The sequence below is a fragment of the Rhinoderma darwinii genome, chromosome 7 (assembly GCF_050947455.1).
Source record: "Rhinoderma darwinii isolate aRhiDar2 chromosome 7, aRhiDar2.hap1, whole genome shotgun sequence".
NCBI lineage: Eukaryota > Metazoa > Chordata > Amphibia > Anura > Rhinodermatidae > Rhinoderma > Rhinoderma darwinii.
In genome coordinates this window covers 102,819,898-102,964,076 of record NC_134693.1, presented here as the reverse complement: position 1 = coordinate 102,964,076, position 144,179 = coordinate 102,819,898, and the positions used below count along the sequence as shown (strand labels likewise).

Sequence of the window (144,179 nt, the reverse complement as noted above, 5' to 3'; positions counted from 1 at the left end):
AAAAGTAAAACACAAACACACAAATGAATAAAAACGTTTTTATTAAAGCACTAACATCTTTAACATATAAAAAAATTATTTGCGATGACACTGTTCCTTTAATCACCCACACACTAAATGTTTAATTTTAAAAAGAAAAACATGTTTTTCTGGCAACACATTCCCTTTAAGCACACATTTGAGGGCCTCCCACTTCACCGCCGGAGCAGTTGCATCCCGAGCATGATCCTCCCGAAAATTATCCACTGTTTTTTTCAGCTCTATCAAACACAAAGAATCCTTCAATAATGACTCATTTAGGCGCCAAGTAAATTCTCTGCGACGCTGCGGTGAAAAGCGCATTGCACAAGACACCGGAGCGTGGCCAGAGAGAAGCACACTGCCTATAGAAGTATCCACCACAAAGGACAATAGACTATGGTGAACCATAATATAATCTATCCTGCTATAAGAGTTATGGGCAAAGGAATAGAAGGTGAAATCTCTAGCATCCGGATGAGTCAAACGCCACGCGTCACAAAGTCTCATATCTCTGAGCCTCTTCCTCAATTTATTCAGCTTGTTATACGCCAGGGAAGTCCGCCCAGAGGACGTATCAATCAAAGGGTTAATGGCCAAATTAAAATCCCCGCATAGGATAGGCGTGCCCGACGAGAAAGAGCCCAACTCGTCTAGCATCTTCAGGAAAAAAGGGACTGGTTAGTGTTAGGGGCATAAATATTGGCTACCGTGACTGTGCAATCTCCTACCTCACATTTCAGAAAAATAAACCGTGCCTCAGAGTCCAGATATGTATCCACCACCCTACGCTGAAAGGATTTATGCAAGAATATAGACACCCCTCTAGTCTTACCATTCGAGTTACTGCAATGATAACCTACAGGATAATATTTGTTTTTAATTATCGGATCATGATCCTTCTGAAAATGGGTTTCTTGTACACAAAGTACCTGGGTCCTCCGCTTGTGTGAAGCATACAAGATCTGAGACCTCTTCTCCGTAACATTAAATCCGTTCTTGTTCAGGGAGGAGATGGTAAAATCAGCCATTATCCATGAACGCAAGGAGATCCACGATTCCACCAATCACCAGATACATTAGATTCACAGCCAACGCCGCCGTGCTCACCATCCTCACAATGAAATAGATTATATTCCAAACACTCCATGTGTACATTGCATTTCTAGAAACCAGCATACATAGCATAAAAGGAAAAAAGAAAATACAGAAAAATCAAACAAATGCCAAGTAAAACATCCTGACAATATAAACCTACTATATGGTGCTACTAAGCACCTGTATCACTGGATAAGACCGGTCTAATCTCAGCGATAGTCCTATGTGGGGGACACGGAAGACTACCTTCAAACAAAACAACTCTACCTAAAACAGGAAGTACTTATCTCGGCCTACACTCCTCAGCCTATATTATCACCTTCTTCTGAATAAGTAATATACAAATTACATTTAGGGACAGACCTACCGTATGCGGACTCAAAAATTATGGGGAACACAAGTGCCTATCAAAAGCCCACTACGGTCCTCACTGTCCACTCTAGAAACCCCCCCCCCCCCCCAACATTGCACATAACAGTATCCCTACACAATCCCCACGTGTAACGACAAAGTATTATAGTACAGACTCACGGGACTGAAAAACTAGAGGAGCCCCGTCCGGACAAGTACCTGCAAACAACTTCAACGCTCCCGATACCCTGACGGGGAGGTTCTCTGTCTCCACCGCGGTCTCTGCGGCAATGGCGATCCGGATCTCTCCCTCCTTCCATCTCTGGGCCTCCCAAGGGGTGTTGCACTCGACCCCGGCAAACTGTCATCCTGGAAAGTCTCCCAGTCCGGCAAAGAAATGGCAGGCAAATCCAGAGCCCTCAAGAATCCTGGGAGGTCAGCATGTGTAGACAGTGAGACAGTCTGGTCCTCCGCTCGCACATGTAGGGCAAAGGGAAATCCCAATCTGTACGGTATCCCCAGTTGTTGTAAAACGGACAGCAGAGGGCGCATCAACGCACGCTGCCGCAGTGTACGTCTCGCTAAATCTCGAAACAAAAGTAGTTTGGCACCATCAAAGTCGATATCGTTCTTCAGTCACGCCTTCTGTATAATCTTCTCCTTTAAGCTATAATAATGAATACGACAGATGACGTCGTGTGGTCTAGCAGAATCAGCGCTCTTCGGCCGTAAAGCCCTGTGTGCTCTATCGATCTCAATATACGTTTCCACTGGGCGATTAAGCAAGGTGTTAAAAGATACCTGTCAACGTCGGAATTAAATCAGCCGTTCTCATCGCTTCCGGCAAACCTCTCAGGCGTATGTTGCTCCGTCTGTTCCTGTTTTCCAGGTCATCCAGCTGCCCTTGCAGTTGGCGCTGCTGTAAGGCAGACACACTCTGTGCATCTTTAAGCTGTTGGATAGATGCAGACACAGAGTGCTTCCATGATTCCAGGTCTCCCACCTTAGCCCTCAGGGCAGATACTTCCGTTTGCACCACGTGCAGATCGCGACGCCGAGCTACTTTGAAATCAGCCGCCAATACTTCCATATCCCTTTTGGAAGGGAGAAGCGGCAGCAATGGCTGTAGCTCCGGATGACCACGGAGCGTCTGAACCGCCAGTTCCGGCGGCGGGAAGTCTCCCATCAGGCTCCCTCTGCCCGGAGATAATGGGGAGGGCATTCCACCCATAGCCCCTCTACATCTCTGCGGACGACACATTTCTGGAGGCATCACCCCATGTTCTGATGAGGACTCTTCTCCCTCCACCTCACCTGACTCTCCATAAATCTGATCAGGCATCTGCCTAAATAGCATCCCCGGCACTGTGACCGGATCGACTGCTCCCAGGCACACATCAGGCTCTGTTCCAGGTGTATGGGCTGCCTCTGTACACCTCACCTCTATTTCGTCCTTCTCAACTTCCTCTGCAGCACTCCGCTCCCGGCCGCCGCCATCTTGGATCTGCCACAAAGAGTCAGCCGAAACAGGTAAGAGACCTCCCTGCCTCTCCCGTCCCTCAATCCTCTCCCGAACGGAAGGGCAACGTGCTGCAGTCTCTTCGGTCTCCGGGGACCGCAGCCTCACTTCTCTCCCTTCAAGCCGGTCAGGGCTGCGCTCTGCCGACAGAGCAGGCGCCTCCAGCAATGGCGGCATCGCGGCCCCCTCCGACCCCGATTCACCGGCTCCCAGCGGCGTGAAGAAGTTGGAAATCGGGGTATTTGAACCCCCGTGTGATGGTGCACCCCTCAGGGTCTTTTTAGCTCGGGTTTTCCCCATTACACGCCCAGTCTGTCCCTTGTAAGCGGAGGCCTAAGGAGAGCTCTCCCTAGTCACGTCCGCTCTCCAGCTCATCCAGCCACGCCCCGATTATATTGCTTTTTGATTGGAAATGGTTTCGAATACAGATTGTTACTTATATACGCTATTGTCACTGTATGTTTTTCCCCACCTGTCTTCCCTCTTTGTTTTTTGTTTTTGTATGACTGTATAACAGCGTATGTAATTTGCAATGTAAGCTTCATGTAAAGATTGTAACTTCATTTCTTTGCACTTTGGGCTAATGTGCCCCTGTTTATATAATGTTATGATTTGTATTTCAAATAAAAACAGATTTGATTAAAAAAAAACAAAAAAAAACATCCAACGGTTTTGATTAAAGGAGATTTAGCAATACTGTCGTAAAGTAAATAATTTTATGTGGTGGTAAAAAATGTATCATAATGGCGCACGTGCATTAAATAATTTGTCACAACTGGTTAGCTTTGTTAGATGGTTTTCTCTTCCTTATTGTCATGATGCGGGGTGTGGACCCACTGGGGGGATGGCAGCTGGCCAAACAGGTAAAGTACAGAGAGGATACCTGAGACAACGTAGACAGTAGCAAGGCAGACACGTCACAGCACAATACGGCAACAGCTTAGCACAGCACTAGAACAGGATAGCACGGAAACAGGATACACTGGAAGACACTAGGAGAACATTAGCATGACAAACTTCGGGAAACAAACAATGCCCTTGCAAAGGAAGAAGAGCGCAGAGCCCTTTTTATAGCCCAGAGCATCCTGGGCTAGATTGCAGACTTCCTGCAATATGCGCGCACTGGCCATTTAAGACCAGGCACGTGCGGGCGCGCACGCCCTCCAGAGACAGTCTCTGTATCCGGAAGTGAGTGCCGTCACCTCACAGGAGGACGATGCTGCACACAAGTCAGATGTCCATGGCCACGGACGTCGAGGGTTTAAGTCAGAACGACGGGCCGTAGCCATATACGTTACAGTATCCCCCCTCTTACGCCCCCTCTTCTTGGGACCAGAGCGGGAGAGAAACTTCCTCATGAGGACAGGAGCATCGATGTTCTTCTCTGGCTCCACAGACCTATCTTCTGGGCCGAACCCCCTCCAATCCACTAAATAAAATGTCCTTCCTCCCACCTTCTTGGTGGCCAGAATCTCCCTTACTTCAAAAGTCCCATATGAGCCGCCAGGGACTATTGCGGAACTAGGAGTCCTGGAGTAGCGGTTTAGGACCACGGGTTTCAGCAAAGATACATGGAAGGAGTTAGGAATCTTGAGGGTATAAGGCAGCCGCAGCTTGTAAGATACCGGGTTGATCTGTAGCAGGATTTCGAAGGGTCCGAGGAACCTAGGGGCAAATTTGCATGATGGTCCCTGGAAGAAACTGCGGAGGTGCCCGTCGTCTTGTATCTGCCTCTCTCTTCATGCGGTCCACCGACAGCAGGATAGAAGATCGGGTTTGTTATATCTGTAGAAATCCCTGAAGGTCGAGTCAGCTGCAGGCACCTGGGACATAGTAGAGACAGGAAGAGGTATACAAGGATGTTGGCCATAGACGATGAAGAACAGACTGGAAGTGGTAGACTCACTAGAGTGGTTATTATAAGAGAACTCTGCACACGGGAGCAGCTGCACCCAGTCATCATGCCGCCTGGAAACAAAGTGACGCAGATAGTTCTCTATGATCTGGTTAACCCTCTCGACTTGCCCATTGGACTGCGGATGATAGGCCGAAGCGAAGTCCAATTTTACACCGAGGACCGCAGAGTGCTCCCCAAAACTTCGAGGTGAACTGGACCCCTCGTTCCGAGAAAATATGTAGGGGCAAGCCATGCAGACGGAAGATGTGTTGAATGAAGAGGTCAGCCAATCGCTAAGCAGACGGCAGACCGGTCAAGGGAACGAAATGAGCCATCTTAAAAAATCGATCCACCACCACCCAGATCACACTGCAACCTGCAGAAGGAGGAAGGTCCGTGACAAAGTCCATTGCCGCCAGGGAGCAATGGGCACAGGCAGTGGTTGGAGCAGGCCAGCAGGTCTGGACTGAGCAACTTTATTTGCTGCGCATACCGTGCATGAGGAGACAAAGTCCATAACGTCTTTGGGTAGCGTGGGCCACCAGAACTGACGGGCGATATCTTGGGTCTTACGAGCACCCGAGTGCCCTGCCAGCTTAGAACTGTGACCCCAGCGAACAATTCTACCTCTGTCTGCCAGACGCACAAAAGTCCTTCCCGGAGGAATGTCTCTAACTTGCAGGGGGTTCACAGAGAAAATGCAGGACGGATCAATAATATTCTGTGGGGATTCCACAGTGTCCTCAGTTACAAAAGACCTAGACAAGGCGTCAGCCCCCACATTCTTGTCGGCAGTGGAGTTCGAACAGGAACCGAGCAAAGAACAACGACCACCTGGCTTGACGAGGATTCAACCGCTGGGCCATCTGTAGGTAGGTCAAGTTATGATCCGTGAAGACCAGGATAGGATGAACTGCGCCCTCCAGTAGATGTCTCCACTCCTGCAGAGCCAGCTTGATTGCCAGTAACTCCCGATCCCCAATCGAGTAGTTGCGCTTTCCGGAAGAAAATAGCTTGGACTAGTAGCCACATACCACAGCCTTACCTTTCGAACCTCTTTGGAACAACAGTGCACCAGCACCAACAGAGGAAGTGTCCACCTCTAACGAAAACTGTAGGGATACATCAGGGTGGTGCAGAATAGATGCTGACGTGAAGGCTTTCTTTAAGGATTCAAATGCGGCTTCCACACTTTGGCATTCATACCCTTTTTAGTGAGGGTGGAGATAGGAGCAGTCAAAGATGAGAAGTTGGGGATGAACAGCCGGTAGAAGTTGGCGAATCCCAGGAAGCGTTGTATGGCCCTTAAGCCTTGGGGGTGTGGCCACTCCAGAACAGCCTTTACCTTCTGAGGGTCCATCTTGAGGCCCTGATCGGAGAGGATATTGCCCAGGAAGGATGGAGACTTCTTCTCAAACACACACTTCTCTAGCTTGGCATAAAGACGATTCTCCCTTAGATGAAGCAACACCTAGTGGACACAACACAAACATAAAAAGAGATCACGTAAATTGTAATTGACAAATTCTTGAAACACTGCAGGGGTGTTACACAGGCCGAAGGGCATAACTAGATATTCGTAGTGCCCATCACGAGTATTAAAAGCAGTCTTCCACTCGTCACCTCGACGAATCCGGATCAGATTGTAGACTCCTGCAGGTCCAGTTTAGAAAAAAAATGTTGCCACCCATATGCGGTCAAACAGTTCAGAAATCAAAGGCAGAGGGTACCTGTTCTTCACCGTGATCTGATTCAGGCCTCGGTACTCAATGCAAGGTCGTAGCAATCCATCTTTCTTTTTGATAAAGAAGAACCCCGCTTCGGCCGGGGATGAGGATTTACAAATGAAGCCCCTCTCCAGATTCTCCTTAATGTAGGCCGACATAGACTGGGTCTCTGGCAAGGAGAGAGAGTACACTCTACCGCGAGGAGGAGACGACTCAGGAACCAGGTCGATCGGATAATCATAAGCCCGGTGTGGCGGCAAGGTCTCAGCCTCCTTTTTATTGAAGACATCGGAGAACATGGAGAAACAAGAAGGTAACCCTGCCAATGTCTGAAGCGGAGAAGGCTGTAGTGACTGGATATGACCCAGACAGCGGTCAAGACACTTCAGACCCCACTGAAGAACCACTCCAGAGTTCCAATCCAGGACAGGGGCGTGCAGAATGAGCCAAGGCAAACCCAGCAGCCTGGGGTTGATGTCCTTGGACAGGACAAACAGGGAGATGAGCTCAGCATGAAGAGCTCCCACTTGGAGTCTCAACGGCTTGGTCACAGACACAACTGGTTCAGGCAATGGCAGTCCATCCACCGAGGCAACGATCAATGGCCTTTATAGCTGGACAGTAGGCAACCGAAGAAGATCCACAAGGTCTTGGCAGATGAAGTTGGCTGCAGAGCCAGAGTCCAGGTAGGCAGAGACCGGATGGGACCTCTCGCCAGCAATGATGGTTATGGGAATGAATAGTTTAGAAGAGAGTTCTCGATTAAATGCAGTGACGCCCAGGGTGGTCTTTCCAACGAAACCTAGGCGCTGCGGACACAGACGCACGACATGGCCAGCGAGGCCGCAATATAAACAGAGTCCAGAGGTGCGCCTGCATTGTTTCTCCTGGACCGATAATTTTAGCCGGTCCACTTGCATCGGAACCTCAGGCAAAGCAATAGAAGCAGGCAAGAGGGGTTGCTGGAAGTTGGGCGCCAGTCTAGGAAGCAGTCTCCCCTGACGAACTTCATGAGATCTCTCCTTCAGCCTTATGTCTACCCGAGTGGCAAGCAGAATCAGGTCGTCCAAGGCAGGTGGCAGATCTCGAGCAGCCAGTTCGTCCTTGATCTCGGACGACAGACCATGCCAAAAGGATGCCACAAAGGCCTCATTGTTCCAGGATAGCTCTCCTGCCAGGGTCCGGAACTGGATGGTATATTCGCCCGCGGAGGTGTCCTCTTGGCGAAGGTTGAAGATAGCAGTGGCTGCAGACGAGACTCGCCCTGGCTCCTCAAAAACAGTCTGGAATAACCGCACAAACCCCTAGAAGTCTTGGGTCTCGGGTCCTTGACGTTCCCAGATAGGGTTCGCCCACGCCAGGGCCTTGCCGGCAAGTAGGGACATGGTGAATGCGATCTTGGTTCCGTCCAATGGAAATGCTAAGGCGTGCAGGGTAAAATGAATAAAGCATTGGTTCAGAAACCCCCGACACGTACTGGCATCTCCATAGAATCGAGAGGGCAATGGCAGTGAGAACCGAGGGTCCGGGCCGGAACTGCCAGGAGGGTCGACCTGAGGAGTTTGCATAGAGGCAGGAAGAGAAGCAACTAGCGTCCCTAGCTGCTGTGCCATAGAGTCCACTGTCACTGTTGATCTGGTCTAGCTGGGAGATCCAGCAGGTCCGCCTGCATGGCTTGGGAAGGTGACATGCCTTTGAATTGACCAGCGGAGTCCATGGCCAGAACGTACTGTCACGATGCGGGGTGTGGACCCACTAGGCCGTACCGGGTAGCGGGATGGCAGCTGGCCAAACAGGTAAAGTACAGAGTCAATAGTTCAGAGAGGATACCAGAGGCAACGTAGACAGTAGCAAGGCAGACACGTCTGGGACCAGGCGGTGGGTAGACGTCAGGTGTGGTGCAGCAGAACAGGCATGGAACACAGCACAATACGGCAACAGTTCAGCACTGGAGCAGGATAGCATGGAAACAGGAACAGGGTACACTGGGAGACCATTAGCATGACAAACTTTGGGAAACAAGCAATGCTCTGGCAAGGAACAAGAGGGCAGAGCCCCTTTTATAGCCCAGAGAATCCTGGGCTAGATTGCAGACTTCCTGCAATATACGCGCACTGGCCCATTAAGACCGTGCGCGCGCCCTCCGGAAACAGTCTCAGTATCCGGAAGTGAGTGCGGTGCCTCACAGGAGGATGACACTGCACACAAGTCAGATGTCCATGGCCACGGCTGTCGAGGGGTTAGTCAGAACGACGGGCCATGGCCATAGACGTTACACTTATGCCACCTCATAGGTGGCATACCAATACTTTGTTAATAAATCTGGCTCATTTAACTACTCTTCTTAACCGGGCTGCATTTCTAGATGTTTCAACACTGTCAGGGAAGGTGATAAAAGTGACTTAAAGACATAATAAATTTGGCACACATGTATTCCACTTTTCTGAGGTATTGTACTAGTATTTCTGATAGTGGAGCATCATTTCTTTATTGTGTAGTAACTATCGCATATAAACAATATGCAAAAGATCAGCAGCACTACCAATGTAGTTGTAAGAGAGCTGACGGGACTTGCAAAAGGTCTTGCTGCTGTTCATATGCAAAATAAGAGAGGAAAACCGCAGCACTCCAAGTAGAAAAGAAAAAGATTAGTCCTTTATTAACCAAAAACTTGTTTCAATCCTTCCTGGGGTCTTTATCAAGCAAGAATATAGTGCATAGTATTTATAATCAGCAAACAATGACGTCACTTCCCAAAGCAATTGTACAATAACCATAAACAATTCAAAATTAAGGGGACAGGGGAGCAGGAGCAGAGAGATACAGATACACTGCTCATAGAAGTCTATGAAGACGGGAGGGAAGCAGGAGGGAGCCGGAGCAGAGAGATAGACACAGACGCCCCTGCCTAAAGAAGTCCATGGAGAGGAGAGGTGGAGCAGTAGTAGGGGCAGAGGGAGAGACAGATGCCTCTGCCTATCGAAGTCTTTGGAGAGGAGAGGGGGAGCAGGAGCAGAGAGAGACACAGACGATGCTACTGATTTTTTTGATCTCATCCACTTTCCGGCAACAGTTTTTTTCCACCAGCAAATCCGGACAACAAAATCCACAAGAAATCTGCTAGGTGTGAGGAAAGCCTTAAAGAGAACCTTTTACTAGCCCATACATGAGCAGCTGAGTGCACCATGTTATAGGCACAGCTGCGCAGACCCTGGGGCACTTTGAAATACCTGTCTAGCCTCCTCAGTTTCACTCTCTCCTCCTCTCTCCAGCTCTTGTCAAACTGTGATGACAAGACTGTGTGATCTTGCAACAAAGATCACACAGCACAAGCCGCTCTGACACTGTCCGTAGCTGATTGGGCAGTGTTAGAGTGCTAAGTATGACGCCCCCCTGCCCTTTCCATGAAAAGAAACGCCCCACTGACAGTACAGGAACCAAATATAACGGCACCGATATCTCAAAAATGGGGGAGGCTAGACAAGTAGTTTAAAGTGCCCCAGAATCTGTGCAGCAGTGCCTATAACATGGTGCACTCAGCTGCATATGTATGGGCTAGTGAAAGGTTCTCTTTAACCTCTTCACGCGCTGCGCCGCAACTGTATGTCCTGCAGAGGGCTTGCTTCCCGCATCAGGACATACAGTTGCGGAGTAGTTCCCGGCGCACAATGTCCTAATTGACAGTGTCCTGGAACCGGGAGGTCAGCTGTCCCCGACAGCTGACACTCCAGCCTTGCCGGTCAGTGGACCATCGCCGCTGATTTCGGCAATTAACCCCATAAATGCGGCGACAGATTGCGTTCGCCGCATTTAAGTGGTTTGAAGCACATCGGCAGCCCCCACGAATCTGCACTCCAAAAGCAAAATGGCGCTCCCTCCCTTCTGAGCCCTGCAGCGTGCCCAAACAGCAGTTTGCGTCCACATATATGGCATCGCCATACCCAGGAGAACCCGTTTAACGTTTTATGAGGTATTTGTCTTCAGTGGCACAAACTGGGCACAACATATTATGCACTAATATAATGGTGGTTTCTCTTGGCTCAAATACCCACAAAATCTCTCTTAGACCGGAGCAGGCAAAACTAAATTGGGTATGATCCAACAAATACCCTAAATAACATATATAAAGTACAGTGAAGTTTACCGCTCAGACGGCACTGGTAACAGTCCAATATCATTCAGTATGGGCTCTCTCCCAGAAAAATGCAGTGGACAGTCCGCAATCCAATGAGGGTGTGGATGGTAATTCTTATGGTAATTAGTTCCACCGAGCTCCTTATCGTCTCTCTCCACATTCAAAGAACTCCTGGTAGGAAAAGGATCTTATGTCTCTAATAGATGGAAAAGGGAAGACACATAGTGCAACACCCTCTGAAAAAAGATTGCTCCACGCCAAATTTAATCCATACTCACAGAAGTAACAAGAAATAAAAGCATCAAGGTAAGTAAAAATCTTTAAAATTTCTAAGCGGCACGCCAAACACTCTCGGCCCAGAGGAAGCCGGAAGGGCGAAACCCAGGGTCGGGCGAGAGTGTTTGGCGTGCCGCTTAGAAATTTTAAAGATTTTTACTTACCTTGATGCTTTTATTTCTTGTTACTTCTGTGAGTATGGATTAAATTTGGCGTGGAGCAATCTTTTTTCAGAGGGTGTTGCACTATGTGTCTTCCCTTTTCCATCTATTAGAGACATAAGATCCTTTTCCTACCAGGAGTTCTTTGAATGTGGAGAGAGACGATAAGGAGCTCGGTGGAACTACAAGGATAAGAATTACCATCCACACACTCTAAAATGGCATATCAGTGGAAAATTGCAATATTCACACCATCCGCTGCGCATTAACCCCTTTGCGCACTATGACTTAATAGCACGTCATGGTGCGGGGGTTGATTTATGGAGCGGGCTCACGTGCTGAGCCCGCTCCATAAACTGCGGGTGTCGGCAGTGTATTACAGCTGACACCCAGGACTAACGGACAGGAACAGCGATCGTGCGGTTACAGTAGCCTGTAAAAGTAACAATATACTGCAATACATTAGTATTGCAAGCACAGTAGAAGGAAGTCGGCACCACTCTCAATCTTCACAGCATGGAACAGGCAGATAGATGCAAGTGGAGTCAGGGTTTCCTCATTTAACCGGTTAAGGACTAGGCTGTTTTACAGCTAAATGACCAGAGCAAATTTCACAATTTTGCTATGCGCTTCTTTAGATGACTATAACTCAGCAGGTGAATAAAGTTCATCTTTGAATTTTACACTCTTTTTAAAGGACAGATAGGGCTTTGTTTTAGTGGCATTTGTCAGTATATATCATATTTTTTTTTTTCTCTAAAGTGGGCAAAATTGGAAAAAAATGCAAGAATTTAACAATTGCGTCGGTTTATGCTAGCATTTTTCACACACGGTATGGACCACGGCCAAAATTCATCTCCTTTCACGTTCTTCCACTTCTCCCGTGCATGGGGATACCAAATATGTGTGCCTTATTCGCTGTGCGGGCATGTGCCAGGGCTTGGCATAAAAGGAGGCTTTTTGGCCTTTTCGGTCCAGGAATTTTGCATTTGATTTTATAGCCGTATACTGTTTTCTGGGGGGCCTAATGCTGCTGAAACATTAGAAACACCCCATAAATTACTTCATTCACACAAGTAGACCCCACAAGGTTTCCTTCAAGGGGTTTATCATATTTTTAGCAAGTCCAGTTTTCTTCTGAAAGTTTCTTGAATAAGATGGAACAAAATAAAATCAGCACTTTTTTAGCAAATGCGTCAGTTTAGGCTAGTATTTTTCACACACGATATAGACCACGGCCAAAATTAATCTCCTTTCACGTTCTTCCACTTCTCCCGTGCATGGGGATACCAAATATGTGTGCCTTATTCGCTGTGCGGGCATGTGCCAGGGCTTGGCATAAAAGGAGGCTTTTTGGCCTTTTCGGTCCAGGAATTTTGCATTTGATTTTAGAGCCGCATACTGTTTTCTGGGGGGCCTAATGCTGCTGAAAGATTAGAAACACCCCATAAATGACTTCATTCACACAAGTAGACCCCACAAGGTTTCCTTCAAGGGGTTTATCATATTTTTAGCAAGTCCAGTTTTCTTCTGAAAGTTTCTTGAATAAGATGGAACAAAATAAAATCAGCACTTTTTTAGCAAATGCGTCAGTTTAGGCTAGTATTTTTCACACACGATATAGACCACGGCCAAAATTCATCTCCTTTCACGTTCTTCCACTTCTCCCGTGCATGGGGATACCAAATATGTGTGCCTTATTCGCTGTGCGGGCATGTGCCAGGGCTTGGCATAAAAGGAGGCTTTTTGGCCTTTTCAGTCCAGGAATTTTGCATTTGATTTTAGAGCCGCATACTGTTTTCTGGGGGGCCTAATGCTGCTGAAACATTAGAAACACCCCATAAATGACTTCATTCACACAAGTAGACCCCACAAGGTTTCCTTCAAGGGGTTTATCATATTTTTAGCAAGTCCAGTTTTCTTCTGAAAGTTTCTTGAATAAGATGGAACAAAATAAAATCAGCACTTTTTTAGCAAATGCGTCAGTTTAGGCTAGTATTTTTCACACACGATATAGACCACGGCCAAAATTCATCTCCTTTCACGTTCTTCCACTTCTCCCGTGCATGGGGATACCAAATATGTGTGCCTTATTCGCTGTGCGGGCATGTGCCAGGGCTTGGCATAAAAGGAGGCTTTTTGGCCTTTTCGGTCCAGGAATTTTGCATTTGATTTTAGAGCCGCATACTGTTTTCTGGGGGGCCTAATGCTGCTGAAACATTAGAAACACCCCATAAATGACTTCATTCACACAAGTAGACCCCACAAGGTTTCCTTCAAGGGGTTTATCATATTTTTAGCAAGTCCAGTTTTCTTCTGAAAGTTTCTTGAATAAGATGGAACAAAATAAAATCAGCACTTTTTTAGCAAATGCGTCAGTTTAGGCTAGTATTTTTCACACACGGTATAGACCACGGCCAAAATTCATCTCCTTTCACGTTCTTCCACTTCTCCCGTGCATGGGGATACCAAATATGTGTGCCTTATTCGCTGTGCGGGCATGTGCCAGGGCTTGGCATAAAAGGAGGCTTTTTGGCCTTTTCGGTCCAGGAATTTTGCATTTGATTTTAGAGCCGCATACTGTTTTCTGGGGGGCCTAATGCTGCTGAAACATTAGAAACACCCCATAAATGACTTCATTCACACAAGTAGACCCCACAAGGTTTCCTTCAAGGGGTTTATCATATTTTTAGCAAGTCCAGTTTTCTTCTGAAAGTTTCTTGAATAAGATGGAACAAAATAAAATCAGCACTTTTTTAGCAAATGTGTCAGTTTAGGCTAGTATTTTTCACACACGGTATAGACCACGGCCAAAATTCATCTCCTTTCACGTTCTTCCACTACTCCCGTGCATGGGGATACCAAATATGTGTGCCTTATTCACTGTGCGGGCATGTGCCAGGGCTTGGCATAAAAGGAGTCTTTTTGGTCCAGGAATTCTGCATTTGATTTTATAGCAGCATACTGTTTTCTGGGGGGCCTAATGCTGCTGAAACATTAGAATCACCCCATAAATTACTTCATTCACACAAGTAGACCCCACAAGGTTTCCTTCAAGGGGTTTATCATATTTTTAGACAGTCCAGTTTTCTTCTGAAAGTTTCTTGAATAAGATGGATCAAAATAAAATTAGCAATTTTTTAGCAAATGCGTCAGTTTATACCAGCATTTTTCACACACGGTATAGACCACGGTCAAAATTAATCTCCGTTCACATTCTGCCACTTCTCCCGTGCACGGGGATACCAAATATGTGGCCTTATTTATCACATAGAGATGTAGGAGGGCGGAGGATAGAAGAAGATTATTTCACAAATCGCTTTTTTTCAAAGCTGGTTTTACAAAACTCAACAGAGTTTCTATAACACTTCCAAAATATCTGCTCTTGAAGCAGAAATCTCAAAATATTCATCTAGGGGTATAATGGGAATTTATTTTTTGGGGTTTTCTAAAATAAGAAATTGCAGGTTAATGCAAATGGAGCTCTCCAGCAGATGAACTTTAGAAAACATCAAACATGACATCCACCCCCCACCCATTCCCTCCCTCACCCTTGGAGTAAAATCAGGGGAAAAATAAAAACGTAATGTAGGGCAAATATATTTTCAACAAATTAACTAAAATCTAATAATTCAGAACAGTGTGGTATTTTTTAAAACATGGCTCAATGCACAGGCCTGGTTGTGAGGGACATGAGGGACAGAAATATCGGGAATCTTTGCGGTGCCCGTCTTTTCTGCAGACGCGGCACTTTTTCTGGGGGTTGCTTCTGGTTGCTGTTGGGGGAATCCGACTGATGAAGTGTTTTTCAGTCAGTCGCGTGACATCCTCAGACTGGGGGCATTCTCGGGTGTCCTGAACATCAAAAATGAGGCCTTCAATAATTTTTTCCTGGAAATCCAGGTATGTGTCTCTGCCTCTGTTTTTTTTATAGAGCACAAATGAGTTGTGGATGGCCACCTGTAACAAATAAATGGCCACCTTTTTGTACCAGGTTTTAGTTTTGCGTTTTACTAAATAGGGCTGTAAAACCTGGTCGCTTAAATCCACCCCCCCCATGTACTTGTTATATTCGGACACGCTCACTGGTTTGTGCTTGTCCGATGTTGCCCCTCTTTCCCTCACTGCCACTGTTCCTGCGGTATGAATCGTGCTTAGCACATACACATTTTTGCGATCCCTGAACTTGACCGCCAGCAATTCTTCAGATGCATAAGCACAGGAGTCCCCCTTTACCATGCGCTTCCCCACTAATTGCTGTGGAAAACCAATTCGGTTTTTGCGCATGGTACCACATGCCCCAGTCCTTGCAGCATGCAAATGCCTAAACAGGGGCACACTGGAATAAAAATTATCACAGTACAGGTGGTACCCCTTGTGAAGCAGAGGCTGCATTATCTCCCACACGATCTTACTGCTGGTGGAAAGATCAGGGGGGCATCCAGGAACATTTATTGTGCGGTCCCGCCCTTCATAAATCCTGAAGGCGGTGGTATATCCTGACCCGCTTTCACACAATTTGTAGAGCTTAACGCCATATCTTGCCCTTTTGGAAGGTAGATATTGGCGAAAGCTAAGTCTGCCATGAAAGTTGAGGAGGGATTCGTCCACACTTACATTCTGCTCAGGGGTGTAGAGTTGCAGAAAAATTATTCAGGGAATTTATTAGCGGTCTTATTTTGAACAACCGATCCCGGTTTGCATCGGTACTTGGGGGGGCCTGTGCGTTGTCATTGAAGTGGAGGAACCTCATTATTGTCTCATAACGAGACCTGGGCATTACTGCAGAATATACTGGGGTGGCTTGGGCGGGTCTTGTTGACCAGTAAGACCTAATGGAGGGCTTTTTGACAATACCCATATTTAGGGTGAGCCCCAAAAAATTTTTTAATTCCTGCAAATTGGTGGGCGTCCAATCTCTGGCATGGGTGGATGAAGGTTTCTGCCTTATATATTGCGTGGCATATAAATTTGTTTCGTGGACAATCTGATTTAGGATGTCGTCCGTTATAAATAAATGGAAGTAATCCATTTGGACAAAATTTGTATTGTCCACGGTTATGCCAGGAGTGGCCGTAAATCCGTGGATTCTAGGCCCAAAAGATGGGGCAGGTGCCCATACAAGAGCCTGGACTGGAGGGACCAGGCTGTCCCGTGCTACAGCGCTACTTGGCCCTGCGCTTTCATGTTCTGCAGTTTCGACTGCATCAGGGACAACGTCCCCTGAAGATGAACCTGAAGTGACGCTGTCATCGTCACTACCTAAAACAGGTTCCATCTCGGACGCCATCTCTGATGCGGTCTCCGACTCAGACCACAGCATGGCGTATGCCTCCACGGCGCTAAACAACTTCCTCGCCATAACGTAACTAACACTAACACTAACTAAACAAATTTTTTATTTATTTTTTTTTTTTATAAAACACACAAACTAACTGCTATATATATCTACACTACCGCTAACAAAAAAATAAACCGCTATTGCTATATATATTATATATATGTGGATATATATATAATTGTATACTCCCTACCTGCCTATTCTAATAGAATAAAAGAAAGAAAGGTAGATAGATAGAAAAAAAGATAGATGGATAGATAGATTGTATAGATAGATAGAAATCTATCTATACAGAGAATGTTTTAGAGTGTAACTGTATTTTTTTGTAACTGTAACTGTAATCTTCTGGCAGCAATTCTCCCGAGTCTCTTCTTCTCCTCAAACTGAAACAATGTTTGAGGAGAAGAAAAGAGGCAGGAGATTTACTGCCAGAAAAGTCAAAATAAAACAAATGTGGTCGCTGTGATAGGTTTTCACAGCGACCACATGATCAGGGACCATCAGATTGGTCCCTGATACTCTGCCCAGTGCCCAGAGCTGTTGGTAACAGCGTGGGCACAGGGCTGTGTGCACGCGATCGCGTGCACACTGTTTTATAAGCAGGAATGCATGTGATCGCTGTGATTGGTTGTCACAGCGACCACATGTTCAGGGACCATCAGATTGGTCCCTGATACTCTGCCCAGTGCCCAGAGCTGTTGGTAACAGCGAGGGCACAGGGCTGTGTGCACGCGATCGCGTGCACACTGTTTTCTATGCAGAAATGCATGTGATCGCTGTGATTGGTTGTCACAGCGATCACATGTTCAGGGGTCAAAAGATTGACCCCTGACATTCTGCCCAGTGCCCATGGCTGTTAGCAACAGCCAGGGCATAGAGCTGTGTGCACGCGATCGCGCGTGCACAGTCTCTGAAGTGCGGCCGTATATATACTATACGCCGGACTTTAGAGACCCTGACCGCTGGCCGTATATTTACGGCCAGCGGTCGGGAACCTGTTAAGCAAACTTCGGGCGGTGCTCAGCATAAAAACAGACAGTCTTGTAGTATAATATAGATGAAAGAAATGAAAATGCGGCACTCACCCGTTTGCAAATCTTTTTAACTTTATTGTGTCACCTTGGCGAGGATAAAAGCATTACAGGGAGGACAACTAGCTGTCCTCCCTGTAATGCTTTTATCCTCGCCAAGGTGACACAATAAAGTTAAAAAGATTTGCAAACGGGTGAGTGCCGCATTTTCATTTCTTTCATCTATATTACATTAGTATTGCAGTATATTGTACCCGCGATCCAATGATCGCTGGTTCAAGTCCCCTAAGGGGACTAATAAAATGTGTAGGAGAAATAAAGTTATTAGTAGTAAGAAAGAAAAAAGTTTAAAGTTAAAAAAAAAACAAAAAAAAAAACTTTTCCCATTTTTCTTCTAAAAAAATGTAAATGTAAATGTAAAAAAAAGAAACAAAATTGGTATCGATAAGTCCGTAAAAGGCTGAACTATTACAATATACCATTATTTAACTTGCACGGTGAACACTGTAAAAAAACTTAAATAATTTAAACCACCAAAATCGCTGTAGTTTTCATTTTTACCGCACAGCGAAAGCTGTAAAAACGAAAACCCCAAAAAATGGAATAATTTTTTCCTATATTACTATATTTTCCTATTTTTTTTCAGTTTCCCAGTACTTTTTATGGCACTTTAAATGGTATCAATAGAGACTACAATTCCTCCCACAAAAAATAAGCCCGCACACCACTCTGATGGAAAAATAAAAAAGTTATGGCTCTTGGAAGGCGGGGAGTGAAAAACGAAAAGAAAGCAAAAAAATGTATTAGTCCTGAAAGGGTTAATTCTTTTCTAATGGGAAAAAAAAACACGTATGACCACATGTGGGGTATTTCTGTACTCGGGAGAATTTACTTTCCAAAAATTGGTTGTTTATTTCTCCTTTATCCCTTGTGAAAATGAGAAAACTCAACATTTTAGCGGGAAAAAATTGTGATAATAAATTTTCACTGCCTAATTCCACTAAATTCTGCAAAAAACCTGTGTGGTCAAAATGCTAACTATACCCCTAGATAAATTCCTTGATAGGTGTAGTTTCCAAAATGGGGTCACTTTGAGGGTTTCCCCTGTTTTGCTCCCTCCAGGGTGTTGCAAACACGACATGGAACCGAAAATCAATCCAGCAAAATCCGTGCTCCAAAATCCAAATGGCGCTCCTTCCCTTCTGAGCCCTGCTGTGGGTCCAATCAGCAGTTTATTACCACATATGGGATATTGCCGTAATCGGGAGACATTACTTTACAAATGTTGGGGTGCATTTTCCTTATTATTTCTTGAAAATATTACAAATTTCTATGTTTTTTTCAGAAAAAAAAGGAGATTCATTTTTACAGACTAATTCTAATAAATTTAGCGAAAAACCTGTGTGGTCAAAATGCTAACTATGCACCTAGATAAATTCCTTGAGGGGTGTAGTTTCCAAAATGGGGTAACTTTTGGGGTGTTTCCACTGTTTTGGCACCACAAGACCTCTTCAAACCTGACAAGGTGCCTAAAATATATTCTAAAAAAAGGAGGCCCAAAATCCACTGGGTGCTCCTTTGCTTCTGAGGCCGGTGTTTCAGTCCATTATCACACTAGAGCCACATGTGGGATATTTCTAAAAACTTGAGAACCTGGGCAATAAATACTGAGTTGCATTTCTCTGGTAAAACCTTCTGTGTTACAAAAAATAATTATTTTTTTTTATTAGAAATGAATTTCGGTAAAAAAAATACAATTTGTAAATTTCACCTCTACTTTGCTTCAATTCCTGTGAAACGCCTGAAGGGTTAAAACACTTTGTGAATGCTGATCCGAATACCTTGAGGGGTGCAGTTTAACAAAATGGGGTGACTTCTGGGAATTTTCTAATATGCAAGGCTTTCAAAGCCACCTCAGAACTGAACTGGTCCCTGAAAAAATGGCCTTTTGAAATTCTTTAAAATATGAGAAATTGCTGCTAAAGTTCTAAGCCTTGTAACATCCTAGAAAAATAAAAAGGACGTTCAAAAACGATGCAAACAAAAAATATATGGGAAATGTGAACTAGTAACTATTTTGTGTGGTATTACTATCTGTTTTACAAGCAGACACGTTTAAATTTAGAAAACTGCAAATTTTTTATTTTTTTTTCTAAATTGTGGTGTTTCAGAAATAAATATTAAAATTAGCGACAATTTTTTCATTAACATAAAGTACAACATGTCACGAGAAATCAATCTCAGAATCGCTTGGATAGGTAAAAGCATTCCAACATTATTACCACATAAAGTAACACATGTGAGATTTGAAAAAAATAATAAAAATAAAATAAAAATCGGTTGTGTCCTGAAGGGGTTAAGGTAACTGTTCAGTTCTGAAGTAGCTTTGAGGGGCCTATGTATTAGAAACCCCCATAAAACACCCCATTTTAAAAACTAGACCCCTCAAAGTATTCAAAATAGCATTTAGAAAGTTGTTTTTTTTAACCCTTTAGGCATTTCACAGTGTAAGGGAATTGGGTAGCGGGAAAGTCGTCTCCTGGGGTAGATGGGCACTCGGTATCAAACACGCCAGTAAATTTCAGTCCGCACAGCAAAGATGTGGTACTACTGGCCTCAACTAGTTTTATTTACAGGTTGTACATGAATAAAAAGAAAACAAACAAAAAGAAAACTCTATGCCTGTCCGGCACTAACTATACAGTCAGGTATCCTAACTAACACAGTGCAGGCCTAATGCCTGGCACCATAAACCATGCAGACCATACAACCTGTTATGACTGCAGTCAGTTTTCTCTCACAAGCTCCTCTCCCAAGGCTGAGAGAGAGTGTGACTGAACTGCAGCCTTTTTAAAGAGCTATCACACCTGACCCCTAATTAATAGCTAGACAGCCCAAGACCAGGACTGTGAGGATGGAGTGGGGACCCACCCATCTCTCCCCACTCCAACAACCAGGCCATTTCCAGGTTTTAGATAAAACCTATCGCAGAGGGAGAACCACATTCTCTGTTGATTTTTTCCTGGTTGTTTTCAGATAGCAGAAGACAGAAATCTTGGGGAAATATAGACCCCATCCACAACCTGTCCACATGGTCTGTCACAACAGGAATTAACGCAAAGTGGAGGTGAAATTTGCAAATTTCATTTTCTTGCTGAATTTCAATTTTATTCCATTTTTTTCTGTAACACAGAAGGTTTTACCAGAGAAACACTACTAAATATGTATTGTCCAGGTGTAAAGGATCTGCCAGGCATTACGTCTGGGTATACTCCCAGGATTAATCAGTCGACACCTGAGGCCAGACCTCTGAGACTGACACCTGCTCCCACCAATCAGGGTGGCAGGCTCAGGAGTGGGAGAGCCTATCGCGGCCTGGTCAGTCAGAGTTAGCTCCGCCCCCTGTCCATTTATACCTGCCGTTTTCTCTTCCTCCTTGCTTGTTATTCTTCTTGGATTCCTGGCCCCACTGCTGCCTTGCTCCAGCCTGCTTCTTCCGTGCTTCTGCCTTGCTTCAGTTCCGTTTATCCTGCGTTGCTCTGCCCCTGGCTTGCTTCTGCTCCGTGCTCCCATTTGTATACTCCACTACTTCCGGATCCTGACTGGCTCATTCACCGCTCCGTTTCCTCGCGGCGTTCCGTGGGCTACTGTATTCCCTTGCGTGTTCCCTGTTTGTACTCCCTTGCACTTAGACAGCGTAGGGACCGCCGCCAAGTTGTACCCCGTCGCCTAGGGCGGGTCGTTGCAAGTAGGCAGGGACAGGGCGGTGGGTAGATTAGGGCTCACTTGTTCCCTTCACCTCCTTCCTGCCATTACATAATAACAAGCCCTTACCTAGTCTACCATTTCTTCTACGCTGACGCTATCATGGACCCCCTTGAGACCCTGACCCAGCAGATGCAGGGCCTCTCCCTACAGGTCCAGGCCCTGGCTCAGAGGGTCAATCAGTCTGACGCTGCCTTTGTAGTACCCCTCACCTCACCTTTAGAACCCAACCTCAAGTTACCTGACCGGTTCTCAGGGGACCGTAAGACGTTTCTCTCCTTCCGGGAGAGTTGCAGACTGTATTTCCGCCTAAAACCCCACTCCTCAGGTTCCGAGAACCAGCGGGTGGGTATCATTATATCCCGACTCCAGGAACGGCCCCAAGAGTGGGCCTTCTCCTTGGCTCCTGACGCCCCTGAACTTTCAACCGTTGATCGGTTTTTCTCTGCCCTCGGTCTCATTTACGACGAGACTGACAGGACTGCCTTAGCCGAGAGTCAGCTGGTGACCTTACGTCAGGGTAGGAGACCTGTTGAGGAATACTGTTCTGATTTTAGAAAGTGGCGTCACTTCTTGGAGGGGGCCAGACACCAGGTAACGGTCCTTACTGACCACAAGAATCTGGTTTTCCTAGAATCTGCCCGGAGGCTTAATCCTAGACAAGCTCGTTGGGCACTATTCTTTACCAGATTTAATTTCTTGGTTACCTATAGGGCTGGGTCCAAAAATATTAAGGCTGATGCACTGTCACGTAGTTTCATGGCTAATCCTCCTTCTGAGAAGGATCCTGCTTGTATTTTACCCCCTGGTATAATTGTTTCTGCCACTGATTCTGACTTAGCCTCTGACATCGCGGCTGATCAAGGTTCAGCTCCCGGGAACCTCCCTGGGGACAAACTGTTTGTCCCCCTGCAATACCGGCTAAGGGTACTCAGGGAAAACCATGACTCCGCTCTATCTGGTCATCCTGGCATCTTGGGTACCAAACTCCTCATTACCAGAAACTATTGGTGGCCTGGGTTGCCTAAAGACGTTAGGGCATACGTCGCCGCTTGTGAGGTCTGTGCTAGGTCCAAGACCCCTAGGTCCCGACCTGCGGGCTTACTACGTTCCTTGCCCATTCCCCAGAGACCTTGGACCCATATCTCCATGGATTTTATCACCGATTTGCCTCCATCTCAGGGCAAGTCGGTGGTGTGGGTGGTAGTAGACCGCTTCAGCAAGATGTGCCACTTTGTGCCCCTTAAGAAACTACCTAACGCCAAGACGTTAGCTTCTTTGTTTGTGAAACACATTCTGCGTCTCCATGGGGTCCCTGTCAATGTTGTTTCGGACAGAGGGGTACAATTTGTTTCCTTATTTTGGAGAGCTTTTTGTAAAAAGTTGGAGATCGATCTATCCTTCTCCTCCGCCTTCCATCCCGAAACTAATGGCCAAACGGAAAGGACTAACCAATCCCTGGAACAATATTTAAGGTGTTTCATTTCTGACTGTCAATTTGATTGGGTCTCATTCCTTCCCCTCGCCGAATTTTCCCTGAATAACCGGGTCAGTAACTCGTCAGGGGTCTCCCCGTTTTTCTGTAATTTCGGGTTTAATCCTAGGTTCTCCTCCGTTTCCCCTGGTTGTTCCAATAATCCCGAGGTAGAGGACGTTCATCGGGAACTGTGCACAGTCTGGGCCCAGGTTCAGAAGAACCTAGAGGCGTCCCAGAGCGTACAAAAGATTCAGGCTGATTGTAGACGTTCTGCTAACCCCCGGTTTGTCGTCGGGGATCTGGTGTGGTTGTCGTCGAGGAACTTGCGCCTTAAGGTCCCGTCCAGGAAGTTTGCTCCCCGATTTATTGGACCTTATAAGGTCATTGAAGTCCTCAACCCTGTATCCTTCTGTCTGGAGCTGCCCCCATCCTTTCGCATACACGACGTCTTCCATGCCTCCCTCCTGAAATGCTGCTCCCCGTCCTGGTACCCCTCGAGGAAACCTCCTGTTCCCGTTCTCACCCCTGAGGGGGTGGAATTCGAGGTGGCCAAGATTGTGGACAGTAGGATGATCCAGGGCTCCCTCCAGTACCTGGTCCATTGGAGAGGATACGGGCCGGAGGAGAGGACTTGGGTACCTGCTCGAGATGTTCACGCTGGGGTATTGATCAGGAGGTTCCACCTTCTCTTCCCCACTAAACCGGGTCCTCTTAGTAAGGGTCCGGTGGCCCCTCATAAAAGGGGGAGTACTGTAGAGGATCTGCCAGGCACTACGTCTGGGTATACTCCCAGGATTAATCAGTCGACACCTGAGGCCAGACCTCTGAGACTGACACCTGCTCCCACCAATCAGGGTGGCAGGCTCAGGAGTGGGAGAGCCTATCGCGGCCTGGTCAGTCAGAGTTAGCTCCGCCCCCTGTCCATTTATACCTGCCGTTTTCTCTTCCTCCTTGCTTGTTATTCTTCTTGGATTCCTGGCCCCACTGCTGCCTTGCTCCAGCCTGCTTCTTCCGTGCTTCTGCCTTGCTTCAGTTCCGTTTATCCTGCGTTGCTCTGCCCCTGGCTTGCTTCTGCTCCGTGCTCCCGTTTGTATACTCCACTACTTCCTGATCCTGACTGGCTCATTCACCGCTCCATTTCCTCGCGGCGTTCCGTGGGCTACTGTATTCCCTTGCGTGTTCCCTGTTTGTACTCCCTTGCACTTAGACAGCGTAGGGACCGCCGCCAAGTTGTACCCCGTCGCCTAGGGCGGGTCGTTGCAAGTAGGCAGGGACAGGGCGGTGGGTAGATTAGGGCTCACTTGTTCCCTTCACCTCCTTCCTGCCATTACACCAGGTTCTGCAGTTTTTAGAAATGTCCAACGTGTCTCTAGTGCGCTCGTGGACTAAAACACTAACCCAGAAGCAAAGAAGCACCTAGTGCATTTTGGGGGCCTCTTTTTTATTAGAATATATTTTAAGCAACGGAAACCCTCCAGAAGTGACCCCATTCTGGAAACTACACTCCTCAAGGAATTGATTTATGGTTGTTGTTACCATTTTGACCGCACAGTTTTTTCACAGCACGTATTTGGATTGGGCTGTGAAATTAAAAAAATTAAATTTTTTCCAATAAGATGTCATTTTTTATCAAAATTTCTTATTTTCACAGGGAACAAAATACCCCATTTTGTTGCCCAATTTGTCCTGAGTGCGGCAAACCCCATTTGTGGTGATAAACTGCCGTTTGGGCCCATGGGAGGGCTCAGAGGGAAAGGAGCGCTATGTGTTTGTTGGAGTCCAGATTTTGCTGGATTGGTTTTCGGGTGCCATGTCGCATTTGCAGAGCCCCAGAGGTATCAAAGCAATGGAAACCCACCAGAAGTGACCCCATTTTGGAAACTACACCCCTCAAGTAATTGATTTATGTTTGTTGTTACCATTTTGACCGCACAGTTTTTTCACAGCACGTATTTGGATTGGGCTGTGAAATTAAAAAAATGACATTTTTTCCAATAAGATATAATTTTTTATCAAAATTTCTTATTTTCACAGGGAACAAAATACCCAATTTTGTTGCCCAATTTGTCCTAAGTGCGGCAATACCCCATTTGTGGTGATAAACTGCCGTTTGGGCCCATGGGAGGACTCAGAAGGAAAGGACCACCATTTGGCCTACTGGAGCTTTTCTGGTGCTAAGTCCTGTATTCAGAAGCCCCTGAGGTACCAGTACAGTTGAAACCCCTGAGAAGTGACCCCATTTTAAAAACTACACCCCTTAAGACATTCATCTAGAGGTGTAGTGAGCCTTTTGACCCCACAGGTATTGTGTAAAAGGTAATGCGCAGCAGATGGTGCAGTGTGAGATTTGCCATTTTCTATATATCTATGCCATTTCAGTGTCCAATATATTGTGCCCAGCATGCGCCACCGGAGATATACACCCCATAAACTGTAATGTGGGTTCTTCTGGGTACGGCAATACCCTACATGTGGCCGTTATCAGCTGCCTGGGCACATAGCAGGGCTCAGAAGGGAAAGATGAGGGCGATAAGCTGTGCGGAGTGCGTCAGGGTAGATTAAAAATCTAAGGGATGTATGATACATTTTAAAACACTCTATCATACAGAGCCCTTATTTTTCGGGACACGTGTCACATTGATATATTGTGTCCACCCTTATCCCCCTCTTATAGCAGACTTTGCACCTCTTTTAACTTGTTCCCTTCTTCTGGAAAGTGTTGCCCTGGTACGATGCGTGTGTGTAATGGCCGGAAGGAGGTGAAGGGAAAGTGAGCCCTAATCTACCCACCGCCCTGTCCCTGCCTACTTGCAACGACCCGCCCTAGGCGACGAGGTACAACTGGGCGGCGGTCCCTACGCTGTCTAAGTGCACAGGGAAACAAACAGGGAACATGCAAGGGAAGGGGCAGTAGCCACGGAACGCCACGAGGAAACGGAGCGGCGAACGGACAGTCAGGACCAGGACGAAGTGAGTATACCCAAGCGGGCAAGGAGACAGAAGCAAGCCAGGGGCAAAGCAGGTCAAGCAGAACTGCAGCAAGACAGAAGCACGGCAGAAGCAGGCTGGAGCAAGCAGCAGTGGGGCCAGGAATCCAAAAGAATTACAAGCACTGAGGGAGAGAACAGGGCAGGTAATAAAGGACAGGGGGCGGAGCTAACTCCGACAGACCAGGCCGCGATAGGCTCTCCCACTCCTGAGCCTGCCACCCTGGTTGGTGGGAGATGGTGTCAGTCGAACAGGTCTGGCCTCAGGTGTGGATTGATTAATCCCAGGAGTATACCTAGATGAAGTACCTGGCAGATCCCTAACAGTACTCCCCCTTTTATGAGGGGCCACCGGACCCTTACTAAGGGGACCCGGTTTAGTGGGGAAGAGAAGGTGGAACCTCCTGATCAATACCCCAGCGTGAACATCACGGGCAGGTACCCAAGTCCTCTCCTCCGGCCCGTATCCTCTCCAATGGACCAGGTACTGGAGGGAGCCCTGGACCATCCTACTGTCCATAATCTTGGCCACCTCGAATTCCACCCCCTCAGGGGTGAGAACGGGAACAGGAGGTATCCTCGAGGGGGACCAGGACGGGGAGCAGCGTTTAAGGAGGGAGGCATGGAAGACGTCATGTATGCGAAATGATGGGGGGAGCTCCAGACGGAAGGATACAGGGTTGAGGACTTCAATGATCTTATAAGGTCCAATAAATCGGGGAGCAAACTTCCTGGACGGGACCTTAAGGTGCAAGTTCCTGGACGACAACCAGACCAAATCCCCGACGACAAACCGGGGGTTAGCAGAACGTCTACTATCCGCCTGAATCTTTTGTGCGCTCTGGGACGCCTCTAGGTTCTTCTGAACCTGGGCCCAGACAGTGCACAGTTCCCGATGAACATCCTCTACCTCAGGATTATTGGAACAACCAGGGGAGACGGAGGAGAATCTTGGGTTAAACCCGAAATTACAGAAAAACGGGGAGACCCCTGACGAGTTACTGACCCGGTTATTCAAGGAAAATTCAGCAAGGGGAAGGAATGAGACCCAATCGAATTGACAGTCAGAGATGAAACATCTTAAATATTGTTCCAGGGATTGGTTGGTCCTTTCCGTTTGGCCATTAGTTTCGGGATGGAAGGCGGAGGAGAAGGACAGATCAATCTCCAACTTTTTACAAAAAGCTCTCCAAAATAAGGAAACAAATTGTACCCCTCTGTCAGAAACGATATTGACTGGGGCCCCATGGAGACGCAGGATGTGTTTCACAAACAAAGAAGCTAACGTCTTGGCGTTAGGTAGCTTCTTAAGGGGCACAAAGTGGCACATCTTGCTGAAGCGGTCGACTACCACCCACACCACCGACTTGCCCTGAGATGGAGGCAAATCGGTGATAAAATCCATGGAGATATGGGTCCAAGGTCTCTGGGGAATGGGCAAGGAACGTAGTAGGCCCGCAGGTCGGGACCTAGGGGTTTTGGACCTAGCGCAAACCTCACAAGCGGCGACGTAAGCTCTAACGTCTTTAGGCAACCCAGGCCACCAATAGTTTCTGGTAATGAGGTGTTTGGTGCCCAAGATGCCAGGATGACCAGATAGAGCGGAGTCATGGTTTTCCCTGAGTACCCTCAGCCGGTATTGCAGGGGAACAAACAGTTTGTCCCCAGGGACGTTCCCGGGAGCTGCACCCTGATCAGCCGCGATATCAGAAGCTAAATCAGAATCCGTGGCAGAGACGATTATACCAGGGGGTTAAGTACAAGCAGGATCCTTCTCAGAAGGAGGATTGGCCATGAAACTACGTGACAGAGCATCAGCCTTAATATTCTTGGACCCAGCCCTATAGGTAACCAAGAAATTAAATCTGGTAAAGAATAGTGCCCACCGAGCTTGTCTAGGATTAAGCCTCCGGGCCGATTCTAGGAAAACCAGATTCTTGTGATCCGTAAGGACCGTTACCTGGTGTCTGGCCCCCTCCAGGAAGTGCCGCCACTCCTCAAAAGCCCATTTAATGGCTAGAAGTTCGCGGTTGCCAATATCATAGTTACTCTCCGTGGGCGAAAACTTCCTAGAGAAGTAAGCACAGGGGCGGAGATGGGTGAGGGAGCTGGTACCCTGGGACAAGACGGCCCCCACTCCCACCTCGGATGCGTCAACCTCCACAATAAATGGCTCCTCTTGGTTGGGCTGAATCAGCACGGGGGCCGAGATAAAGCACTTCTTGAGGGTCTCAAAGGCCAGGACGGCCTCAGGGGGCCAATGGAGGACATCCGCACCCTTGCGGGTAAGGTCCGTAAGAGGCTTAGCGACGACCGAGAAGTTGGCAATAAATCTCCTGTAATAGTTGGCGAACCCTAAAAAACACTGTAACGCCTTAAGGGAGGCAGGTTGGACCCATTCCGCCACAGCCTGAACCTTGGCAGGGTCCATGCGGAATTCATGAGGAGTGAGGATTTGCCCTAAAAATGGTATCTCCTGTACCCCAAAGACACATTTTTCAGTCTTAGCAAACAGATTATTCTCCCGAAGGACCTGGAGCACCTTCCTGACATGCTCCACGTGGGAGGACCAGTCCTTGGAAAACACCAGTATGTCATCAAGGTACACAACAAGAAAATTACCCAGGTACTCTCTCAGGATTTCATTAATAAAATTCTGGAAGACAGCAGGGGCATTACACAACCCAAAGGGCATGACCAGGTATTCGAAATGACCCTCGGGTGTGTTGAACGCAGTTTTCCACTCATCCCCCTCTTTGATGCGGATAAGGTTATATGCCCCCCGTAGATCGAACTTAGAAAACCATTGGGCTCCCTGAACCTGATTAAAAAGATCCGGAATCAAAGGAAGTGGGTACTGGTTCCTTACGGTGACCTTATTCAGGTTACGATAATCAATGCACGGCCTAAGACCACCATCCTTCTTCCCCACGAAGAAGAAGCCAGCACCTACAGGAGAAGTCGAGGGGCGAATGAAACCCTTGGCCAGGCATTCTTGGATATACACCCTCATGGCTTCACGTTCAGGACATGAAAGATTAAATATCCTACCCTTAGGAAGCTTGGCACCGGGCATCAAATCGATAGCGCAATCGAAATCTCTATGGGGGGGCAACACCTCGGAGGCCTCCTTAGAAAACACATCGGCGAAGTCCTGAACAAACTCAGGAAGCGTGTTTACCTCCTCCCGGGGAGAAATAGAGTTAACAGAAAGACAAGACATAAGACATTCATTACCCCATTTGGTGAGGTCCCCAGTATTCCAATCAAACGTGGGATTATGCAACTGCAACCAGGGAAGGCCTAAAACCAGATCAGACGATAATCCCTGCATCACCAGTACAGAGCACTGCTCCAAATGCATGGAGCCAACAAGGAGTTCAAAAACAGGAGTATGCTGAGTAAAATAACCATTAGCAAGAGGAGTTGAGTCGATTCCTACTACAGGGATAGGATAAGGTAAATCAATACAAGGCATCTTTAGAGACATAGCAAATTCCGCAGACATGATATTAGCAGATGACCCTGAATCCACGAAAGCACTGCCCGTGGCAGACCGACCACCAAACGAGACCTGAAAGGGAAGCAAAATTTTATTGCGTTTCACATTAACGGGAAATACCTGTGCGCCCAAGTGACCTCCCCGATGATCACTTAGGCGCGGAAGTTTTCCGGCTTCTTATTCTTGCGCCTGGGACAGGTGTTCAGTAGATGCTTGTCGTCCCCACAGTAGAAGCAGAGACCATTCATTCTGCGAAACTCCCTACGTTGTCGAGGGGACATGGAGGCCCCGAGTTGCATAGGTACCTCCGAGTCCTCCGTGGAGGGGCGAGGAGACGGGACCTCGGGGGGGATCGCAGAAAAGTCAGAGGGGAGCACACTGAAGCGTTCTAGCTGACGTTCCCTGAGACGTCGGTCAAGTCGTACTGCTAGGGCCATAACCTGGTCAAGGGAGTCAGACGAGGGGTAGTTAACCAGCAGATCCTTCAGGGCGTCAGATAATCCTAACCTAAACTGGCACCTTAGGGCCGGATCGTTCCACTGAGAAGCTACGCACCACTTCCTAAAATCAGAACAGTATTCCTCAACCGGTCTCCTACCCTGACGTAAGGTCACCAGCTGACTCTCGGCTAAGGCAGTCCTGTCAGTCTCGTCGTAAATGAGGCCGAGGGCAGAGAAAAAGCGATCAACAGAGGAAAGTTCAGGGGCGTCAGGAGCCAAGGAGAAGGCCCACTCTTGGGGCCCTTCCTGGAGTCGGGATATGATGATACCCACCCGCTGGTTCTCGGAACCTGAGGAGTGGGGCTTTAGGCGGAAATACAGTCTGCAACTCTCCCGGAAGGAGAGAAACGTCTTACGGTCTCCTGAGAACCGGTCAGGTAACTTGAGGTCGGGTTCTAGAGGTGAGGTGAGGGGTACTACTAAAGCAGCGTCACCCTGATTGACCCTTTGGGCCAGGGCCTGGACCTGTAGGGAGAGGCCCTGCATCTGCTGGGCCAGGGTCTCAAGGGGGTCCATGATAGCGTCAGCGTAGGAGAAATGGTAGACTAGGTAAGGGCTTGTAATTATGTAATGGCCGGAAGGAGGTGAAGGGAAAGTGAGCCCTAATCTACCCACCGCCCTGTCCCTGCCTACTTGCAACGACCCGCCCTAGGCGACGAGGTACAACTGGGCGGCGGTCCCTACGCTGTCTAAGTGCACAGGGAAACAAACAGGGAACATGCAAGGGAAGGGGCAGTAGCCACGGAACGCCACGAGGAAACGGAGCGGCGAACGGACAGTCAGGACCAGGACGAAGTGAGTACACCCAAGCGGGCAAGGAGACAGAAGCAAGCCAGGGGCAAAGCAGGTCAAGCAGAACTGCAGCAAGACAGAAGCACGGCAGAAGCAGGCTGGAGCAAGCAGCAGTGGGGCCAGGAATCCAAAAGAATTACAAGCACTGAGGGAGAGAACAGGGCAGGTAATAAAGGACAGGGGGCGGAGCTAACTCCGACAGACCAGGCCGCGATAGGCTCTCCCACTCCTGAGCCTGCCACCCTGGTTGGTGGGAGATGGTGTCAGTCGAACAGGTCTGGCCTCAGGTGTGGATTGATTAATCCCAGGAGTATACCTAGATGAAGTACCTGGCAGATCCCTAACAGTGTGGCCCCGCTTCCAGAAGTACTGGGTGCCCCCCCTTCTTGGTTCCTAAAGATTAGGCTCTTGATAATGATGTGCACGGCCAGCTTCTTATACCACACCGCATGGCGCTGTAGGGCTTCAGTTCTTGATCTGACAAGTCCACCCCTCCCATGTACCTATTGTAGTCCAGGATGCAGTCTGGTTTGGGGGTCTCTGTACTGGTACCTCGTACATGTATATGGGTATTGGTGTGGGCATGTATTGTTGTCAATACAAGGACATCTCTCTTGTCCTTGTACTTGACACACAATATATTGCTGCTAGATTGTGCCCAGCTCTCACCCCTTCTGAGTGTTTGCCCAAGCAGAGTCTTAGGGAGGCCTCTCAGATTTCTTCTAGCAGTGCCGCATGCCGCAGGACTTCTGGAAGCGAGGCAGTTGAAGAGTGGGTCATAACGCCTTTATTTTTCCGTTGATATAGTACTATGAGGGCTTGATTTTTGCGGGACAAGTTGTAGTTTTTGAGTAGCACCATTTATTTTGCCGTATAATGTACTAGGAAACAGGAAAAAAATTATTTGTGGGGTAGAAAATTAAAAAACAAGCGATTCCGCCATGGTTTTTTGCGCACCATTTTTACGGAATTCACTGTACAATTAAAACAATATGTTAATTTCATTCTATGGGTCAATACGATTACGCCGATACCAAATATGTGTAGGTTTTTCTATATTTTACTACTTTTATAAGTAAAAACCTAAGTGTAAAAAAGAAAATTTATTTTGTTTCGCCAAATTCCGAGAGCCGTAACGTCTTTATTTTTCCGTCGATTAAGTGGTATAAGGGCTTATTTTTTGCAGCATAAGCTGTAGTTTTTAATAATACCATTTTGGTGTAAATGTGACGTTTCATCACTTTTTATTTCATCTTTTGTGGGAGATTAGGTGAACAAAAAATAGAGATTCTTGCGTTTACAATTTATTTTTTTTACGGCGTTCACCGTGCGGGTTAAATAATGATATATTGTGATAGTTCAGACTTTTACGGACGCGGAGATACCAATTATGTTTATTTATTAAATTTTTTACTATGCTCTAGGGGGAAGATGGGAAAAGGGGGGTTTTTTGAACTTTTAATATTTTTTTACACAAAATAAAAAACCTTATTTAACAAATGTTTATTAGGACTTCAACCAGCAATCGTTAGATCGCTTGCATGATATACTGCAATACTAATGTATTGCAGTATATCGTGATTCTGACAGTCTCCTATGAAGCCCTGCCGGAGGCAGAGCTTCATAGGAGTACCAAGATGGCGGACCTGGGGACTTCGTCAGACCCCCAGGCAGCCGTGTGAACCAACGGCTGCCCCCGATCTCGCCGCGGGGGGGCCGTTGAGACATTACAGGGGGTCGCCCCCCTGTTTTTCGTAATTTAAATGCTGCGATCTCTATCAAACGTGGCATTTAACGGGTTAAACAAGCGGGATCGCGCTAAAGCGCGATCCCGCTTGTAACCCGGAAGTGTCGGCTGTAACACACAGCCGACACACTCGCTCTATGGAGCGGACTCAGCCCGTGAGCCCGCTCCATATTCCCCCACCCGGCGTGCACCGTATATATACGGCGGATGTCGGGAAGGGGTTAAAATGTACCAAGGACTCATCAATATAAATACACTTCTCCGGCGTGTATGCTTGGGAAAACCGGGCACTGAAACGGTCTAATAGGGGTCTCCGTTTATACAAACGGTCAAAACTGGGGTCATCTCAAGGTGGGCACTGCTCATTATCAGTATAATGTAAGAAGTGAAGTATTGCCTAATTTATTTTTTTTAGGTTCCAGTTCAGTTCTGAAGTAGCTTTGAGGAACCTATATATTAGACACCCCTATGAAACACCCCATTTTAGAAACTAGACCACTCAAAGTATTCATTTAGAAAGTTTATTAACCCTTTAGGTGTTTCACCGGAATTTAGAGCAAAGTAGAGGTGAAATTGACATATTTATTTTTTTTGTCAGAAAAAGTTTTATCAGAGAAATGCAACTCAATACTTATTACCCAGATTCTGCTGATTTGAGAAATATCCCACATGTGGCCCTAGTGCGGTAATGGACTGAAGCACCGGCCTCCGAAGCAAAGGCGCACCTAGTGGATTTTGAGGCCTCCTTTTTATTAGGCACCATGTCCGGTTTGAAGGGGTCTTGTGGTGCCAAAACAGTGGAAACCCCCCAAAAGTGACCCTATTTTGGAAACTAGACCCCTTGAGGAATCCATTGTAGTTTTCTTGGGGTGCATGCGACTTTTTGATCAGTTCTTATTCTGTTTTTAAGTGGCGCGGTGACTAAAAAACAGCAATTCTACTATTGTTTTTTTATAGTATTTTTTTTTTACAGCGTTCACCGTGCGCTATAAATGACATATTCACTTTATTCTGCGGGGCGATACGATTACAGCGATACCAGATGTTTATAGTTTTTTTTATGTCTTATGGCGTTTGCACAATAAAATACTTATTGTATCAAATAATTTTATTTTTGTGTTACCTTATTCTAAGAGCCAGAACTTTTTTATTTTTCCATCAATAAAGCCGTGCGAGGACTTATTTTTTGCGTAACGACCTGTAGTTTCCATCAGTACCATTTTTAGGTACATGCGACTTTTTGATCTCTTTTTATTCCACTTTTTGGGAGGTGAAGTGACAAAAAGATTTTGATTGTGGTACGGTTTATTATTATTTTCTTTTACGGCCTTCACCGTGCGGGATAAATAACGAAATAATTTTGTAGTTCAGGCCGTTATGGACGAGGCGATACCAATTATGTATAATTTATTTGTTTATCTATTTTTATTAATAATAAAGGACTGATAAGGGGGCTTTTTACTTTTATAACTTTTATTTTCTTATTTTTACACAACTTTTTTTTACTTTATTACTTTGTCCCACTAGGGGACTTGAGGGCAGGAGGCCCTGATCGCTATTCTATTACACTGAACTACATGCACAGCGCAGTGTATTAGAGCTGTCAGCTACTCACTGACAGCAAGCATAGTGGGTCCTGACTTTGTCAGGACCCACTAGGCTTCCGTTGATGGCATAGCCAGACGCTATTGCTATGCGTTCAGTTGCCATAGCCACCATCGCCGGCCGCTATTGTGTAGCGGGCTGTCGCTGGTGGTTTAACCCCTGAAAAGCTGCGATCGCTATTGAACGCGGCTTTTAAGGAGTTAATCAGCGGGGACACAGCGGTCGGTCTCCGCTGTAGGATCTGCGGCAGCTGCTGTACGAGACAGCAGCTGTCACAGCTTCTGTATGTTTCGGGAAGACGGCCGAAATGGCCGTTACTCCAGTGATATACTATTAGGTCATGGAGTGCGAATGATACAGCTACTATGACCTAATAATACGTCCAGGAGCGGGAAGGGGTTAAAGACCAGGCCAATTTGAATTTTTTCATTTTTGTTTTTTCCTTCCCGCCTTCAAAAAGCCATAACTTTTCTATTTCTTCGTCGACATAGCCATATGAGGTCTTGTTTTTTGTGGGACAAGTTGTAGTTTTTCATGGCACCATTTATTGTACTGCATAATGTACTGGGAATCTTAAAAATAATTATTTGTGGGGTGAAATGGGCAAAAAACAGCGATTACACCATTTTTTGGAGGGGTTTTGTTTTTACTGCGTCCATAAGGTGGTAAAAACGACATATTCACCTTATTCTACAGGTCGATACGATTACGGCGATACCAAATTTATGTTTTGTTTTATGTTTTACCACTTTTAAAAAAATACAACTTTTTGCTAAAAAAAATAAACGTTTTCTGTCGCCATGTTCTGGGAGCCATAACTTTTTTATTTTTCCATCAATTTTGCGGGGCGAGCTGTAGTTTTCACCGATACCATTTTGGGGTACATGCGACTTTTTGATCACTTTTTATTCCTTTTTTTCGGAGAGCTAAGGTGACCAAAAAACAGCAATTTGCATGTTTTATATATTTGGTTTTTTTTACGTCGTTCACCGAGCGCATTAAATAACGCTATATTGTGATAATTCTGACTTTTACGGACGCGCCGATACCAGTTATGTTAACTTTTATTTTATTTTTTAACATTGCTTTAGGGAAAAATGGGAAAAGTTTTTTTTTTTAACTTTTAATATTTTTTTGAACATTATAAAAATCTTTATTTAACAGTTTTTTGCTTTTTTTTTATTCCCCCTAGAGGACTTGAAGCAGCGATCGTTGGATCGCTTGCATGATATATTGCAATACTAATGATTCTGACAGTCTCCTTTGAAGCCCAAGAGTACAAAGATGGCAGACCTGGGGGGCCTTTATTAGGGCAGTACGTGACATGTCGTTAAGGGGTTAAGCAGAAAAAGGTTTTGCATTTTTCTTCTAGTTGTGATTTACGCTGCGGAAATGCAGCAATTGCACAGCAAAAAACGCAAGATTTGCCATTTGTTGCAGATTTTTACTTTCCCGTTGAACTCAATTGGTAAAATCTGCAACCATTCCACGGAATAAATTGACATCCTGCGGATTAATAGACATCTGCACCACAGGTCTATTTCTGCACGGAAATTTTCTGCAGCGTGTTAAATCTCATCTATTTTGTGTAATACACCCGTAAATCTTGCAGCAAATACGCTGTGTGTGAACACACCCTTAGACATTGTTTTGAATGCCTTTTGTTGGTTTATCACAACATGCACACTTGTAATTGTTTTCTACACATTGATAATATATTACTTCTATATCTCTATGAATTATTGATGAATTATTGTATCATTCTTTTGGGGAGGGACTTGATTGCTGACTGATTATAAATACTATGCCCTCTGTACTTGCTTGATAAAGACCCCAGGAAGGGTTGAGACATGTTCCTTGGTGAATCCTCTTTATTTTTCTACTTGGGAGTGCTGCGGTTTATCCATTCTTTGTCGCACATGAACAGCAGCAAGTCCTGCGGCAGCCACTTGTCACATCTGGAGGATCTGTGGCGCTTTCCTCAGGTAAGACAAGATGCTTATGCGTAGAAAGTGAATGTGGTCGGAGGCGGAGGAAGGAAGAGGGAATTTTCGGGCAGAAGTATAAGGAAATAGAGAAATGTCGCAGAGGTGATAAGAATTACTACACGGAGAGGAGACAGGGCGGAGGTGAGGCGCTGTGTACAGTGCAGTGAGCAGCCTCGTACACAGGGGAGGTGCTCGGAAGGAGGAGGAGGGTGTAGTCGGGCAGTAGGAGGGCTGAGCCCGGACAGTTCTCGCACACAGCGGAATAAGGAAGCGCCGACAACCCGGGGTCCCCCGCCAAGGACCGGACCCCGTTCATCTGGAGTGTCCGCTCGAAAGTGCAGGTAAGACGACGAAGTTGAGAAAAGTTCAGAAGTGACACCGGGGAGTGGAGGGAACCTGAGGAGATCCAGAGTGACACTGAGAGGACGGGAAAGTACAAGAAACCTAGTCACATACTGGAGACTTGTGACGGGCGGGAAGAGAACAGGTAGAAGTGAGAGCAGGAGGGGGAGGAGGGCTGGAAGCCGGGGAGTAGGGGACGGAGAGTCTCACAAGAGAGATGGGGAAGGTGTACAGTGCATTGTAGGAGGTGAGGGGTAGAGGAGGTGAAGAAGAGGTAAGGAAAGAAAGTAACAAAGTGGATGGCAAAGGGGGAGACGGGGATGAGGAGAGTGAAGGGGCAGGAGGAGCGAGGTGAGGAATGGTAAGAGGGTATGTAAGGTGGGTCAGAAGGACAGGAGGGTAGTAGGTGAACCAGTGGCAGGGAAAAGTTAAGGAAAGAAGTGGATATTTAGCGAAGGGGCAGGAGGAGAGTAGAGAGTGAAGAAGGGGCAGGAGGAGAGTAGAGAGTGAAGAAGGGGCAGGAGGAGAGTAGAGAGTGAAGAAGGGGCAGGAGGAGGGAGCAGTGAAGGTGATGAATACAGGGCAGACACAGACAGTTGAGGGCCCCTGTGCAAGGACAGTATATAAGGGCCCCCTGATCTCCAATATCTCATCATAGATCCCCCTTAAAAGGTAACTAAACGTTCAACAAACTTCTGACATGTCACAGTGACATGTCAGAAGTTTTGATTGGTGGGGGTCTGATCACAGAGACCCTCACCAATCGCTAAAACGAAGCTGCAGAAGCACTTGTGTAAGCGCAGAGCCGCTTTGTTTCTGTTCGACTTTTTACGGAAATCGATGTAGCGGAGTACGGGCTCAACAGAAAGTCTATGAGCCCGTACTCCGATACATCGGATTTTCAGAAAAAGCCGAACAGAAACAAAGCGGCTAAGCGAGTGCTTCTGCCCCTTCATTTTAGCGGTTGGTGGGGTCTCAGTGCTCGGACCCCCACCAATCAAAACTTCTGATATGTTACTATGACATGTCAGAAGTTTTTTGAACGTTTAGTTACCCTTTAATTCTTCCTAACAACCTATCGGTAATCGTTAGCCATACAATCAATTAGCTCAGGCGTTTTTATTCAATCTAATAGACAGGGGAAGGCTGTTTTTAGTTGACAGTGGGCCCTCTAACCTACTGAGCCCCTGTGTCGCTGTACAGACTGCAGCAATGGTATGTCCGCCACTGGATGAGTGGTAAGAGGAGGGTATGTTAGTAGTGGAGGCCAGGAGAGATAGAGACAGCGAGAGGGTAGGTAGAAAAAAGGTGAGAGGGTAGGTAAAGAAGGGTCAGAAGGATAGGGAGAGGTTAGGTAAAGAAAGGTGAGAGCGACAGGGCTGATGAGTAAGGAACAATCAGTAAGTGGTGAAGGAGATTGTGTGTTGGTTGGATATGTAAAGAGGTAGAGAAGGGGTAAGTGACAGGGCAGGTAGACCAGGACAGGGAAGAAAATAGGTATTACATTGTGCAGGGTGTTTGGTTTGACAGAACTCCCTCGGGCCTTTCCTTGATTTCTGTCCTGGTCACAGTTCTAGCAGAGTATGACCTCTATGTGTGAAGTTTCTCCAAGAAAGTGACTTGTCTTCCTGGATCTGGATTCTGTCTGCTAAAGATGTACACAGCCACATTTTTTCCACTCCAAGCATATATAGTAAAGTAAACCTAATGAGAAGTTGGTAGGAGATCAGGTGTTAGACCAGAATAGATCCCATGTACAGGAGTCCTTCCTAAGTGATGTTTCCTGGACAGGTGTCTTCATGACGATTCTTTGTTAGAAAGCGATTACAAGTCCAATCTCGTATCCTTAAATGTCCTGTGACTTCTAGATCTGTGCTAATGTCAAGTGTTGCTTCTTCTTCTTGCTTCCTGTGTTGTAATAGTCATCTGAAGACGGTAAATTCTGCAACATAACACAATGAACCTCAAGTCTGAGGAATAAATGTCTCATATTCACGTAACTTTCTTTACTTTTCTTTTAGTTACACTTTTTCATGTTGCTTATGTGACAGTTCCAATGATATAATCTTCGTTTGCTTGTATCTTAGAAGGTCCATGTTGTGTAATGGAAAGCTCTATATAATGACACTTGTGTTCCTTGTTCTTCCTGTTTTTAAGCCTTTTTCATTCCAAACAAGGTTTCCATTGTTTTAATTAATTCCTGGCTTTTGTATGTTTGATATTGGTTACGAGAGTCAGGACCTGGAATGCCTAATAATGAGTATTTCCTAGAGCCCATATGAACCTTGCAGAATGATGTGCAGCAATTATGTAAAACTGGATGGTTCTGCTACAAGATGTGTTAAGGCGGGGGTATCATGACAATATACGGTGCACAATTATCACACCAAACCATATTGTAGTGCGATGTCTCACGTTAGTTTTGATCTGGCGCATAGGGCACATTGTATGGTTTCGATGGTCTGTGCATTGCCCGGGGGCCCCCGGATCGCAAAAAAATGAGAACATTTAATTTTAAGGGCCGCATTTGCGGTCTGGGCTCATTAAACTCAAGCACTAGTGTGTATGGTCTGTGATTTGCGGACGGCCCGCGGATGACACTCTTGTTGCCGTCCGTGCCGTATCACTCACCGTGCACACAGCTACCATCGTGTGTATGAGACCTACGAGCTCGTGCATGTGTGTGGCTGCTTTACACATCCATGTTTTACTGATCTGTAATACCGTGCCCATAGAAATTTCTATGAGCCCATACTCTACCTCTGTGTGCCGCTGATTCTATGCGGACTACATCAGAATTCACAAGACAAAAATCTTTGCATTCTCCATTGCGTGGTGTGTAAGGTTATGTTCGGACGTGGCGGGACTAATTCACTAAGCCACTAATTTGCAGTGTGTGATTTTACAGTACAATGCATGTGGATTGGGGTTTTAAAGCCTCGTCCACATGTAGCGGAAAAAAAATCAGTGTGAAAATCTGCAGCATGCCCATTTTGTTGCGGACTCTCACCCTTTGCAATGCCAAGGGTAAAATCTGCATGTGACACTTGCGGCTTTGCATTTGCGGAAAAATGCACGGCAGTTTTTTTTCCGCCACGCCTGGAATTAGTCTTATGGAGGTATTCACCATACAGCGGCACACAGAGTGCCTACATGTCCATAATACAGACCTGTACTAGCAATATGTACAGGACAATGATTTGGACATGACCCCTTAGACGCTCTTTTTGTATGAGAACTGTCCGGCTCACCACCCTCCGAATGATTTTTTTTTTTTTTATGCGCATTGACATTGTCATCCAGTGGATGCAGCATTTAAAGGCTATGTACACTTCTGAAAACGTGTTGTATTTTTATTTTTTTTATAAAAATGTCTATCAGTGTGTTTGGTGCAACTTTGTAAGTACATTTTATAAAAAAAATATTTTTACTTTTTGAGATACAGCAGCTTTGTATCCTGTATGCAGAGCAGCTGTATCTAGCGCTTATATCAGTGTCTCTGACACGCATGATCGAGCTGTTATCAATCACATCTGAGGGTAAAATCACTCAGTTTTGATGCCGTTTTTTGGTGCAATTTATTTTAACCGAAGCCAGAAGTTGATCTAAAGGAAAGAAAAGGTGTATAGCAAAGACTGATCCATCTCCATTCTTTGGTGTCCACTCCTTTTGTTTGGCTCAAAAAACAGATCCAAAAAATGCATCAAAACTCTGTGGTCCTGGCCTAAGTTCATAACTTAGATGTGATGGATAACAGGTGGATCCTGCATGTCAGTGACACGCAGGACCCGCTGACACTTAGGCCTGATTTACACGAGCGTGTGCGTTTTGCGCATGCAAAAAATGCAGCGTTTTGCGTGCGCAAAAGGCACTTAACAGCTGCGTGTGTCATCAGTGTATGATGCGCGGCTGCGTGATTTTCGCGCAGCCGCCATCATTATGACACTCCGTTTGGATGTTTGTAAACAGAAAAGCACGTGGTGCTTTTCTGTTTACATTCAGTTTGACAGCTGATGCGCGACTCATGCAGTTCGCACAGAAGTGCTTCCGTGCGACGTGCGTGATGCGCGAAAAACGCTGAAATATAGAACCTGTCGTGAGTTTTACGCACTCACGCTGCGCAAAACCCACGGACTGTCTGCACTGCCCCATAGAGTAATATATGTGCGTACGACACGCGTGAAAAGCACGCGCGTATATTACGCTCGTGTAAATGATGCCTTAACCTGTCAGTGCCGCTGACCTGATGGATTCAGGTCTCAGCTCACACAACATCTGCTCTGTATACAGGATACAAAGTAGCTGTATCTCAAAAAGTTAAAATTATTTTTAAATGTGATTACAAAGTTGTACCACACTGATTGAAAACGTTTTATTTTTTTAAATAAAAATGTCTAAGGTTTACAAAGCCTTTAAATGATCCGCGTCTTCTCTTATACTGTTTCTAGTTTGTATATTCTGTATTTTATGATATAAAGTTATTACCTTGTACAAATAGAGCACATGAGATGACGTTTTTTTGTCTACGTTCTAAAGCCTAGTGTTTTTCTGATGGATCTCCCCTTCGGAACGAGCATTCTGCGTGGATAAAACTGGGAATACGTATCTTCTCTCTGTGGATGTGATGAATAATAAATAAACCCTGCACTCTGTTTATTAGAGAATTATAGCAGGTCTGGTCTCGCGAAAGTCATAAATTCATGGCACACTTTCTTTGACGTCAGGTGTCATTAATGTTGGGTACCAAAATATCCAGTGTAGTTTTCCCCCGGGATGGTACAGAAACGCCAGAGGAACGCTAATGCCAGAACTGGTGCCATGCTTTCCTATGGGAGCAGTTCTGGCATTAGTTGCATCCATTTTAACGCAGGATGTCTACCCTCGCTGGACAGAAAAACGTTGCATGCAGTGGTTTCCTGCCCGGCTTTGGACGCCGGACCAGAAGCACAAAATGTCATCAGTATGTGAACCCAGCCCAAGTCCTGTAGTTCAAGTTTTGTTCTACTTTTGTTGTTTTGTTTTTGTAATAAATACCGTTATTGTGTAACCCTGGAAATTGAACAAGGAAGTAATGATGCAAAGTGTGCTGGATTCATGCTAAAATGTACATAATTTAGTGCGGTGGACTTGTGTCCGTCTATCTGGGCCTCACAGATTGTAATATTAAATAAGGCAATGTAAGACTGAGTAATGGCAAGAAAGGCACATGCTGAACTTTTCAGGTTTAGGGTATGTGCACACGATGAGAGGCTTTTACGTCTGAAATGACAGACTGTTTTCAGGAGAAAACAGCTGCCTCGTTTCAGACGTAAAAGCTCCTCCTCGCATTCTGCGAGGCGTCTGTGACGCTCGTAAATCTTGAGCTGCTCTTCATTGACTTCAATGAAGAACGGCTCAAATTACGTTGCAAAGAAGTGTCCTGCACTTCTTTGCCGAGGCAGTCAATTTACGCGTCGTCGTTTGACAGCTGTCAAACGACGACGCGTAAATGACAGGTCCTCTGCACAGTACGTCGGCAAACCCATTCAAATGAATGGGCAGATGTTTGCCGACCTATTGTAGCCCTATTTTCAGACGTAAAACGAGGCATAATACGCCTCGTTTACGTCTGAAAATAGGTTGTGTGAACCCAGCCTTAGGGTATGTTCACACGTGCACGTCCGTTACGGCCGAAATTACGGGGCTGTTTTCAGGAGAAAACAGCCCCGTCATTTCAGCCGTAACGGCATGTGCAGGCGCTTGAACACCGCGTCCATTACGGACGTAAATGGCGCTGCTTTTCATTGGAGTCAATGAATAACGGCTCCAATTACGCCCCGCCCCAAGAAGTGACAGGCCACTTCTTTGACGCGGGCGTCTATTTACGCGCCGTCTTTTGACAGCGGCGCGTACTTATATGCCTCGTGTGAACAGACAAACGTCAGCCCATTGCTTTCAATGGCCAGATGTTTGTCAACGCATTCAAGCCGTAATTTTGGACGTAATTCTGGGGTTAATACGCCTGATTTACGTCCGTAATTAGTGTGTGTGAACATACCCTTAGGATCTTCTAGCTCTTCATGAACCTGAGATCAGAAAAGCATTCTTTGGGATTCATTTTTTTTGAGTCATAAAGACGTTTGTGAATTGTGGGGGGAAAAATGCAGTTGCAACGATAATTGTTCCTTATGGGAGAGAACGCGACCTTGCAGGTGAGGTTACAACTGTGATTTTGATGTGTAGCTCTAGCCTAAAGTTTAGATCTAGTCTGATAATTCATAAATGAGTTGTCACTTGTGGGCACTAAATTCCTGCCACTGTCAGCACTATGACTGAGAAAGCTCATGTGCCACAATTGATGCATGCATAGAAAGCATCTACGGCTGGGGGACGTGAGGAGGACGTTCAGTATCGGTCAGCAATGGCTGTTCTGCATATTAGAAACCAGGCAGAACATCCTGTATGTGGATCTTACCCAAGGGACTTTGGATCAACTCTCACTGAGGCCTGCACCCGGTACTTTTATTATCTTTTTCTCTGGTGCTGTGATATTCTTCCTTTTTTGTTCTGCATATTGACACTTGGTAATAAGCAATGCATATTTTCCACTAGACTCGGAATGGAGATAATTTTACATTTCCTTCAAATTGCGTTGACTTGTGCTAAGAAGTCCTGATTTTACCCAATATGTTTACATCAGGGAGGGGGTAATGAAATTCTCCATGGCCTGGCTGAAGCCTATAGGGCAATGCACACATCCGTTTTTTTTTTCACTGATCACGTTGTCCGATACGTTTTTTTTATAGAGCACTTTACCCATTGACGTCTATAGGATTCATAAAAAAAAAACAGACGCACGGATGGTTATCCATTTTTAACTGATCAATTTCTAGGCAATGGCTGGAAATCCCCTTCTCTGCATCATGCTACCGGCCTTCCAGACCTAAATAGTTCATTGCACAGTGTTCCTTTCTATTCAAAGCCAGTGTCTGTCATGATGAGCTATAAAAAGAAAAAGAAAATTGCTCCTGTACAGTCATATGACCTTTCTATGGGTGTTTCAGTGGGCTGGGATACCATTGTGACCAAAATAACACCATCCATTTTTTTCACTGATCCGTGAATAATGGATGCAAAACGGATGCACGATGCAAAGCGGACGTTAAAAAAAGACAGACACTCGGATCCTTTTTTCTCAGATGAAAAACTGAAACAGACATGTGCATGAGCCCTAAGGCTAGGGCTACACCCTAGTGACACTCAAGCATACCCCCCAATCGTCCCAGATTCCGGGCGGTGTCCTGGGCAGCCGGCGGTATGTCCAGCTGTCAACTGTATCTGCGTCCTCAGGACGCAGATACAGTTTAACCCAATGCTGAATCAAGGAACTGTCAGCTCCCTGCTTCAGCATTAGTTCAGGGCAGATAGAGCTCCACCGCTCGCCGAAGACTCCCCAGGCACAGTGCTTCTTTAAGCGCTGTGCCCGGGGAAACCCTTGAAGTCACTGTCCATATATGGACAGTGACGTCAGTGACTCCTCTGGGGCGGAATCCCCGTTGCCGACGATCTGGCAGGGGATTCCGCTCCAGGAGTAGCCCCTGACTTCGTCCACCCTAAAGGAAGTCCCAATGGCTCTATCTAGGGGGAGGTTAGCAGGCATTATACTGTATGGGGGCATCTAAAGCGGCATACTATATCAGGGTATTTTAATGTATTGGGCAGCTATATGGGCGTTATGCTGTATAGGATCAGCTGTTGGGCATTATACTGCATAGTGGCATCTGTGTGGGCAGTATTCTGCATGGGAGAATCTGTGTGGGCTTTATACTGTATGGGGGCATCTGGGGGCATTATACTGTGTGGTGGCAGCTATTTGGCATTCTACTGTGTGGGAGGCACTATGGGAGCATGATACTGTATGGGCTGAACCAGGTGTGTGTGTGCGGGAATTGGGTGGGATTAGAGGCATTGCTTAAAAGGAAAAAATTGCTACGCGCGCCACATCGTTTGTCCCTCTTTGTGATACTTGGAAGTTGGGAGGTATGCTTATGTGACCGCTGCAGTTTACAAGAGTGCACTGACTTGCATACAATTTAATGGAGTCAATTTACTAAGCTGAAGGCATCAGAATTCTGGCTCTGTTTGAGCCAAAAAACTAGCGTACATGTTTTGTGCCAGATTTATGTGTTCACCTTTTGGGCCTCACTAAAACCGTTTTAAAAGTGTCTTTTAAAGGGGGTATGTCATAAAATTAACCAAAGTGTGTCAAAAGTTTGGCACAAAATATTGGTGTTAAACGAGGTAGCTTAAAGGGGTTGTTCACTTTTGAAAAATAATCAAGCAATATCTATTAAATATTTATTCAAGTATTTATTAAATATACTTACCACCGCCTCAAAGCTGCAGATGTCTTCTAATTCCGTCTAGTATCACGTGACTCTCGTTCCGTCTTCTTCAATCTTGACTTCCAGATAAGCTCCTCTTACGGTCTTCTTCCCCTTGCGCCGACACATGCTCAGAAACCTACAATTTTTTGTGCATGCGCATTGAAAGCAATTTCATTGGGCATGCACATTAACAGTAAGTTCATTGCGCCTGTGCCCGAGACATCCTAAGCCTCCTTGATACCCACCCCCGTTCTTTCTTAGATTGTCTCAACGCAAGCACTATTTTATTTTCATTCATGTTTTCCCTCTTTACCCGCGTACTTTGCAGGGTGCGCGGGCACTGAGGGAGAACATGAATGAAGATAAAATAGTGCTTGCGTTGAGACGTAATCTAACGGGACGAGTATTGAGGAGGCTTAGGATGTCTCAGACACAGGCGCAATGTACAGACTTTTAATGCGACTTGCGCAAAATATTGTAAACAAACCAAAATACAGCCACCAGATGATTTAACCTCTTAGTGACCAGCCTATTTTAGGCCCTAATGACCAAGCTATTTTTGTCATTTTTCTATAGTCTCATTCAAAGAGCTATAACTTTTTTATTTTTCCATTGACATCGCTGTATGAGGAATTGTTTTTTGCGGGATTAGTTGTACTTTTTAATGGCACCATTTTTGGGTACATATCGTTTTTTTTAATCTTTTTTGGGGGGAAATATAAATAAACCCTGAAATTGTGACATTGTTCTATGCGTTTTAAATTCACGCCGTTCACAAATAACATGTTACCTTTATTCTATGGGTCGATACGTTTAAGACGATACCACATATGTAGAGTTTTTTTTATGTTTTACGACATTTGCACAATAAAAACACCTTGTGAACTAAAATTAATTGTTTTTGCATCGTCTCTTTCCAAGAGCCGTAATTTTTTTATTTTTCTGTCAATATAGTTATATGAGGGCTTATTTTTTGCGGGACAAGACTTAGTTTTTATTGGTACTGTTTTGGGGTACGTGGGACTTATTGATTAACTTTTATGATGACTTTTTTGGGGGGCAATGGAAAAAAAAAGCAATTTTGTCATTTGTTTTTTTTTGTGTATATTTTTTTACGGTGTTCACCTTGCCCTTTAATTGACATATTATCTTTATTCGGTCATTACGGGAGATATTCGCGGAGATACCATATATGTGTACTTTTATTTATTTTATACACTTTTACTATCTAAAACCACTTTTTATGGGGAAAAATGGTTTTACTTATTTTTTTACTGTCATTTTTATTTCACATTACTTACTTTTTTAGCCTTCGCTATGCGATGTTTAGATCGCTGCTATAATGCTTTTGTATACTTAGTCAAACGGTGGCCCGCAAATCTACAGTCGACTTCGCTATTGATTCTGTCCGAAACAACTGTTGTGGACGGAAAATATGCAGCAGAATACAGTAGCAGCAAGTGGGTGAGATTTAACAAATCTCATCCACATGCTGCGTAAAATCTATGACCATTAATTGACCTGCGGTGCATATATTTCGTACCGCAGTATGTCCCTTCCACCATCCCTTGGTTGAACTTGATGGACATATATGTCTTTTTTTCAACCGTACTAACTATGTAACTGTCAATTCCTGCTGCAGAAAGTGGACTGAATGGCTGTGTTTTTCAGAGATTTCACCATCTCCCAGTGTTGAGAAAAACGCATTAAAATTTTCTGCAGTAAAATACACAGGAAATCCTGCTAGTTTCTGCTGAATTGCTGCAGAAATTTAGTTGCGGGTGGACAAGCCCTTACATGTACAATTTGCTGCAGATGTTACCCTTTGTAGTATATTCTGAATTCCGCACAGACTTTGTACACTATGGTGGAAATTTATGAAGACTGGCGTTTCATACGCGTGTGTGATATAAAGTCCTTATGTCGGCAGTATTTCCCGGACTGAACACACTGCAGGGACCAAAACGCTCGTGTGAATCCGGCCTAAGGGCTTATTCAGACAAACAAGTGTAAACTCGGACGTGAAAAATCGGCAGTTTTTCACTTCCGAGTCGCACCCGTCCGGGACCCTTTTTCACGGATCCCTCATAGACTTGAGTCCTATTTTTTTCATGGGCCCCTCACACAGTCCGTTAAAACAACGGCCGTGTGGACAGCCCTATTGTAATACATGCAGCCGTGTGACGGCCGTTAAAAAAACCAAAACATGTCCGTCACGCGGACGATATTTACGTTCATCTGTATTAGCAATAATTAAGATGCAATCACCTTTTAATAAATGTGTCGTATCCTTTGGGTGGCCGTTGCTCCATCTATTCCCGTCATTAGCCATAAAAAAAACAAAAAAAACACACTCACCTCACTTTTCCTCCTCCCATTAGGGTCCCCTCAGCCTGCCGCACAGCTCATACAAGGTCCATACAAAATCTAATTCCACGTGTATTGTACTGCATTGTATTGTTAAGGATTTTTGATGAAAAATACACACCAAAAATCTGCGGCAACTCCGACATGTCTGAACTCTCTTTTTAGGCCCCCTGCACACACTCCAGGTTTTTGTGCTAGCTGCTGAAACAATCCCATTCAATCAACTGTTCTTGAGTCGCAGAAATTTCTGCAGCGTGTACAGGGGGCCTTAGACTAGGTTCCCACGGGTCGGATACTTTAAGTAATAACTGTGCAGTGTATCCGACCTGGAACCTGCAGCAGATTGTGGTTTGGTTCATCGGCCGGAATTTCTGCTGCGGAAAGCAGCGCTGGAGAAAAAAAAAACAACGTTCATACTTACCCCTCCCCCTCTCCTGCGCATAGTCCAGCCTCCTAAGTTGATGTTGCAGGCCATGTGACGCTGCAGCCTGTGATTGGCTGCAGCGGTGACATGGGATGAAACGTTATACCAAGAGGCCGGCCTGCAGCAAGAAGGAGAGCGTTCTGGGTAAGTATGATTATTTTTATTTTTCCTGAGTTGCGAATTTTGCGGCGAAATCACTGATTCCGTCGCAAAGTTGCAACACTTGGCTTTCTGTTGCGGGTTTTACATCCCCATTAAATTCAATGAGGAAAACTCGCAACAGAAAATCAGCGAAAACCATCCATAAATTCACAAACTGCGGAATAAACAGGTCCGTTTATTAACGTTTACGCAGTTTTTTCCTCTGCAGCGTGGGCATGAGATTTTCAAAATCTCATCCCCTTTGCTGCTACTGTAAATGCTGCGGAATTTCCTTATAAATGCATTTCCACAACCATAAATAAGGGGGGGGGGGGAATCTAATGCTGAAAACTGCAAAGGGAGTTGCTCTAGTATACAATTTGCTGTAGGAATAGGATATGTCCATAGATCTCTGCAGGCGTCACTTGCTAGCTATGTACATAGATCCCTGCAGGTGTGATCTGATGGATATGTATATAGATCTCTATTATTTTGACCATACGCATTAGATGTATAATTGCCTGGATGTAAAACGCAGCGAAAATCGCAGCAACAATTTGCCTGCAAAAAAAAAAACAACCGTGTGCACACGAACGTATTTTTGTCCTCCCGTAAATACGGGTCCTTGGTCACACGTATTCGACCCGTATTGCACCAGTATTTACGGACCCGTGCCCATAAATACGGGTCCGTTGTCACCAGTATTCCACCCGTATTTACGGGCACGTTTTCGCTGCAAAATTGCACTGCAGTAATCGGCAGCCCTTCCCTCTATCAGTGCAGAATAGAGAGAAGGGACAGCCCTTTCCGCAGAAAAAGTAAAAGAAAATCATACTTACCCGGCCGTTGTCTTGGTGACGCGTCCCTCTCTTGACATCCAGTCCGACCTCCCTGGATGACGCGGCAGTCCATGTGACCGCTTCAGCCTGTGATTGTGAAAGTATGAACGGCTTTTTTTTCTTTTACAGGTTGATGTATATTGTGATCGGGAGTCACTGTCCTGGGTCCTGAAACAGTTACTGCCGATCGTTTAACTCTTTCAGCTCCCTGGACAGTGACTATTTACTGATGTCGCCTAGCAACGCTCCCGTAATTTACCGGTGCACACACGTAGTCACCCGTAATTACGGGAGCCCCATAGACTTCTATGGTCCTGCCCGTGCAGTAATTACGGCCTGAAATAGGACATGTTCTATATTTTTCAACGGCACGGGCACCTTCCCGTAAGCATACGTGGAGGTACCCGTGGCCAATAGAAGTCCATGGGCCCGTAAAAACGTGCTGTAATTACGGGCGTTTTTACGTTCGTGTGCATGAGGCCTTAGGCTATGTTCACACTGCAGATTTTGCTTGGGGGGTCTCGCCACAAAATCCACCGCAGAATTATTTTGGCCACTTGCTAAAAAAATCAGCTAGTAGTAAAAAGAAGTGTCTGCCTTCTATTGAAATGAATGCCGCATAAATTCCTCCGTGTGAACATAGCCTCAGGGTACGTCCATTCACAGCGTAAACACTTATGAATTTCTGTGCGGAAACAAATCTCATCCACACGATGCGGGAAAAACCCGCAGCAAACGTGCAGAATTCTCAATCTGCAGCATGTCAATTTCTGTCACGAAACTGCTGCGTAATTTCCGCACAGACAATCCAGGAGGGAATTTGTAAAGTGTTTGTAACCTTAACCCGACCTATGACGAAAATGGTATTTCAAACTTTCACTCTGTGTAAACACAGGACTGATCAGCTGTCAGCGCGGACTTGTCAGGCATCGAGGAACCAATCACGACCCAGCCCCACGATCGCTATGATTGGTCAGTTACTGACCAATCATAGTACTAAATGTAGTGGGGCAGGAGGAAAAGCCGGTGTTCGGCTCTGATCTCCTCAGTCCTGTCAGTGGTGTTGAGGAGATCAGAGCTGCGCTGCTTGATCCTCCTGTCATCACTTAAAAGTTAAAAAAGCAGAGAAATTTAACCCCTACACTCCCTCCCCTTTGTCCCTGTCACCCCACCATTCCCTTATCCACCTCTGTTTCATTTTTATTTTTTTTTCGTTTTTGTTTTATAAAAAAATCAAAAATAATTATCGTTTAGGTAGTGCCGGGTGTAGGGCGTTACTTAGCATACTTTTATTTCATTTTTGTGTTATATATAAAAAAAATGTTTTAATAATGGTTTAGTGTTATAGGTAGTGTTAGGGATTGGGTGTTAATTAGCGTTAGATAGGCGTTAATAAGGTACGCAGTTTATAGTTTGTCGTTACACATTATGTAGTATGTGTTTAAAATTATATTTATGTGTGTGTGTGTGTGTGTGTGTGTGTGTGTGTGTATGTGTGTATATATATATATATAATTTTAAACACATACTACATAATGTGTAACGACAAACTATAAACTGTGTAACTTATTAACGCTCCAAATGTGCGCGCCCTGCAAAGATTGTATCTACAGTGATAATGGCACTGAGGTATAACGTGAATTCATGTTATTCCTCAGTGCCATTATCACTGTAGATTCAATCTTTGCGAGCACTAAGGGATAACATGAAGGAAAATAAAATAGTGCTTACATTGAGACGTAATCTAAGAAAGAACGGGGCGGGTATTGAGGAGGCTTTAGACCAATAGGATGCCTCGAACACAAGCGCAATGTACAGACTTTTTTTAATGTGGCTTGCACAATGAAATTGCTTTCATTGCGCATGCGCAATATATTGCAAGCAATCCACAATATAAACAATACAGCGTTAAGCTGATTTAACCCCTTAATGACCGGGCCATTTTGCACGTTAATGACCAAGGATTATTTTTTGTTTTTCCACGGTCGCATTCCAAGAGTCGTAACACTTTTTTTATTCCGTCGACATAGTCGTATAAGGGCTTGTTTTTTGCGGGACGAGTTGTATTTTGTAATTGCACCATTTTTAGATGCTTATAATATATTGATTAACTTTTATTAACTTTATTGAAAGAGAGAATTGAAAATAAGCAGCTATTCCAGCATTAATTTTCACGTTATAAATTTACGCCGTTTACTATGCAGCGTAAATAACATGTTCACTTTATTCTATGGGTCGGCACGATTACGGGGATACTAAATGTGTAAAGGTTTTATATGTTTTTTCTACGTTTGCACAATAAAAACCCTTTTAGAAAAAAATTACTTGTTTTTGCATCGCCGCGTTCCAAGAGCCGTCATTTTTTTATTTTTCCGTCGATGTGGCCGTACGTGGGCTTGATTTTTGCGGGACAATGTGTAGTTTTCATTAGTACTATTTTGGGGTACATAGGACTTATAGATGAACTTTTATTTTATTTTTTATGGGGGGAATGGGAGAAAAGAGAGAATTTTGCCGTTGTTTTTTGCGTTTTCTTTGGACGCCGTTCATCCGGCGGTTTAATTAATGTGTTCATTTTATTGGTCAAGTTGTTACGATCGCGGGGATACCATATATGTGTATGTGTGATTTGTTTTGACCGTTTTATTAAATAAAACCACTTTTTGGGGCAAAAAAGTAGTTTTATTTGACTTTGACTGTGTAATTTTTTTTATTTTTTTTTTCACAAACTTTATTTAACGGTTTTACTTTTTTTTTTTTTAGTCCCACCAGGGGACTTCACTATGCGATGTGCAGATCGCATATATAATGCTTTGGTATACTTCGTATACCAAAGCCTTATTGCCTGTCAGTGTAAAACTGACAGGCAACCTGTTAGGTCATGCCTCTGGCATCGCCTAACAGGCAGATGCTGAAGACAGACCTGGGGGTCTTTGTTAGACCCCCGGCTGTCATGGAAACCCGACGGCGACCCGCGATTTGTTTGCGGGGGCGCCGATCGGGAGACAGAGGGAGTTCCCCCTTCTGTCAAACACATTAAATGCCGCTGTCACTGTTGACAGCGGCATTTAATGGGTTAAACTGCCGGAATCGGCGCGTGCTTCGATTCCGGCAGTTGCAGCAGGAGCCAGGCTGAGTATAACAGCCGTGCTCCTGCCGCTGATCGCGTGGGTAAACTGTCAGTACCCGCGCGATCACAGGACGGATATATCCGTCCTCCTGCGCGAACTAGCAGCTGCTGAGGACGGATATATCCGTCCTTCGGCGTTAAGGGGTTAAATATATAAAATTGTTTCAACGATAGTCAGGGGACATTAAAATCATAAGGCAGCAGCAGTGCAATGATTTGTTAAAAAAAAAAAAAGTAGTGGAAAACCCCTTTAAGTTCCTCCACACCTAACCTGTCTAACCATGTCTTTATGGACCTTGCTTTGTGCACTGGGGCATAGTCATGCTGGAACAGAAAAGGGCCTTCTCCAAAGATGGAAGCAAACAATTGTCTAAATATTCTTTGTATGCTGAAGCATTAACATTACCCTTAACTGGAAATAAGGGGCCTAGGCGAAAACCCCAAAATACAGCCCCAGACTTTCCTCCACCAAATTTTACAGTAGGCAGTAGGGATGTCACGATACCAGAATTTGGACTTCGATACCGATGCTTCGTTTAGTATTGCGATTTCGATACTTTTGGCAACAGTAATAAAAAAAAATTCTTCCGTTTTCTGAGGTGAGGCGCGACGTGTGATGAATTTTGAATGCGCCTCACATTAATAGTAATTAACCCCATCATGTTTCTCAGTCATAATGGGTTAATGTGCGAGGTACATGATGGGGTTAATTACTATTAATGTGAGGAACATGGAGGTTAAATTCATCGCACCTCGCGCCTCACATTAATAAGTGAATGAAAGCAGTTTTTATTTTATTTTTTTACAGCGCACACATCATAAATGATGCAAAAAAATTGTTGTGCGCGCCATTACTGAATGTGTGAATATTTTATGTATTGACTTATTTTAATGTTTATTGTAAAAAAGGTGAATGTGTATTTTTTTTTAATTTTAACAATACTTTGTTTTTACTTTATTTTTAAACTTTAATGTACTGACATATATCAGATATGTGCCAGTACATTAGCCTGTGGACGGATAGCACACAGGCAGTTGTTAGGACATACTTGGGTATGTCCTAACAACATGAAATATGGTAAGACAGCCTTGGGTCCGTCAATAGACCCTGGGCTGTCTGCCCATATATGGTATGGCCCTCGATCGCGTCACAGGAATTCCCTGTGACGCATCCCCCCAGCTCATTTTCTCCTGAATGCTGCAGTCAGCTGTGATCGCAGCATTCAGGGGAATAACGGCGGAGATGAGAGGTTTCTCTGATCTCCGCCGTTATAGAGCGGGGCTGCGGTTGTGTAATACAGCCATTGCCCCGCTCATGACAGGAAGTGCGCGCGCGGTCAGGATGAGGAGATGCGGCCGGCGCTGCACTAATGAGCGGCAGTTCAGGCACTGAGGACAGAACATGGGGGTGTTTTCTAGTGCGCCCGCCATGTTCTGTCTCCAGTGCCGCCGCTCATTAGTGCAGCGCTGGCCGCATCGCATCATCCTGACCCCGCGAACTTATGACTCAGGAGCGGGGCTGTGGCTGAATTACACAGCCGCAGCCGCGCTCCCATACATTCATGTATTACTATACTGAGCTGTGCGGCTGCGCAGCTCAGTATCGAAATACAGGAAATAGCGGTATCGAACCGTTTAGGGATGCACAGTATTGAAACCGTATCGAAGTTTCGATGCACCGTGCATCCCTAGTAGTCAGTGTGCATTCCAGTAGATCGCTTTTGAAATGTGATTCATCACTCTAGAACAGGGGTCTCAAACTCAGCCGGGTAAGTGGGCCACATATAGAAATAATGGGAAGTTGACGGGCCGCATTACTTTAAAATTTGATACAATACTAAATTATTGTTGATCAATTAGTTATTTTAACTACTATAACACTATAATAATAATACTACATTACTATAACAATACATTACTATAATACTACATTACTATAATACCGCTAGGTTTAAAATTTGAGCAAATTCTCCATGTGCATATTTCAACAATCCAGTTTAAGTGTCGCTAAATGCAGTCCGGCGGCTCAGTTGGTAGCGTTTGGCAGACACACGTCAAGATTGGGCACAGTGACCTCTGCAGATGCGGCCACAGTGCCCTCTGCCGATGCGGCCACAGTGCACTCTGCAGATGCGGCCACAGTGCCCTCTGCAGATGCGGCCACAGTGCCCTCTGCAGATGCGGCCACAGTGCCCTCTGCAGATAATGCCACACACAACCCAATATGTAGACAGCGATGTCAGGGGCTTCCCCAGAGTCCCGTAGCAGAGCCTATACTAGCGCTCTGCCCGGGACTCCGGCTCTGGGGAAGTCCCAGACATCGCTGTCCATATGAGGACAGGGATGTCAGGGGATTCCACAGAGTGCCGGAGCAGAGCCTGTACCAGCGGCTGTGTCCCGCGGGCCGCAGATGACTGCCCCAGGGACCGCATGCGGCCCGCGGGCCACGTGCTTGAGACCCCTGCTCTAGAGAATATATTTCCACTGCTCCAGAGTCAAGTGGTTAGTGCTTTACATCAATCACTCCAGTCCCTTCCGCTCTACATTTGCAGAATACATGTAACACAAAAGTGATACAAAGGAATCTGCATGCTTTCCGCTGACAATGGATGCAATGGGATATTTAAAAAAGCAAAAACCAAACTCGGCGGATTTTAAAGTCTGCAGCATTTTCATTATTGAACATGGATTCTGTGTGGATCCGTATGCCAATCTACTCCAGAAAGTAGAGTCTCCGCTGTGGATTTCTGCTGCGGATTATTGTCAAAATCCATGGGGGACTCGCCTACTAAAAATCCTCACCGTGTGACTATATCCGTACAATGAAAGTCCTATGGATGCAATCCGCAATCTAACGAATAAAAACTGCTACTCTCATCACATTCAGACATGAGTGGCCCTGCGACCAGGCCGAGTCCCCCGCACCAAGTCTATAGAAATTTACTTTAGTAACTGAGGCCTATGTCATAAAATACACGGGCCCCTGTTACTATAGTAATAACACAATACTTACCCTCCTTCCCGTGTGCAGCGGAAGTCCTGACACCTTCTCGCGTCATGACGCTTTGCGCCGCGCATGACATCACAATGGTGTGAGGACATCCGCTGCACCGAAGAGCTGGGTAAGTGTAACATCGTTACTGCCTGCTGGGATGCTGTATCTAAGCCTGTCTTGTGTAAGCTTAGATACAGGGTCTAACAGACCGCATCACAAATGGGCTTCGATACAGGGCCCATGTGTGATATGGTCTGTTGGACCATGTATCTAAGCTTACCACAAGGCAGGCCTAGATACAGGACCCCAGCAGGCAGTAAACTTATACAGTATAAGATTAATGTCTGCTGGGGTCCTGTATCTAAGCCTGCCTTGTGGTAGGCTTAGATACATGGTCTAACAAGCAGTATCATGCATGGGCCCTGTATCCAAGCCTACCACGTGTGTTACTAATGGTTTTGTTTTTTTTACGGGTTCGGTTGTTGGACTACGTCGGATTTGAGGACTACTTTTAATGACGGCTTTTTTTATTTTCAATAAAATGGTTAATGAGGGTTGTGTGTTTTTTTTATTTCAATAATTGTATTTTTCATAACCAGCCAGATACAACATAGCAGCAGCAGGCTAGCATTACCAGGATGGGAAGGGTCACTGTTTTTGCGCAGTCTAATAACAGCCTGTGGCCGCCCCAGTACCCGACCTACACTACAGATGGCCGAGTACTGGATCGTACCCAGCTCTTCCCGGTACCCCTGGTGGTGGTGGGTACCGGGGTAATAATGGGGGATAGTGTTAGCCTTTTCACCGGCTAAAACTAAGCCTCGCCTTAGTAATGGACATTGTCAATCAGCCAGCAGCTATTAAGGTGGTAGCAATAAAGTTGAAAAAAATACAAAGACGTAAAAAGTATTTTATTGAAATAAAATAAAAAACACTGCCTCATTAACCATTTTATTGAGAATAAAACAGCCATAATCGAAGAAGTCCTTGAATCCGACGTAGTCCAACAACCCAACCTGTAAATAACACAAATACAACAAAAAAATTAGTAACTCACAAAAAAAGCAAAACCATTATTATCCTTACCTTTTCCTGGGTCCAGCACTGGAGCCGCAATGTCAGCGAGCTTGACCCTATAGCTAATACGATCATGTATGATACGGTCTGTTGAGACAAGGTGGGTATGTTTGACTACCTACAGCGGACTGCATGGCACTGTCTACAAGGGGGATGTATGGCAGGGGGACTGTGTGTGGAACCATACAGAGGGGTTGTGACACTATATACAGGCGGCATTGTGTGGGGAACTCTCTACAGGTGTCTTTGATTAGAGCCCCGAGACATAACTTTGCCTGTGGCCCCAGAAATGCCAAATTTGCCCCTGAGGGTTAGTACAAGGATACTTCCTGCTGGGACTCTGTGTCTAAGGCTACATTCACACGAGTGTGACCGATTTACGTGCGTAAAAAAAGTAGCGTAAATCTGGTCGTGTGTGTTGCGTTTTGCATTAGTGTGCTTCGCGTGTGAAATGTGTTTTTCATGCTCCCGCAAGCACTTTTTTTTTTTTTTCAGTGTAATTGATGCGTGAAACACGGACAGCACACAGATGTCGTCCATGGTTTTCACGCACCCATTGACTTCAATTGGCGGCTAGGTTCGTGAAATACACAAATATAGGACATGCAGTGAGTTTCACGCAACGGACACTCGATGTGTGAAAACACACGCATGTGTGAATAGCCCCATTGAAATCGATGGGTCCGTGTGCTGTGCGTTGTTTCCATGCACAGCACACGAACAAGAATCTTGCTAGTCTTAATGAGCCCTAAGTCGATCATGTGTGATACTGTCTGCTGGGGCCATGTATCTAAGCGTATCATCTGTGCAATTCTATCCAGTGGTGTAGCTATAGGGGCCTTAGTCTTATAGATATTCTATCTCCGATATGTATGTAAAAATATATTTCTTTTTCGGGGGGTAAATATGTCTCGCGGCTTGTGCCCCTGATCTTTTAAGACCCTAGCAATGCCCCTGGCTGAGACGCGTCCCTGGTGCAGCTGAAAACGCAAAACTACTGTTTACCTGCAAAGTAGTGCGGCCATTAACCCCTTCCCGCCAAATCACGTACAGTTATGTCGTCAACGCTAATGTGTTAGCGCCTTCTAACGGAACTGTATGGGACGGTGATGGAGCGGGCTCAGAGACTGAGTCCGTGCTATGACCGCTGTAACGGTCAGGACCGGAGCTAGGCTCGGATACTGCCGATTAACCCCATAGATGGAGCGATCAAGCGATCGCTGCATCTAGCTGGTTTGTAGCCTCTCGGCATCCCGTCGCTGGGATGCCGATGCTTGCAACGGCAACCGGAGGACTAACAATGGCCTCTGGTATGCCAAGCACGAAAGTCTTTTAGGCCCCGCCCGGAGGCATGGCCTAAAAGGCTTACTATACGGGTCAAGAAGATGGAGCAGGCTCAGAAGCTGAGCCTGCGCTAGCATCTGTGGATGTAAGCTGTTCGTTACAGCTGACATACTGATGTAACGGCCAGGACCGGAGCTAGCCTCCGATCCGGCCGATTAACCCCTACAAAAGCGATCGCTTCATCTAGGTGGTTAGATTGCAGTCAATGGTTGCTAGGACAACGATAGACACTCGCGTTGTTGCCGATGGTTGCTATGGCAAGCGGAGGCCTAACAATGTCCTCCTGGTCTGCCTAGTACCGAAGCCTATTAGGCTTGCTATCAGGGAATAACTGACCACTCTAATACACTGCACTATGTAGTGTATTAGAATAGCGATCAGCGCTTCATGCCTTCAAGTCCCACAAAAAAAAAGTTAAAAGAAAGTTAATAAAAATGTTACATTTTTTTACGTAAGTTAAAAAAAAAAACACTGCCTTTTTCCCATAATAAGCCTTTTATTATAGAAAAAAACGGAAAACATTAAAGCACACATATTTGGTATCGCCGCGTCCGTAACGACACAAACTATGATATTCTGTTATTTCCCAGCACGGTGAACACAGTAAAATAAAACAATTCCAGAATCGCTGTTTCTTTGGTCACCACCTCTCCCAAAACAGAATAAAAAGTGATCAAAATGTTGAATGTACCCTAAAATTGTACCAATAAAAACTACAACCAGTCCCACAAAAAACAAGCCCTCCCACAGCTTTTTTGACGGAAAAATAAAAAACGTATGGCTCTCAGAATATGGTGATACAAAAAAATAAATTGATTTTTTTTAATTGATTTTATTTTTTTCTTTTAATGTGCAAACGCTGTAAAATATAAAAAAAACTATATACATATCGTATCGACCCGCAGAATAAAGTGAATAATTTATAGCGCATGGTGAACGGCGTAAAAAAAAGAATAAAAATGTCAGAATTGATGGTTTTTGGTCACTTCGCTTGCCAAAAAACGGCTGCTATTGACGGTCCCGTCACACACGGGCTGCACACGGATGGCTTCCGTGTGCAGCCCGTTGTTTCCTGGACCAAATTCAATGAGAAGGCCGAGACTGTTCCGTTAAAAACGGGTAGGACCTGCCCTACTTTTGACGGAACGGTCACACGGCTCTCTTAAAACAACGGACGTGTTCATGGCCCCATTGAAATTAATGGGTTCAGGGTGCTATCCGTGACAAAAACGGATAGCACCCTGAAGGAAAAAACTGAAGTGGGCATGGGGCATAAAAGCCAAATGGCGCCCCTTCTATTTTCAGCTCTGCCATGTGCCCACACAGCAGTTTAGGGACACACCTGGGGTATTGCCGTACTCGAGAGAAATTGAGTAACAAATTAGGTTTGTGATTTTTCTCCTACTACCGCTCGTGAAAATAAAAAATTGGGAGCTAAATCGACATATTTTTGAAATTTTTTTTTTTTTCATTTTCACTGCCTAATTCTAATAAAATGTATGAAACACCTGTGGGGTCAAAATGCTCACTACACCCCTAGATGAATGCCCTGAGAGGTGTAGTTTCCAAAATGGAGTCACTTCTCAGGGGTTTCTACTGTACTGGTACCTCAGGGGCTCTGCAAAAGCGACATGGCGCCTAAAAGCCAATCAAGCAAAGTCTGCATGCCAAGTAGCACTCCTGCCATTCTGCCGTGTGTCCAAACAGCAGTTTATGACCACATATGAGGTATTACCGTACTAGGGAGAAATGGATTAACAAATGTTGGGGTGCTTTTTCTCCTTTACTCCTTAGAAAAAAACACAGCATTTTCAAATTTTTACAAGGAAAACGTAGATTTTCATTCTCACAGGCTAATTCCAACATATTCAGCAAAAAACCTGTGGGGCCAAAATGCTATAACCCTAGAAAAATTCCTTGAGGCGTGTAGTTTCCAAAATGTGGTCACTTTTGGGGGGGGGGGGGGTTTCCACTGTTTTGGCACCACAAGACCTCTTCAAACCACTCAGAATTGCTTGGAGGTGAAAGCATTCCAAAGTTATTACCACATAAAGTGTCCGATTTGAAAAAAATGGGGCTGGTCCTGAAGGCCAAAATGAGCTTGGTCCTGAAGGGGTTAAGGATTTGTTCATTAATGGCCGCATGATTTTGCAGGTAAACAGCAGTTTTGCACCCAAAGTCACGCAGTCATTGACAATCAATTTGAAAATTGCGCCGAACAACATTTCGGCACAGTTTTCAGCTGCACCACGCCTTTATCTAAGCCGTCCAGCTGCCCCTATGTGAGACCATACCCTGAAGAAAATAAATTTACAGGTAAGCTCTACCCAAATATGTCTCCACTTTATGCTGCCCTGTTTAAGGGCAGAAGTGTACTGACACCGGTCCAATGCGCTATTAGCACAAAAACATATTGTGCCATTTGGCAAATAGCTAAGCAAAGAATACAGCAGACGCTGCATTCATAAGGGAAGCGCTCCTCCGCACCCCTCACCAGTGAGTGACATGCTGCCGTGTATCTGCTTGTATACACAGCAGCCATCAATCACCGCTGAGAGGCAGCATAGTATGACAGATCTGCTTAAGATAGTAACTAGTTTCAAAACACTTGATATGTCATAGAGACATATCAGGGATTTGATCGGTGAGATTCCGGGTGCTGAGATTCACACTGTCGCTGAAACCTAGGTGCAGAAGTGCTCAGCTGAGCATCCTGCACCTTTTGGCTCTGATCAGCGCGCCTTGTCCAGCTAAAGACGGCTCACGTAGATTACATAGTCCGTACGGTTGAAAAAAGTCCATCAAGTTCAACCAAGGGAAGGGAAAAAACATTTCTACACATAGGAGCTTATATATATTTTTTTCTAGGAAATGATCTAAGCCTTTTTTAAAGCCATCTACTGTCCCTGCTGTGACCAACTCCTGCGGTAGAGAGATAGATGTCTTATACAAGCCAAGCCTGATGAGGAGCGTCGATCACAGCCAAAGGTGCAGGGCCTTCAGCTAAGCTCTGAGCTTTATGGGGCACAACAAACTGGGCCTCATTTATCATCGCTGTTTTACAGAAGAACTGACCATGTTGCCCATATCAACTTATCACTGTGCAGCTTTCGTTTTTCCAAAGCTGTTTAACCCCTTAATGACCGGGCCATTTTGCACGTTAATGACCAAGGATTATTTTTTGTTTTCTCACGGTCGCATTCCAAGAGGCGTACCTTTTTTTTTATTCCGTTGACATAGCCGTATAAGGGCTTGTTTTTTGCGGGACAAGTTGTATTTTGTAATTGTACCATTTTTAGATGCTTATAATATATCGATTAACTTTTATTAACTTTATTTTAGGAGAGTATTGAAGATAAGCAGCTATTCCAGCATTGATTTTCACGTTATAAATTTACGCCGTTTACTATGCAGCGTAAATAACATGTTCACTTTATTCTATGGGTCGGCACGATTACGGGGATACCAAATATGTAAAGGTTTTATATGTTTTCCTACGTTTGCACAATAAAAAGCCTTTTAGAAAAAAATTACTTGTTTTTGCATCGCCGCATTCCAAGAGCCGTAACATTTTTATTTTTCCGTCAATGTGGCCGTATGTGGGCTTGATTTTTGCGAGCCAATGTGTAGTTTTCATTAGTACTATTTTGGGGTACATAGGACTTCTAGATTAACTTTTATTTAATTTTTTATGGGGGGAATGGGAGAAAAGAGAGAATTTTGCCGTTGTTTTTTTTAACGCCGTTCATCCGGCGGTTTAATTAATGTGTTCATTTTATTGTTCAAGTCGTTACGATCGCGGTGATACCATATATGTGTATGTGTATGTGTGATTTGTTTTGACACTTTTACTAAATAAAACCACTTTTTGGGCAAAAATTTGTTTTATTTGATTTTCACTGTAATTATTATTTTATTTTTTTTCACCAACTTTATTTAACTGATTGACATTTTTTTTTTTTAGTCCCACCAGGGGACTTCACTATGCGATCTGCTGATCGCATATATAATGCTTTGGTATACTTAGTATACCAAAGCATTATTGCCGGTCAGTGTTAAACTGACAGGCAACCTGTTAGGTCATGCCTCCGACATCGCCTAACAGGCAGATGCTGAAGGCAGACCTGGGGGTCTTTGTTAGACCCCCCCCGCTGCCATGGAAACCCGATGGCGACCCGCGATTTCTTTGCGGGGGCGCCGATGGGGTGACAGAGGGAGCTCCCTCCCTCTGTCAAACACATTAGATGCCGCTGACACTATTGACAGCGGCATTTAATGGGTTAAACTGCCGGAATCGGAGCGCGCTTTGATTCCGGCAGGAGCCAGGCTGAGTATAACAGCCGTGCTCCTGCCGCTGATCGCGTGGGTACAGTCTCAGTACCCGCGCCATCACAGGACGGATATATCCGTCCTCCTGCGCGAACTAGCAGCTGCAGAGGACGGATATATCCGTCCTTCGGCGTTAAGAGGTTAAGAGCTGAGCTCCGGTTGGTTGCTATGGACCACAAGTCTAGTCTGTCTGTTAGTCTTGATTATGATTTGTAGCCATCCAAAAAATGATATGTTTTTAGAAGAAACAATGTTTGTGGCAAAAACTGCTTTGTAGTGCCAGTAGTATTTGTGTGACTGTTACCAAATTATACAAAATGTACTTGCTTCCTTGGGCTCATGCACATGAATTCTATGGGCCCGCTCTGTACCTCTATGTGCCTCCAATTTGAAAAAATCATGGCATGCCTTGTTATGGAGGCGTTATGTGCCACATGGTAACATACAGCATGTCTACTGGTACAGGGTCTGTGCACATGGCATGGCCTTGTGCATGATCCGTTAGGCCCTGTTCACACTGAGTTTTTTCGCAGGCAGATTTTGATCTGTCTGCACGCCGTTCGCTACGTTTTTCGCTCGCACCCATTGAGCGACCACGGGCAAAAACGCTGCAAAATACGCTTTCCCTGCCTCCCATTGATGTCAATGGGAGGTCAGAGATGTAAATGCCCTAAGATGGGGCATGTTGCTGCTTTTTCCCGCGAGCGTTTTTTTCCGCTCATGGGAAAAAACAACTTCCATTGAAATCAGTGGGAGGCATTTTCGGAAGTTTTTTTGGCGCATTTTCCGACACGGTTTCCGCGTTAAACGTGTCAAAAAAATCTCAGTTTGAACAGGGCTTAGACAGATAGATATCTGGAACCCAGCTTAACTTTCACTCCTGAAATACTTCCTATTTGAGCTCATCCTCTTGCATTGAAAAAAAATATTTAAAATGTTTTTTTTATTAAAGATACCTTGCAGCATATCAGATCACTGGTCTATTCTGTAACACTGGATATCTTGTGCCCTACCAGGGGCACGTGGATTCCCTCACCGTCTGTCCCTTTCCTCCAATCCCTTTGGGGCTCATACACTTGGCCGAGCCGTACAGCATACAATGGAGCTGTAATGTCGAGGTAGGGAAACAGACAAGTGAGCCCTAATCTACCCGCCACTCAGTCCCTGCCTACTTGCAACGACCTGCCCTAGGTGACTGGGTACAACTGGGCGACGGTCCCTACACTCAATAGGTGCACGACAGACAAACAGACAAGGGTACAAAGAAGCCAGGGAATTGGGGAAGTTGCCCACGGGAACACCGTGAGCAACAAGAGAGGTGAACGAGCTGAGTCAAACCAGGAGATGAGCGAGGTACAAAAACGCAGAGCAGAAGAGTGGTCAGAAAAGCCAAGGTCAATCACAAGCAGAGGATCAGTAGTTCAAGAAGCTGCAGCAGGGCCAGGAAACCAACAGAGAAGAATCACAAGCAAAGGAGGAACAGGAAAGGCAGGTATAAATAGACAGAGGGCGGGAGCTAGCTCCGTCTGGCCAGGCTGTGATAGGCTCTCCCACTCCTAAGTCTGCCATCCTGGGTGGTGGAAGATGGAGTCAGGCTGGGTTCACACGACCTATTTTCAGACTTAAACGAGGCGTATTATGCCTCGTTTTACGTCTGAAAATAGGGCTACAATACGTCGGCAAACATCTGCCCATTCATTTGAATGGGTTTGCCGACGTACTGTGCAGACGACCTGTAATTTACGCGTCGTCGTTTGACAGCTGTCAAACGACGACGCGTAAATTGACTGCCTCGGCAAAGAAGTGCAGGGCACTTCTTTGCAACGTAATTTGAGCTGTTCTTCATTGAACTCAATGAAGAGCAGCTCAAGATATACGAGCATCACAGACGCCTCGTATATTACGAGGAGGAGCTTTTACGGCTGAAACGACGCAGGCTGTCATTTCAGCCGTAAAAGCCAGCTAGCGTGTGAACATACCCTCAGTCTCACAGGTGCAGATTGAAGCAGGTGCAGATTGATTACCTATGAGCGTCGACACAGAAGTTGTGTCTGGCAGATCCTTTACAGGAGCATGACACCATTTTTTTTCTGTCCGAATCGTGCAGAATTCTATAAAACCCCCGAGGTGTTCTGAGGTATAGTACTGGCCCCATGTACCTCTATGGCAGCCATATTACGACTCCGTACGAAACCGCTGTATTATGGTGTGTGATGTGCCCTGAGGCTGTAACCTCATATGGACATTGTCATTTCCTACAATATCTTGTTACTTTTCCGTGGTATAACCACACCTAATGGTGATTTCTTATAACTTCCCTTTAAAGATTTGTTTTTTTTTAGTTTTTATTTTGGTTTCTGAATAGTTTTTGCGAGCGTTGTCCCTAATTTCCTGCTCCCTTCCCTCTTCTGACGTTTGTTTGACTTTCATTTCAGTGAACAAGTGAAGACCTGAAATCGTCTCCTATACACTGTACTTCCCCTTCACTGCTCAGCAGCCTGGGTTCTGGTTTAACCAGTTTCGCCTCCACTTTGATTGTGGCAGTGGTTGTCAAAACTGAGTTTTTGTTACAGTGGCACATTCGTCTATAATGGAGAATGCAGACCCTCCAAGTGCACCTATTACTTAAACACTGGCGTAGATCCATAAAAACATAGAATTGATTAATTTCTACTTTTACTTCTTTTTGGATCCACTTCTGGCTTTCACTTAAAAAAACCAACTTCATTCAGAACGGCATCAAAAACTGTTTGTGTAAATCTGGTTATAGGTAATCTAAGATTAGGGTTAGTCGACTGCGCTATTGTTTCCATAAAAAATATAGAAACTTAACGGAAACACACTGAGACGGAAGCATTACCATTGAAATCAATGGTAATGCAAACGGAAGCTATAGTTGCTGTTCGGCTTTCCAGTCATCGGTTCCTCTGACGGAAAGGGTGAACGGAATCGATGAACGGATCCCGAACGCTGATATGATAAGTCCCTTCGTTGGCATAGAGGGTGGCTGGGCATCTTTGCAAAGTGTGGGGTTCATTGCTGTGCATAGCGTTTCATCTGTGAAGACCTAATGACCTCAGGCTTACACTCTGTATACACATTTTGCCACATAACATCACTTCCTCGTTCCTGTGAAATTTAAAGGTATATATTAGGGATGCATCGAAACTTCGATACTGTGCATCCCCAAACGGTTCGATACCGTTATTTCATGTATTTCGATACTTAGGGCCTGTTCACATTACCGTTTGTTTTCCGTTCCGGGGTTCCGTCTGAGGTTTCCGTCGGGTGAAACCACAGCTTCCGTTTCAGTCACCATTGATATCAATGGTGACGGAAATATCGCTAATGGTTTCCGTTCATCACCATTCCGGCAGGTTTCCGGTTTTCCGACGGAATCAGTAGCGCAGTCGCATCTCCTCATGCTGACCGCGCCCGCACATCCTGTCAGGAGCGGGGCAATGACTGTATTACACAGCCGCAGCCCCGCTGGCGGAGATCAGAGAAACTTCTCATCGCCACCGTTATTCCCCTGAATGCTGCGATCACAGCTGACTGCAGCATTCAGGGGAAAATGAGAAGGGGGGATGCCCCTTGGATGCGTCACAGGGAATTTCTGTGACGCAATTGAGGGACATACCATATATGGGCAGACAGCCCAGGGTCCATTGAAGGACCCCAGGGCTGTCCTATATTTCCTGTTGTTAGGGCATACTTAGGTATGTCCTAACAACTGCCTGTGCACAATCCGTACACAGGCTAATGTACTGGCATATAGATATACGCCAGTAGAATAAAGTTTAAAAACAAAGTAATGTTAAATAAATAAAAAAATACACATACACCTTTTTTACAATAAACATTAAAATAAGTCTCAATACATAAAATACACACACATTCAGTATTGGCTCGTCCGTAATAACCTTCATAACAATTTTTTTGCATCATTTATGAAATGTATAAAAAAATAAAAATAAAACCTGCTTTCTATCACTTATTATTGTGGGGCACGAGGTGTGATGAATTTAACCTCCATGTGCCTCACATTAATAGTAATTAACCCCATCATGTACCTCACACATTAACCCATTATGACATGATGGGGTTAATTACTATTAATATGAGGCACGTGGAGGTTAAATTCATCATCACACCCCGCGCCCCACATCAGAAAATGGAAGAACTTTTTTTATTACTGTTGGTAAAGTATCGAATTGGTATTGAAATCGCAATACTACACGAAGTATCGGTATCGAAGTCCAAATTCTGGTATCGTGACATACCTAGTATATATGTATTATGTTAAATCTGTAAGTGTACAAAATGTGACAGATTATACCCAGTCATACCGAATATGAAAGGAGCAATTAAAAAATTATAGCTTCACCCATTCATAGAAAATCACAGTTTTATGTTTGCCATAAGTAAAGTACATAGGTAGAAATAACATGAAAACAATAAAAATAACACTCCAATGATCAAAGGAAGCGAGTGGAAGGGTAAACAGACAGAAAATTTTACCTAATGTGTTCACTCTGACCAATCATATATTCAGCGTTGCTCCGTCAGCTGTCCGTCCGCATGTAAGGCTGAGCAGGGGTAGAATCCGTATATATTCATGAGCAGTAATTTTGGCTGATAGAATGTAATTTAAAGAAAAGAACCCTCACGTGTGGCAGACTGTTTTATTTCTGAAATGATGGGTCTAAACACAAAATATAAAAAAAAAAAAAAAAAAAAAAAAAGAATTAACCTAATGTGCAAAAATAAGTTTAAAAACCCTGTAATTAGACAATGCAAGTGCCTATTTACTGTCATTAGAGAACGCTGTGTAGTCTCTTGAGGCCATGATTTTAATATCACGCCGCTCTTACATTCATTCCATGAAATACAATTGGGCCGTTCTCTGCCAAGATGAATTGGTTATTTATTATAACTATCCGACACTTGGACTTTGGAATCTTAAGACAAAGGAGAGACTTGCATTTATGTGAACGCTTTATGTTGCGGTATATGAGCCGGTCTATAGTGATAAATCTTGTCCTGAAAGATAAAGCTGTAATAGTATAGGTCAAAAAATGAGATTGTAATAGAGAGAAGAAAATGTGTTCAGTACCATGGCTGCCGTAATAAATGTGTTTGTATTGATTTGCATTGCAGGCGCACACGGTGTACTTATATGTATTATATTTCATGACGTGACGTATGCAAATCTGGCAATGTTAGATGGTATTGTAAGCGTCAATCATAAATTGCTATCACGTATTGTTAGTAGGTTCTCTCTGACTATAGTGTTAATGCTTTTACAAGCTGATTTTGGTACCACCGTATGATTTCTGGTGTCCTCTAGGGGTCTCATCCATGAAAATGATGTAATAGCTGGAGTGGAGCCTGTGAAGTCCGACGATTCTCCCATCTGTAGCTTAGAACTGATGTGATGGACCATCAAATACAAAAGCATCACCTTCAGAGCAGCGAGAGGCAGTCATTGTAGATATTGCAGTATCCGGGTACATTCACACGTAGCATAATTGCTGGGGATTTTACGCGCGGGCGCAAAATCCACAGTGTGTTACGGTAACAACAAAGCGGATGAGATTCGACAAATTTCATCCATAGACTGCAGAAAATTTCCATGCAGAAATTGACCTGTGATGTGGATTTTTTTCCTCAGCGTAAATTGACATTCCGATTGCGCACTTTTTACAGATTTTCCCTATTGCGTTCAATGGGGTAGAGAAAATCTGAAACAAATGGCAAAAGTTTAGTTTTTTTTTAGTGCGGAATAGCTGTAATACTACAGCAAAAATCACAACGATAAAACATTTTTAAATTAAAATAAAAAATACTACACTCTCCTCCCATAGCAATGTATCTCTGCTCTCGGTCTGTGATGATCCAGCCTCCTGGAATGACTATTTGACGTCTGCACCGTCACGTGGGATGAGACTTCTTCCCAGGAGGCCAGCTCAAAACAAACCAGCTGGGAGAGCAGGGAGTTCTCGCTATGGGAACAACCGGAAAGGGGAGTATGGTGGTTATTTTTTTTTTTTTTTATCCCTTCAGCTCTCCGCAGCAGCTAATCCGGACGAAAATCTAGACACAATCAAACATGACTTTTGTCCGGAATTATCTGCGGAATCTGGGTTGGATTTGCTGTGGAGTTTTCCGCAGACAATCTGACCCGTGTGAACATACCCTTATAGTTTTGACTGCCAGGCTGACTCTGATCGCTTTCCTGTTACCCATCAATGCTAAGCCTATTTTTAGTGAAGATTAGACTTGGAATATGACAATAACCATGGACTACAATAATTGGCCATCACAGCAATGGTTTTCCAGGGTCTACCCTAGATCTCAGCCTAAGTGTCCCCAAACCATGACTGATTTGGGGACACGTTCCCCCCCCCCCCTCTTTGTGATTACAATATTGGTGGTTCATTGAACAAGTAGTAAGGACCAAGATTAGCCCCAGCTGCCCGCACAGTAGTGCATGCGTCTGTTTACAAGGAAGTGGGAGAGGAACAACATCATAGCAAATTAGTACAAAATTGGTTCATATAAAAGTTTCCTTCTGTGCTTTGTGTCCTTTTTTTAAACTAGAAGAACTTTTTTTCTTTTGGTGACCTTGTTTTATCTTCTGTCCAGCATCATAGATAATACAGGTGTTCGCTGACTTTTGTTGTCTGAATGAGATCACTGTTTCTCTTAGTCATGTGAAGTAGTTTCTCATCTCTCCCAGATGTCGTAGACTTGGTTACATCTACTTGTGAAATCATTTACTTTAGCGCTTCCGGCTTTGTGTCCAAGTATATCCTTGGAGGACAATCCAGGAAGGAAAAACTTTCCTAATAGCCCTCAACTTGGAAGGAGAGGAAACTTGCCCGACTGTAGATCACGCTCCATGTATATTAACTGTTAAACTGTTGCAGAGACCAGAGTCCAATCTAGTATGCAATTACTTAAATGCAATAAAATATTTGTGTTTTCCCAAATTAGACTTTTAGGACATAAGGGGGGCTGAGAGAACTTGGGGGTTTCTCCAACTCATTGATTTTAAGGCATATGCACTTTTTTTAATTATTATTTTTTAGATTCAATAGAGTGGCCATGGTGCTATTGAAGACAAATGGATCTATCTGTTAAAGTTCCCCTTACACGAGCATATTACGGCCGCAAATACCGGTCTGACCATGGGTTTATTAACTCGAACTAAGAGCATCAAAGATAATATTGGCACAAAAATGCACGTGTATTATGCTTGAATGAAACCGACCTAGTGGTTGTCTATTAAGGAAAGTGTTTATAAAGTGTAATAAAATAAAACATGATAAATAAATTGAATATTAAAAGTTCAAATATTAGTGTGAAAAAATTAAGACACACCATATTATATCATAATCATAAATTTTTATTAAAGGTGTTCTCTCATGAAGACCGTCCCTTTTAAAACTGAAGGCAGCCTGGTGATTAGCTGAGCGCTTATGGTATGGCGTCAAGTAGATGGTTGTTATGACAGGAGAAAGTTGAGGCCAGCGATCAAATGAATAGGCAACCGTGTAATACTTGGATGGGACTGACGGAAACACTTGACTGATGTGCTCGGCTGTTTTGTTTTAGTCCCATAGACTTTGAATAGAGAATTAGCAAACATGCTCGACCACCGCTCCATTCAAACTCCTCCTCACCGCGATCACTCGGGAGCCCTGTTCTAGAGGTCGGTGGGACCTTCATATTTGCAGTGTAATTTTACATGTACTGTAGACTGTTTACAGTCTGTTAATTTTATGTAAATAGGGGTTTATTCACACAACTGTGTCTCTCCAAATTTTCATCCATTTCTCGGCCGTCTGACTGTTTTTAACGGCCGTTTGACAGATGAATTTCATTTGTCAGGGTTTTTTCTCCCAACCCCCTAAAAACACCACAGTGCCTGCTGTAGATAGAGCCACAGTCCCCTCTCCCCGTTCCTGCACCATCCTCTTCTCCAGCGATACAGGACTGGTCTATTCTGACCAGGCCTGCTCCAGCGGAGCTGCGCAATTACGTTGTTACGCCGCCGGCATCACAAAAAAGCACCGAATAGCGAGGAAGGGAACCAATAATTCCCATGCCTTGCCAGCGCTGTCAATTGTATCCGCATCCTAAGGATTCTGAAAAATGGCCATTAAAAACTGATCCGTTAACTTCTATGGGGGCCGATACTAGAACATGTTCTATTTTTCTATTTCAGAGTATCGTTGTTCTAAAAATCACTGAATGTTTCTTATATAATTTGTGTTTGTTTCTCACCATCTCTCAAGATTGATATTTTCTGTCATTGAATGGCAATTTTTGTTATTTTTACATTCAGAGCATGAGTAACCATACAGACCTTATATTTCTCAGTTTTCTACAGTGTATTCAGTCTAAGCAATCCTTTGTAAGCTAAACAGCTTAGAATTTATATATTTTATCTACACTGACACATTGTAACAAAATATCAGCAGAGAAATTAGTGCTGATCATCTCTTATCTCTATTTAGGGATAATAGATTGGATCAGATTGAATTTCAGATTTTAGGTCTTTCAGCCTCTGGATGTAAATAATAATGTCCTTATTAACTACAAGAGATCTTGGGAAGCAGAGACCTTGGAAATGACAAGGAACTGAAGATCAACTAGAAGCAATAGCTAAATACGGGACTATGGATTGTAAAACACAATACATTTTAGTAACGGACTAAGGGGGTTTTCACGCGGCTCGCACGGACCTATACAAGTCTATGGGGCAGTGCAGACAGTCCGTGAGTTTTGCTCAGCGTGAGTCCGCTGAAAAAAACTCACGACATGTTCTATATTTAGGCGTTTTTCACGCATCACGCACCCATTGAAGTCAATGGGTGCGTGAAAATCACGCATGCCCACGGAAGCACTTCCGTGGGACAAGCGTTATTCGCGCAATAACAGTAAAATAATGAATGTAAACAGAAAAGCACCACGTGCTTTTCTGTTTACAAACAACCAAACGGAGTGTCATAAAGATGGCGGCTGCGCGAAAAGCACGCAGCCGCGCATCCATATGAACAGGGCACACGGAGCTGTCAAGTGCCTTTTGCGCGCGCAAAATGCACACGCTCGTGTGAATCCGGCCTAAAGGTGCCCATACACATTAGACAAAACTCAGCCGAACATGAGAACGGCTTCAGCTGATGATCTAATATGTATGCGGGGCCTCCCGACTCTTCCCCCAATGGCAGATGTTGAGGGCAGAAGAATCGAGCTTGTTGGATTTTGTCATTGCCCCATTCTTTGTTTCCAAGGAAGATGACAGGGCCGGAAGTCTGCATCGGAGGCTCTGTCATATTTGCCAGACAGAATAGCGCAGCATGCAACGCAAAATTACGAAAACATTCAAACCATTAAAGTCCGTGAAATCTGTCGGGCGTCATTGGCGTCCATCATGTGACAGATCCAGCGCATTCATGTTTTTTATTCCCTATTCTTATTTTTATTCCCCAATGACGGAACAGAAAAAATGGAAAAGCGAGCGCAGATGTGAACAGAGCCTTATTCCCCTCTCCCTAAAGAGATAAATATGCCCCTTCAGTCAACAGTGCATGGAGGGAGTCAGGAGTAGTAGACGGCTGCATAAGCGTTCAGCCGATCGTTATTTCAATGAGACTTTTTACAATTAGATTTTTTTTTCGTCAATAGAATAGCAAATATCAATTTTGTTATTTTTTATTGATTTTGAAATATCGATTTTTGTTATTTGTTTGATCTGCGGGGTTCTGATTGTTGGGACCCAAATAAAACAAAAAAACTGGGATACCACGTCTTCCTATCCTGGAGTTGTAGTGGATGTGTATTCCTTGTTACAGTCTACCGGCGCTGCTATAAGGGATGTCAAGGCAAGAGATGATAAATAAATGTTTATTGGAAGAGAAGGGGCTACGCGTTTCGACGCCGGACCGGCGTCTTCATCAGGCGTCTTCACACAAGCAGGTTTAGTGGCATGTTTTTGTTGTGATTTTGCGTAATCACTGCAATTTTTTTCATATTAAAAAAAACAAAAACCCACAAAGGTTAAATGCACACATTGCGTCATTTGATGCGGAAAATCTGCATCAAAGCCGCTGGTGTACGCGAGTAATTCCGCAGCTAAAACCGCACCTAATGGTGCGTTTTTTTAGGTGCGTTTTTACATTATGATGCGGAAATAGGTGCGGTTTTATGCTGCAGATTCTGGTGTGTTATTCTGTAAAACTAGTCAGATACAATTCGCAATCGGAAACGCATGATAAATTGAAAAGCTGCAGATTTTGAAATGCAGAAAAAAATCTGCACCGTGTAGATGAGATTTCTTAATCTCATTTACTTTGCTGATACTGTATTACGTTGCAGATTTGCTGCATGAAAATACGCGCGGCAAATCTGCACGTAATACGCAGCATGTGCATTCAGCCAAAACCTGCGCTTGTGAATACACGTCCGTATTTCTGATCTGTACTACACTATATGGACAAAAGTATTGGGACACACCTTTCAATCATTGAATACAGGGGTTACATTCAGTCTCAATTCCACAGGTGTGTAAAATCCAGCACCGAGTCATGCAGGCACCTTTAGGCCTCATTTACACGAGCGTATTATACGCGCGTGCGACGCGCGTGCTTTTCACGCGTGTCGTACGCACCTATAATAGTCTATGGGGCTGTTTAGACGATGCGTGAATTTTGCGCTGCGTGAGTGCGTTGCGTAAAACTCACGACATGTTCTATATTCTTGCGTTTTTCACGCAACACGCACCCATTGACTTCAATGGGTGCGTGAAAACAACGCATGCCACACTGACGGTCCTGCGTTGCATGCGCGAAAATCACGCAAGAGCTGTCAAAAGGATGAATGTAAACAGAAAAGCACCACGTGCTTTTCTGGTTACAAACATCCAAACGGAGTGTCAAATTAGAGATGAGCGCACCGAACTTCACCGGGTTCGGCCGAACTCGTTTTAACCGAACCCGGCAAAAAATGTTCGGGTACGCGACGTCAGGAGACAGTCACTGCCCACGGTGCTCAAAGACTTAAACTGTTTCAGCACCATGGACAGTGACTTTCGATCACAATATACATATACGTGTAAAAAAAAACAGAAGTTCGGACTTACCGATAAGTCCCGGCTCCTTCCTCCAGTCCGACCTCCCGGGATGACAATTCAGGCCAAGTGACAGCTGCAGCCAATCACAGGCCAAGCACAGGCTGCAGCCAATCACAGGCTGCAGCGGTCTCATGGCCTGCCGCGTCATCCTGGGAGGTGGGGCCGGATGACAAGAGAGGGACGCGTCACCAAGGCAACGGCCGGGAGACCGGACTGGAGGAAGCAGGCAGTTCATGGTAAGTGTGAACGTCTTTTTTTATTCACAGGTTGGTGTATATTGTGATCGGCATTCACTGTCGAGGGTGCTGAAAGAGTTACTGCCGATCAGTTAGCTCTTTCAGCACCTTGGACAGTGACGGGCGTCGACTACCTCATCTCTATGATGGCGGCTGCGCGAAAATCACGCAGCCGCGCATCATACACGGATGACACACGGAGCTGTCAATTGCCTTTTGCGCACGCAAAACGCAGCGTTTTTTTGCGCGCGCAAAACGCACACGCTCGTGTAAATGAGGCCTTACAAACATTTGTGAAGGAATGGGTCGTTCTAAAGAGCTCACTGAATTTAAGCGTGGTCCTGTGATAGGATGTCACTCTTGCAACAAGTCAGTTTGTAAAATTTCTTCCCTCCTAGATATTCCACTATGAACTGCGAGTGGTATTATTGTACAGTGGAAGCGTTTAGGAACCACAAAAACTTGGCCATGAAGTGGCAGAACACGTAAAATTATAGATCCAAACCTCCTCTGGCATTAACATAGGCACAAAAACTGCTCAGGCAGCTCCGTGGCATGGATTTCCATCCCAAGCGTTGGACGGAGCGGTGCACAGCACGCGGCCACTGGACTCTGAGCAATTGAAACGTGTTCTGTGGAGAGACTAATTGCCCTTCTCTATCTGGCTAGTCTGAGTACAAGTTTGGGTTTGGCAATGCCAGGAGAACGTTACCTGCCTGACTGCATTGTGCCAACTGTAAAGTTTGGTGGAGTAGGGATAAGGCTATGGGGTTGTTTTTTTCGGGTTTAATTCCAGTGAAGGGAAATCTTAACGCTTCAGCATAGCAAGACATTTTGGACAATTGTATGATTCCAACTTTGTGGGAACAGTTAGGGGCAGGCACATTTCTGTTCCAATTTACTGTGTCCCAGTGCACAAGGTCCATAAAGGCATGGTTGGGTGAGTGTAGTATAGACTGGCCAGCATAAAGCCCTGACCTCAGCCCCATCAAACCCCTTTGGGACGAACTAGAACGGAGATTGTGGGCCATGCCCCCTTGTCAACATAGGTATCTATGGATGTCAAATGGGATGTCCTAAAAGCTCTCGTAGATGTAATGTTCAGGTGTCCTAATACTTTGATCCATATATTGTATTTTGGGGTTTTTTTTCATTGAAAAAACACATTTCCTTTTTTTTTTATATGCATGGCATTTTTTTCAATAGGCAGCATGTTCCAACGGATCCGTATTGGTACCGTTTTAGCTCATAGAAGGTTGAATTTAAAAATGGATGTTTCGTTTTTTGCATAGTTCACACGTGCAGATTTTTTGTTCGTTTTTGGGGTTTTTTACATCCGTATTTCGGCATTAGGCCCTGTTCACACAGAGTTTTTTTATGAGCTTTTTGACGCGGAAACCGTGCCGCAATACTCGTCAAAAACCGCCCGAAAATGCCTCCCATTGATTTCAATGGGAGTTGGACGAGTTTTTTTACCCCTCCAAAACCCCATTTTAATTAGTCAGAAAGAGAAAAAAAAACGCTTTGACGAGTTTTTGTCAAACCACTGTGCAAAAACCGTCTGGAGCAGTTTTTGCAGGAGGAATTTCCCTGCAAAAAACTCCATGTGAACATAGCCTTAGAATAATATCATAAAATATAAAACAGAACAAATATGACTGACCACTTATAACAAAATATGGAAAAAAAACCTCCTACAATACGGAAACATAAATAAAACAAATTTTAAAATGTATCTGTATTGCAGATCCATACATGATTTGCACATTTGTACGTAAGTGGTAAGGAGCCCTTAGGGTGGATTTACATGCGGCAAATTTTGTCGCGGAAATTTTTGAGACTGAAAATCCTGTACCATACATGTGAATGTGGTTGTTTCTGTTTTTGTTCCTGTTTATCAAAAGTGAAAGGCTTGGAAATGTAAGTCTGATTTTTGATAGGGACACAAATCTGAAGAAAAGAATGCATCTGTTTAAGGTCTTCGAGGTCGTGCTGGCACGTACATATACACTAAAGGAGATTGGCGGATATACACACACATTAATTTCAAATTAATGAATTTCCAGCCTGAGAGTACCCCTATAAACCGTGTTTGAGGAGATTGCAACCTTTTACCAGGGTTTTCCGACAATAGAAATGTATGGCCTATTGTTCGAATATGCCATAAATGTCTGTTAGGCCTTATTCACACGAACGTGTTTAACGTCTGTGATACGCCCGTGAAAATCACGCGCCTCGCACAGATCTAAGTTAGTCAATGGGGCCGTTCAGACATTGTGATTTTCACGCAGCGTATGTCCGCTGCGTAAAACTCCCGACATGTCCTATACTTGGGCGTTTTTCGCGCATCACGCACCCATTGAAGTTAATGGGTGCGTGAAAATCAAACGCAGCACACGGAAGCACTTCCGTGTGTCGCGCGTGATTCGCGCAACAGTAGATCAAGAAATGAAGGGAAAAATGAAACCACTTTCTTAATTTCTTTTTCTAAACATCAAAAAAGGATGGTGTATGCATGAAAATCACACATCCACGCAGCAAACCCTTATGACACACGGAACTGCAACGCGCAAACAACGCAGCGTTTTTTGCACGCGCAAAACGCACACATTCGTGTGAATAAGGCCTTAGGTCTGGGTCCCAGTACCGAGACCTTCACCTATCGGGAGAATGTAGGGTTCCCTGTCCCCCTTTGAGACTATCGGAACCAATCAGGGAAGTGAAAAGGGGAGAGTCAACCAATCACGTGAGCAGCAGTATTCATTATATGTGAGGTTGCGGTAATAGCCATTCACTTAGGAGATAAATGATGCAAGAAGTGACTAGCGTTATCTAGGCAGCGATAAGGTCATTGTAGAAATCCTGACACACATTAGTCGTGTGCCAACACGTCCGATGCATGCAGCGCATATCACGTGCAGGTGTCTTCTACATTCTTGCTGTCAGACAAAAAAAAAATGACTTACTTGTGATTAACATATTTCATGTAAGTTTCACGTGGCACCGTTGTAGAGAATATGAACAGGATAGCCTGATGTGTGAACTCCATTTCTGCACCTACATTTATTTTAGAAAAATCGAATGAATCCTTCCGCTTGAGATGGGGATTATGGAAATTACAATGGGTTATTTGTGAATGACTTTTTAGTGGGCTTTAGTTTGCTTCAGAGCATCGCCTTCCAGTCAGAGTGTAACTTATTTATTAACATTTGCCGCCATTTTTCTACACAGAAAATCACCAGTGAACAACAGCAGGTATAAACGTGCGCTGTATTCCCTAACAGAACACCGTGAACAGATTATCAGACTAGTGTTCTGCTCAGCAGTAAATATGTCATAGTTTACCACAGAGATGTGTAGAAGGGAACCCCATATCTCCATTTCTGTTTATATGGTCAAGTCCCTTTAGTGTTTATCTACTACGGTAGTAAAAATTTCTGATCAATTTCCTACTTCACCCCGAAAAGGCCATAATGAGCAGCTAAATGTTTTCGTTTTTTGCCTTTCAGCAGCTATAACATTTATTTATTCATTGACGTGGCTATATAAGGCCTTGTTTTATGCGGGAGAAATTGTTTCCTGCGCAGCTTGGGGTACAATTAAATTACTAGTCATTTTATGTAATTTTATTTTTGCAACGTGGATATAAAAAAATATATATATTTTCGCTATTTTTATTTTTTGTTTACTTTTTATACTGGTCCTTATGACCGGTTAAATTCTTTAGGTTATTATGGTCATGTAGATCCCTAATATGTAAAGGTTTTTATGTAATGTATGGACAATAAAATATATTTTATGCTAAATAATGCCTTTTTTTTTTGTGTGGACATGTCTTTATTATAATTCCTTTTGTTACATTCTTTTTAGTAACTTTATTTTATAATAATGTGTGAGCATACCCCTGTATACTGGTACATTACACTGTGTCACTATGACACAGGCTGCTGTTAGGGCAACACAAAGCTTGCCCTAACAGCAGGCATACTAAGCAGACAGCCCCGGGTCTCCGGTGACGCGATCGTAGATAGGAGTCCCCTTTGATTATGCCGTGGAAGGGGTTACAATAGATCTGTTTTCTCTTCTTTTTGTTTTTTTGCTTCAAACTAGTAGTTCATTATTTATCGTTTGTTCATTTTTTTTTCCAGCTTGTCCCTAGAATAGCACATACAATTTTTTCTAGTAGGGCTGGGCAATTAATCGAAAAAAAACTGAAACCAATATTCAGCGCAATTAACAGACGTCCTCTTGCACATTTCAGTACGCAGATACAGTTGAATCCAATGGTAGAGCAGGGAGCCGTAAGGTCCCTGCTCTACCATTCACGATGTATCGCCGGACGCTCACGGCTTGGCGCAGGGAGCACTATGGGGGCAATATACTGTGTGGGGGCAGTGTCGAGGGTATAATATATACAGTAATATATAGCAGACTCAAGGGATAAATATTAATTCAATGGCATAGCATGCAAAAAGGGGCGTTTTATGCCAAAAGGGGTGTGGTCTAAATAATCGTTCATTAAACGTAATCGAGGTTACATGTTCAATTAATCGTGATTTTGATCTAGATCATAATCGCCCTGCCCTACTTCTTAGTCCAGCCTGCCAAGTGTCCCTGAGGTGGTGACTACCTTGTTTAAAGAACAGCTCCTCGATCAGTAGCGGGGCCAAGTGCTGACTTTATGTAATGTAAACACACACACACACAAAAGTTAAATTTCCATCATGTGATATCCTTGGTTACATTGATATTTTGACGTTCTTTGCTTAGCCTAAGATGTAAATAATTATTGGCTCGGTCCCCAAATGTACACCATAATGCAGGAAAACCCAGAAAGCAAATATTGACTATTGCTCACCATCTGTGATATCAAAAGGTTGAAAGAGTGACTAAACAACATGTTAAACCCGTGACAACAAACCATATATTGCAGTAGCTTTAAAATAAATAACTGAATTGTAGGCTGGGGACAACCAGCTGAGTGGCCAAGGAGAGGGTGAGGGTGATTTGGCTTCCACCATAGCAAGACCTAGAACTGTAAGGCCCTGTTCACACAGAGTTTTTTTACACTTATTTTTTTTTTTTATGCAGAAACCACGTCAGAAAATGCACTGAAAACGTCTCCCATCTCCCGGTGGCGGTTTTTTTCCCACGAGCGGTAAAACCGGCTCCCGGAAAAGAGAAGCGACATACCTTATCTTCGGGCGTTTACGTCTCTGACCTCTCATTGACATCAATGGGAGGCAGGGAAAGCCTTTTTTTTTTTGCGGCAATTAGCCCGTGGGTGAAAAATGCCGCAAACGGCGTGCACGCAGATCAAAATCTGCCTCAAAAAAACCTCTGCGTGAACATACCCTAACAAGCCCTGAACCTGTGTGATCATCACATGACCAGGACAGATCCTGACCCTCTGGAAGTCAATAATAAAGTCATTTAATGACTACAAGCAGAGATCTTGAAAATGGCAAAAGTTTTCAGAATATGAATGAGTAAGCTTTATTTGCTGAAGTCAAAAATTGTATTTATTTTACTGTTATCTGTAAGTAGTATGATCTGTAGTTACTTGTCAGTGAATGGCGCCCTCTTCTGTTTAGATTTGGATGGTAATGTAATAGTGTAGGAGTTTTTTTCTTCCCTGTGAGACTGTTTTTGTACCACCTACTCTCTTTTGTTACATCACACAGGAATTTGTTGTACGTTACTGCTATTCTAGTTTACTTTTTTGCAATCCAACAATATATTCATACTGCCACCTGCTGTGGAAATCATAAATCCAGACCTAACTGAGCCTGGTCAGCAGAGGGCAAAAAGAACCCAGTGAAAGTCACAAGCTCGGAAGTGAAATGTAGTCCAAATGATGTTCTCGAATAACAGGTGGTGTAGACACGGCGGCTAGTCCCTATGGGTGACTGTGCCTAGGACTGCAGATCAGTCCCGTTGTGCTCAATGGCAGGAGTCCCCATTAATCAAACAAGGATGTCCCAGAAAATCCTTTTACACCCATTTCTGTAAATACGACACAACACTACCATTTGAATTGACTTTTGCAGTGTTTTGCATACTTTGCCACAGCATGTGTTATCGGCTGTTCTCGGTCACGACTGTATTCACTATTCTGCAGACTTCTGAACTGAAATATTCCTGCGTTTCCTGCGGAGTCATCGTCCGCACAAAACTTGCTCTGGTGAATTGCATGCTGGGAAGTTTAGGGTTTACACCTAGGCCCTGTATAGTAATGTGATGTAGAGAAAAGAACCTCTCCCGCTTCATTGTTGTCTGTTGACCAGCTTATTGACCGTTTCCCAAAGTAACCAGCAGAAATGTGAATGCAGCTTTGCGTACAATACAGGCTGTTACTCATCCGTGTAAGAACGGTTGAACAATGAAGTTAGAAAGATACTCCACTTATAATGGACATTCTATCTAGAGACAAACTGGTGATCAAACACCAATGGAATGAACATATGAAATTATTATGGTAACTATCATGTAATGGGACTGGCATTAAAGTTGTACAAATATGGTCCACATGACGAGAATTTAGAGGATTTTTTTTTATTATTTAAGTTCTGTGGGGGTGGAAAACTGGGCCTCAATTTTCTTAGGGCCCCTCAAGTATGTGGCCCCTTGGAGCAAGCAGAGAGTGGAGCTGAAAAATATTCCCGTCTTCAGTCCGTCCCAGTAGTCGGCAGAACACTCATACACTGCGCGGTGTATCCAGCAATAGAGAAAACTGTGCAGCTCTGCTTAATCACAACCCCACGGTTCTGCCTCCTGCAGTGCACTGGCGGCATTACGTGCAGGCTCTGTGGGGTTTGGTTTAGGCATTGTATGGAAGTAATATTTAGACACTGAATAGTAGTTTATTTGGGCATTGGCAGTATCGTGTTGGTAATTTTATATCAGGCCTCATGCACACGTCCGTGGAGTATTTACGATCAGTAAATACTCCACGGGCGGGCTGCGGACTGTCACCTGCATTTGTGGTCCGTACTCCCATTATAAAGTATAGGAGCACAGTCTGTAAATGAAAAAGATAGTCTTCTTTTTTGCGGGTCATTTCTACGGCCTGGACACTTACCGGTAAATATACGGGAAGGTGTCCATGGCCTATAGAAATTAATGGATCAGTATTTTTATCTGCAATTACGGATCCGCAGTAGCGGATAAAAATTATGGTCCTGTGCATAAGGCCTCAGAGTTTATAGAGAGCACTATATGGTTGTATTATTTGGATTCAGTATTGAGATACACAGTATGCAAAAAAGTATTAGGACTCCCCTCTTAGTCATTGAATTCAGGTGTTTTATTCAGTCGCATGGACACCGGTGTATAAAATCCAGCACCTCGCCATGCAGTCGAATATTTGTAAAGGAGTGGGTCGTTCTAAAGAGATCACTGAATTCCAGCGTGGTACTGTAATAGGACGCCACTGTTGCAACAAGTCAGTTCGTTACATTTCTTCCCTCCTAGATATTTCACCATGAACTGTGAGATGTATTATTGAAAAGTGGAAGCGTTTAGAAACCACAGCAACTCCGCCACAAAGTGGCAGACCATGTAAAGTTACAGAGCAGGGGTTGCCGAGAGCTTAGGCGCATTGCACATAAAAGTCACCAACACGCTGCTGACTCAATAGCTGCAGAGATCCAAACCTCCTCTGGCACAAAAACTGTGCGGCGGGAGCTTCATGGCATGGGGGCCGAGCAACTGCATGCAAGCCTTACATCACCATGCCAAGCGTCTAATGGAGTGGTGTAAAGCACGCTGTCACTGGACTCTGGAGCAGTGAAATGTGTTCTGTAAAGTCACTAATCATGCTTCTTTATGTGGGAGTCTGATGGATGAGTCTGGGTTTGGCGAATGCCAGGAGAACGTTACCTGCCAGTCTGCATTGTGCCAACTTTAAAGTTTGGTGGAGGAGCAGTAATGCTACGGGGTTGTTCTTTATGGGTTCACTTAGGCCCCTTAGTACCAGTGAAGGGAAATCTTAATGCTTCAGCATACCATGACATTTTGACAATTGTTTGCTTCCAGCTTTGTGGGAACCGTTTGGAGTTAAGCCCTTTTCTGTTCCAGCAGGACTGTGCCCCAGTTCACAAAGCAAGGTCCATAGAGTCCTGGTTGAGTGAGTGGTGTGGAAGAACATAACTGACCCGCATAGAACCCTGATCTCAACCCCATCAAACACCTTTGGGATCAACTAGAATGGAGATTGTGAGCCAGACCCTCTCGTCCAACATCGCTGTCTGACCCCTCAAATGCTCTTCTGGATGAATGGGCAAAAGTTCCCACAGACAAACTCCAAAATCTTTCAGAAAGATTTCCCAGAAGAATGGAAGATATTTTAGCTGCAAAGGGGATAACAACTCTACATTAATGCTTATGTATTTAGAATGGGATGCCCTAAAAGTTACAGTAGGTGGAATTTGTAAGGGTCCTGATACTTTTGTCCATATAGTGTACCATGTAGGCATTTTATGTAGGCTTCCACTGAAATTTACAAGAAATAGGGGGGGGGGGGCTTGCTTATTGCCCAGGGCCCCATTTTCTATAAAAACTGGCCCTGCTTGGTTTGTTGCCTTTATAATCCTTATTGTCTCTTTGTGGTCTGTACATTAGGTAATGTTGTTCTATGGATACTATAATTCTACCAAAAGTAAGTGGGATGGTCTGAATTGTTTCCACAGAAAGTGTAGCTCCTGTTTGCAAGATGTTTGAAAAATATAAAAGGACGTGTATAAAATATGTAATTTGGAACTATAAATATTCATGCAAAAGTGATAAACACATTATGATACTTAAGATCTTTACATACAGAATGTTTACCTATCATTTCGAGTATAGACTTCTTGAAAAAGAACAGGATAGTTGGAAACCTTGTTATTGTTAAAAAGTCATGTTTCTCAAAAAACAAACTCTAAAATACCAAAGGGAGTTTAAAATGCTTTGGCATAAAACTGGACCTTTTTGTAGGGGTTGTCTCCTAAAGGACAACCCCCGTCCATGTGCCCTATTATGGCATATGGATCCCCTGCTGAGCCAGATTGGAGAGCCATTGCGACTCCCTTTCCGGCAGAATCGAGCTGTCTGTGTATTGCGTGGGCGGCCGTTCAGATGACTGGTCACAATATAATACTATATTTCCCCTGCTCAGCAGGAATGGTCTGTGACTGATAGTAATATCAGGAGACCTGGAGTTTGGCAGGATCCAGCTCCATACATTGAATACGAGGTGGAAGCCCCTTGTCGCCAAATGCGTGTGGGTACTTTTAGGATATGTTCACATGGCGGAAAATACACGCTGATTCCGACGCGTTTCTCGCGTCACAATCTGTTTGAATTCTGCCTGTAAAAGGGCTTTGATTGTTTCAATGAGAACTGCCCCGTTGTTCATCTAGGGTGGAATTTTCAGCACGCAGAATTAAAAACATGTAAATTTTTGGGGCGTTTCCGCTGAATATTCTTCCCGAAAACAGCGTAGGGTAACCACACGCAGACTGGTTAAATTGAATGTAAACTTTTAATGCAAAACCGTGACTGAAATCTGGCGTTTAGCCTTGAATTTCTGCCGCAGAATCTCATAAGAAAATTGTTCACATAGAGGATTTTTTCTAAGTCTGGGTTCACACGGTGAGTTTTTGTTGCGTTTTTAACATGTATTTTTTTGTTTTGGGAGATAGTCACATGTCTCCCAATGTGGGTTCATCAACTAACCAAAAAAAAAAATTCAAAAACGCACAGTGTGAACCCAGCTTGAGTTGTTCAGGTAAATTGCAGACTGCTCATTGGCCTGACAGCAGTGACCTAAAGGTTTGCGACCAGCTTTATAGTTCGCTGGGATCCGCCTAATTTTAAGGCCTCTTGCACACGACCGTTGTGCCACTCGGGCCGTTTTTGATGGCATCCGAGTGGCACCCGATAGTCTTCACGGACCCATTCACTTTAGCGGGTGAATCGGGTCCGTGAAAAATGGTCAGTCTCCGATCCGTGGAAAAGATAGAACATGTCCTATCTTTCCTCGGATCACTGACTGGTCTCGGATGGCACACACAGTCGTATGCATGAGGTGTACAACCCCATAGGACAGTGTTATTAGGCTGTTGTGTGGGCTGTGTTCACACGTCATATTCAAAATGCCATTTTCCGTGAATTGCAGAAAAAACAAACACCTTTTGACCAACATGAAAACCCAGCCTAGTAAATTTATATCATATCTGAAAGAATACTTTTTTAATGGGAATACCTGTTGCTGTTTTTTCTTTATGGCGTATACTCCTGCTTTTATAGCAGTGTACCAGTGGTTGAATGTTGGTTCAGTTTATTATCCACATAAGCTTAGCTGAGATATTTTCCCATTATCTGAATATTCATTTAAGGCCTCGTTTACATTTGCATTGGGGTCCCGTTCTGATGTTCCGTCGGAGGTTTCCGTCAGAACGGGACCCTGAACAGACACAAACTGACACAGACGGAAACCAGAGGTTTCCATCAACATTGAAGTGGTTTTTATTAATTTCCAACAGAAAAACATACCAATCTACAGATTGTTGTCACAAGCAATCCAATGCACTTGAAGAGCATGTACCAGCATGCAAGCCGGTCAAGTGGGTACAATCAAACAGGACACTGTCTGTGCCAATAAGCAGAACGAGTACCAATGATCAGATGGAGATCCGTTCTCGTATTAGAATAGAAATACGTATGAAGCTCGAACTGCCCAACAGCCAGACAGCGATGTGGGCCATAGCCGACAATCCAGTAAGGAAAGGAAAACAAATATATTAAAATAAAATAATCAATAAAGAAAAATAAAAGCCTTCTTTGCCTGCCGCCTCTCAAATTACCAAGTAGTGTCCCCCTCTCCCCAGTCAGAATTCTGTCATTCGTCTGTTATCCCTTACTACATTTTAGCCCTCTCCTCCCCCGCCCATAATTGAAGATGGCAGTCTCATAGCGGAGTAACCCCCATTAGCCTTTGTTTCTGATACTATGTCGTGGGTTGGAAGCATGTACGTAGTTGGTCTTTAACCCGTTGAGGCAATAAAGATCTGAAAAAAAAATCAAACATTTTTTTAAGTAAGCTACTTATTTTTATTATATATATTAAATTTTTTGCTGTATTTTATTTTTTCTTACACAAGGTGGGAAGTATTAAAAATTAAATAATCATTTGACATGTTTTCCAATGTTGGCCACCAGATGGCGCACTTCCCAGAATTACAGCAAGGCGAATAAGGGAAAGCACCCTGACTTACAGATGCTGTATATGTGGGAGGGAGACTCACCCCCTCCCTATTTTTGCCTACAAGCCAGGAAAAGGTGTCTTCAAATTGCTAAGCATTGTCCGGCTCCCATTTTGGGAGTGATTTTACAATGCAGCTGGTAGAAGCTCCAGAACACACCAAAAGGCTAAGAATGATGAAAGTGAAGAGGTAGACCCTGTGGTGAATGACTTTTCAGTTGACAGGTTCACACGGTGTGTATTTGACTTTTTTGGTGCATTTTACGTGCCAAAAAACGCTTAATTACGCTTTTCATTTACATAATTGATAGATTTTGATGGTGGGGTTTAGAATCCACCACCTAAACTTAGACTTTGCAATCCTCAGTAGTATATAGTTATGAAAAAAGGGTAGATCCGGAGTTTGTATATGAAATATAACTTTTACTGTACTTTAATTTTTTAAAAGTTAGAACAATACTAACATACACACATAGTGAATTCATATGCCATGTATTCATGCAGCGTAGATTATAAAATTTCTTTTAGCATATATCCAGAACATTTTTGATTGATTGATAAAGGTTTAGACAGCAAAATATTAACCCAGTTAAAGGTTATTAATGTATATTATTATTATTCTTATGCTTAGAAGAGGGTTTCACCAACATTTAATTTTGTACTTTCCTTGCATATATAACAGTGAAAGACATGGAGATTAGGGGTCAATGCCCCCCTACCCATTCAGATGCTGGATATCCTCTGTTGTTCAGTTAATGCAGGGGACAGGGGAACCTCTCTTTTAAATAAAAATCCTCCCGACAGGTTTCCTCTCGGCCAAATGATTTCTTAGGGGAGATGGGCCAAAATCCGCTTTACCCAGATTCCATAGGTGCTGGAAAAGATTATTGTGGCTGTCTGTTCACAGGGAGCTTTTCAATTAACGCATACTTGCAGTGGCAAGAGATCGCCCATGATCTTCAGGTGTCAAAAGTGTGGGGGGGGGGATTTGTGTGGGGGGGGGTCATCGCCGCTGGTTCTTCGAAACAGCTGATAAGCGGCTATAAAGGATCGGTGGCGCCCGTGCATACTCCGCTGCACAAAAATAGGACAAAGCTTTGCTGCGCGCACTACACACATACACACATACACACACACAGCACTGCTTTGCACACTACACACACACAGCGCTGCTGTGCACACTACACACACACAGCGCTGCTGTGCACACTACAGCTCTGCTGCATGTGCGCACGCACTGCTCTGCTACACACACACACAACCACACAAAGTTAGAGCAGGTGTGCAAGGGGGGGGGCGTGAGAGGGAGACAGACACACACACTCACATACACATACACCTTACCTGCAGTGCGGCCGGTCTTCAAAATGGCACCGGCTTTCCCCCTACAAACCAGCTTTTATGCTGGGTCGCTCTGAACTGTGCATGCGCAGAACAGAACGAGACGGCAGAAGCAGAGGCTGTAAGGAACGGGTCCCATTAGTTATATCCTATGCACTGTAGCTGCCGTATTCCATCTGTGTATGTGTCATGAATTGACACATACACAGATGAAAGAAACATGGCGGCCCCCGGTAAAGTAAGAAAGTGTTAATAAAAAAAACAGTGTGTGGAAAAATAAATAATGTCAATATAATATTTTATTAAATAAAAACACCTAAATTAATTTAAAAAAAAAATCATGACCCCTTTCCTTTAACTGGTTGCCGACACAGGACAAGAATGCTCGCCCTGAGCAGCGGGTACTTCGTGCATTAGGACAAGCATTCTACACCTGTGTGACAGCCGTCTCTGCGCGTGATCGAGAGCGGGGCAATGACTGTAATACACCGCTTAATAAAAGTTATGAGCGTCCAGATGCAAAGAGGGAAATATAAAAAATTGTTCTGTCCTCAAGGCCAAAATTGTCCGTATCCTTAAGGGGTTAAAGGCTTAGGAAACCTTTGCAGGTGTTTTGTGTTGATTAGCTGGTTCGAGTGTGACACCATGAGACGACAATCTTGAACTTTTACCCAATATTCAAATTTTCTGAGACACTAAATTTTGGGTTTTCATTAACTGTTAGTCAATCTTCAACATTAAAATAAAAAAATGCTGGGAATAGATCACTCTGTGTGTTCTGAATCTATATAATACGAGTTTCACTTTTTGAATTGAATTACTGAAATAAATTAACTTTTTGATGATATTCTAATTCATTAAGAAGGACTCCTATGTCCTGAACTATCTGGAAATAGCTCTCTCCAGTAATTTTTATGGGTATAAGAGAAACTGATGAGAACGCTTGCTCGCCTGTTTCTGTAACTCCCATAGAACAGAATAGAGAGCTGGGCACCTCTCCATTCATCCACCACCTGAATTGCGACAGCTGCCTCAACAGATGGGACAGGGTTTGGGGGACCCATGTTCTAGATATAGGTGCGGGGCCCAGAGCTGAGACCTGTATCTATCAGACCTTTATGGCATTTCCCATGGAATAACCCTTTAAGGTGAGAACTAAATCTTCTCAAATGCTGCCTCGAAGTATAAAATCTGTCCGCAGTTGTAAAGAACGCATGGAGCCCACCCTGTCAGACACTGAGATGTGAGGCCTTATATAAGGTACTGCTATTGTGTACCACGTTATTGCTCACTCGAACAGAAAGATGGATGTGTATTGGCTTCCATGATCTGATTAACATTGGACCGCGGTGTTGTAGCTTTTACTGTTCTATTTATGTAACTGTAATATAAACGGTGAACATTTTATTCCAGAAGATTTAAAGCAGGCACTCATCTATCCATTAGGAATCTGTCCAGAGTAAACCTTGTCTCAACCAATGTCATTCACCTGATGCACCCCTGGTCACAGGAGACGGGCTGTTTTGCCAAGAATGTGTGAAATAGAACATCTTCCCGTGTCTGCAAAAAGGAGGGAAATATTCAGAAAATGGCAACTCCGACTATAGCTATTTATAGATGTGCTGTTTCCCTTGAGAACCAAGATTGATCTTCATTGGATCATCTGCTTTTTCTTTTGTAGGGTGCACCATGGCTCCTTTCCTGCGGATTGCCTTTAACTCATTTGAGTTGGGACCTATGCCAGTACAGTCTGAACAATACCAGCCATTCTGTGCCGTGAAGATGAAGGAATCCCTCACTACAGGTAAGAGGAGAAGAGACTTGTTGCTCACGTGTTTTAACACCTACCATTCCAGACTGTCTCTGTTTTGCACTCAAGCTGCCTAGTGGGTTCCTAGGACCTTTTTTCCAAACCTTTTAGGTCTATGCATAATGCTAAGAGCTGTGATTTATCAGCCCACTCTTGGCAGGCTTTCCCTAATAAAGGTACTAAGGACTATTCCAGAGCACCCCTTTACCCCATAAGGGCAGAGATTACTGTGCAGTAATACTGGGCTGGATTAATAGCAGCCTCATAATAATCTCCGTGGATGGCTTTTTATGTATAATATATACAATTGTATATAAAGTATGTTTACAAAATTTTTTGCATAGAGTCCCAATTTTTACTTTTTTTCCTGTGACCATTTGGTGTAAGCAAGCACTGGCTATTTAGTTAATTGTATTATAAGGAAAGCTATTTATAGTTATACACCTTTTTTATTTTATTGTTTTGTGGGCATGAGTTGTCAAACGTCTGACTTATTGCCATTATATGGTATTGATTGTTTCAGAAGAGCACTGTTCATTCTTGAAAAGAAACCCAACAGAGAGCGCCTGCTTTATTTACATTTTATAAGAAGCAAAGATATTTCTGGATTCATTGTACATGATTGTTCCAAGGAGGCTAAATAGCAAGAATAGATGTAGAAGAGATACAATGTGATTAGTATGTAAAAAACCGGATCCGTGCTTTTACAAAGATGAATACTTCTATGAAGATGAATGAGACAGAACTAAACAGAGGCACGTTTCATTGTGCAAATTAGGCACCTGCTAAATTAATGATTTCTTTTTTTCCCGTGAACAAACCACATTGGGCAGATGATGACAAAGAAGTGAGTGTTCACTTTAGAGAAAAAAAATCCAATAATGCTTCTGTTTTAAAGTATCTGGGCAAAATTAATTAAATGGCTTACGCCATCTCAAAGTTTATTTAGGTAAATCTATGAGATCATAGTACGTTGCTATGGCTTTGTTTCCTTTTATAATATATCCGCTATATTATCTGAGCTTGCCTGTGTGCTGATACATGTTTGGTAAGTTTTCAATGGGTTTTCCAACTTGCATAAACTTCGTTCAGTCCAAGTCGTTATATCTCTCCCTATTGGTAGATCATACACGTCCTGTGACATGAATGTTGCTGCATTAGCACAGTCTACAGCCTCTCCTGTGCCTCCATACCTGCATCCATGACTCTCCTGCTAACAATTTGGAATGATCTAGATCACCATAGCTTTTGAAAGATACATGATATGGCCACACTTACTTCCCTAAAGAAAGTCTGGAGAAGGCATCACGGGACATGTAGTTATTTATATATATATATATATATATATATATATATATATGTGTGAATATAAACACCATCCCTTTCTGTAAATTATATGGATGTTACAGAAAATGAAGTCATCTATGAAGGCTGAATGCTAGAGTACTTTTACATAGATGATAGAAATTAAATGTTAAAGGAAAGAAGTAATCTACCTTTGCTTTCAGGTGAGGTTACCCCTTGTAACATGATAAAAATAACATTAAAGGGGTTTTCTCATGACCGACATTAATGGCAATTCCACATACAGTTAGGTCCAGAATTATTTGGACAGTGACACAATCTTCATGATTTGGGCTCTGCATGCCACCACATTGGATTTGAAATGAAAAAAGTGAGATGCAATTGAAGTGTAGCCTTTCAGGCTTAATTCAAGGGGTTGAACAAAAATATCCTGTGAAACGTTCAGGAATTGCAACCATTTTTCTACACAGCCTCATTTCAGGGGCTCAAAAATAATTGGACAAATTAACATTACCATAAATAAAATGGTTTTTTTTAATACTTTGTAGAGAATCCTTTGCAGGGAATGACTGCCTGAAGTCTGGAACCCATGGACATCACCAAACTCTGGGTTTCCTCCTTTGTGATGTGCCCGGCCTTTACTGCAGCGTCTTCAGTTGTTGCTTGTTTGTTGGTCTTTCTGCCTTAAGTTTTGTCTTAAGCAAGTGAAATGCAGCTCGATCAAGTTGAGATCTGGTGATTGACTTGGCCATTGCAGAACATTCCTTTTCTTTGCCTTAAACTCCTGGGTTGCTTTCGCAGTATGTTTTGGGTCATTGACCATCTGTACTGTGTCAATCTTGCTGCATTTGGTTGAATCTGAGCAGAAAGTAAATCCCTGAACACTTCAGAATTCATCCGGCTGCTTCTGTCTTCAGTCACATCGTCAATAAACACTAGTGACCCAGTGCCTTTGGCAGCCATGCATGCCCATGCCATCACACTGCCCCCACCATGTGTTACAGAGGATGTGGTGTGCTTTGGATCATGAGACGTTCCAATCCTTCTCCATACTTTCTTCCTCCCATCATTCTGGTACAGGTTGATCTTGGTTTCATATGTAAAAATCATGCTTTTCCAGAACTGGGCTGGCTTCTTTTGTGGTGAACCCTCTGTATTTGCTCTCATGTAGTCTTCTCTTTATGGTAGACTTAGATACTGATACACCTACTTCCAGGAGAGCGGTCTTCACTTGGGTAGATGTTATGAAGGGGTTTTTCTTCACCATGGAAAAGATTCTGCGATCATCCACCACTGTTGCCTTCTGTGGACGTCCAGGCCTTTTGGAGTTCACAATATCACCAGTGCACTGCTTTTATTTGATGTTTTTCAAGTGTGTACCAAAAAGTGTTTATTTGGCCACTCCTAACAATTGTGCTATCTCTCTGATGGATTTCTTCATTTTTTTCTGCCTAATGATGGTCTGTTTCACTTGTATTGAGAGCTACTTTAACCTCATGTTGTGGGTTCACATCAACAGCTTCCAAATGCAAATGCCACACCTGGAATCAACTCCAGACCTTTCACCTGCTTAATTGATGACGGATTAACAAGGGAATAGCTCATGCAGGCCATTAAATAGCTTTTGAGAGAATTGTCCAATTAGCTTTTGATCCCTTGAAAAATAGGCCGCTACATATTAAAGAGCTGTAATTCCTAAACCCTGCCTCAAATTAGGATGTGAATACCCTCAAATTAAAGCTGAGAATCTGCACTTTAAGCCCATATTGATTATATAACTGTATATTCTATATGTTTTGGTAAACCGCAAAAATGCTACAACTTGTGCTACTGTCCAAAAAATTCTGGAACTAACTAAATGTCTGATAGATGCAGTTCCCAGCTCTGGAAATTGCAGCTACCACCGTAACAGATGTTCCTTGTCCTGCTGTTTCCTTAATTTAGGCATTACTAAAACTGCATATCTTGCTATGCTACGCTGTTTTCGTAACTCCCCTTCAATTCTATGGGAGTTACAGAAACAGCGTAGCTCACCGAGTTTGGCTTTTTTCGGAAGCCCGTCCTGCTGTGCACTGTTGTTTTGCCTAGATGCGGTGGCCAACAGCCACCTAGCCAGTCGGGACGAGGTCGGTGGATGCTGTTTGGGAGACATTTATGGCATATCGTGGATATGCAATAAATGTCTGTGATGACACAACCCCTTTAAAGTGTAGCTAAACGTTTGACAAACTTCTTACATGTCATAGTGACATGTCAGAAGTTTGGATTGGTGGGGGTCCGAGCAATGAGACACCCACCAATCGCTAGAACGAAGCAGCAGAAGTTCTCATGTGAGAGCTCAGCTGCATCGTCTGTTCAGCTTTTTCCGGAAAGCCGATGTATCCAAGTACGGGTTCATAGGCTTTCTATTGAGTCCGTACACCGATACATTTATTTTCGGAAAAAGCCAAACAGACACGAAGCGGCTGAGCGCTCGCATGAGCGCTTCAACTGCTTCTTTCTAGCGATTGGTGGGGGTCTCAGTGCTCTGACCCCCACCAATCCAAACTTCTGACATGTCACTATGACGTCAGAAGTTTGTCAAACGTTTAGCTACACTTTAAGTATTTAGTAATCTCTGTTTCAAAAATATGTAACCTTCTAAACCCATATATTACAGAGAGAGGGAAGACGCTTGTACAGAAGAAACCAACAATGTATCCAGACTGGAAGTCTCCATTTGATGCTCACATTCACGAGGGTCGCGTCATTCAAGTAGTGCTGATGAAGGCGGCTGAAGACCCCCTATCCGAAGCCACAGTTGGGGTGTCTGTGCTCGCTGAGCGCTGCAAGAAAGGAAATGGAAAATCAGAGTTCTGGGTATGTAAGAAAACCATAGAATGATGATTTTGGCACCATACCGCCTTACCTTATGAGTAGAATTTTCTATGAGTATCTATGGTCCCTCATAGGCTGTTGGAATAGTTTTTGCTTTGAACATCTCCTCTCCTTTTTGTAGTTGGATCTGCAGCCCCAGGCCAAAGTGCTAATGTCTGTACAGTACTTCTTAGAAGACGCAGGTATGTCATGATAAGTACACTTGTATAAGTATGTGCAGTGTCTCCGTGTGTGCTGTTCTCTCACTTCTGTCTACTGAGAGATAAACACAGTTTTCTCTGAGCAGAGGATCTCACACCTCACATGTGGTTCAGCTATTGGTGTGAAGTTGATGGAGGACGTTGTGTATGCTCTGCAGTAACCCTTTCCTATCTGGATTAGTTGCCACGCACAATATATAAGCGCTTGTCTGATGCTGCATCGTAGTGAACACCATGCAAAATACAGCTACACAATAGTTCAGAAATAACAGACCCAAAATGGGGCCGGCTAGTAAGACTATTCCTGGGGTTAACTGAAAGCTAGCTATTTCGCTATACAATGTATATACAGTTCATCTGCTTTGTTCTTTTAAGTCTAGAGTGAGATTAATACAAAAGCCTAGAACAACTTGACAGTAGTATTGACCGTCTGCTTTTACTATGAGATCAGTACAATCATTCTTGTATGAACCCTATTACAGTAAATCGGATACCACTGTCAAGGGTCCATGGGCTTAATACATATTCCTAGAAGGCATTGCTCGCAGCAGGGGCACTGGCAGGAATAGTATCATAGTTTGTAAGGCCAAAAAAAGACTAACATAATAGTATACTCTAGGAAGACATCCCGGCCTCCCTTGAACTCTTTCACTGAATTTACCATAACCACTTCCTTTGGCAGAGAGTTCCATAGTGTCACTGCTCTTACAGTAAAGAACCCACTTCTATGTTTGTGTAGAAACCTTCTTTCCTGTAGACGTAGAGGATGCCTCCTTGTTACAGTCCGGAGTATAAATAGATCATAAGAGAGATCTCTGTATTGACCTTTGATGTATTTATACAGAGTTATTAGGTCACCCCTCAGTCATCATTTTTCTAAATAACCCTAATTTTGATCATCTTTCTTGGTAATGTGGTCTACCCACTCCATTTATTACTTTAGTTGCCCGCTTTTGAAACCGCTCAAGCTCTACTATGTCTTTCTTGTCCACTGATGGCCAAAACTGTACGTAATATTCCATGTGCGGTCTGACTAGAGATTTATATGTACTTGTCCTGTGCATCTATGCCCCTTTTATGCACCCCATGGTCTTATTTCCAAAAATATCACCACTCCACTCCACTCCACAGGTTGTATTTAGTATTGCAGCTCAGTCCCTTTTTTTTCAATGGACCTGAGCTGCAGTTCTCGACACAGCCCATGGACAGGTGTGGCATATTTTTTTAGTAAACAGCCACGTTTTTCTAATTTGGGAAAGCTCCTTTTAAGTTCACTCTCAACTAAAAGTTTCGAAGTCGTTTTCAATGTCAGTTTTACCCACTATTTGCCCATTTAGTATAGAATAGTGACATGTATTTTCCCTTCCCATGTGCACAATCTTACATTTATCAGTGTTACACCTTATTTGGCACGTCTCTGCCCAAACCTCCAACTTCTCCAGTTCCATTTGTAATAGAATACTGCTCTCCTTTGTGTAATTACTTTACACAATTTAGTATCCTATGCAAAAATTTAAATTTTACTGTGCAATCCCTCTACCATGTAATTAATAAATATATTAAACCGCATAGGGCCAAATACTGACCCCCTGTGGTACCCCAATTGTAATGGTAACACAATCTGAATATGTACAGTTAATAACCACCCTCTGTTTTCTATCACTAAACCAGTTACTCACCCACTTATGTATGTTTTCCCCCAGTGCCAGCATTCTCATTCTATGTACCAACCTTTTATGCGGCACAGTTTAAAATACTTTGGAAAAATCAAGATATTTGATGTCCAATAATTCACCCCGGTCTAGTCTAGAACCTCATAGAAGCAGATCAGATTAGTTTGACACGACCGATCCCTCATGAACCCATGCCGTTATGGAATTTAAAACTTTATTCTCATTGAGATACTCCAGGATAGCATCCTTTTATTGTGGGTAAAATGTTTAAAGGTTTTCTAGAGGTTAAACTTACAGGCCTGTAGTTTCCGGGCTCACTTTTTGACCCCTTTTTGAATATTGGCACCACGTTTGCTCTTTGCCAGTCCTGTGGAACGGACCTTGTCATGATAGAATCCTTAAAGAGGCTTTGTCACCAGATTTTGCAACCCCTATCTCCTATTGCAGCAGATCGGCGCTGCAATGTAGATAAGAGTAACGTTTTTTTTGTTTTTTTTAAACGAGCATTTTTGGCCAAGTTATGACCATTTTTATATTTATGTAAATGAGGCTTTCTAAAGAACAACTGGGCGTGTTTACAGTTAAAGTACAACTGGGCGTGTATTATGTGTGTTACATCTGGGCGTGTTTACTTCTTTTACTAGCTGGGCGTTGAGAAGAGAAGTATCATCCACTTGTCTTCACAACGCCCAGCTTCTGGCAGTGCACAGACACACAGCGTGTTCTCGAGAGATCACGCTGTGACGTCACTCACTTCCTGCCCCAGGTCCTGCATCGTGTCGGCCACATCGGCACCAGAGGCTACAGTTGATTCTACAGCAGCATCAGCGTTTGCAGGTAAGTAGCTACATCGACTTACCTGCAAACGCCGATGCTGCTGCAGAATCAACTGGTGCCGATGTGTCCTCGCTCGTCCGACACTATGCAGGACCTGGGGCAGGAAGTGAGTGACGTCACAGCGTGATCTCTCGAGAACACGCTGTGTGTCTGCACTGCCAGAAGCTGGGCGTTGTGAAGAGAAGTGGATGATACTTCTCGTCACAACGCCCAGCTAGTAAAAGAAGTAAAAACGCCCAGATGTACATACACATAATACACGCCCAGTTGTACTTTAACTGTAAACACGCCCAGTTGTACTTTAGAAAGCCTCATTTATATAAATATAAAAATGGCCATAACTTGGCCAAAAATGCTCGTTTAAAAAAAAAAAAAAACGTTACTCTTATCTCCATTGCAGCGCCGATCCGCTGCAATACGAGATAGGGGTTGCAAAATCTGGTGACAGAGCCTCTTTAAATATCAGAAATAACGGTCTATCATGTACTTAATTCCCTTAAAACTCAGGGGTGTACGCCATCCGGATCCGGTGATTTTGTCTATTTTTAACTTTTTAAGGCGGTGCTGCACTTCTTGCTGGGTTAGACAGGTGACATTTTAACCCCTTCAGGACCCAGCCTGTTTTGGCCATCAGGACACAGCCGATTTTTTTTCAAATCTGACATGCGTTACTTTATGTGGTAATAACTTTGGAATGCTTTTGCCTATCCAAGCGATTCTGAGATTGTTTTCTCATGACATATTGTACTTTGTTAGTGAAAAAATTTGGTCGATAAATTCAGTATTTATTTCTGAAAAACACCAAAATTTAGAGAAAATTAGCATTTTTCTCTATTTAAACGTATCTGCTTGTAAAATAGACAGTAATACCACCCAAAATAGTTACTAGTTAACATTTCCCATATGTCTACTTTATGTTTGCATTGTTTTTTTGAACGTCCTTATATTTTTCTAGGACTTTACAAGGCTTAGAACTTTAGCAGCAATTTCTCATATTTTAAAGAAAATGTGAAAAGGCTATTTTTTCAGGGACCAGTTCAGTTCTGAAGTGGCTTTCAGGGCCTTATATATTAGAAAGTCCCCATAACTCACCACATTTTGAAAACTGCACCCCTCAAAGTATTCAAATCAGCATTCACAAAGTGTTTTAACTCTTTGGGCATTTCACAGGAATTAAAGCAAAGAAGAGGTGAAATGTACACATTTTTTTTTGCCAAAATTAATTTGTAATCCATTTTATATTTTTTTTGTACCACAGAATGTATTACCCGAGAAATGCAACTCAATATTTTATTGCCCATATTCTGTAGTTTTTAGAAATATCCCACATGTTGCCCTAGCGTGCTACTGGACTGAAACACAGGCCTCAGAAGCAAAGGAGCGCTTACTGCATTTTGGGGCCTACTTTTTTTTTAGAATATATTTTAGGCACCATGTCACGTTTGAAGAGGTCTTGTGCTGCCAAAACAGTGGAAACACCCCAAAAGTGACCCCATTTTGGAAACAACCCCCCTCAAGGAATTTTTCATGGGGTATAGTTAGCATTTAGACCCTACGGGTCTCTTGCAGAATTTATTAGCATTAGGCAGTGAAAATGAATATCCATGAAAAGCTTTTCCACTAAAATGTTGACTTTTTTTATTTTCACAAGGGATGAAGGAGAAAAAGCACCCCAACATTTGTAAAACTGTTTCTCCCGAGTACGGCAATACCCCACATGTGGTTATAAATGTTTTTTCACTAGAAATGAATTAACAATTTCAGGACTGATACATTTTTTGCTTTCTTCTTTTTGTTTTTTACTCCCCACATTCCAAGAGCCCTAACTTTTTTTCTTTTTCCGTCAATAGAGTGGTGTGAGGGATTATTTATTGCGGGGGGAGTTGTAGTTTCTATTGATACCATTTAAAGTACTATAAAATGTACTAAGAAACTAAAAAAATTATTTGCGGGCTGAAATTTGGAAAAACTGCGATTCCTCCATTATTTGGGGTTTAGTTTTTACGGCCTTTACCGTGCGGTAAAAACAAAAACTTTACTTTATTCTGCGGCTCAATACAATTACAGTGATACCAAATTTATATAGTTTTTTTTATATATATATATTTTACTACTTTTACAAAGAAAAAACTATTTGTTAAAATAAAATATTGTTTTGTTTCATCACATTCTGAGAGCCATAACTTTTTTTTTCGGTCGATTGAGCGGTATGAGGGCTTATTTTTTGCGGGACGAGCTGTAGTTTTTATAGGTACAATTTTCTGGTGCATACCATTTTTTGATCACTTTTTTTATTAAAAAAAAATTTAGAGCTAAAAAACAGCTATTTTGGTGTTTTTTAAAATTATTTATTTTATTTTTTACGGTGTTCTTTACATTACTTTAGAGGAAAAATGGGAAAAGGTTTTTTTTAAAAAAATTTTTTGACACATTTCATTAGTCTTCTTAGGGGACTTGAACCAGCGATCATTGGATCGCTGGTACAATACACTGCAATACTAATGTATTGCAGTATATTGTTGTTTTTACAGGCTTCTGTAACAGTGCAATCGCTGTTCCTGTCCGTTAGTCTGGGTGTCAGCTGTAATTCAAAGCGGACACCTGCAGCGTATGGAGTGCGCTCAGCACATGAGCCCGCTCCATACATGAACCCCAGCACCATGGCGTGCTATTAAGTCATAGTGCGCAAAGGGGTTAATGCACAGCTGATGGTGAAAATTGCAATTTTCCACAGATATGCCATTTTAGTGCATAATATGTTGTGCCCAGTTTGTGCCACTGAAGACAAATACCTCATAAAATGTTAAGCGGGTATGGCGATGCCATATATGTGGACGCAAACTGCTGTTTGGGCACGCTGCAGGGCTCAGAAGGGAGTGCAGATTTAGCTTGTTAGTAGTTCTGTTTGGGGTTTTGCTGGTATTTCAGTTTATAATGTGGGGGCATATGTAAGCTGTGCGGAGTACATCAGGGCATAGTAAGAGGGAATAATAATGCGGTAATAATTCATAGACGTGTGTCCGGTGTCGCACTCATAAACGGTGCCCGATCTTCGGTATTTTTTCTCCACCAGCTGTTTGTCCCGCAACAAATAAGCCCTCAATCTGTAGTTTTCATTGGTACCAATTTGGGGTACATGCAATTCTGATGTATTTTAGTTTTATTTATTTTTTTACAGTGTTCACCGTGCGCTATATATTACATTTTACTTTATTCTGCGGGTCGATACGATTTTGCGGTGTTCACCTTGCGGGAAAAATAACATTATAGTTTGGGTCGTTACAAATGCGGTGATACCAAATATGTGTACTTCTTTTTTTAACGTTTTAAGTTTTTTCCCCTATAGTAAAAGAGTTCTTATAGGAAAAAATCAGTTCTTGTTTTATGTTTTTATTTAACATAACCCATTTTTACACTTTTTTATTTTTACACTCTTATTAGCTTTTTTTTTTGTCCCATTAGGGGACTTGAAGACTTGCAGCTCTGATCGCTGCTAGAATACATTACACTACCTACGTAGTGTAATGTATTCTATCTGTCATTGTGACGTGACAGTCACTCTGACAGGAAGCCTAGGAGGACCATCCAGAGGCTGCTCCTCCTAGGCTTCCGTACATGGCAACTTGGAGGCCATTGTCTGGCCTCCAGTTGCCATTACAAGCATCGGCAGCCCCCACAATAGCTTACTGGGGGTTGCCAATATTCCTCAAACCCCTTAAATTCGGTGATCACAATCGGTCGCCGCATTTAAGGGGTTAATTGCCAGTGATGGTCCACGGGGCCGGCAAGACTGGAGTGTTCGCTGTCGGGGACAGCTGATCTCCTGGTTCCCAGGCACTGTCAGTAAGGACAGTGTGTGCCAAGTACAGCTCCGCAACTGTACGTCCTGGTGCGGGAAGCAACCCATCTCCGGGACGTACCGTTGCGCGTTGCGCGGGGAGAGGTTAATGGAGAATTTACTTAATTCCTCTGCATTTCACCTGACATTTCATTCTCCTGGAGCTTTTTCCTCATAAACCTCCACAATTTCTCCCTCATTACTTTTCAAAGGTCCAACACTTTCAGTTTTAACTTTATTATTTATGTAATTGAAGAACATTTTAAGATTTGTTTTACTCTCTTTGGCAATGAGTCTCTCCGTCTCCAGCTTTTGCTTTCTTTATCTGTTTTTTACATCATTTTTTTTTTTTTTTTTCTCCTATATCTTTTTCGGGCTCCTTCACTGCCTTTCTGTTTTAGTCGTTTAAATGCTTTCTTTTTTTCATTTATTGCCCTCTTTACATTTTTATTTATCCACATTGTTTTTTTTCCCATAAGGTATGAAGCGCCCCGAATAAAAATGTAAAATGCTTTTAAAAATATGCAGTTTTAGTATTTGTACTCCTATTACTAAGTCCCTGTCGGTGAAGCTAAGGGCATCTACAAGCTGATAAACTTTGCCTTCCTGTAGTTCAGTGTTTTTATGGCCCCTTGCCAAATCATACTATTAAGAGACAAGTTTAAGTTAATTATATTATGGTCCCCATTTCCTAGGTGCCCCCCTAACCTGCACCTTTGTTATGTCAGGTCTATAAGTTAATAAGTCCAAAATGGCCCTCTTTCTAGTGGTGTCCTGCACCAGTTGGGAAAGGTAATTGTCTTTCGTTATGAGGAGAAACTGGTTTCCTTTGAGAACCACAGGTTTTAGTTTCCCAATTTTATATCTGGGTAGTTGAAGTCATTCATAATAACAACCCCATTGGGATTTGATGCCTCACCTTTTTGCCTTACCAGAAGATTTTCTGTGGATTCTGTCATATTTGGGGCTTCTAACAAACCTCGAACAGTATTTTATTATGGTATTTCTACCAATAGACTTCACATGATCATTTCCCTCATATATATATATATATATATATATATATATATATATATATATATATATATATATATATATATATATATATATATATGGTCTCGTAATAGCAATTCTCTCTCCGCATGGAGGGCAAATGCATTAATAATAGTATGTCATTTTGGATTTTCTGTTTAGTGAATAGTAAACGCAGTGAATACATGAGATAAATCTAGTGCTTGTGCATCTTTACTTCTGTATTATTTTTATGCATTTCCCTTAATGCTCGCTCCTCTCCCTCCCTTTCTAAGTGTTGCCTCCTCCCTCATACACATCAGAGTTTCACAGTTACACAGAGCAGGTCCTCCGTCTGTGTTCTGTTCATGCTGAGTACAGTCCCAGGATAGTTCTGCTGGCGCTGACCTTCACTTGCCATGCAGGGTACCATGTCTGCACGACGAAGGGGTCAGTCTACTACCTGCCTGCACGTTACTGTTCTGCACCAGTCTATGTGTGACAGCAAGGAAGTGACAGTGGGTTGTGCACTTTGTGTGTTTGTATTGTATATGTTTAGTGTGTATTTTGTTGCCTTCCTGTGTTGCTTTTTTAAGGTTATCGACTTTTATAACTGCTTACTCCTGGATTTTTCAATTCTGCGGACAATTTTTTTGTTTCTTCATTTAGCAGATGGATTCGATTTTCTCTCCCCTCTTTAATTTGCCTGCCTACCTTTTCAATGACAAGTATTTTTCTACTTCATAACTCCTTATAAAAACGAAATAATTAGGTGTGACTGCAGTTGTTGATGTCCACCAAACACTCACCCTTGCAGGGTACAGGGAACTAAGAGCTGGTATTCATTCATGTATTTTTTTTTTCCCAAAGGAATATAATATTGTCTCACCAGGGTTAGAGCATCAGAAAAGTTTTTGACTAATGCACACTAAAACTCCAAATCGAGGACCTTTCCAAAGAACTCTCCGTGTCTCGGCTTCCTGGACACGGGGTGTAGGATATTGGGGAAAGCTGGGGTCACACTGGGGTTAGACTCTGATTTTTTTGTTTTGTCTGCCGCTTTTTTTTTCTCTACACTTTAGTAGGTTGAACTCCACCGTTTTTATAGCGTTCTGTTAATAAATTTATTTTATACTTATTACTTACAATGTTCTCTCCAAACAGATTGCAAACAGTCCGTGAGTGAAGATGAAGGTCTCGTAACGATCAACAGGAGGAGAGGAGCCATCAAACAGGCCAAAATACACTACATTAAGAGCCATGAATTCATTGCCACATTTTTTGGCCAGCCAACCTTTTGCTCCGTCTGTAAGGAGTTTGTGTGGTAAGTAAACTCTTCCTCCATTACCAACAGCATCAGGAGTGTTTACTGCTCCAAAATGTACAACCGCTTATATAGACCTTCTCATCTCTCTATATTCTCCTCCTTTTTAGGGGCTTGAACAAACAAGGATACAAATGCAGACGTAAGTTCCTTAAATATCATACTATGCATTTCTACGCTGAAGCTTTCTGAAAACAAAAATAAAAGCTCTGCTAAATTTCTTTTATAGGACTACTATATCTTGAGATGTTTTTTACATTGCCCAGTAAAGGATGAGTAAACTAATAGTGTGGCAGTAAGAGGAATGATCTCCCTTTTATATTATTAGGTTTACATTGGACTAGTGGGATGGTCATTTTTGATTTAGAAAAAGTTGAACAGTTAGTATTATTTGGACTCGACGGCATCTGGCCATACTGTTTCAATTTCTGATTGCCTCCATACAGATAGCTGTAGCTCTTAAATAAACCCAGTGTCAGACATTCTCCATACATATGAATACAACTTGTTTTTTGTCAAGTATCTCTCACTTCTTCTACTACGTTAATCTGTCTCCAAATCTAGGAAAAAAAAACCTCTATTCTTTTTTTTCTTTAATACTTCTTCCATTCCACATCCTTTCTGTTGACCATTTTTTTCCCCTTCAGTCTGTCCTTCTGCTTGAAGCAGTCTATGTGAGCCTGTAACTAGATGTCTCTTGATATGGACAAAAACTCTTTCTTGCAGAGTGCAATGCTGCCATACATAAAAAATGCATTGACAAGATCATTGGCAGGTGTACGGGCACAGCTGCCAACAGCCGGGACACCATGGTGAGCGATCTCCGCTGAACTAATATATTTACAGTTACATCACTATTTTACATAAACGCATGCAACATTGCTGGTTCCCGAAAGAGATGTATAGGTTTAGTTTGTTGGCTATTTTGCATTACATTTAGCATTGTATAAAGGGTGGTTTACTGATTCCCTTCTTCCTCGTTCACTTTCTGGTTTTAAGAATTCTGCTGTGGTCACTTAAATAAATTACACTTCTTCTATCTAAATAAACCAATTACGGCATTGGCTGTGCCAGTTGTAATTTAATTTCTTGGCCTTCCCATAACGATTTCATTAAGAAATCAATACTCAGAATTCTTCATCCATATGTCAAAACAATATTTATATCTGTTCACTGCAAATTATAAAATGATTTGCTTGGCTCAGTAACATATTCAGGAGCACACTTGTGAAGAACTGTATGTACATGAACACGCCTTAACACACATGACACGGAGGATTATATATATATCTATATATAGATATATATGTGTGTGTTTCAGTGAAAGCAGTCAAAGACGTATATTTGCAACCCACAAGATATAACTTTAGCACTTCTTGAACTAAATAACTTCTTTAAAGTGTTAAAGGAAGGAAGTATGAGGCACAGATTTCCTTGTGTTCTGTGCAGCTTCCATATTTTTAATGGCTGCCCATTCCTTTATGCAAATGTGCAGCTTCCCCTGACAGTAGCAGCTGATCCCCAGAGGTTTCAGCTACTGGACCCATGGTGATCAGTCCTCATTTAGAAAAGAGACAACCCATTTAAATATTAGAGTAATGCCTCACAGGTTGGCACTGAGATAGCCCAAAACTATGCCAGCATGCTGTTTGGCTCTGTTGACAAATAGATTTTCAATGGCTGCCCGGTGTTATGGGTAAAACTCCTGGTAACCTGCAAATGGGTGGCCATAATGGTCCATTTATTAATGACTGCACAATTTTGCAGGTAACCAGCAGTTTTACCCGCTACACTGCGTCGCCTTTAACAAACAATTTGTCAACAGTGCCCAAAAGCGTGCCGGCACAGTTTTCGGCTGAACCGTGGCCACATTAAAACCGCTCCGTGGGACCGAAGGCTGTCTGGCCCTTCCAGAAATCTGGGCCTTGTTCTCAGCTTTTAAAGATGAATTGCACACGTAGAATCCATGTACATAATGTGTCCTTGTAAGCTGCGGACATGGGTGCAGCATGTAGACAAAAAAAAACCCCTCCTGAGCCACAGTATCCAAGGCCTGCTCTCGGGAACCAAATTTTAACAGCTTTTTTTTTTTTTTTCTAATGCTTCCGGTGCTTGGCCCATTTGCCTCTTTTTAAAAAAAAGTTAATTTACCCCTTAAGTCCTTATGCACGCTGCTGTGTTTTACGTGTCTGTAATACATCACCCATAGCCTGCTATGGGCTTATACTGTGCCACTGATTTTTATATGGAGGCACATGCATGTTTTTTTGTGATGGATTCATATGAAATCCATGAGAAAAAAACATATAAAAAATGTATGACATTCATGCTGTATCACCAAGGTATTCTCCCCTGAAGCATTTTCTCAGTGAGTCCCCAAACAGTGGCATACGGAGTGGCTACAGGTCAATAATACAGACCCATAGTGTGTATAACAAGTTTAAAAGAGTAAGCTATTATGTATATTATTATATTTTATGGATTTTGACTGTCTTGTGTCCTCACATGTATTGTGAAATTAAATGGTATTTTCCTATTTCTAGTTCCAAAGGGAAAGGTTTAATATCGATATGCCTCACCGGTTCAAAGTTTACAATTACAAGAGCCCTACTTTCTGTGATCACTGCGGCAGCCTGCTATGGGGATTGGTGAAGCAAGGGTTAAAATGCGATGGTGAGTATACAGACTTCTGTTTTGTTTCGTGCAGGCTCGGGGATGGGGCCATTAACTTTAGTTCCTCTAATGTTTTACCTCAAACTTCTGCTGCAGCAAGAGATTCAGTATGTAAAGAACAGTGTCTGATAAATTCGGGAGGTCCACATTTGAACAAAAATAACTTCTCATATAAATGTGCTCTTTCCATATGGGATATCTTTTAAACTGACTGCTTCTGGGTTATCATCTGTTTATTCCATATATGGTCTGTTTGTAATAAAGGGGTTGTTTTAGGAAGGTAACCCCTGTCCAAAAGCTATCTGGGCATATGGAAGTCCTAGAGGGGGTCAAACCCCCCTCTGCGCCAGAACACTCTGGCGGACATGAGCCGTCCATGTATTACATAAACGGTTGGGTATTCATCTTAGAGGCCACCATCTAATACCACATTTTCACTTACGTACTTGCTTGGGGTGCGGGGAACTGGACTTGCAGCAATCAGCGGCTACATTCTGAGACTTTAAGGCTGGCCTCACAGATTTTTTTATTTTTACTTAATGACCAAAAAAATATACAATTCTAAAGCTTTTCTCAAACTAAAAACATCTTTAGGTTGTGGCATCTTATGAATTCTTTCAATTATTTTTTATGCTATAGAGCCAGATTTAGTGGCTGGTGTGAGGTACTGTATTCTGGGCAGCATATTACAATTAATAAGTCTGACACTCTCACAATCGACTACTGACTTTCAATTATGTCTTCCATTGAAGTTGGGTGCTGAATGTGCCAAGACAAGAGGTGCTGCTTGTTAATGCTAATTCCATACAGTGATCAAATACTACTTCATAAACTCGTTCTGCAGGCCGACCTCACTCTGCAGACTGAACAAGGGGACACAGTATTGATCAGGCGCAGTAAACCATTAAATCTAATGACAGATCTACTTGTTGTCTGATGTCTTCTTCACACTTTAAATTTCATCGTCATCTTGCCCAACTCGTCTCTTCCTACCCGCTTTGCGCCCACATGTGCCCCATTAAACAGTGCCTGCCCTCCTCCCTCTTCCGTCCCCACACAGAGAGCCTGTACTTGCCACCCCGCGTTTCTTTGCCGTCCTAGAGGAAGTGACATGTAAGCTCATTGACTCCCTCCTGCTATAGGACGTCTGCATCTGAGCAAACTGTGAGATTGTTTCATCTGTAGGCATTCAATTTAATCTGCATTTTTGGGAGGAAGATAGAATTGAGAGTCGTGGGGATTGGCACACAAATAACTGGGGTGCCAAACAGAAGAGGCGTGGCAAGTACCCAGGATCACCAGCGCTATGCCACTCAGTGAACGAACAATGTTCCTTTTGTGCACTATGTTAATGACACTTTACCATACACCATCTGCTGTCTCAAGGCCCTGAAACTTGTGGCCCTCCAAATTTCAGTTTCCAAGGCATATTGTGGGCACAATTATCACCCACTGCATAATCTTATTAATGGTATAGCTTAGATGCCCATAGCTTTTGCAGTGCTGTCAGTGAAACTAGAAACACTGTTGTATTAGTCAAAGGCCCTGTTCGCACAGTTTTTGACCCCCCCCCCCCATTGAAATCAATGGGAGGCAGGAAAAACCTAAGGCGCTCTTTTCCAAGCATTCGCTTCAATGGCCGCAGGCGAAGAACGTCCTGAAAATGCGTCAAAAAAACGCAAGCAGGTCAAAATTTCTGAATGAATTCTGAAGCAGGTTCTTTCTGCCTGCAATAAACTCTGTGAACAGGGCCAAGAACAGCTTTATGAATGAGGAGTATTGCGATAATGGGGACACTGATAAACTGCACTTTATATTTAGCATCAGCTGCGACATCTAAAGAGTTTGTAGACTTTTAAACTCTAGAAACCTTATTCTCGTCATTTTGTTGTGTCCTTGGACATTTAACTTATCTACATGATTTCTGCACCAAAGAATGTGAACCTTGTGCAACTGTATATCACTGTAAGGATTGTGTGGTTATCACAAGATTTTTGAAATCGGTACAAAAAATTTACTCGATACCACAACATCTTTATCTCTGAACACTACAGGAGCACTTTAAATAGAATTTCTAACTTTTTTTTTTTTTAATATATATATATATATATATATCTAATTAGGTCAAACATTTTATGCTGATTTTACATTTTTTTTTCTAATATATTTTTTATAGCGGTCAGAGTTTTGTTTGTGAAATAGAGCGCTTCAAATCCCCTACGTCGATTAGAAATATAACATTCTGGCTGCCACTAGTGTAGGAGCTTACGAATTGATCATATTAATAAAGCAGTATGGAGCAGGCTCCTAAGCTCCCTCTAGTGGTGGAACAGGTAGCCAAAATGTTCTGTTTTGAATCTGTCTATGCAGTGGATTTGGAGCCCTGTGTCCGTAAAACTGATCTCTGACGGTTATTAAGAAATTAGCACAGCATTTTGGACCTAAAAAAAATTTAAACGTTCTAATTCCTATTAAAGGAAATTTGTCAGCAGTTTTGAGTATTAAAAACGGCGGACAGCGCTATATAGAGGAGGGATGAGGTCAGTGTAACGATACCTGTTGTGTAAGTTGCATGACCGATAAATCGACGTTTAATGCCCCCGGCGCCAAGGTTGCAAATGCCACTCTCTGCTTTAAGGGGCTGGCAGCGTTCTCTTAAAATAGCCAGGTGCACTTGAACATCAAGGGGCTGCGTCAGTGGCATTTACGATCACAACATAAGTGGAGGAGTTGCCCATAATAAACCAGTCAATAATGCCGTTCATTTTTTCCCAGGGCCAGTTAAAAAATAAAAGTCGTCACCTGAAAGGGCAAAACATCCCATTTTGCCTGTAATAGTTTTCATAAAAGTAGTGTTAGTGGGGCTTGCATGTTCTTCCTGCTCACACGTTCATTTCCTACTACGGTAGAGCATGCCGGTAGGTCTACAGACATTTTCAATTAAATTAGCCATCGTAGTCATGTGTGGGTGTCCGATATTGACGTTATGGAAAATGTATTCATATTGCTCCCATATATTGTGTGCTGTCTAAATAATATGAATATATATGTCTTCAATTCCATAGATTGTGGTATGAACGTCCATCACAAATGTCAGACTAAAGTGGCAAATCTTTGTGGTATCAACCAGAAACTTCTAGCGGAAGCTTTGAACCAAGTCAGCGTGGTAAGAAATGGTTACTTGCAAAAAGGGGTAAGAATAGAGGTGTGCAAACTGTTTAAAGGGGATATCCTATTGGGTCCCATCAATGAGCCAGAGCTAACAACTCAGGCCATCCATGATCCATGTTATAAGTGGACGGCCATTAATTTGAATGGGTGCCATGTAGAACAATTCTCTTGCAACTTCCCCTCCGGCAATATCGGCTGTTTGTCATGGGGGTCTTAGAAGCTTGAACCTGCAGTCTTCAGCTTATCGGCATGATGACTCTTGTATTAATATGATAGACCAAATTTTTTGTGTTAGAATTGTACTCTCCCGACCAATGCAGATGTCTTTTCTTAGAAATCGAACAGGAAATCAGATTCCGGCTTGGACAACATTGCCATATACCAGGGTGTAATGCCAAAAGTTCCAGGTGCTTTCGGAACTGATACGACAGGCAAGTGCAATATTTAGTTGAGAACAAAAGCTCTTTATAATTTTTTTGCATGTAAACAACCAGGCTTTTGCTTCATTTACGTGTGACCTCCATGTTTTACTCAGCAGACAACCAGTATGACAGACTCTGGGAAGGGAGCAGTCCGCAGCCATCTGTCCGGGTCTCCAGTATCCGAAACCGTGTCACTGTGGATAAATTCACTTTTCACAAGGTTCTTGGGAAAGGCAGCTTTGGCAAGGTGAGAATTTTTGAGATATTTTAATGTGTCGGTATTTGGCAGTGTGCATAGTTGACTCTTCTGTTTGCTGCTTTTAGGTGTTGTTAGCCGAACTTAAAGGCAAGAACGAATTCTTTGCAGTAAAGGCCCTGAAGAAGGACGTTGTTCTTATTGATGATGACGTGGAGTGTACCATGGTGGAGAAACGTGTGCTCGCTTTGGCCTGGGAAAATCCCTTTCTCACACACATTTACTGCTCCTTCCAGACCAAGGTAGTTTCTTGAGTGCCCTGGTCTAGGATTAGTAATGAGGGTCTGCTTGTCCCGTAGAAACAGTGCAATGCTTGTCCATGGGCTGTGTCCATGGAAACTAATGTGGAAATTAGTATTCTTTGCACTTAATACTTGAGGGTACCACTTTACTTTACTTTGACCTTCATGACCATGTGCTTTTGTTTGGGTACTAACCTAAAGCCAATCATTGAACGGGGGTTTTCTACTGAGGGTTTGCATACCATTCCTATTTGGGGGAAAATTCTTATTGTTTGTTTTCCTATAATGTAAACCTTATTATATACAGTATAAGCCTGTGACATTTTCTTCTTTGTGTCTTAAAAACAGGAACATCTGTTTTTTGTCATGGAGTTTTTGAATGGAGGTGACCTGATGTTTCACATACAAGACAAAGGTCGATTTGATCTTTTCAGGGCTACGTAAGTGTTCTTTACAATGTACAGTCACAAGAGAAGGTGGCCGCAATAGGTTTACAGTTCAGATGACATTATTCACAAACATGTTGTTTGGGTTTTACATGCAGAGAATGGAGAAGGTGTCTTTGCCTATAAATCCGTGATGGTGTGATGAGTCATTACTATGTATAAATGCAGACACCATATAATAATAAATCATAACTTTACATTTTTCATCTAAACTGTAAATATAGTACACAAAGAAATTAAAGTACATCAGTGCCAAGTACAGTTACAATCTTATAATCCCCCACTTTTTATTTATTACATTTTTATAAGGTTTTTGTACCCTGGGAGGCATATCTTTCCGATAAATCTCTAACCTTGGAGGAGTAATCCCACTACAACCCGTTCTGTACTTTTATGACTTATCAATGTGATCGGTGATAACAGTAAGGTTGATAGGGGTCCAAACTCTGTGACCCCCCCTACTGTTGTATAGAACAAGGAGACCTAAAATTCCCATTCTCGGCCAGGGAGCAGCATCGAGATGAGCGATCATAGCATCAGAAACAGCCAAGTACTCTCACTCTTGGCTGTTTCCAAATATTTTTTACTGTGAATGAGAGGGTCGGGAAACAGCCAAGTGAGCACGCTGCTCCCATTCTTCTCCGAGCCTGCAGTGCCTTGCCATGATCTGAAAGTGTCTTGCTGCAAAACCTTATTTACCTATTTTGGTTTACTATAGACTCATGGAAATCTCTGTGCTAAGTCATTTGGTCTTTTTTTCATTATGATCAACTGTCACATTAATGAAGTTTCCTGTTGCATTTGTATATTAGGCCGACCTTCTTCTTTCTCGGCTTTGCCTCATTCCTGTGTATTGTCACCTGCCAGTCTGCAGAAGTGCAAACTGATGAAGCGCTATCAGTACATCTACCCCCAGAAAGTCACACATCTACCCACAGAATGTCAGGGATGATGGCAGCTCACCCTTGATGGTGGCAGCTGGCAGGAGAGATTTTATGTACTATGCGTTTTATGTCAGAGTGCTTCTATAATTTTTCAAATGATGATGGGGAAATTTAATACCTGGTTATATCAGACTGATAAGTCCTGCCTGTGGCTAAACCTATGAATAAATGTCTGATTCCTTCCTCTCACGTAGCTACATCTTTGTCATGTAGGTTCTATGGAGCCGAAATAATATGTGGATTACAATTCCTTCACTCCAAGGGCATTATTTATAGGTAAGGTTTTATGTGTACATACAATTTATCTATGAAGTCTCTAGCACTGTGTAGTCCTTCTAAATAATGTGCTGTGTTACACCATGAAAAAAAGAAGCTATTCAGTAGTACTTAGGTGTTGATAAAATATGTGTATAAAAGATGGCTGGACCATTATACTGAACAAACACTTTTAGGGTATGTTCACACACTAATTACGGACGTAAATCGGGCGTATTAACCCCCGAATTACGTCCGAAATTACGGCTTGAATGCGTTGACAAACATCTGCCCATTGAAAGCAATGGGCTGACGTTTGTCTGTTCACACGAGGCGTATATTTACGCGCCGCTGTCAAAAGACGGTGCGTAAATAGACGCCCGCGTCAAAGAAGTGACCTGTCACTTCTTGGGGCGTAATTGGAGCCGTTATTCATTGACTCCAATGAAAAGCAGCGCCAATTACGTCCGTAATGGACGCGGCGTTCAAGCGCCTGCACATGCCGTTACGGCTGAAATGACGGGGCTGTTTTCTCCTGAAAACAGCCCCGTAATTTCGGCCGTTACGGACGCTGTAATGTGAACATACCCTTACACTTTTTGTGTCTCCCTTATTTCCTCATAGATTGTAAATTCTTGCGAGCAGGGTCCTCAATTCTCCTGTCTGAATTGTAAATTAGCTTTGTCACTATATAAAAAAAAATTGGATAGCACTCCTGGTAGAGATGTTGAGGTGCTGTGAGGGTTCGGGTTTGGCAAACCCAAAATAGTCATTCAGCAAATAACCCAACACTCAAACGTATGTATGAATGAATAAGATTCGTTTAATTCTTGTATTATTTCATTTTCAGTTTGTTCTTCACTGAAATAAATCTTCACAAAATTAATTGCTAACAAGCGATTGTAAATCAGTAATTGCTAAAAAGCAATTGTAAATCTTCAGTGATTGCTGACAAGCGATTGTAAATCTCAGTGATTGCTGACAAGCGATTGTAAATCTCAGTGATTGCTAACAAGCGATTGTAAATCAGAAATTGCTAACAAGCGATTGTAAATCAGTAATTGCTAACAAGCGATTGTAAATCTTCAGTGATTGCTGACAAGCGATTGTAAATCTTCAGTGATTGCTGACAAGCGATTGTAAATCTCAGTGATTGCTGACAAGCGATTGTAAATCTCAGTGATTGCTAACAAGCGATTGTAAATCAGAAATTGCTAACAAGCGATTGTAAATCTTCAGTGATTGCTGACAAGCGATTGTAAATCTTCAGTGATTGCTGACAAGCGATTGTAAATCTTCAGTGATTGCTGACAAGCGATTGTAAATCTTCAGTGATTACTGACAAGCGATTGTAAATGACGTTTCGGCCAACTCTGGCCTTTTTCAAAGTCGCTTAAACTAATGTGCAAAACAGAACAGATACACAATATAAGTATGTTGCATACAAGTATATATAAAAGAAAACAGATTTAATACAGAAAAAACAAAAACTAGAAAAGATGCATAAAGAACATAAAGCATATGTAAAGACATAAGGATGAACCTATGATAACGTAGAAAAATGAAAAAAATTGAAGAATGACATGCAAGATATCTCAAGTAATCAAGACTAAGGATACATTAATTAGATAATAGATTTAACAGAGATATTGGCCAGTCAGAGGCGTATTAAATTATTTGTTAAACTGCACAATGTTACCAACAGGTGACGATAAGTCACAGATATGCATAGATTAATGATTCATAAACAACTTATACGTTTAACAGATGGAGGGGTATTGACAAAATACCCCTCAGGACCATACCATAAGATACCGGTGGTGTGGACAGAACAGCATAAATAAAAAGCAAGTATGATGTGAGAAAGATATAAAAGTATAGGAAGCAAGTATGTTGATGAAAATGGAAAGTAAAACAAACATTACCTGAATGGAGCTGTGGAACGAGGCGTCTACCAGACGCTCTGCATGTGTGTCTGCTACAGTGTGCTGCATCACCTGAACTTATAACAGGAAGTGCAAGTGCAATGATTGGTGAGATGTACTGCCCATGCGGCCGGGGCGTGACCTAATTATGTAATGTGAGTAGTTGAAACGCATGCCCGCGGTTGCCATGGTGTTGTGGAACGCATGAAAAAAGAAAAAAATATATATTTTTTTGTGAAATAAAAAAGAAAGCATTAACATGTAAGTAACAGAGCTGAAATAAATGTGTTATTCAAGCTGAAATATGTGTGAAGAATCAATGATATATATCAAAGAAGAGAATGAAAAAGTATAAAGAGAAAGAAAAAAAGGGGGAAGGTAAACAATAGTACATGAAAAGAAAATGAGTAAATAATAGAACGTGATAAAGATGAAGACCGGTTTTATGGTACCTGTATCTGGTCGCACAGTAATTTGTGTTTTTCTTAGCGAGCCTGGAAGAAGGTAGACATGAAAACTGATTAAAAAGTGTAAATAAAATAGATTAGTTAGCACAACAGGTCATATTCCCTATTCAAGCCTTTCGGTGCCAGTGTTTCAAGGGTATGAATCCAAAAGGATTCTCTCTCTTTCAATAAATGAATATGGTTGCCACCTCGTCTAGGTACCTGTTCAATCACTTGAAATCGCAACTGTGATAAATGATGGTTCATTTTAGTCACTATGTAATGTCTGATATTGTCTGTTTATGTTCCCTCTAAATTGTAAAGTGCTGTGTAATATGTTGGCGCTATATAAATAAAGATTATTATTGATGAAACATGGACAGTGAACGTAACATAGACGTTGGCATGCAATGACAGGCTGTGACCAACGTCTTGCAATTCTAAGAGGATGTTGACCTACCTGGTGCCAGCAGGCAGAGTGTGGAAGTTTAAAGGGGTTTTCCCATTATTAAGGCTTCATTATTGTATAATAAGCTATGTAGCTATATAATATACTTTGTTTTAATTCCTCACAATTTTCAGGATTTCTACTTGCTGTTCGTGAAGAAATCATACTTGTTTCTACTGAAAACTTAAGGTCCTGTCCTGCTGACACAACAGCAAGGCTTACTTGAAGAGTGCGCTTGGCTAGCTATGCACCAGTGTTTGTTGGACATGATCAGGGCAGATTTTCACCCCCCTGAATGCTAACAAGAATGTTTTCGTTCACTGAACGCAAAAAGAGGTTTTGAAAAGTTTAAGGCATTGAAACACAAGGCATATTAGAAAGATTTAATTGTGCAATGATTTATCTTTTATTTACATAAAACCAGAAAATGACTTTAACATTTGCACACAAGAACCACATCCAGTTTTGCTGAGGACATGTGGGAATGATGGCACCTTGCGAAGACTAATTACAGGGTGTACCTGTGTAGTAAGGAATACTGTGAGGAATTGGCAGGCTGCAGCAATGGTCTTTCCTGTATGGCACAACTGGCAACTACCACCTCTAACCTCATTTGTCTTCCATTAAAGAAACACTACAGCAATCTTATTTTTTTGCCTATATAGACTAGCATGGGCTATAACTAAAGAACACCGTAGAGGCACTTGCGTATGCCTTGTTTATACCTATTTTAGTTGATGTATCAGTTATGGGTAGTCTGCCATCTTGATTCCTTCTTGCCCTCTGATATGGCTTCCCTAATGCGTACTAAATTTCCCATGATGCTTCTGGCTTAGCAGAGGGGGCGTAGTCTTATCACACTGCACTTGCTCTGCTCTAAATCCTATCTTAATGCAGCAAGTCATAGATCAGCGACATAGAACTTCTGTCTTCTGCGGTGTCTGTGTATTCCTATGTGATGCAACTTCAGCCTGTCTCCCCGTCTTCTGCTAGTGATATGTTTCTCCTTGCAAGCAGGATGCAAGGGAGAGCAGTGAGAAGCAGCGTCTCCTAGAAATACACTAGATTCTGCACACAGCACTCACAAATAGTATAGACCGTTCGTGTGAGTCAGGGCTGGTTTATAACTGCAGTTAATTGTTGTATGGACTCTCCTATTATATCACTGCACTCCTGATCCCTTAGAACAGGCAGAAATAATCTCTTCAGCAGCACTATATGCATGGGTGACAAAAAGAGGGAGGAGCTGGGGGGAGGCGGTCTCAGAGCTGCCAGGAGGAATTTGATTGATGATGGTTTAAGCCTGTACTTAACAGGAAGTCAGACACACAGGAGAGTGACCTCCTGTCTTTACACGAGAGCACGGTCTATTCTGATGGTCGGACTGAGATCACATTGCACAACTGCCCATAATAAAAGTGTTTAAAATGTATAAATGCAACTGAGCTGAAAATAAACAAATGGCACTGCTAGTATATTGCTGGTGAGTTTGCATTATATGTGCAAAAAAAATAAAAAACAATTGCCGGAGTGCTTCTTTAGCCACTTTCATTTTGGTGACCCTTGCAATTCTGGGGGGTTCTTTGTAATAATGTCTGAAGAAACGCTGTACCCATAGATACCTAATAAGAAGCAACTTGGGCGCACATTTTAAAGTATAATTCACTGAGTGTATAAATGTCATGTAGTTCTCCCTAGTACAATTCTGAAATTCACTGGTTTATATCTTTAGGGATATGTATATTTTGAAGTCACTGAAACCATAGTGGCAAAGAAAGCGCATCAACAGTTGAACCTGATAGTTGATATTTTTTGCAGTCTGTGCTGTGCATCTGACACAGGCAGATTGCAATTTGGAAATATTGTAATGATACTGGTACCTTCAAAATATACATATCCCTAAAGATATAAACCAGTGAATTGCACATTTTAAAGTGCACATTTTCTTATGAATTGGCACAGACATAGAATGTATTATGGTTATATTTTAGATGAGTATTTGTTGATTTCTCAGAATTTGAATGTTGTTTCTGTATAGGGATCTGAAATTGGACAACGTAATGTTGGACAAGGATGGTCACATTAAGATTGCCGACTTTGGAATGTGCAAAGAAAATGTGTTTGGTGATCATAAAGCCAGCACGTTCTGTGGGACTCCAGATTATATTGCTCCAGAGGTGAGGATTCTCCGTGGTGCAGGCGGTAAACATATATAAGTGTATATAATATAAACATGTGGTTTTGTTTCATGGCTTTAAATCTTTAGCAGATAAATTTGTAGCAAATAATTGTTCATTTAATATATAATTGACATAGAGGAACTATGACCCTAACCTCTCATTGTATCCCCGCAGATACTGCAGGGACAGAAGTACACGTTTTCTGTAGACTGGTGGTCCTTTGGTGTTCTGCTGTATGAGATGTTGATAGGACAGTCACCCTTCCATGGTGATGATGAGGATGAACTGTTTGAGTCTATTCGAGCAGACACTCCCCACTATCCACGGTGGATTACAAAAGAATCCAAAGACATCCTAGAAAAGGTACAGGTGCCTGGTTCTAGCTACATTTCATATGTAATAGCTCATATAACATATTGCGGATACATTAGGTTTACCAACAGCCAAGTAATTGCTTCTTGTGGTTTGCTCCCCCCCCCCCCCCCCTAAGCTTTTTGAGAGAGATTTCACTAAAAGACTTGGTGTGACTGGGAACATCAAACTGCATCCCTTCTTCAAGACGATCAACTGGACTGCTTTGGAAAAGAAAGAAGTGGAACCTCCCTTCAAACCTAAAGTGGTGCGTTCTTCACTCTTTAAAGATTGTATATAGAGTATGCTTCCAGTAGCCCTATAGATATATATGTGGGGGTTTTTAATCCATGCTGGAAATTAAATTATATAAAGGCTATGTTCAGACGTAGTGGAGATTTTTCAAAGCAGATTTCACACTTTGCATTGCAAAAACTTACAGCACCATAGGTCACTATGGTGCTGTAAGTTCGGTTCAGTAGGGGGTCCGTGTGTTACATCTGGAATACAGAATACGTTAAGCACTGTTACAATATACCCATCTGAAAGAGGCCAAACACTGCTATAATTAAATGGAGTTGTACACAATTCAATAAAGGTGGCTGCTTGCTTCTAGAAACCGCACCACACCTGTCCACAGGCTGCGGGTGGTATTGCAGCTCCGCCCCATTAATTTCCATGGAGCTGAGCTGCAATACCAGACACAACCCATGGTCAGGTGTTGCACTGTTTCTGGAAGAACAGCAGCCATGTTTTTCTAATCTTGTACAAGTCTTTGAGAAACCTATGCAGTAACCCACAGCCATTTCATTCCATGGCATACTAACCCTTTAACTATAAAGATTATGTGAGATATTATTTTGACCCAATTGTTAAGATGTAAATCGTGAATGGTTTTTCTAAAGTTGTTTTTTTTTTTATTTATAATCTTTCTGTAGAAATCCCCCAATGATCATAGCAACTTTGATCGAGAGTTCCTCAGCGAGAAACCACGACTCTCCTACAGTGATAAAAACCTTATTGATTCAATGGACCAAATGGCATTCTGTGGATTCTCTTTCATCAACCCCAAAATGGATCGACTCCTTGAGAAATGACAATAGTACTTCATTTCTTTTTACCTCTGATCTGTAGGCTTAGATTTACACTAAAAGGGAACAACGTCCACAATAGCATCAATATGAATAATCCCTGTATTACGGAACAGTCTAACCATCTTGGAGCTTCATTATTATTATTATTTTTTTTAATATTCAGATCACTCCAGCTGCAAATGGGGCTTGTTATTTTAAACGTAAATATATCATGCTATCTGGGTACTGTACTTGAATGTAGTTTATATGTTCAAAAAATAAATATTGGATAAATATGAATTTTGCTGTATATACTGCTAATGAGGTTCAAGTAGATGTAGTGTAGATGGGTAGACCGGTTATGACAATGAAGTGACTTGGATGAAAATATTCTTTACAGTCCACTCCAGCTTTGTTAAAAATAATAAAATAAATGCTTATTAACTATGCCAGCCTAGTGGTCGTATTTTATTTTCCATTCCAATGGCCTGATGATGACACTGGTTCAGCACCGAAACGCGTAAATTGAATAAAACATAAACCTTAAGATTAAAGCATGTGTCTGTGCTTGACATCCGCAGCACTGTAACATATATCCCAGGCTTGCTTTTCCTGCTCTACTTTTTCATTTCCGTTAACCGGCTGGGATTCAGCTGCTGCTGCCGTTTGTTTTTTTTTGTTTTTTTTTCAAATTAAAAAATAAATAAAAATATTAACGTTTTTTCTTTATTATAATGATATTAGTACAAATCGGTAAGTATACATTGCAAGACAACATATAATATATACATTTACTTAAGGAATCTTTAACACCAATTTCCTCCCTATACATTTTTAATCTATAAAGGGGATATGGGAATGTGACTCCTCAACAAACCAATACTTTTAAACTATCAAAATACACCCTTTCCCCATAATAAGGGTCCATTCAGACCTCTAAACCCACCCTTAAAAAATTGTCCACCCATTCATCTAGACTCTATCTCTCTCTATGTATATGTGTGTGTGTGTGTGTGTATATATATATATACATACACTTATCATCTAGTGAGTTCCATTAGGATATCCCCCTCACAGTAACATACAGCATGAAACAAACATTAAATATACGTCCCCCTAATAAAGATCCCACTACAGGTACACTCGTATGAAGCGTCCTTGTCTATCTTATCATACTGCAGCCTTTTTTTTTTAACCCGTTGCGTACCTGCTCCGCAATAGTACGGCACACGCCGCTTATTGAAGCGGACCTGCGCCGTACTATTGCGGAGAAGGAATAAACTGTCACTATGTGAAATCACATAGTGATAACACAGCGACGGCAGCTGTCATTGACCGCTAACCGTCTCTGTTACCGGCCTGGGGACCAATCAGCAGGCCCCCATGCCGGCGATTGCTGTGATTGGTCAGTCTTCAGAGACTGACCCAATCACAGCCATCTGTGACGTTGTCTACAGGAGAAAGCTCCTGTCACTTTTTCTCTGATCTCCTCATTTCTGTGAGATCCGTTAGGAGATCAGAGAAAGACGTAAAAAAAAAAACCCACAATTTTTATTAGCCCCTTCCCGAAAATGGGTCCGCCCTGAGGATGAAGTGGGCACACTGCAACAACAGCGATCACTGTGCTCTCCGATCGCTGTAGTTTAACCCCTTAAATGCCGCTGTCAATAACAACAGCGGCATTTAAGTGATTGCCGCACCCCGTTGCCCCCCCGCAAAAAATCGCGGGGTTCTGATGGTTGCAATGGCAACCAGGAAGCCTAGCAATGGCTTCCTGGTTGCCAAGTACGGGAACCTATTAGGTCCTGCCAAAGGCAGGATGTAATAGGCTCAACTGTCAGTTGTAAAATGACAGTTACAATACACTGCACTACAGAAGTACATACAGAAGTAGTGCAGTGTATTGTACAGGGGATCAGAAGATCAGATCTTCCAGTCTCCTAGTAAGTGTAAAATAAAAAGTGAAAAAAAAAAGTTTTACGTAATAAAAACAATAATCGCCCTGTTTCCCTGATCAAGTCCTTTATAATTAAAAAATAAAAATAAAACTAGACATAATAAGTATCGCCGCGTTCGTATCGGCCTGACCTAAAAAAATATCATATTATTTATCCTGCACGGTAAACACCGTAAAAAAAAAATACAATAAAAAACAATGGCAGAATTTCCTTTTTTGGTCACGTTGTTTCCAAAAAAATGGAATAAAAAGTCGCACGTACCCAAACATTGTACCAATAAAAACGACAGTGTGTCACGCAAAAAACAAACCCTCACAAAGCTCCGTCGACTAAAAAATGAAAAAGTTATGGCTCTCAGGATATGGAGACACTAAAACATTTTATTTAGAAAAAAATGTTTTTATTTTGTAAAAGTAGTAGAACATATAAAAACGATATAAATTTGGTATTGCCATAATCGTATCTAACAGCAGAATAAAGTAAACATGTTGTTTATACTGCACAGAGAACGCCGGTAAAAAAATTATAAAAAAAAAACCCCAAAATGATACTAATAAAAACGACAGCTCGTCCCATGAAAATCAAGCACTCACAAAGCTCGTCAACAGAAAAATAAAAAGTTATGACTCTTGGAACGCAATAATGCAAAACGACGGCCCAGACGAATTTATATGTTCAGCAGTACTTCACCTAAAATCCCACGTCATAATTTGCAGCCCCCACTGGTAGACCCTGTAAATGCAGCGGAAACCATGACAATTTGGGGTCTGTGCTACATATGGGGCTAGTGAAGAAGTTAAAGATTAGGCAATGCTGGAGTGCGGATGTTTTGTACAATCCCACAGACACCCTTTTAGAAGTGCGAGCACTGCACCCAATAATCTGGCCTGTGCATAAAGGATTGGTTCAAAGCGTATGTCACCATCCATGGATAATTAATTTTATTATTCATTCACCCCATTATTACATCATCCTATTATGTATGACCTGTTGCACTCCGCCCAGCTTACATATACCCTGATGTACTCCACATAGCTTACATATACCCTGATGTACTCCACATAGCTTACATATACCCTGATGTACTCCGCCCAGCTTACATATACCCTGATGTACTCCGCCCAGCTTACATATACCTTGATGTACTCCGCCCAGCTTACATATACCCTGATGTACTCCGCCCAGCTTACATATACCCTGATGTACTCCACATAGCTTACATATACCCTGATGTACTCCACATAGCTTACATATACCCTGATGTACTCCGCCCAGCTTACATATACCCTGATGTACTCCGCCCAGCTTACATATACCCTGATGTACTCCGCCCAGCTTACATATACCCTGATGTACTCCGCCCAGCTTACATATACCCTGATGTACTCCACATAGCTTACATATACCCTGATGCACTCCGCCCAGCTTACATATGCCCCCACATTATAAACTGAAACACCAGTAAAACACTAAACAAAACTACTACCAAGCAAAATCTGCGCTCCAAAAGCCAAATGGCGCTCCTTCTGGGCCTGGCAGTGTGCCCAAACAGCAGTTTATGACCACATATGGGGTTTTACCGTACTCTGGAGAACCGCTTAAGATTTTATGGGGCGTATGTCTCCAGTGTTACAAGTGGGGCCCAACACATTGGGCACTGAAATAGCATATCTGTGGAAAATGGCAATTTTCAATCTGCAACATCCACTGTGCACTAATTTCTGCAAAACCTTTGGGGGTCAAAATGCTCACTACACTTCTAGATGAATTCCTTGAGGGGTGTAGTTTCCTAAATGGGGTCACTTCTCTGGAGTTTTCACTGTACTGGTACCTCAGCGCAATGCAACATGGCGTCAAAAACAAATTTTGTCAAATCTCCACTCCAAAAACGAAATTGCACTTTTTCCGTTGCCGTATGTCCAAATAGCAGTTTAAAACCACATATGGGGTATTTTCCTACTCAGGAGAAATTGTGTAACACATTTTGGGGTGTCTTTTCTCCTGTATTCCTTGTGGAAATGAAAAATTATGAGCTAAATCTACAGGTTATTGGAAAAAAAATGTTTTTTCATTTTCACGGTCCAATTCTAATAAAATCTATAAAACACCTGAGGGCTCAAAATGCTCACTACACCTCTAATTTAATTTTTTCAGGGGTATAGTTTCCAAATTGGGATCACACCTGGGGAATTTCTACTGTACTGGTACTTCAGGGACTCTGCAAATGCGACATGGCCCCCAGAAACCAATTCAGCAAAATCTGAGCTGCAAAATCCAAATGGTGCTCCGTCCCTTCTGAACCCTGCCGTGGGTCCATACAGCAGTTTATTACCACATTTGGGGTATTACCGTAATCAGGAGAAATTGCTTTACAAATGTTGGGGTGTTTTTTCTCCTTTATTCCTTATAAAAATTAGAAAATTCTGGGGTTTTTTCCAAAAAAAAGTCTCTTTTCATCTTCACAGACTAATTCCAATAAATTAAGCAAAAAATCTGTGGGGTCAAAATGCTAACTATACCACTAGAAAAATTCCTTGAGGGGTATAGTTTCCAAAATGGGGTCACTTTTGGTGGGTTTCCACGGTTTAGGTCACAACAGGGCGTTGCAAACATGACACGGCACCGAAAACCATTCCAGTAAAATCAGAGCTCCAAAATTCAAATGGCGCTCCTTCCCTTCTGAGCCCTGCTGTGGGTCCAAACAGAAGTTTATTACCACATATGGGGTATTTCCGTAATCGGGAGAAATTGCTTTACAAATGTTGGGGAGCTTTTTCTCCTTTTATTTCTTGCAAAAATTCGAAATTTCTAAGTTTTTCCAGAAAAAAAGTAGATTTTCATTTTCACAGACTAACTCCAATAAATATAGCAAAATACCTGTTGGATCAAAATGCTAACTATACCCCTAGATAAATTCCCTGAGGGGTGTAGTTTAAAAAATGGGGGTCACTTTTGGGGGTTTCCACTGTTTTGGCACCACAAGACCTCTTCAAACCTGACATGGTGCCTAAAATATATTCTGAAAAAAGGAGGCCCCAAAATCCACGAGGTTCTCCTTTGCTTCTGAGGCCTGTGTTTCAGTCTATTAGCACACTAGGGCCACATGTGGGATATTTCTAAAAACTGCAGAACCTGGGCAATAAAAATTGAGATGTGTTTCTCAGGTAAAACCTTCTGTGGTACAGAATTTTTTTTATTACATATGAATTTTGTAAAAAAAAATAAATTTGAAAATTTAAGCGCTACATTCCTTAAATTCCTGTAAAACGCCTAAAGGGTTGAAACACTTTCTGAATGCTGTTTTGGATACTATGAGGGGTGCAGTTTTCAAAATGGGGTGTTTTAGGGGGGTTTCTAATATATAGGGCCCTCAAAACCACTTCAGAACTGATCTCGTCCCTGAAAAAAATAGCTTTTTGAAATTTTCTTACAAATATGAGAGATGGCTCCTAAAGTTCTAAGCCTTGTGAGGTCATAGAAAAATAAAAGGATGTTCAAAAAACGATGCAAACATAAAGTAGACATATGGGAAATGTTAATTAGTAACTACTTTGTGTGGTATTACTATCTGTTTTACAAGCAGATACATTTAAAATTGGAAAAATCATAATTTCTTCAAATTTTCTCTAAATTTTCGTGTTTTTCACAAATAAGCAATGAATTTATTGACCACATTTTTTCACTAACATAAAGTACAATGTCACGAGAAAACAATCTCCGAATCAATTGGATAGGTAAAAGCATTCCAGAGATATTACCACATAAAATGACACATGTCGGATTTGAAAAAATGGGTCTGGTCCTCAAAGCCAAAATGAACTTGGTCCTCAAGGGGTTAATCATCCCATCCCCAACAAAACAACAACAAAAAACAAAACAAAAAAAAAACAACATATCCTTCCCCCCCTCCCATCCACGAATGAGTACATCCAACCTCCTATTGCAACCAACTTCCCCACAACTCCTCAAACTCGACCTTCCTACTATTTGCTAAGTAGTAGCTTTTTTTTGTATTGTAGCATCCTCCTCACATATTTCCTCCAGCAATTTCCCATAGGTGGATCCTGCTTGATCCATTTAAACAATATGGTCTTACGAGCACGATATAGCCGTTTCAATAGGACTTCTTTCTTAATATCCCTTTTACCCTTAAGTCCATCATAACCCAATACGCAAATAACCGGATCCCAGGGGACTTCAACCCCATATCGCTCTACAATTTCTTTAAGGTTATCCTCCCAGAATCTGTTTATTTGGGGACATGGCCACAACATATGGAACAAGTCTGCCTCTTCCCCTGCACATTTTTGAACAGTTTGCTTTCCGATCTTAAAACATTTTAGCCGACCTACTGTATATGGTGAATAATGAACTCTAATAATAATGAAGACTTGTGTGACCCTAAGCTGAGGTCCATCAGACCGTTTAGGGATATTTCCAAGTATTCTCTCCCATTGGAGCTCTCATATCTCCCCCATATCTTGTATCCATCTCACCTGAGCAGGGATTAGAATAGTTTGACTCTTTTTATCACTCATTACTTTATATATCTTTGAGAGTCTCCCTTTCCTACCACATTCCTCTATTTCCAACATTAAAGGGGTTATCCGAGGACCAAAAATTGTAATGCAATAATATATTTATGTGAAACTAAGTAACTTACTAATATACTTTAATTCAAAATTCTGTGCTAAATGGTGCTGTTCAAACCTCATGAATTATTCAGGAAGTGCTGGAGCTTTTCTAAAAGTGATGACGCTCCGACACGGCCCCACGTAACTAAGCTCTTGCTTCATGTGCTGTTCGTGAACGTGAACGCATTGTCTATTGCTTGAGTCCCGAGCAGAGCATCAGCTAGCGCTTTGCTCGTAACCCCAGCACTGCTCCCGACGTCCATATTTGGTCAATTTAGGGGTTTCCTACCGCTGGAGTCCCCGAGCAGAGCATCAGCTGATTCTCTGCCTGGGGACTCCACAACTTCTTCTGACGTCACTACCTAATATAAGGACAATGATGTCGGCAGAGCAGTACTGGAGACCCCGAGCAAAGCATCAACTAATGCTCTGCCTGGGGACTCCACAACTTCTGCCCACGTCTTTGTCACTCTCAATATATGGACAATGACGTCGGCAGCAGTACTGGAGTCCCCCGAGCAGAGCTGATGCTCTGTTCCGGGACTCCAGTAGTGTTGCCGACGTCACTGTCCATATAGTGACAGTGACGTGGGCAGAAGTCATGGAGTCCTCGAGCAAAGCATCAGCTGATGCTCTGCTCCGGGACTCCAGTAGTGTTGCCTAAGTCATTGTCCATATATTGACAGTTACAATGACGTGGGCAGAAGTTGTGGAGTTGCCAGGCAGAGCATGAACAGATGCTCTGCTCCGGGACTCTAGTACTGCTCTGCCGAAGTTATTGTCCATATATGGACAGTGTCGTGGGCAGAAGTAGTGGAGTCCCCAGGCAGAGAATCAGCTGATGCTCTGCTCAGGGACTCCAGCGATAAGAAACCCCTAAATTGACCAAATAGGGACTTCGGGAGCAGTGCTGGATTCCCGAGCAAAGCGCTAGCTGATGCTCTGCTCGGGACTCAAGCAATAGGCAATGTGACAGCCCTTTGCGGTCATGTTCACGAACAGCACATGAAGCAAGAGCTTAGTCATGTGGGGCTGTGTCAGAACGTCATCACTTTTAGAAAAGCTCCAGCACTTCCTGAATAATTCATGAGGTTTAAACTGCAACATTTAGCACAGAATTTGTAATTAAAGTATATTAGTAAGTTACTTATTTTCACATAAATATATTCTTGCAATGCAATTTTAGGTCCCCAGATAACCCCTTTAAGATTACAAATATTTTCTCCTCCAACTCCTCGATCATTTCCCTCCATTTATGACCAAGTTCATGACTGAGCTGTTTTACTTTTTTTTTTTTTTCAAACTTTTTCTTCTCTATGGGGGCTGCCATTTTTTTTTTTCATCTCTGTATGTGTCGATTAACGACACATACAGAGATGGAATACGGCATATACAGCCCCATAGAGAATGCGAACGGGAGCCGTTCCACTCACTATGCTGTACGCCGTCTGTGTGGGAACGGCGCATGCGCCGCTCCCACACAGTCCAAATGGAAGGTCTTCGGCCGAGCGACATCCGGCGCCATTTTCTTGGACCGGAAGCCGCGGCCGGACAGTAAGATGACTACTTTCGGTCGCGGCTTCCGGACATGTGTTCTGAAGCAAGCACTAGGAGCAGAGGGAGCGGATGGACCGGAGGGAGTGGCGGCGGCAGGAGCAGGTAAGTTATGTCTGTGTATGTTCGTGTTTTAGTGTGTGATTACCACGGTATGTAAGCCTACTACACTGTGTATTCGCTCAAAAAATGGCGCCACACAGTGTAGAAGGCTTGAACATTCAATCCCCTCCTTTCTCCTGGCACTAGCCAGGATAAGGGAGGGGGGATTCTGTGAGCTCACTAGAGCGAGTGTGTTTACACCAAATTTGCAGCATAAAGCAATGTGGTTGCTTTACCACATGCCAATGCTGCAATTTTGGGAATTGCTCCCTCTAGTGACCAGCACAGGGAAATGTTATAAATTAGAATCTAATTTATAATATTTCCTGACTTGTGAAAAAATTAAAAAAAAATTATAACAATGTCTAATCATGTATACACTAACTGTTTAACTAAAAAAAAATTACAAAAATTCTAGCGACACATTCCCTTTAAGGATCTGTCCTAATTTATATATCACCTTCTGCTTCCAAAATTTATACTCCTTAGTAAAATAATCATCTCCCATATTTGCATTCCCCCAGATAGGCGTGTCACTATAGTAACCATCCGCTTCCAGTCTCTTAGCTACCACTTTCCATACCATAGTGTACATATACAAAGAGGGAAACTCAATCCCGTATCTTCTCCCCATTCTGGATCCCGGAATTTCAAGCATGTTATTATTCTGCCAGAATGGGAATCTATATTCTAGGGCCCTAAACCAAACATTATTAGTTTTTGTATTAATAATCTTATTAACTTGCACAGCCCAAAAATAGTCTCTCATTGCTGGAATTACCAAACAACCCCTATCAACTGGTTTCCTCAGCTGTTCAAATTTTATTCTAGGATGTTTCCCCCTCCAAACCAACTCTGAGAGCAAACTATCAAAAGTTTTAAATATCGCTTCTGCCAACCAAATTGGACTATTCTTCAAAACATATAAAATTTTTGGTAATAAGATCATTTTAACCCCTTCCATCTTTGGCCACTTTTGACCTTCCTGACCGCCTCATTTTTCAAATCTGACGTGTCACTTTATCTGGTAATAACTCTGGAACGCTTTTAACTATCCAAGCGATTGTGAGATTGTTTTCTCGTGACACATTGGACTTTATGTTACTGGCAAAACTTGCTCGCTACATTCAGTATTTAATTGTGAAAACCGCCAAAGTTTTGCGAGAAATTTTAAAAAATTGCATTTTTCTAAATTTAAATGTATCTGATTGTAAGACCGATAGTTATACCACACAAAATTGTTACAAATTAACATCCCCCATATGTCTACTTTAGATTAGCATCGTTTTTTTGAACATCCTTATATTCTTTTGGACGTTACAAGGCTTAGAACTTGAGCAGCAATTTCTCACATTTTCAAGAAAATTTTAAAAGGCTATTTTTTCAGGGGCCAGTTCAGTTGTGAAGTGGCTTTGAGGGCCTTCTATATTAGAAATCCCATTTTAAAAACTTCACTCCTCAAAGTATTAAAACCAGCATTTAGAAAGTCTCTTAACCCTTTAGACTTTTCACAGGAACTAAAGCAAAGTAGAGGTGAAATGTACAAATTAAAAAAAAATGTTGCTGCAGAAATTTATTTTTAATAAAAAAAAAATTCTAGCACAAAATTTTACCAGAGTAATGCGACTTAATATTTATTGCCTAAGTTCTGCAGTTTTTATGAAATATCCCACATGTGGCTCTAGCATGCTAATGGACTGAAGCACCAGCCTCCAAAGCAAAGGAGCACCTAGTGGATTTTGGGGCCGCCTTTTTATTAGAATACACACTACCGTTCAAAAGTTTAGGGTCACTTAGAAATTTCCTTCTTTTTGCAAGAAAAGCACATTTATTTTCAATGAAGATAACATTAAATGAATCAGAAATACACTCTATACATTGTTAATGTGCTAAATGACTATTCTAGCTGCAAACGTCTGGTTTTTAATGCAATATCTACATAGGTGTATAGAGGCCCATTTCCAGCAACCATCACTCCAGTGTTCTAATGGTACATTGTGTTTGCTAACTGTGTTAGAAGGCTAATGGATGATTAGAAAACACTTGAAAACCCTTGTGCAATTATGTTAGCACCGCTGTAAACAGTTTTGCTGTTTAGAGGAGCTATAAAACTGACCTTCCTTTGAGCTAGTTGAGAATCTGGAGCATTACATTTGTGGGTTCGATTAAACTCTCAAAATGGCTAGAAAAAGAGAGCTCTCATGTGAAACTCGACAGTCTATTCTAGTTCTTAGAAATGAAGGCTATTCCATGCAAGAAATTGCCAAGAAACTGAAGATTTCCTACAACGGTGTGTACTACTCCCTTCAGAGGACAGCACAAACAGGCTCTAACCAGAGAAGAAAGAGAAGTGGGGGGCCCCGCTGCACAACTGAGCAACAAGACAAGTACATTAGAGTCTCTAGTTTGAGCAATAGACGCCTCACAGGTCCTCAACTGGCAGCTTCATTAAATAGTACCCGCAAAACGCCAGTGTCAACGTCTACAGTGAAGAGGCGACTCCAGGATGCTGGCCTTCAGGGCAGAGTGCCAAAGAAAAAGCCATATCTGAGACTGGCTAATAAAAGGAAAAGATTCATATGGGCAAAAGCACACAGACATTGGACAGAGGAAGATTGGAAAAAAGTGTTATGGACAGACGAATTGAAGTTTGAGGTGTTTGGATCACACAGAAGAACATTTGTGAGACGCAGAACAACTGAAAAGATGCTGGAAGATCTGTCAAGCATGGTGGAGGTAATGTGATGGTCTGGGGTTACTTTGGTGCTGGTAAAGTGGAAGATTTGTACAAGGTAAAAGGGATTTTGAATAAGGAAGGCTATCACTCCATTTTGCAACGCCATGCCATACCCTGTGGGCAGCGCTTGATTGGAGCCCATTTCATCCTACAACAGTACAATGACCCAAAGCACACCTCCAAATTATGCAAGAACTATTTAGGGAAGAAGCAGGCAGCTGGTATTCTATCTGTAATGGAGTGGCCAGCGCAGTCACCAGATCTCAACCCCATAGAGCTGTTGTGGGAGCAGCTTGACCGTATGGTACGCAAGAAGTGCCCATCAAGCCAATCCAACTTGTGGGAGAGGCTTCTGGAAGCATGGAGTGAAATTTCTCCCGATTACCTCAGCAAATTAACAGCTAGAATGCCAAAGGTCTGCAATGCTGTAATTGCTGCAAATGGAGCATTCTTTGACGAAAGCAAAGTTTGAAGGAGAAAATTATTACTTGAAATAAAAATCATTATTTCTAACCTTGTCAATGTCTTGACTATATTTTCTAGTCATTTTGCAACCCATTTGATAAATATAAGTGTGAGTTTTCCCCCAAACTTTTGAACGGTAGTGTATTTTGGGCACCACGTCAGGTTTGAAGAGCTCTTGCGGTATAGTGAGCATTTAGACCGCACAGGTTCTTTGGCAAAATTATTGAAGGTAGGCCGTAAAAATTAAAATTTACATTTCTTTCATAGAAATGCTCATTTTAATAGCTAAAAATAGCAAATTTTTTCTCATTTCCACAAGGTCCAAAGGAGAAAAAGCATCGCAAAGTTTGTAAAGAAATTTCTCCTGAGTAAAACAATACCCGACATGTGGTCATAAATGGCTGTTTGGACACACTGAGGGCTTAGAAGGGAAAAAGCGCCATTTGGATTTTGGAGCTCTAATTTAGCAGGAATGGTTTGCGGAGGCCATGTCACATGAGGGACCAAAACAGTGAAAACGCTCAAATAGTGACTCCATTTAGGAAACCTCTTGAGGAATTCATCTAGTGGTGTAGTGAGCATTTTGACCCCACAGGTGTTTCATAGAATTTATTAGAATTAGGCAGTGAAAATAAAAACAATTCCTTTTCTTCAATAAGACGTAGCTTTAGCTCAAAATTTGTAATTTTCTCAACAAATAAAGGAAAAAAAGAACCCCAACATTTGTAAAGCAATTTCTCCCGAGTACGGAAATACCCCATATGTGGTCATAAATGGCTGTTTGGGCACACAGTAGGGCTCAGAAGAGAAGGCGCGCCATTAGGAGTGCAGATTTTGCTGGATTGGTTTCCGGTCGCATTTGCAAAGCCCCTATGGGACCAAAATGGTGGAAACCCCAGAAGTGACCCCATTTTGGAAACTACACCCGTAAAAGGTATTCACCTAGGGGTGCAGTGAGCATGTTAACCCAGCAGGTGTTTTGCAGAAGTTAGTTTGCACTCGATGTTGCAGAGTGAAAATGATTTTTTTTCCATAGATATGCCAATATGTGGTGTCCAGCTTGTGCCACCATAACAAGACCGCTCTCTAATTATTATGCTGAGTTTCCCGGTTTTATAATCACCCTACATGTGGCCCTAATCTTTTGCCTGGACATTTAACAGGGCTCAGGAGTGAAAGAGTACCATGTAAAATTGAGGCCTAATTTGGCGATTTACAAAGTATTGGTTCACAATTGCAGAGGCTCTGATGTGAAATAATAAAAGAAACCCCTGAGAAGTGACCCCATTTTGTAAACTGCACCACTCAAGGAATTTATTAAGGGGTGTAGTGAGCATTTTCACCCCACAGGTCTTTTCCATAAATGATTGCGCTGCGGATGGTGCAAAGTAAAAAATAAAATTTTTCCCTAGATATGCCATTTCAGTGACAAATATGTCATGCCCAGCTTGTCAAACTGTACACAAACAACCCAAAAATTGTTAAAAGGGTTCTCCTGGGTATGGCGATGCCATATATATGGAAGTAAACAGCTGTTTGGGCACACTGTAGGGTTCAGAGGGGAGGGATCGCCACTTGGCTTTTGAAGTGTGGATTTTGCTTGGTAGTAGTTTAGTTTGGAGTCTTACTGGTATTTCAGTTTACAAAGCTGGGCAGAGTACATCAGGGGCATAGTCAGATGGTATAATAATGGGGTAAAAAAAACTATAAAATAATCCATAGATGTGTGTTACGCTGTGACAAAATCGTTTCTGCACAGGCCGATGTCGCACTGAAAAATTATGTCTTTACTTATCCCCCATTTGGTCCACACTCCGCACCTTTGCAGTTTGGGGAATTTTGCTGGGAAAGTGTTGTCCTGGTATAATACGGGCACCCTCGCTTCCAGCAGATATGTTTGGGCCCTCCCCTTCCTGGTTCCCTCATTTTAGGGCCTTGATAATTCGCCTCTTGAAACAGAAAAAATGTTCCCTTTCGGCCTGCACAACTACATATTTTTTACTTCCTGACTTATTGGAGCCTTAACTAATTTTATTTTTTCATAGACGTAGCGGTATGAGGGCTGTTTTTTTGCGGGACAAGCTGTAGATTTTATTGGTACCATTATGGGGTACGTGTGACTTTTTGATCACTTTTTTTATCCTATTTTTTGGGAGGCCAGGTGACCAAAAAACTGAAATTCTGGCATAGTTTTTTAGGGGGGGTTTTATACAGCGTTCACCAAGCGTTATAAACTACATGTTAATTTTATTCTGCGGGTCAGTATGATTCAGGCGATACCAAATTTATAGTACTTCTTTATGTTTTACAACTTTTTGCACGATAAAATGAACGTATTTTTCGGACTATAAAACGCAGTTTTTTAAAAATCTTGCTAAAAAGTCCCTGCGTCTTATAGTCGGCAGTCTGACCGCTCCTTACTTAACCCCTTCCCGACCCGTGATGTGCCGGCACATCATGGAGCGGGGAGGGGATGATGTGTGGAGCGGGCTCACACGCTGAGTCCGCTCCATACACTGCAGGTGTCACCTTCTGACACGCTACTCTAACGGCCGGGAACAGCGGCCACATTGTTCCTGACCGTTTAACTAGTTAAATGCTGCGGTCAATAGCGACCGCTGCATTTATAGTTGTTTTTCCATGAAAAACATTTATGACATATCCACAGGATATTAAAAAAATACAATATTTAACGCAGCACAAATCCCGTTATCAGGAGCGGTAACGCGCTGTAAAATCAGACAAACCCAGTCTGACGTAATGTAATCTTCAAAAAAAGCGTGGTGAACAGCAGCACACGTCTCCCAAGTTTCAATCAATAAGTTATTTTATTGGTCAAACATCCAGTAAAAAAAATGGCAACGTTTCGACCCGTGACAAGTGGAGGGTCTTTCTCAATTACTTGAAATTGTTATTATATGTTTTAAAACTAATTTTTTTCACTTTTTTTACACTTTAATTTTTAAGTCCCACTTGGGGACTTCAAGGTTCAATTGTCCGATTTTTCTTTTTCTAATACATTGCACTACCTATGTAGTGCAATGTATTAGATCTGTCAGTCATTCACTGACAGCAAGCCGATTAAGCTTCGCCTCCCGTCGGGGCCTAATCAGCTTCCGTAATGGCAGAGCAGATGGCCATTGTTAGGCCTTCTGCTGCCATGTGATTGCAGGGCAGAGCTGCCGATCTGCTAGCAACCTCTAAGATGCCGCGATGGCTTTCGAACGCTGCATCTAAGGGGTTAATGGCAGGGATCGGCGCTAGCTGTATTTAAGAGGTTAATGACGGGGATCTAAGCTAATTTCGGTCCCCGCCATTACAGCCGGATGTTAGCTGTAATACACCGCTGACATCCGGGGATGATGGCACCAACTCAACTTCTGAGCCGTTGCCATCAATTTGTTGTATGGATACGGCCAGTGGCGTAACTACCGCGGTAGCAGCAGTAGCGGCTGCTACGGGGCCCGGGGCTTGAGGGGGCCCTGTGGCGCCGCTAGCAGCCGTTATGGCTACTACAGCGGTAGCGCCGCTACTGTGGGGCCCGCGACGCCGTGCCCTCTCATGCCTGTAGGTGTCGCTAGCACCGGAGGGGGCCCCAGTGCTAGCGGCAGCCAAATACATGTATTAGCACTGAATGGCCGGGCATGTTCCGTGCCTGACCATCCAGTGCCTTACAATGACACTGATTGGCTAGCGGCGCGATGACATCATCGCGCCGCTTCCATGCTTGGAAGGTGCTGATTGGCGGGGCAAGTCATTCTGCCCCGCCAATCGGCGTCATTGGAGGACGCTCGTTCAGCTCCTGCAGACATGCTCAGAAGAGAGCATGTCTGCATCGCCAGTGAACAGCGTGGGAACCGGCGAATGTGAGTATGTCAAGTTTTTTTTTTTCCCCTCATAAAAATGTGAATGGCATTATCTATAGTGGGGGGGGGGTCATCTTTATGTGGGCTATTATATATAGGGGGTCTATATGTGGGGCAGTAGCTACAGGGGGGTCTATATGTGGGGCAGTAGCTACAGGGGGGTCTATATGTGGGGTAGTAGCTACAGGGGGGTCTATATGTGGTTGTGTGGGCCATTATATACAGGGGGCTCTATATGTGGGCCATTATATACAGGGGGGTCTATATGTGGGGGTGGGGGCCACTATATACAGGGGGCTCTATATGTGGGCCATTATATACAGGGGGCTCTATATGTGGGCCACTATATACAGGTGGGGGTCTATATGTGGGCCACTATATACAGGGGGGTCTATATGTGGGCCACTATATACAGGGGGGTCTATATGTGGGACACTATATACAGGGGTGGGTTACCTGTGGGGCACTATATACAGGGGGGTCTATATGTGGAACACTATATACAGGGGTGGGTTACCTGTGGGGCACTAGCAACAGGGTGGCTATATGTAGTGCACAGTCTACAGGGGTGGGCTATATGTGGGACACTATATACAGGGGGAGCTATATGTGAGACACTATATACAGAGGTGGGCTATACGTGGAGCACTAACTATAGGGGAAGCTATATGTAGGGCAGCACGGTGGCTCAGTGGTTAGCACTATTGCCTTGCAGCTCTGGAGTCCATATGTGGGCACTATCTATAGGGGCTTCTATGTAGGTCACTATCTACAGGGGGCATGTTGTGTGTTTGTGACAGTTATATTTAGATGTGTTGAGAATTTTAACTTTGTTTATAGGAGCAGAAATGTTTTAAAAGTGAGAAGCTGAAGACATCTGAACGGAAAACTGCAGAAATGGGTCATGGCCGGGAGAAATCCATCATAGATGTCTGAACCGGAGGGAGAAGAAAAGAACTACAATCTGAGACGTCACCGGTGAGTCACTTAATGTAAATGTTTATTCTGCCTCTAATCAGTAATGTAGTCACTGTATGATCTGCAGCGAGATGATGGTGATAGGATTTTTTTTGTGAAACCGCATCTCCCAGCATATCCTTACCATTGTTCAGGCCATGCTGGGAGCTGTAGTTTTACGCCGTACAAACCTATACGCAGTGGCGTAACTACCGCTATAGCAGCCGTAGCGACTTCTACAGAGCCTGCAGCATGAGGGGGCCCGTGCCACCCGCCGGCACGGCCCCCTCCCATGGCCGCAGGCTCCGCTAGCAGCCGCTATAGCTGCTACAGCGCGACGCCACTGAAGGGGTTGTTCCTACATAAGACATGTATCCCCTATCCACAGGATAGGGGATACATGTGTGATCGCTGGCAGGGATGAGGAGAACAGGGGACCAAAAGTCCCCCCTAAGTTCTCCATGACAAACCTCAGACTTCCGGGGTCTGTGTCGGCAGCTCCGTAGAAATGAATGGAGCGCCGGTCGCGCTTGTGCGCATGCGTGACTAGCGCTCCTTTCATTTTTATTGAACTGCGCAGACGCCGGAAGTCCGAGGTTAGTCATGGAGAACTTCGGGGGACTTTCGGTCCCCCGTTCTCCTTATCGCTGCCAGCGATCACACATGTATCCCCTATCCTGTGGATAGGGGATGCATGTCTTTTGTAGGACAAACTATAGGCCGTTTTTTTTGGGGGGGGGGGGGCTATATGGCGTTATCTACAGAGGGGTTCTGTATGGCGTTATCTACAGGGGGGGCTGTATGGCGTTATCTACAGGGGGGCTGTATGGCGTTATCTACAGAGGGGGTCTGTATGGCGTTATCTACAGGGGGGCTGTATGGCATTATCTGCAGGGGGCTGTGTATGGTGCTATCTATAGGGGGGCGCTGTGTGGTGGAATCTATAGGGAGGCACTATCTACAAGGGGGGGGGGGTTGTGTGATTCCCAGCAGAGGGGGGGCCCCAGTCAAAAGTTTGCTATGGGGCCCAGTCTTTCCTAGTTACGCCCCTGGATACGGCAAAATGCGGGAAGCAATGGCTTTCTATGATGTATCCATACGACAAATGTCGGGTAGGGGTTAATCAGCGCCAATAAATGAATAGAAATGTCAGCTCACCCTCCCAGGTGCACGAAGAAGACAGCGATCTCCACGCTATAGGAACAGCATTCAAGAAGAAAAGATCAGCACTCCTTTTGGAATTTGGAAAATAAATCTTTATTTATTTAGATAGCCAGCGGAAGGCTGAACAGCTTAACCCCTTCCCGCACCTTGACGTTAATGCACGTCAATGTGTGCAGTCACTTCACGCACCTTGACGTGCACTAACGTCAGTGCTTTGACAGTTAACCGCGGCGCTACACCGCAGCGGCGGTAAACTGTGCAGGGTGTCAGCCCTGCTCTCCCCGTTGCCGATCAGCGGCCTGTCGCCGCTGAAATCGGCAATTAGCCCCTTCGATGCGGTGGTCGATTGCGATCACCACATTGAAGAGGTTTAAGCGGATCGGCAGCCCCCACATGTATTTGCGGGGGCTGGCGATCCTTCTCGCGGCAACCAGAGGCCAGACAATGACCTCCAGGTTGCCATGTACGGAAGCCTCGGAGGATCAACCTCCAGCCGGTCCCCCGATCCTTCCTGTCAGTGTGACAGTTACGTCACAATGACAGTTAGAACACATTACGTGTGTAGTGTAATGTGTTCCAGCAGCGATCAGAGCTGCAAGTCTAAGTGTCCCCTAGTGGGACAAGTAAAAAAAGTAAAAAAAAGATAATAAAAATGTTTTTAAAAAGTGTAAAAATAAAAGTTAGAAGTGACATAAACAAAGAATGCTTTTTTTCCTATAATAAGTCTTTTATTATAGGAAAAAAATGAACACGTTAAAAATATTTGGTATCACCGCGTTCGTAACGACCCCAACTATAAAACTGTAATATTATTTTTCCCGCACGGTGAACACCGCGAAAAAAATTAACGAAAAACAGTGCACGAATCACAATTTTTTGGTCACCACTCCTCCCAAAATATACAATAAAAAGTGATCAAAAAGTCGCATGTAAGCCAAAATGGTACCAATACAAACTACAACCCGTCTCACAAAAAAACAAGCCCTTACACCGCGTTTTTGACTGAAAAATAAAAAAGTTATCGCTCTCAGAATATGGTGACACAAAAAATAATTTATTTTATAAATAAGTGATTTTATTGCACAAACGCTGCAAAACATAAAAAAAATAATATATATATGGTATCGCCGTAATCGTACCGACCCGCAGTATAAAATATAATGGTATTTATAGCCCAGGGTGAACGCCATAAAAAAAAAGAATAAAAAACATTGTCAGAATTGATGGTTTTTGGTCACCTTGCTTGCCAAAAAATGGAATAAAACGTGATCAAAAAAATGGTACCAATGAAAACTACAGATTGTCCATTATTATACCCTCTTATTATACCCTGATGTATTCTGCACAGATAACATATGCCCCCACATTATAAACTGAAACACCAGTAAAACCCCAAACAGAACTACCACCAAGCAAAATCTGCGCCCCAAAAGCCAAATGCCGCTCCCTCCCTTCTGAGCCCTGCAGCGTGCCTAAACACCAGTTTACGTCCATAGATATGGCATCGCCATACCCAGGAGAACCCGGTTAATATTTTATGAGGTATTTGTCTTCAGTGGCACAAACTGGGCATAACATGTAGTGCACTAAAATGGCATATGAGTGGAAAATTTTAATTTTCACTCTGCACCATCCGCTGCACATTAACCCCTGCGCGCACCACGACATAGCATGTCTTAGTGTGGGGGGTGATGTATGGAGCGTCTCACGTGAAAAATAAAGAATTTAAAACGGCAAAATCACTGTTTTTTGGTCACCTTGGCTCTACCTAAAAATGTAATAAAAAGTGCTCAAAAAGTTGTATGTACCAAAGAATGGTACCAATAAAAACGACCGCTCGGCCCTCAACAAATAAACCCTCATACCGCTCTATTGACTGAAAAATAAAAAAGTTGTGGCTCTTGGAACGCGGGGAGGAAAAAACTAAAAAGGAAAATAAAAAAATGGATCAGTCCAGAAAGGGTTAATTACTTTCTAATGAAAAAACATTTATGACCACACGTGGGGTATTGCAGTACTCGGGAGAAATTGCTTTACAAATGTTGGGCAGCTTTTACCCCCTTTATCCTTTGTGAAATTTAAAAAATGCAACATTTTAGTGGAAGAAATGTCGATATTCATTTTCACGGCCTAATTCTAATAAATCCTGCAAAAGACTTGTGCGGTCTAAATAAACCCTCATACCGCTCTATTGACTGAAAAATAAAAAAGTTGTGGCTCTTGGAACGCGGGGAGGAAAAAACTAAAAAGGAAAAGAAAAAAATGGATCAGTCCAGAAAGGGTTAATTACTTTCTAATGAAAAAACATTTATGACCACACGTGGGGTATTGCAGTACTCGGGAGAAATTGCTTTACAAATGTTGGGCAGCTTTTACCCCCTTTATCCTTTGTGAAATTTAAAAAATGCAACATTTTAGTGGAAGAAATGTCGATATTCATTTTCACGGCCTAATTCTAATAAATCCTGCAAAAGACTTGTGGGGTCTAAATGCCCACTATATCCCTAGATAGATTCTTTAAGTGGTGTAATTTCCACTTTTGGGGGGTTTCCACTGTTTTGGCCTCTCAGGGGCTTTGCAAATGCGACATGGCACCCAAAAACCATTTCAGCTAAATTTGAGCTCCAAAAGACAAATAGCGCTCCTTCCCTTCTAAGCCCTGCTGTGGGTCCAAACAGCAGTTTATTACCACATATGGCATATTTCCGTAATCTGGAGAAATTGTTTTACAAATGTTGGGGTGCTTTTTCTCCTTTATTCCTTGTAAAAATTAAAAATGGCTACCCTTTTTCAGAAAAAAAGTAGATTTTTACCTTTACAGAATAATTCCAATGAATTCAGCAAAACAACTGTGGGGTCAAAATGCTAACTTTACCCCTAGAAAAATTCCTTGATGAGTGTAGTTTCCAAAATGGGGTCACTTTCCGGGGGTTTCCACTATTTTGTTCCCTCCAGTGCATTTCAAACGCGACACGGCACTGAAAACTATTCCAGCAAAATCAGAATTTCAAAATCCAAATGGTGCTCCTTCTCTTCTGAGGCCTGCTGTGGGTCCAAACAGCAGTTTCTTACCACATATGGGGTATTGCTATAATCGGGAGAAATTGCTTTACATATGTTGGGGTGTTTTTTCTCTTTTATTCCTTGAAAAAATTAAACATTTCTACGGTTTTTCAGAAAAAAAGTAGATTTTCATCTTCACATACTAATTCAAATAAATTTAGCAAAAAAACTGTGGGTTCAAAATGCTAACTATACCCCTAGATAAATTCCCTGAGGGGTGTAGTTTCCAAAATGAGTTCACTTTTGGGGGTTTTTATTGTTTTGGCCCCACAAGACCTCTTCAAACCTGACATGGTACCTAAAATATATGCTAAAAAAAAAGGAGGCCCCAAAATCCACTAGGTGCTCCTTTTTCAAATCTGACGTGTTACCTTATGTGGTAATAACTTTGGAATGCTTTTACCTTTCCAAGTGATTATGAGATTGTTTTCTCGTGACATATTGTACTCTATGTTAGTGAAAAAACTTTTCTAGGGGTAAAGTTAACATTTTGACCCACAGTTGTTTTGCTGAATTCATTGGAATTAGTCGGTAAAGGTGAAAATCTACTTTTTTTTTCTGAAAAAACATAGACATTTTAAATTTTTACAGGGAATAAAGGAGAAAAAGCACCCCAACATTTGTAAAACAATTTCTCCCGATTATGGAAATACGCCATATGTGGTAATAAACTGCTGGATGGACCCACATCGGGGCTTAGAGGGGAAGGAGCTCTATTTGTCTTTTGGAGCTCAAATTTAGCTGAAATGGTTTTCAGGTGCCATGTCGAATTTGCAAAGCCCCTGAGAGGCCAAAACAGTGGAAACCCCCCAAAAGTGACCCAATTTTGGAAACTACGTCACTTAAGGAATCTATCTAGGGGTATAGTGAGCATTTAGACCACGGGTCTCAAGTGCGCGGCCCGCGGGCCGCATGTGGCCCCTGAGGCTGTCATCTGCGGCCCGCGGGACACAGAGCCGCTAGTATCGGCTCTGCTGCGGTACTCTGTGAAATCCCTGACATGAAGTCCATGAATGGACACGCAATGTCAGGGTCTTCCCCAGAGCGGAGTCCCGGGCAGAGCGCTAGTATAGGCTCTGCTCCGGGACTCTGTGGAATTACCTGACATCGCTGTCCATATATGGACAGTTTTGTCAGGGTCTTCCCCAGAGCAGGGTCCTGGGCAGAGCGCTAGTATAGGCTCTGCTCCGGGACTCTGTGGAATTCCCTGACATCGCTGTCCACATATGGACACGCGATGTCCGTGTCTTCCCCAGAGCGGATTCCCGGGCAGAGCGCTAGCATGAGTTCTGCTCCGGGACTCTGCGGAATCCGCTGACATCGCTGTCCATGAATGGACACGCGATGTCTGGGGCTTCCCCAGAGCCTGAGTCCCGGGCAGAACGCTAGTATAGGTTCTGCTCCGGGACTCTGTGGAATTCCCTGACATCGCTGTCCATATATGGACAGTTTTGTCAGGGTTTTCCCCAGAGTAGAGTTTCGGGCAGAGCACTAGCATAGGCTCTGCTCCGGCACTCTGGAATCCCCTGACATCGCTGTCCACATATGGACAGCGATGTCTAGGGCTTCCCCAGAACTGGACAGTGACGTCAGGAGCACAGTTTGAGTCCCAGCTCTGGGGTTTCCCCTGACATCTCTGTCCATATATGAACAGTGATGTCAGGAGCAGAGCTGAAATCCCAGGCAGAGTGCTGGAAGCGGCTCTGCTCCGGGACTCCAGCTCTGGGCAAGCCCCTGACATCACTGTCCATATATGGCACTGATGTGAGTTGCTTCCCCGTAGTTCCGGAGCAGAGCCTATACTAGTTCTCTGCTCTGGAACACCGGCTCTGGGGTTGTCCCTGACATCACATTCCGGTCCAGGAGGATCTCCTGACGTCACTGTGTATGAACAGTGACATCAGGGGCTCCTTCAGCAGAGGAATCCCTGGCCAAATCGTCGGCAAAACGATCTGGCTGGGGATTCCACTCCTAGAGGGAGCCCCAATGGAGCTATCTTCTGGGGGTGTCTGTGGCACTATTTACAAGGTGAGTGTGTGGCATTATCTACAGAGGGCACTGTGGCATTATCTACAGAGGGCACTGTGGCATTATCTCAGGGGCGTAGCTAGGGGGGGCAACTTAGAGGGGGGCGCCAGCGCCACCTCATCCTGCACTATAATTGTACCTGTGTCTATAGGACACAGGTACAATTAGAAGCAATGAATGGCCGGGTACGTTCCGTGCCCGGCTATTCAGCGCTTTTGTACCAGTCAAGCGACTGGTACCTTTTGTACCAGTGAAGCTTCCGTCGCTGAAAGGCGCTGAATGACAGGCAAAGTCATCCTGCCCAGCCAATCAGCGCCTTTCATAGACGCTTCGTTCAACCCCCAGGAGACCTGCGCAGAAGAGAGCAGGTCTCCATTGCTGCCGGCCGGCGTGGGAACGGGATTAAGGTGAGTTTGAATAGTTGTTTTTTTTAATTGTAATAAAAAAGTGTGTGGCTGTATCTACAGGGGGGCTTTATCTACAAGGGGGACTTTATCTACTGGGGGGGACTTTATCTACAAGGGGGACTTTATCTACGGGGGGACTATGTACACACGGGGGGGCTTTATCTACGGGGGGTCTATCTACAGGGGAGCTATATACTGGGATGGGCTATCTATGGAGCAATATATACAGGGGGGCTATATACAGGGGTGGGCGATCTATGAAGCACTATATACAGGGGTGGGCTATATCTACAGGGGGGGCTTTATACAGGGGTGGGCTATCTGTGGAGCACTATATACAGGGGTGGACTATATGTGGAGCACTATATACAGGGGTGGGCTATATCTACAGGGGGGCTATATACAGGGGTAGGCTTTCTGTGGAGCACTATAGGGGGAGCTATTTGTGGGATACTATATACAGGGGTGGGCTATATCTACAGGGGGATTATATACAGGGGTGGGCTATATCTACTGGGGGCTATATACAGGGGTGGGCGATCTATGGAGCACTATATACAGGGGTGGGCTATATCTACAGGAGGGCTATATACAGGGGTGGACTATATGTGGAGCACTATATACAGGTGTGGACTATATGTGGAGCACTATATACAGGGGTGGGCTATATCTACAGGGTGGCTATATACAGGGCTGGGCTATCTGTGGAGCACTATGTACAGGGGTGGGCTATATCTACAGGGGGTTATATATAGGGGTCGGCTATCTGTGGAGCACTATATACAGGGGTGGGCTATATCTACAGGGGGGCTATATACAGTGGTGGGCTATCTGTGGAGCACTATATACAGGGGTGGGCTATATCTACAGGGGGGCTATTTACAGGGGTGGGCTATCTGTGGAGCACTATATACAGGGGTGGGCTATATCTACAGGGGGCTATATACAGGGTTGGGCTATACGTGGAGCACTATATACAGGGCTGGGCTATATCTACAGGGGGCTATATACAGGGATGGGCTATCTGTATAGCACTATAGGGGGAGCTATTTGTCGGACACTATATACAGGGGTGGGCTATATGGGGGCACTATCTATAGGGGGCTCTATGGCAGACACTATCTACAGGGGGCACAGTGTGTGTGACACGGTGTATGGTGCTATTATAATTAGAGGTGCAGTGTATGGTGCTATTATATTTAGGGGCGTAGTATGTGGTATAATGATAACTATCTTTATTTATAGGTGTAGAAATGTTGGAAAAGTGAGAAGCTGAAGACATCTGAGCGTCAAACTGCAGAAATGGGCTGTGACCGGGAGAAGTCATCATAGAGGTCTGGACCGGATGGAGAAAAAGAACTAGAATCTGAGACGTCACCGGTGTGTCACTTAATGTAAATGGTTATTCTGCCTCTAATCAGTCACTGTATGATCTGCAGCGAGATGATAATGATATGATTTATTTTTTGTGAAACAGCAACTCCCAGCATATCCTTATCATTGTCATTATCTTTGTTTTACGCCGTACAAACCTGTACAGCAGTGGTTGCACTAAATTGAACTGTATTTGTGCTGGTGCTGTATATATGTACTGAGCTTGGTTCTGGTGTTGTGTATAGAACTATATTGCTTGTAAAATATACAAATGTTTTTATGCTCGAGTTACATAAAAAGAAATGTGGAAAAGAAATGACACGTCATTGATTGGTAGAGAAAACAAACACGGCGAGGGGGAAGGAGATGTCGGGAAAGAGGTTGGGGGGGCGCCAAACTGAATCTTTGCCTCGGGTGCTGGAGAACCTAGCTACGCCTCTGCATTATCTACAGAGGGCACTGTGGCAGCATCTACAGAGGGCACTGTGGCAGTATCTACAGAGGGCACTGTGGCAGTATCTACAGAGGGCACTGTGGCAGTATCTATAGAGGGCTCTGTGGCACGATCTAAAAAGGGGCTGCCTAATTTTGACATTTGCGTGTATGCCAAACGCTGCCAACTGAGCTGCCGGACTGCATTTAGCGACACTAAGGCTATGTTCACACGGGGGATTTTGCCGAGTTTTTTGACGCGGAAACCGCGTCGCAAAACTCGGCAAAAACGGCCCGAGAACGCCTCCCATTGATTTCAATGGGAGGCGTCGGCGTCTTTTTCCCGCGAGCAGTAAAACTGCCTCGTGGGAAAAAGAAGCGACATGCCCTATCTTCGGGCGCTTCCGCCTCTGACCTCCCATTGACTTCAATGGGAGGCAGGAGAAAGGGTATTTCTCGCTGTTTTATGCCCGCGGCGCTCAATGGCCGCGGGCGAAAAACGGCGCGAAAATCGACGTGCAGGGAGAGGAATATCTGCCTCAAAGTTCCAAACGGAATTTTGAGGCAGATATTCCTCCCCCAAAATACTCTGTGTGAACATAGCCTTAAACTGTAAATGTGGATTGTTGAAATAAGCACGTGGAGAAATCTCGCAAATTTCTGTCAAGTTTAAAACTAGCGCTATTATTATAGTAATGTAGTATTGTTATAGTAATGTAGTATTATTATAGTAATGTAGTATTATTATAGTAATGTAGTATTGTTATAGTAATATAGTATTATTATAGTAATGTAGTATTATTATAGTAGTTCAAATAACGAATTAATTAACAATAATTTTGTAATGTATCAAATTTGAAAGTAATGCGGCCCATCAACTTCACATTTTTTCTATATGTGGCCCACTTACCCGGCCGAGTTTGAGACCCCTGATTTAGACACTATAGGTCTTTTAAAGAATTTATAAGAATTAGGCCGTGAAAATGAATATCAACATTATTTCCACTAAAATTTTTAATTTTTTCAATTTCACAAAGGATAAAGGAGGAAAAAAGCCCCCAACATTTGTAAAGCAAGTACGGCTATCCCCCACATGTGGTCAATAATGTTTTTTCATTAGAAATGAATTAACCCTTTCCGGACTGATCCATTTTTTTGCTTTTTTCATTTTTGTTTTTCCCTCCCCGCTTTCCAAGAGACATAATTTTTTTATTTTTCCTCCAATCGAGTGGTGTGAAGGTTTATTTTTTGCGAGACGATCTGTGGTTTTTATTGGTACCATTTTTTGGTGCATACAATTTTTTGAGCACTTTTTATAAAAAATTTTGGTAGAGCCAAGGTGATTTTACCATTTTAAATTCTTTATTTTTCACGCCGTTCACTGTGTGAGTTAAATAAGGGTATATTGTAATAGTTTGGACTTCTACAGACACAGCGATACCAATTTTGTGTATATTTTTACATTACTTTAGAGAAAAAATGGGAAAAGGTTTTTTTCTTGGACTTTAAATATTTCTAAAACATTTTTTTCACTAATAATAACTATTTACTTTTTCTTTTACACATTTTATTAGTCCCCCTAGGAGACTTGAACCAGCAATCAGTAGATCGCTGGTACAATACACTGAATACTAATGTATTGCAGCATATTGTCATTTTTACAAGCTCCTGATTGCTGTTCCTGTCGGTTAGTCCCGGGTGTCAGGTGTAATACACAGCTAACACCCGCACCGTATGGCGCAGGCTCAGCGCGTGAGCCTGCTCCATACATCAATCCCCACACCATGACATGCTATTAAGTCGTGGTGCACAAAGGGCTTAATGCGCAGCGGATGGTGCAGAGTGAAAATTAACATTTTCCACAGTTTACCAATTTAGTGCACTATATGTTATGCCCAGTTTGTGCCACTGCAGTCAAATATCTTATAAAATATTAATCGGGTTCTCCTGGTAAGGCGATGCCATATTGGTGGACGTAAACTGCTGTTTGGGCACACTGTAGGGCTCAGAAGGGAGGGAGCGTCATTTGGCTTTTGGAGCGCAGATTTTGCTTGGTAATAGTTCTGTTTGGTGGTATTTCAGTTTATAATGTGGGGGCATATGTAGGCTGGGCAGAGTACATCACGGTATAATAAGGGGGTATAATAATGGGGTAAATAAATAATAATCCGCAGATATGTGGCCAGTGTCGCACTGATAAATGGTGCAAGATGTTATCCGCTTTTGGAACACTGCACATTTTGCATCGCCATATTTTGAGGCAGAATTTATTTTTTTTTCTTCACTGGAGCTGTGTGAGGGATTATTTGTTACAGGACAATCTGTAGTTGTCATTGGTACCATTTTGGGGTACATGCGGTTTTTTTTATCACTTTTTATTCCATTTTTGGCAAGCAAGGTGACCAAAAACCATCAATTCTGAAATGTTTTTAGTCTTTTTTTTACGGCGTTCACCCTGGGCTATAAATGACAACTTTACTTTATTCTGCAGGTCGGTACGATTACGGCGATACCATATGTATATAGTTTTTTTTATGTTTTGCAGCGTTTGCGCAACAAAATCACTTTTTTTTTTATAAAATAATTTATTTTGTGTCACCATATTCTGAGAGCCATAACTTTTTTATTTTTCGGTCAAAAAAGCTGTGTAAGGGCTTGTTTTTTGCGGGACGGGTTGGAGTTTTTATTGGTACAATTTTGGGGGACTTGCGACTTTTTGATCACTCTGTATTGTATATTTTGGGAGGGGTGGTGCCCAAAAAATTGTGATTCTGACATTGTTTTTAACTTTTTTTTTTGCGGTGTTCACTGTGCAGGAAAAATAACATTATGGTTTAATAGATTGGGTCGTTACGAACGCGGTGATACCAAATATGTGTACTTTTTTTAACATGTTAATTTTTTTCTTATGATAAAATACTTATTATATGGAAAAAAAGCATTTTTTGTTTATAACTTATATTTTTACACCTTTATAAAACATTTTTTTTTTTAACTTGTCACACTAGGGGACTACGAGACTTGCAGCTGTCTTCGCTGCTGGAATACATTACACTACCTACGTAGTGTAATGTGTTCTAAGGGTATGTTCACACGCTTACTATAAAACGTCTGAAAATATGGAGCTGTTTTCAAGGGAAAACAGCTCCTGATATTCAGATGTTTTTTAACCAAACTCGCGTTTTTCATGGCAGTTTTTGGAGCAGTTTTTCTATAGAGTCAATGAAAAATGGCTCCAAAAACGGCTCAAGAAGTGAGATGCACTTCTTTTTTGCGGCCGTTTTGAAAAACGGCCGCGTAAAACAACGGCCTGTCTGAACAGAACGCCAGTTTTCCCATTGAAATCAATGGGCAGATGTTTGGAGGCGTTCTGCTTCCGATTTTTCGTCCATTTACGGCCCGAAAAACTCCCGAAAATAAGCCGTGTGAAGATAACCTAATTGTCATTGTGGCTGGTCCTCATAGGATTCTGTACATGGCAGCCCGGAAGCCATTGTCTGGATTCCGGTTGTCATCCTTTGTCATCCATTGCCAGCCCCCGTGATTTCATGTGGGGGCTGACGATCTGCTCTAATCGCCTTAAATGTGGCGATCGCAATCGACTGCCGCATCTGAGGGGTTAACTGCTGAAATCAGCAGTGATGGACCGCTGATCGGCAACAGGGAATGCAGGGCAGACACCCTGCACAGTTAACCGCTGCTGCAGTGTAGCGTCACGCGGCGATTAACTGCCAAAGTACAGACGTAACTGCACGTCAAGGTGCGCAAAGTTACTGCACACCTTGAATGGCAAGGTGCGGGAAGAGGTTAAAGATAATTCCAATAGAATCGTGTGTACCCAAAAACAATAAAATATCATCTGCATACAATGCTATTTTCTCTTCCTCCCTTCCATACCTATAACCCGCTATTTCTGGGCTTTTTCTTATATAACTTACCAATGGCTCAATTGCTAGGTCAAAGAGCAAAGGGGATAGGGGACAACCCTGTCTAGTTCCTCTATCAACCTTAACCTTATTGTCCCATTTATAGATATCCTTGCCATTGTTCCAGTACATAACAATTTTATCCACTTTAGGAATTTTAGACCTATTCCCATATACCTCAACACATCCCACATAAAATCCCACTTAATGGAATTAAGGGCCTTGGCTGCATCCAGCGACAATATTACTCTTTCCCCTGGATTGTCTGGCATCAACTGAATATTCCGGTATAATCTGGATAAATTATTGATTGTAGATCTACCCATCATAAAACCAGCCTGATCACTGTGGATTAGATCCCCCACTACTTCTTTTAATCTTGTTGCCAGAACCGTAGCCGAGATCTTACCATCTGTATTCATTAACGAGATTGGTCTATATGCGTCCAAAGATAATGGTTTCTTTCCCTCTTTTGGAATAAGTACCGTATTTTTCGGACTATAAGACGCAGTATTTAGCAAGAATAAATCTTGCTAAAAAGTTCCTGCGTCTTAAAGTCCGCAGTCAAGGGA

At 43.2% G+C, this 144,179-nt stretch overlaps 1 protein-coding gene across 3 annotated transcripts; it reads left to right on the top strand.

The window, feature by feature from the left end:
• Nucleotides 1–35,766: 35,766 nt before the first annotated feature.
• On the top strand, nucleotides 35,767–115,389 carry PRKCD (protein kinase C delta). Of its 3 annotated transcripts, none has more exons than XM_075833741.1 (18): nucleotides 35,767–35,914; nucleotides 86,915–87,037; nucleotides 91,008–91,207; nucleotides 91,347–91,407; nucleotides 99,949–100,108; nucleotides 100,219–100,250; nucleotides 100,835–100,920; nucleotides 102,652–102,781; nucleotides 105,847–105,947; nucleotides 106,287–106,383; nucleotides 106,488–106,621; nucleotides 106,699–106,872; nucleotides 107,221–107,312; nucleotides 108,476–108,538; nucleotides 113,375–113,513; nucleotides 113,691–113,879; nucleotides 114,007–114,135; nucleotides 114,806–115,389. In XM_075833741.1, exons 2-18 carry the CDS (start codon nucleotides 86,923–86,925, stop codon nucleotides 114,962–114,964), a joined length of 2,061 nt encoding a protein of 686 aa, XP_075689856.1. In that variant the 5' UTR covers nucleotides 35,767–35,914; nucleotides 86,915–86,922; the 3' UTR covers nucleotides 114,965–115,389. The 3 variants fall into 3 exon arrangements, with proteins under 3 accessions (XP_075689856.1, XP_075689858.1, XP_075689855.1); XM_075833743.1 differs by lacking the exon at nucleotides 35,767–35,914 and adding an exon at nucleotides 36,065–36,258 and having other exon boundaries at nucleotides 106,491–106,621; XM_075833740.1 differs by lacking the exon at nucleotides 35,767–35,914 and adding an exon at nucleotides 36,065–36,258.
• The last annotated feature ends 28,790 nt before the right edge of the window (nucleotides 115,390–144,179 follow it).

Excerpts from the sequence above, each read along its gene's own strand:
- PRKCD (XM_075833741.1), top strand. The coding sequence starts at position 86,923 with ATGGCTCCTTTCCTGCGGATTGCCTTTAACTCATTTGAGTTGGGACCT. Across the intron at positions 102,782-105,846 it reads GCAAGGGTTAAAATGCGATG|ATTGTGGTATGAACGTCCAT; the intron begins GTGAGTATACAG and ends TCAATTCCATAG. Across the intron at positions 114,136-114,805 it reads CTCCCTTCAAACCTAAAGTG|AAATCCCCCAATGATCATAG; the intron begins GTGCGTTCTTCA and ends ATCTTTCTGTAG.